Source organism: Nelumbo nucifera, chromosome 3 (genome assembly GCF_055504915.1).
Source record: "Nelumbo nucifera cultivar China Antique chromosome 3, China Antique-T2T, whole genome shotgun sequence".
Taxonomy (NCBI): domain Eukaryota; kingdom Viridiplantae; phylum Streptophyta; class Magnoliopsida; order Proteales; family Nelumbonaceae; genus Nelumbo; species Nelumbo nucifera.
In genome coordinates, this window is record NC_142651.1 from 80,669,464 (window position 1) to 80,779,945 (window position 110,482).

The following is a 110,482-nucleotide window of genomic DNA, read 5'->3' on the forward strand; positions in this document are numbered from 1 at the left end:
TCCTGTCACTATGATCACCTACTCAGATGAATTCTCAAACTGCCCCAACATGCCCAGGTTTTGACCCTTGCTAAGGATCTCACTGATTGGCATATCAAAGACAGCCCGATCCGACACCTAGTGAAGTATTATAATCGAGTCTAGGGGTCAGGTGTAACTTTCCAGTTTTGCCCATCTGTCTCCATGGTCCAGGGCAATACTGGAATCTGGTCCGGTTCACGGATTTGAGAAATCCCATACTGCATGTGCCTTGGGTCTTACCCTGATGGCCGAGACAGGCCATCCCAAGACTTGGTGGCACACCAGTATAAGCCTTGGCAGGATAAATCTCCCCAGACTTATCCAATGGCTGTGAACATTTAAAACTAACACGAGTCTCAATAAGTGTCCAGTTTTAGGGTCTTACACAGAATTATACCAAACAACATGAATCAAACATGCACTTTATTTCTTTACACTAAATATCGAAAGTACATCAAATCAGATTGAAGCTAAGTGCATACAAAACTGTCTAACAGTTTGTGGCTCTCTACGAACACCATGGTTGAATGCACATCATTGCCATAGTGCCCTAAAGTTCTTTGGATGATCTCCTTTCTCAATGGGCCCCAGATCAGTTTCCTCCCAAGAGGTACCATGCAGAACCCTAGCCCATTTTGTGCCCATTTGAATCTAACTTTAAGAAAGTCAGTGAGAGCCACTTTGGTTTGACCTAATTCAGATCTACGGACGTTTCAACTTGTTCCCTCTAGATACATAAGTGCATGTGATAGGGAAATTCATATGATGAATTCTCTAAAGGCCTTCTGTCTTTAGCATGAAGATGGATTGTATCAATAATGAGGAGATGCACCTTAAAATTGGGCTATCCATTTTTTGATCCAGTCTGTTTGATTGCTTCATAAGATGATAGGAGTGTCATAGACTGATGTGGAAAGGCTCTATCCTAAAATGGAAGACTCTTTCACGGTACCTTGGGGTCCATGAATATGATGGGTCAGCATTTACTAGATAGAAAGGATTAATCTAAAATGGCAATGAACCTTGTCTGACAGAAGCCAAAGGGAAAAATCATAAGATGAGTGGATATTATCCTTTACATAAAGTGGTGGGGCTTTGCAGCTGAAATAATTTGCTCCATGCACCTATGTGATTTCCCACATTTTCGGAAATCTGGTCTGGGGCAATACTGGAAATCTGGTCCGGTTCAGGGTTTCAAGTAAACCTACATTGTGTGTACCTTGGGTCTCACCCTGGCAGCTGAGACAGGCCACCCCAACATTTGGCAGTACATCCGTGTCAGCCTTAGCAGGATAAATCTCCCCAGACTTATCCAACGGCTGTGAACATTCTAAACTAACACGAGTCTCATAAGTGTCCAGTTTAAGGGTATTACACAAAAACACACCACTATAACATGAATCAAATATGTACTTTATTCATTTACAATAAATGTCATAATGTATATCAATCTGGTTGGTGCTGAGGGCATACACTATCTAACACTTAGAACCAACAGGTTCATGACCATTGTCTTAAAATGATGGGCTATATCAATGAACCGGAAGTTCTCAGGTCTAGGCTAGATGATGGCACCAAGACGGATGTCGTCTTAAATTCACTGCCTTCCTCCTTCAATTAGTTCATCATGAACTACAACATGAATAAGCTAAAAGGTTAGCCTTAAGGAACTCAACAATATATTGCAGAGGGTTGAAGAACTGATAAAGAATGACAGACCGATAACCATGCTTGTTGAAGGTGGCAAGTCGGGCAAGAAAAAGATGAAGGTTAAGAAGAAGCCTCAAAAGAAAGCTAGCAAACAAAAAAAAAGTAGAAAAAGGACAAGGCACCGGATGCGTGTCATTTCTACAAGCAGACCAGTCACTAGAAAATGAAATGTCCTCAGTATTTGAATACCAAGAAGAAAGGTAACTTTGAATCTTTTGTTATAGAGACCAATTTGTGGGTCACTTCTACATCTTGGTGTATTGACTCCGGGGCTTTTACTTATGCATGTAACACATTGCGGGGGTTCAAGACAAGTAGAAGGTTGAGTGACGGAAAAGTGGTGCTCTACTTGGGGACTTCTGCAACTGTTGCAGCTACAACCATATGAACTGTAGATTTGTATTTCAGAGGAGTTATTACACTTAAAGATTGTCTTTATGTACCAACATTGAGAAGAAATTTAATTTCTGTTTCAAAATTATGTAAGGATGGTTATTCTATTTTGTTTAGTAATACGATTATTTTTAAGCTGAATAACAAATTCCTCACTTACGGAGAATTTGAGAATGGTCTCTATGTTCCCCATCCTTCTCTGGAAACAAACATAACCGAAACTATGTTGGAAATTATCCCCAAGAAAAGATCATGTGGTACGGTTAATCCCACATGCCTTTGGCTTTACCGACTTGGCCACATTAATATAGATTGTATCACAAGGTTGGTAAATGATGGTCTTTTGGATTTTCTAACTGTAGAAGATCTTCTAACATGTGAACCTTGCCTTCAGGGTAAGATGACGAAATGACCATTTACGAGAAAGCTTGAAAGATCTACGGGTACATGTGAACCTCACAGGCAGCTCGGTACCCAGGCAGCTTGACACCTCACAGGCGGAGACATCGGCGCTACAACAAGACCTAGTTGCCACTTCGGCATGGGCGAAGTTCAAGAGTGGACTATGAGTCCCTCCCAAATCTTAAGGGCCACAAGAAGACCTAGTTTCCACTTCGGCGTGGGCGAAGTTCAGGAGTAGACTACGAGTCCTTCTCAAAGCCTAAGGGCCACAAGAAGACCCAGTTGCCACTTCGGCATGGGCGAAGTTCAGGAGTGGACTACGAGTCCCTTCCAAAGTCTAAGGGCCACAGGAAGACCCAGTTGCCACTTCGGTGTGGGCAAAGTTCATGAGTGGACTACGAGTCCCTCCCAAAGCCTAATGGCCACAAGAAGACCCAGTTGCCACTTCGGCGTGGGTGAAGTTCAGGAGTGGACTACGAGTCCCACCCAAAGCCTAAGGGCCACAAGAAGACCCAGTTGCCACTTCGGCATGGGCGAAGTTCAGGAGTGGACTACGAGTCCCTCCCAAAGCCTAAGGGCCACAGGAAGACCTAGTTGCCACTTCGGCATGGGCGAAGTTTAGGAGTGGACTACTAGTCCCTCCCAAAGCCTAAGGGCCACAGGAAGACCCAGTTGCCACTTCGGCGTGGGCGAAGTTCAGGAGTGGACTACGAGTCCCTCCCAAAGCCTAAGGGCCACAAGAAGACCCAGTTGCTACTTCGGTGTGGGCGAATTTCAGGAGTGGACTACGAGTCCCTCCCAAAGCCAAAGGGCCACAGGAAGACCCAGTTGCCACTTCGGCGTGGGCGAAGTTCAGGAGTGGACTACGAGTCCCTCCCAAAGCCTAAGGGTGCAACAAGACCCAGTTGCCACTTCAGCATGGGCGAAGTTCAGAAGTGGATTACAGGTCGCTCCCAGAGCCTAAGGGCCAAAAATGTCGAACTGACAGGGACCTAGGCACTACATAAGACTTGGTTACCTCGCTGGCATAAGCAAGTTACTTTGAGTACCTAAGGTAAAGACAGCCCAGGCATAAACCCTACGATGTCTATACAGCCTCGGCAACAGTCGCAGTTCGGGTCCGTCAGGGAACCAACACTTAAACAAACAGCCCGTATGTTAACAAGCTCGGGGCGACAAACAGAAAAAAAATTTCACCACGGTTACCCTTACTCGTTACCAAGCTCAGTAACTCAATAGTTCGGGGTAACCTGAGCAGTTCGGAGTAACAAACACTTGGGCAAATTTTATTTTGGTTATCCTTATTGGTTATCTTATTTGGTAGCTCGACAATTCGGGTAACCTATACAGTAAATTGCCCAGTTCGGGACTCACTCACACTTAGAGCTATTTTGCACTCAGGTTACTCAAAAACAATATATTTCATTAATGAAAAAGTTTCAAGTACAGGAATTTTACTATGGCCCGAGGTCAATGGCTTCGGGGTGTACATCCACAATTCAAAAAGAAAGATGAAAGAGAAAGAATGACAAGCTATCACACGGAGGGGTCCACCACTTCAATTTCGTCATCACTCTCCTCCCCTGGGGAGTCAGGCTCCTCGTTCAACGCCTTGGCCACCCCGGAGTCTAAGCCTGTCATTGTAATGCCGCCAAGGTCGAGGTTAGGGAACTTCTGCTGGACCAGGTACTGACACAGCTTGAACCCAGAGCTATAGAAGCTCGAGCCATATTCGACCTGTAGGGCGTTGAACTCCGGGGATTCCTTGAAGCTCACGATGGCCTTTTTTCTTTCTTCTATGATAGTGGCCTCGAAGATTTCAGTGCGCTCTCTGACCGTGGCCTCGAGATTCTCGACCTCTCGCTGAAGTCGTGCCTTTTCCTCACCCAGCGTGGAGATCTGCCCTTCCTGGGACAAGATCAGCTGCTTCTGGGCCTCCGCCCCCTTCTTGGCTCTAAGTACCTCGCCCCGGGTCAGGTCCAACTCGCGGTGGAGCTTCTATACCTCTGCCTTGGCGTCACGAGCTTCCTTTATACAGATCGCCAATTGGTAGGCCAGCGCGTGACCAGTAGAGTTAGCCTACCAAAAGAAAACTGAGGTTAGTAAAAAAATGCTTACCACCATACAATGACTGGCGATTAATCCCCAAAGCCGGCTCGGAGACATCTCCGCCCACCTCGCGACTTCATTCTGGAAGACGGCGTCTCGACTCTTACGCATGGCGAGCACGTGGTCCATAATGCTCTCTTGCAAGCTCGGAAAAGTACTCTCTGGTACAGTACCCACCTCCATGGGTGCAAACAAACTCTCTGGCTCTTGGTGGTGAGCTCCTTCACGATGATCCTCGTCGGTAACCGCCTCAGGAGCAGCAGGTCGGACTCTTCCTGGGTGGCCCAGTGGAGACCAGCTCCACGATTAAGACCTTAGATGAAAGACCAGCCTCCTGGCGCGCTCTCTTCGCAGCCCTCTTCTTCCCCTTCTGGGAGCTCCTCAAGAGACTTTCTGCATTCACCGGCATGGTAACTGCAAAAATAAAAAATAAGATTAGCCGCGAACTAATCAGAACCTTAAGTAAGCAAAAACCCAAGGCGACCTACCAGGACTCAAGCCGGCCTGCATGAGCTTGTCTTTAGCAAGGTAGTCTGCGCAGAGGAAGCCGAGCTTCGCCCAAGACTTGAGCATTTCCCTTGTCTTCAGGGCCAGTCTAATACTAGAATCCTGAATCGCCGGCCTCCAATGGGTTGGGAAAGGCCACCCCTCGGGGTTACAGACCACAAAGCAATCCTGTTTCCAAGTCGGGATCCTGTTGGGGAGTTCATGCAATAGGTTATAGCCCGGGCGAGGAGACAGGTAATAGGTTCTCCTATGCTCGGGAAGAGCACAAGAAGATTTTTTCTTAATCGACAAAATAGAAGAAAAGATCTTGAGGTTGAAGGGAAGACAGTACTCATAAAAAAGTGCATTGGTCCCTACGACGTTGCGGATGGAGTTCGGGTGTAACTGGTCTATGGTAATATCGAAAAACTTTAGGACCTCTACAATTAAGGGGTGCAAAAGAAGACGAAGACCAGCTACGAGCTGCTCTTCAAAAATCACAATCTCGTTGTGATCATGTTCCCAAGGGAAGTTACCTAGGGGAAGTCTAGAGGAGAACTCTCTCGGGAGGTTGTACCAGTGCACTAAGGCCTGGAGCTGGTCCAAGGTCATTTTTGAAGGGCCAAAGTTGTCCGGCACGCGACCTTGATAAGAAGTGGATGCCAGACTACCCGAGGCCTCTCGCGCCTCCCGGGGTGACTATACCTCGAGAAGGCCACGGACTGCCTCTAAGCCCAAAGTAGCCTCGTTTCAGCTACCGAGCTGGGCCAAGGTACCCTCCTCAGCCTCATCTAAAAGACTATCAAAACTAGAAGACATGGAACTGAACCGAACTGAAAAGAAAAGCAAAGGGGGACTCACCAAAGAGGGATGACCGAACTGGAAGAAAGTGGCAAACTAGAAAACCCGAGCTAAAAAAGCTAAGTGCGACCTCAGATCGAATACTAGCAAGCTTGTGGCAAAGGAAATGAGTCTCGGGTCTCCCTATTTATAGCCAATGTATCGAAGAAGCAACGGTCAAGATCAAAGCAATCCGACGGCTCCTAAGAAAATCGGATGCACAACCCTCGAGACATTTTTGGTTTAGCGCGTTTTTCAGCGTCCACGGAGCCTATAGGTCACTTGATGTCCGCGCGTGAACCGCACATGACCCATCTCACAAAGCAGCCTGATTTCGAGCCAAATCCACCTGGCACATCACGAACTCCTCAAACCAGGTTAAGACCCCTAGCTCGAGGAGTGGGGAGCAATTGATGAAGGAGAATTTGGCCCGACCTCATGACAGGGAGACATGTAGACGTGACTTGGCACAAGCGACAACTCAGCCTGACCAGTTCGCTACAAGATGACCTCGGGTGCCCTGATACCCCGAGCTAAGGGTATCCCAAACTAAGATCGTCTCAGCACTAGATCGCGACCAAGATAACGGAACCAAGTTCATTACAGATCGAGCCCGGACAGATGAACCACCTTGGTTAGGACTACTTCGGGACAAGTGTACCTCAGTTCAAGATCGCACCAGGATCACCTTGGTCCAAGGGCACTTCGACATTCATGTCAGGACGGACCTAAGGAGCACGAGCTCGAGAAGCTCGCTACCAATCGGCTCGCCATCAAGCAGCCCGGTACCCTACGGGCAGCTCGCCTACCGTTCGGACCTCCGCATGGCAACCTCGAGGAGCACACCTCCGTACTCTGCATCCCACAGGACCATACTTTGTAACGGTTACATTAGTTCACCAACTCCCCGGTTCAGACGGGAAGGGACAGTCTTACCGTTTGATGGCGTTTTATCCACCTAACACACAAGCGAGTCCCATCACAGCAGGGATCCAATAACCGTTCCACCAACCCGCATGGACTCTAGTATATAAAGACTCCGCCCCCCTAGGGGCGAGGGTACGTTCTATTATTATTGTTGTGTGTGTAATCTTTTCTCTCTAGCTCTCTCACTGCTATCACCTCCAAGCTCTCTACTACCATTGTTCTAACTTAGCCATCGGAGTGTCCCCGCCGGGTGAGCCACCCCGAGATCTCTAACTCTATCTCTTTCAGGAACCCCAGTTCTCATCATTGCTGGCATCCAGATCATATCCAGTAGGGAGTGGTCGGATTATGCCACATCAGTTACTTATTCTATGACCCAAAAGAGCAAAAGATGTTTTGTAGTCAAAATTCCTACTTCTTGGAAGAAGACTACATCCTAGACAATCATCGTTAGGAAATTGTTCTTGATGAGGAGAGCCTAGGAGTAGTGGGAGATGTCCCACAGTCTCCAGATAATAACCAACCTAGAAGATCTACCTGGGTTTCTAGGCCTCTAGTTCGTTACGACTATGATCAAGAAAGTTACTTGATGGAAGCCACAATCAGTGATAAAGATCCCATGACTTACACGGAAGCTATGTTGGACATAGATTCCTTGAAATGGGTAGATGCCATGAAAGCCGAAATGGACTCAATGGAAACAAAAAAGGTCTGGACTCTCGTAGACCCACCCCCTAGGGTGAAATCAATTGGTTGCAAATGGATCTACAAGAATAAGAAGGGCCCTGATGGGAAGATTGAAACCTCTAAAGCTTGTCTTGTAGCAAAGGAGTACACTCAGAAAGAGGGAACCGATTATGAGGAAACCTTTTCGCCTGTGGCCATGCTTAAATCCCTAAGGATCCTGCTAGCTGTAGCAGCACACTATGACTATGAAATTTGGCAAATGGATGTCAAAACCGCGTTCCTGAATGGAGATCTTACTGAAGATATCTACATGCAACAACCGCAAGGATTCCTTGCTGCAGGCCAGTAACACATGGTGTGTAAAATCAACCGATCCATCTATGGACTTAAGCAAACTGCTAGGAGCTGGAACATCAGGTTTGACTCTATTTCCAAACAGTTTGACTTTAAGCAGTATCCAGATGAGCCCTGTGTTTACATTCTACTCATTGGGAATGATGTAGGAATGTTAACTACGGTGAAGGTATGGCTCTCGCAGCAATTCTCCCTGAAAGATCTTGGAGAAGCCTCCTATATCTTGGGACTTCGACTCTATAGGGATAGATCAAAGAGAATAATAGGATTATCCCAGTCTACTTAGATTGACAAGATTGTCAAAAGATATAGCATGGAGGACTCCAAGAAGGGATTTATTCCTTTCAAACACGGAGTCACTCTCTCCAAGGGTATGTCTCCCAAGACTCCTGAGGAGATTGAGGGCATGAGAGAGGTTCCTTATGCCTCAGCCATAGGGAGCATCATCTATGCCATGTTGTGCACTTGGCCAGACATTGCTCAGGTAGTGAGTGTGGTAAGTAGATACCTATCAAAACCAGGACAGGAGCACTGGACAGCTGTGAAAAACATACTTAAATAACTTCGAAGGACAAAAGAGTTTTGTTGGTACTCGATGGTAGTTCATTATAGATCCTAGGGTATACCGATGCCGACTTCCAGTCAGACCCAAATGATAGAAAGTCTACATTTGATTACATCTTTACGATGGTGTTCTATGAAGTTAGTTGGAAATGCAGCAAACAAGGGTCCATAGCAGATTCAACGGCCGAGGCTGAGTACATTGCAGCAAGTGAAGCTGCCAAGGAAGCCATTTGGATGAAGAAGTTCAATCAAGAATTAGGTGTAGGTCCATCCAACACATCACCCATTCCACTGTTGTGTGACAACACTGGAGCCACTGCTCAGGCAAAGGAGCCTCGAGCCCACTCGAAGTCGAAGCATATCGAAAGGAAGTATCTTGTACTGTGGGAGAATAATGGTAGAGGGGACATCCAGATTTAGAAGGTAGCATTAGCAGAGAATGTGGCAGACCCATTGACTGAGCCACTAACACAGAAAGTGTTTGAAAAACACGTGGAAAGTATGGGACTCCGGCTTATATCCGATTGGACCTAAGTGCAAGTGGGAGCCGTTAGACAGTGTATGCCCTTAGCTCCAATCAGATTGATGTACTTTTGACATTTACTGTAAATGAATAGTAGTACATAATTGATTCATGTTATATCTGGTGTGTTTTCGTGTGATACTCTTAAACTGGACACTTATGAGACTCGTGTTACTTTAGAATGTTCACAACTGTTGGATAGACCTGGGGAGGTTTATGTTGCCAAGGCTGACACTAATGTGCTGACAAATTGGTTGGGGTAGCTTGTTTCAGCTACCAGGGTGATACTCAAAGCACATGTAGTGTGGGTTTGCTTGAAACTCAGAAACGGACCAGTTTCTAGTTGTGCCCCGGACCTTGGAGACAGATGGGCAAAACTGGAAAGTTACACCTAACCCCTAGACTCGATTATGGTACTACACTAGGTTTTGGATTGGGCTGTCTTTGATATGCCAATCAGTGAGATCCTTAAACTGTTGGGGCAGTTTAAGAATTCACCTGAGCGGGTGATCATAGTGACAAAATCATCCCCTTTGTCAGACAAAGTGAACGATCGGTGACATCACTCTCTGATGGAAACCTAAACTACCGGCAGTGGATTTCAAACTTGTTTGAGATTTGTTTTTCTAAATATATATTATATATATATTATGTTTTTATGAAAAGGTTTGCAAAGGTTTTAATTCCCAGGATCCATCCTAAGCAGAGAGTGCGACACTGTACCTTGCAGCCGAGGGAGTGGTCATCTCTTGTCAGGTAGTGTTTGATCAGTATGGGCTGAGAGGTTAAGTGTAAAACCATTTAGGGCTTATAGACCTGATGGGCTAATCTCACTTAAGACCATAGTACTTGGGCTTTCATATGGTGGCTGGACCCAAGGACCATTTAGTGTAAATGTTGGGCTTGCTAAGAGCCCATACTGAGGGGCTCAGGGGTTCACTGTGTTCAGTAGTAAATTCGGTTAGGCCTTGTAATAGAGGATAGGCTAAACCTATATGGCTTTTGTGGAGATCAATGTTAGGGTCCCACGCCATACAAAGAGAATCAAGTGAGCCAACAAAAGGGAAGTGAGCCTGATAACTTAATGGGCCCAAAGACCATATCGAACTGGGTTAATTTGATTAATTAAATTTGGGTGAATTTGGGTTTAGATCTAGATATGGACCAGTAAGAGGATAAGATAAATCTTATCCACTGAAGAGTTCAGATCCAAATAAAGATTTGGATCAAAGAACTCTTTCCTAATAGGATTTGGAAGCTGATCTTGAAAGGCTATAAATAGAGGGTTAATTCCTTTTGTTAAACACTTTTGCTGAACCCAGTTCTTTCCTCTGTTCTTGCCGCTCTACCCTGTTCGATCTCCAAAGTCTTGGACTGATCAAGATTTGATCTTGATTCTGATTTTTGCTAGAAAAATCAGATCTGAAGTTGTACTCACCTACCCTGCGTGATCCTCTTGCTGAAGGATTGCTTTGCTGATCCTACTTCACCTCAAGCTGCACCATCTTGAATGAAGGTAGGATTTGGTGACCTCTTTGGGCATGAGCACCTACGTTGGGAGCTACGTTTGTGGATTTCGTATCAGGTATATCCCTCCCTTATTTTTTGTTACAGATCTAGTCCAGTTTGTTTCAAGAACGAACCTTGCAGTTTTTCTAAATCAGGGAATACGATTCCTGAAAGGGTGAAAGAAATTTTGGAAAATTTCTCCCAGCCACCCTACATGGTTCGACTATCCATATGATGGATCTCCCTTCCCTTCAGGTTGGGTATTGGACCTTTCTCATGAAGTTTGCTGTGAGAAACTTCTTGTCCTCCTCATCTACTATCCTCCACCGCTCTTAGGTGAGGTTCCTCTTCCTCTACCAGACTTGTCTGACTAAAGGGTCAACATTTAGCCAATGATTTATGACAAAGGGGTCTATGTCGAGAACATAGGCTGTCGACCAAGCAAAAACATCTTAATTTTTAAGTAAAAAGTTATCAATTTAGATTGCAATGCCTCTTTGAGGCATGTTCCGATCTACACTGTCTCCGTGGGTTAATATCTAAAACCGGCACCCGGACAATGTCCTCCATCGGGTGAGCTCTTTCGTCACCGTTCTCTAGGGGTGGCTCCAAATCAATGTCGGCGTCTTGTTTGCCCTTCCCTTTCAGCGTGACCACGTAACACTTCCGAGACTTGAGCTGATCACCTCGCACCACTCCAACTCCATACTCTATTGGGAATTTCATCGATAAATAGTAGGTTGACACCACGACTCTAAGGGTGTATAGGATCGGTCAGCCCAAAATTGTGTTGTCGGGCAAGGTAGTCCCTACCACTAAGAAGTAGTGGTTGAAGTGTTCTTGATTTGGTGTTGAGTCTGCTGTCACTGGCACATTAACTTGGCAAAGGGGCCGTAAAACCTCTCCGCTGAAGTCGACTAGGCAGACGTCGGCTGAAAACAGGTCCTTCCTTTCCAACTCCATCCACTTGAACGCCTCTAAGAAAATGATATTTGTCAAGCTGCTGAAGTTGACCGGAATCTGCTTTACCTTGAAGTTCTTTATAGCTTGACGATGAGGGCATCATCATGCGGATACTAGATCCTACAAGAATCATCCTCGGTGAAGTAGATTACTTATTCCACAAGAGGGCGCGTCGACGGGTTCTCATCTTCGTGCATGAGCTTCCGAATTGAGTTCTTTCTGATTGACATGCTACATCCTGCTACTATACACCCACATCCATGATCATGTTGATTACATCATGGAAGGGCCACCCTACTAGTGGGGGGTCTTGTGGTGGCTGGTCCCTTTTCTGGTCCTTGCTGGACTATGGCACTTCTCTTGTCTGGTCCGCAGGTCGGTCACAGTCTTCTTACTTGATAAACTTTTTGAGGTAACCTTAGTAGATCAACTCCTCGATCTTGTCCTTGAGGTTACAACAGTTTTTGATGTCATGACCGATGTCGCGGTGGAAGTGGTAGTACTTACTTGGGTTCCTATTGGTGGGGTCTCCCTTCATTTGAGGTGGCCATCTTAATCCACATGATGATTTCCCCTCTCTTTGCATTTAGGGCAGTGTAGTTGCAGTGTTGGGCAGGAGGGGTGCGAGAATGCTGGCCTAAGGATCCACTTCTTCTGCATGACGACCTGCTACGCCTATTGTGAGGGGACCTATTACGCCTTGGTGACCTACTCTTCTGCCTTTGCTTACTACTCTCGGGCTCATCCTCCGATCTCTTCTCTAACTACTTAGCTCTATTCGGGACCCTAGCGCTTCCTCAATAGTAGTGAAAGGTAGGGTCGGGACCCTAGCGCTTCCTCGTGCCAAACTACACAAGGAACTGCTCCATTGCTGTTGGAGGGTTCAACACAAGCTCCTAGCACAAGTCAGGGTGCCAAACTTCATTGATCGTCATAGTAAACTGAATAGCTGGGTCGGGGTTGGGGATTTGTAGCCGCTCTAGATTGAACCTCTTGATGAAAGGCCATACATAAGGCCATACATAAGCTAGATAACGTTCATCAGGATTGTCGAGTTGTTTCACGGAGTGTGGTCAGAAAGGCCATACATAAGCTCGCATCCGTAGCTCCATGAAGCTGCATCAAGGACTGGAAACCATCCAAATGGTCGATCGGGTCGATAGCGCTATCGTATGACTCTAGTTTGGGGGCCTTAAAATCTTTGGGTTGTGGGGCCATCAAGATCTCAACCGCTAGTGGGGATATGCATATTACAGGTGGTATTGACAAGGTGACGATCTAACTCTCTCTTCCTTCTTTTCTTCCTCCTTGTTTTCCTACTCCTCGTCCTTTGGGGCGAAATGGCTCTTTCCGATGGCATAGTGTGAAAGTCTGTGGTGCCTCCTCTTGGACCCCTCGGTGGAAGCAGTGGTCTCAGTTCTAGCTGAAGAGGTCGCTCAGCTAGTCTCCACCTGTGGGACGTAGGTTGGGTCTCAGGCTTCCGAGGTGCAGGTCCCCACCTGATTGTGGTTTTCACGGTGGAGAGGAGGGTCCAACACCTGTTCCTAGCTCTAGCTTTAGTTGCCAAGCTGCTGGTTTAGGTTCTAGTTGGCGGTGACCTAGTTCTACTACTGGTGGATCTACACTCCGGGTGCAAGTTATGGCTGCACCCCAACCATTGTTGCAAAGTGACCTTCCCAGTGCTACATCCACAGGTCTATACCATAGATGTATTGCACCAACTCAAGGAACTGGTGGCCGTCAATCCCAGTGGGAACCACAAATGGCTCGACTGACAGGAAAGGTGTGTTCATGACGAGTAGAGGGAGGTTCAAGCCTTAGGTGGTTGAGATGCTTGGCACGGTTAGGGGCATAGTGAACTGCTTGATGGTAACAATGGGGACCTTAGTGTGCTTCACAGACTGGTCCTGCTGTTCAAAGATGCCATTGTAGTAAAAGTTGGGAGATAGGTGAGAACTAGCCTTTTGTGTAACGTGTTCCCACAAATGGTGCCAATTGATGGTGCGTGATCTGGTGATCCCTACTAGCAGACAGCTCAGACAAAGGGTTGATGAGGTCACTTGGTCGAGCTGCAAGAAGAATAGATCAGTGTCCTGGTTGCTGGACCTAGGATGGCACTCTAAGGAAGAGGACACCATTATATAGGCTAATTTCCATGAGCTCCACGAAACATGTCTGAGATCTCCGACCCGTCTGATTTGGAGGTTGTTCCACACCCAGAGATAGACTCCATTTAAGTTGACAATGCTTATTTGGTCTCGTCCGAAGCGGGCGGGACCAAGACAAGCTCTATCAACATGTCATCGTGATCCCGGGGATCAGAGACAACAACCTACTCAAGAAGAAAGTCGCCCACCACATCTGGCAGGTCACTAATTGAATCTGGGCTAGGTTGGTAGATGCAGGTTGCCTCTTAACGCCAACCTAACATCTCCCGAGCTATTTGAAGGGATGAGAAATCCATCATATAAATGCCCAAATCTTGCGGAATAAAGGGGCGAATTTCAAAAATTTTTCTCTCCCTTTCTTCTGTGTTATTCAACACTCAAGAGAATGTTAGTATCTTTTTTTCTAAAGGTTGCCGCCCCCTCCATGTTTGTAACCCCAAAGGATCACCTCCTAATCCAATTAGGAGTTGTTGATCCAAATCTTATTTGGATCAAAACATCTCTTTAGGTGAAAAGGATTAACTCCTATCTTATCGGCAGATTAGATTAGCTTTCTCCTAATCTCATTAGGAGGTTTCTAGATCTGAATCACATTCAGATCTGGACTCTCTGAGTGGATAGGGTCAAAACCCCATCCTATCTGCTAATCCATCTCAGAATTTGCCCCATATTTAACTAATTAAAAAGCCCAGTTCGAAATGGGCTTTAGGCCCATTAAGTTTATGTGCTCACTTAACCTTCCTCACTGCTGCCCAGTTAGGCTTCCTTGTATGGCGTGGGACCCAAGCATTGATCTACACATCAGCCACAAGGGTTTGGCCCAGCCTTTGTTAAAAGGCATGGCAGAATACACTGTTATGGACAGTGCACCCCCTGAAACCCATCAAATGGGCTCTATGGGCCCAACACTTACCCTAAGTGGTCCCTGATTGCTCCCAAACCCAACCTTGATTGCTCCCAAACCCAAACACAATCTTTTCCCAAAAGATTGAAATCAAGATCCAATCTTGATTGCTCCCAAGAACTGGAGATCGAACTGAAGGAATGGCAATGGCAGGAAGGTGGCGGCAGGAGAGAATTCACAGTATGCAGGAAATCTCTCAGTCTCTCTTTCTTTAAGAGAAGAATGCTGTTGATGATGTAAAAGGCTGCCGCCCCCTTCCCCTTTTATAATCTCAAAGGGATCAGCTCCTAATCAGATTAGGAGTTGCTAATCCAAATCATATTTGGGTTAGAAGTCCCTTAGTGATAAGGGATAATCCTTATCTTATCTGCAAATCAGATCAGCTGTCTTCTAATCTAATTAGGAGGTTTCCAGATCTAAATATTATTTAGATCTTGGACTCTCTGAGTGGATAGGGTCTAAGCCCAATCCTTTTAGCTGACCCACTTCAGAATTCGCGCCCTTTAAATGACTGATCAAATCAGCCCAGTTCGAAATGGGCTTAAGGCCCATTAAGGTTATGTACTCAAAAACCTTCCAAATTGCTGCCCAGTTGCGCTTCCTTGTATGGCGTGGGACCCAAACATTGATCTACACATCAGCCACATGGGTTCAGCCCAGCCTTTATTACAAAGCCCAGCCTTTGTTACAAGGCCTAGCCGAATGCACTGCTGAAGATAGTGTACCCCCTGAAACCCATCAAATGAGCTCTATGGGCCCAACACTTACACTAAGTGGTCCCTGGGCCAAACCACCTTGTAACACCCAGGGACTGTGGGCAGATGCAAGATTAGCCCATCAGGTGTTATCCTCAATGGTCTTACGCTTAACCTCTCAGCCCATAATGATCATACACTGCCCGACAAGAGAGGACCTCTCCCTCGGCTGCAAGGAACAGTGTTGCACTCTCCACTTATATGGATCCCGGGAATTAAAACCTTCTTGCAAACATTTTAGAAACCATATATATATACTTTTATATCTTATATAAAATATATTTTGCAAAACAAATCTCAACGGTTGAAATCGGCTGCCGGCAGTCTTGGTTTCCATCAGTGAGAGTGCATCCCCGATCATTACCTTTGTCCGACAAAGGGGCTGATCCTGTCACTATGATCACCCACTCAGATGAATTCTCGGACAGTCCCAACATACCCAGGTTTTGACCCCCGCTAAGGATCTCACTGATTGGTACATCAAAGATAGCCCAATCCGACACCTAGTGCAGTATCATAATCGAGTCTAGGGGTCGGGTGTAACTTTCCAGTTTTGCCCATCAATCTCCAAGGTCCAGGGCAATACTGGAAATCTGGTCCAGTTCAAAGATTCAATTAATCCTACACTGTATGTGCCTAGGGTCTCACCCTGGCAGCTGAGACAGGCCACCCCAACCGACTTGGTGGCACCACAGTGTCAGCCTTGTCAGGATAGGTCTCCCCAGACCGACCCACTGGCTGTGAACATTCTAAACTAACACGAGTCTCATTAAGTGTCCAGTTTAAGGGTGTTACACAGAAACATACCAAGGGAACATGAATCAAATATGTATCTTTATTCATTTACAATAAACTCATAAAGTACATCATTCTGATTGAAGCTAAGGGCATACAAAACTGTCTAACAGCTCCCACTTGCACTTAGGTCCAATCAGGTACTAGCCGGAGTCCCATGCTTTCCACGTGTTTCTCAAACACTTTCTGTGATAGTGGCTTAGTCAATGGGTCTACCACATTCTCCGCTGATGCTACCTCTTTACACTATCCTCCCGTAGGTCCAGCGTTGTCATACAACAGTGGAATGGGTGATGTGCTGAATTCCAAATTCAGGAATGAACACCTTCATTCATAAGGCAGCCTCACTTGGGTTGTGGACTATTAATTTGCTACTTAGGACCCCTGTTTGCTGACATTCAGGAAACAACACACGATCCTATCGTGAAACCATATCCAGATGTAGACTTTCTATCATCTGGGTCTGACTGGAAATCGGCATCTGTATACCCTTGGATCTGCAGTGAGCTACCATCGAACACCAGACAAAACTCTTTTGTCCTTCGAAGGTACTTAAATATGTTTTTCACAGCAGTCCAATGCTCCTACCCTGGGTTGGCCTGAAATCTGCTTACTACACTCACTACCTGAGCAATGTCAGGACGAGTGCACAGCATGGCATACATGATGCTCCCTACGGCAGAGGCATAGGGAACGTCTTTCATGCCATCAATCTCCTCAGAAGTCTTGGGAGACATCTTCTTGGAGAGAGTGACTCCGTGCCTGAAAGGAACATTTCCTTTCTTGGAGTTTTCCATGCTGTATCTTTTGACTATTTTGTCAATATAAGCAGATTGGGATAATCCAATTATCCGCTTCGATCTATCTCTATAGAGTCGAAGACCCAGTATATAGGAAGCTTCTCCAAGATCTTTCATGGAGAATTGCTTGCGAAAGCCATACTTTCACCATAGTTAACATTCCTACATCATTCCCAATGAGTAGAATGTCATCTACATACAGAACCAAGAAGGTAACCTTATCCCCACTGTACTTCCTGTAGACACAGGGTTCATCCGGATTCTACTCGAAGTCAAATTATTTGACAGCAGAGTTAAAACGGATGTTCCAACTTCTAGAAGCTTGCTTAAGCCCATAAATGGATCTGTTAAGTTTACATACCATGTTTTCCTGACCTGCAGCAATGAAGCCTTGCGGCTGCTGCATATAGATATCTTCAGTAAGATCTCCATTCAGGAATGCAGTTTTGACATCCATCTGCCAAATCTCATAATCATGGTATGCTGCTACAGCTAGCAGGATCCTAATGGATTTAAGCATGGCCACAGGCGAAAAGGTTTCCTCATAATCGATGCCCTCTTTCTGAGTGTACCCTTTCGCCACCAGACGAGCCTTGAAGGTCTCAACTTTACCATCGGGGCCCTTCTTCCTCTTGTAAATCCATTTGCAACCGATTGCCTTTACCCCGGAGGGTGGATCTACTAGAGTCTAGACTCCATTGGTCTCCATTGAGTCCATCTCTGCCCTCATGGCCTCCACCCACTTCTGGGAATCTATGTCCAACATAGCTTCCGCGTAAGTCACGGGATCCTCCTCACTAGTCAAGGTTTCCACCAGGTAACTATCCTGGTCATAACCATAACGGAATGGTGGCCTGGATACCCGAGTGGATCTTCTAAGTTGGTCACTACCTGGAACTTGTGGGACATCTCCCACTGCTCCTGAGCTCTCCTCATCAAGAACAACTTCCTGACGATGGGTGTCTAGGATATAGTCGGTTTCCAAGAATTGCGCATTTCGACTGCAGAACACTCTCTGCTCACTTGGGTCATAGAAAAGGTAACCTACAGAGCATTTTGGGTAGCCTACAAATAGGCAACGACTGGTCTCAGATTCCAACTTGTCTGCACTCGTTCTTTTAACGTGTGCTGGACAACCCCAAATCTTCAAGTGTCTGACACTTGGTTTCTTTCCGGTCCAAAGTTCATATGGAGTATTCGGAACCGATTTGGTTGGAACCCGATTCAGCACGTAAATCGCAGTCTCTAATGCGTAACCCCAAAAGGATGTGGGTAACTCTGAGTGTATGAGAAGCGACCGGACCATATCTAATAAGGTCCTATTCCTCCTCTCTGAAACACCGTTAAGTTGTGGTGTAGCAGGAGGAGCTAATTGTGATACTACCTTTAAGTAGTCCCTGAATTCGTCAGAGAGATATTCGCCACCTCGATCGGATCGAAGGGCTTTAATTTCTCTCCCTAACTGTTTCTCGACCTCTTGTCTAAACTCTTTGAACTTTTCAAAGGATTCAGACTTGTGTCTCATTAGGTACACGTAACCATATCATGAAAAATCATCTGTGAAGGTGATGAAATACACGTGTTGATTTCGTGTCCTAACGCTCAGGGGACCACATACATCAGTATGTATTAGGTCAAGTGTGCCTGTACATCTTTCAGGCTTACCGTCAAATGGTCGTTTCGTCATCTTGCCTTGTAGGCAAGGCTCACAGGTGGGAAGATCTTCTACAGCTAGAAAATCCAAAGGACCATCCTTTACCAACCTTGTGATTCGGTCAACACCGATGTGGCCAAGTCAGTAATGCCACAGACACGTGGGATTAACTGTATCACGGGCTCTCTTCTTGGGGTTTTCAACCGACGTAGTTTCGGTTATGTTAGTTTCTAGAGAAGGATGTAGAACATAGAGACCGTTCTCCAGTTCCCCGTATGCGATGAATCTGTTATTTCTTTTAATAGTAATCGTATTACTAAAGAAGACAGAATAACCATCGTACATAAAGACAATCTTTTAGTACAATTTTTCCTTCTCTAAAATATAATTCCATGGTTCCTATGGCCGCGGCTGCAACAGTTGCCGTAGTCCCCAAGTAGAGTGTGACTTCTCCTTCACTCAGCCTTCTGCTTACCTTGAACCCCTGCAATGAGTTACACGCATGAGTTGAAGCCCCGGAGTCAATACACCAGGACGCAGAAGCTACCAATAAATTGGTTTCTATAACACAAGTTTCGAAGTTACCTTTCTTGGATTCCAGGTAGGCAGGACAATTCCTTTTCCAGTGGCCGGTCTTCTTGCAGAAGTGACAGGCATCCGATGCTTTGTCTTTCTTCTGCTTCTTGCTTTTAGTGGCTTTCTTCTTAGGCTTCTTTGCCTTCCTCTTTCTCTTGCCTGTTTTGCCAGCTTCAACAAGCATGGCTACAGGCTCATCCTTTTTAATCAGTTCTTCAGCTCTTTGCAACATATTGCTGAGCTCTTGTAAGCTGACATTCAGCTTGTTCATGTTATAGTTCCTGATGAACGGATTAAAGGAAGGAGGCAAAGAGTTAAGGATAGCAACTATCTGTGTTGCAAGGCCCAGCCCGGATCCAAGAGCCTCCAGTTCGTTGATGTATCCCATCATCCGAAGACAATGGTCGTGAACTTGTTGACCCTTGGACATTTGTGTGGTCATGAACTGTTTCAAGACCTTTCGTCGAGTAGAACGATTTTGCTCTTCATACATTGTCCTGAGACTGTCTAATATGTCTTTGGCAAGTTCGATCTGATCGAACTGCCTCTGTATCGGATTGTCCAAAGAGGCAATGATGTAACACCGGGCAAGGGAGTTTTTCTCCTCCCATTCTCGATAGTCTCTCCTTCGGGCCTCAGAAGCCCTATCTCCCGGACGCTCTGGGGCAGGATTCTTTGCCACTTTGTCAAGTTTTTCAGAAGCAAGGACCAGCATAAAGTTCCTATACCAGTCAGCATAGTTTGTGCCTTTCAACTTGTTGTCATCAAGTAGCTTTGCAAATGATCCATTTGCCATTTTCTGATAAAAAGGCAAACATCAGTCCACGACCTAATTTGATTCATGTTCATTTCATAGATATGGATTTTAATCTACGATCCATTTCCATTTATTCATCTCTGAGATTTCCCTCCTTTCTCAGTGACGGAGACTACGGGTTGTCTCTGGAAATGTGGGAAATCACATAGGGTGCATGAAGCCAACTGTTTCAGCTGCATAACCCCACCACCTTTCTGTGAAGGATCATATCCACTCATCATATGAGTTTTCCCTTTGGCCTCTGTCAGACAAGGTTCAGAGCCGTTTTCAGGTAAACCTTTCTGTCCAGTGAGTGCTTACCCATCATATTCGTGAACGCCAAGGTACCGTGAGAGAGTTCCCATTTTCTGGTGAAGCCCCTCCCACATCGGTCTATGACGCCCCTATCATCTTATGAAACACTTAGACAAGCCCAACAGCAAATGGATAGCCCATTTTCTGGTGCGTTTCCTCATTACTGAAGGACCCATCTTCGTGCTAATGATGGAAGGCCTTTAGAGAGTTCATCATATGAATCTCCCTATCACATGCACTCATATTATCTGGAGGGAACAGATAATTATGCCCTAGTTTTATCTTTAGGTCAAACCAAAGTGGCTCCCACTGACTTTCATAAAGCCAGATTTTGGTGGGCCTAAATCGGCTAGGGTTCCGCACGAGACCTCATGATGAGGTGTGGGTCCCACCACTGAGGGAGGTCATCCAATGACCAAAAGGGACACCATGGCAATGATGTGCATTCAGCCATGGTGTGCACAAGAGCCACTGTCGATTGAGCATGGGCCAAGTACTTATGGCCCATGTATGTAGCACATCACACATCCATACATCACATGCAGGGATAAATTGATCCAATCAATTAATTATCTGTAAAGCCCATTTGAAGCCCATTTTAAATCCATAATATTAACCATTAACATTATCTAGGTATATGGGCCGAACGGTTCAACCCATATAGCTTTAAGGGTTAAGTGGGCTTTTAGCAGTTTTAACTGTTTAAAACTGGGCCTTTACAGGTTGGGCCGAATTAACCATTCAATTAAATATCAATCCTTAGGCCCATTAGTGGGAAAATTAGGGCTGACTTTCAGCCTTGATTAAACCCTAGATTTGGTCCAAACAGTTTGAACCAATCTTGGTCCGAATGGGTCTAGGGTTTGATTTTTAATTAAATCTTTAATTCAAGAAAATAATCTGAAATTAATTACTGATAAAAGAAAAACAACAATCAGTAAATCAGGGTTGTTCGCACAATCCATCCTGCAAAACAAAGGTTAGATCACGGAATGCAGTTTCACAAATTGCAAATCGCAGATGGCGATTCTCCCATCTACGAAATCTTCTTCTCTGCGAAATCTCCCTTTTTGCGCCGCCATCTTCGATCCAAAATTAAAATAAATAGAAATCCTATTTCTATTAATAATTACATCAGATCGAATACCTATACATTGAGTCTAGAAAATAAAAAAAAAAATTATTTACAGACCAAATGTAATAAATAAATCAAGAAACTGCAAATCTTGCAGGTTCCCTGCGCAAACCAAGATTTCGATCTCCTCTTGTACGAACAGCCCATAAATCAAGAAAATCATAAAGAACAATTCTAAATAATAATCAGATTTATAAAATTAATTTCAGATTATTCGCCCATTAATTTTGGGAACAAAATTTCCCAAAACCCATATCTGCGCAAATCGGGTAGAACACCTTCTGCCCATTTGCGCAGGTTCAGATCTGAAACAAATTGGTTCAAGATTTGAACCATGGCTCTGATACCACTGAAGGGATGAGAGATCCATCCTATGGACGCCCAAAAGATTGCGGAATAAGGGGCGAATTTCAAAAATTTTATCTCTCCCTTCAACTGGGAATCGTATTCCCTATTTAGAAAATCATATTTTCAAGGATCAATCTTGAACCATAAACTGAACCAGATCTGAACCAAAAGGAGTGGGAGAGGATTATACCTGATACGGAGAAATACTATCTCCTAATGGAGGTGTTCACGCCCAAGGAAGGATCCAAAATCTGCTCCCACTGAAGATGGCGCAATGAAGGATGGAGCAGAATCAGCAATGTTCTTCAAAAGAACTTGACCCTTCGCAAGAATCAACAGGACGGCTTGTGAGTACAGCTCCAATCAATCTTTTCCCAAAAGATTGAAATCAAGATCCAATCTTGATTGCTCCCAAGAACTGGAGATCGAACTGAAGGAATGGCAATGGCAGGAAGGTGGCGGCAGGAGAGAATTCACAGTATGTAGGAAATCTCTCAGTCTCTCTTTCTTTAAGAGAAGAATGCTGTTGATGATGTAAAAGGCTGCCGCCCCCTTCCCCTTTTATAATCTCAAAGGGATCAGCTCCTAATCAGATTAGGAGTTGCTAATCCAAATCATATTTGGGTTAGAAGTCCCTTAGTGATAAGGGATAATCCTTATCTTATCTGCAAATCAGATCAGCTGTCTTCTAATCTAATTAGGAGGTTTCCAGATCTAAATCATATTTAGATCTTGGACTCTCTGAGTGGATAGGGTCTAAGCCCAATCCTTTTAGCTGACCCACTTCAGAATTCGCCCCCTTTAAATGACTGATCAAATCAGCCCAGTTCGAAATGGGCTTAAGGCCCATTAAGGTTATGTACTCAAAAACCTTCCAAATTGCTGCCCAGTTGGGCTTCCTTGTATGGCGTGGGACCCAAGCATTGATCTACACATCAGCCACATGGGTTCAGCCCAGCCTTTGTTACAAGGCCTAGCCGAATGCACTGCTGAAGACAGTGTACCCCCTGAAACCCATCAAATGAGCTCTATGGGCCCAACACTTACACTAAGTGGTCCCTGGGCCAAGCCACCTTGTAACACCCGGGGACTGTGGGCAGATGCAAGATTAGCCCATCAGGTGTTATCCTCAATGGTCTTACGCTTAACCTCTCAGCCCATAATGATCATACACTGCCCGACAAGAGAGGACCTCTCCCTCGGCTGCAAGGAACAGTGTTGCACTCTCCACTTATATGGATCCCGGGAATTAAAACCTTCTTGCAAACATTTTAGAAACCATATATATATACTTTTATATCTTATATAAAATATATTTTGCAAAACAAATCTCAACGGTTGAAATCGGCTGCCGGCAGTCTTGGTTTCCATCAGTGAGAGTGCATCCCCGATCATTACCTTTGTCCGACAAAGGGGCTGATCCTGTCACTATGATCACCCACTCAGATGAATTCTCGGACTGTCCCAACATACCCAGGTTTTGACCCCCACTAAGGATCTCACTGATTGGTACATCAAAGATAGCCCAATCCGACACCTAGTGTAGTATCATAATCGAGTCTAGGGGTCGGGTGTAACTTTCCAGTTTTGCCCATCAATCTCCAAGGTCCAGGGCAATACTGGAAATCTGGTCCAGTTCAAAGATTCAATTAATCCTACACTGTATGTGCCTAGGGTCTCACCCTGGCAGCTGAGACAGGCCACCCCAACCGACTTGGTGGCACCACAGTGTCAGCCTTGTCAGGATAAGTCTCCCCAGACTGACCCACTGGCTGTGAACATTCTAAACTAACACGAGTCTCATTAAGTGTCCAGTTTAAGTGTGTCACACAGAAACATACCAAGGGAACATGAATCAAATATCTATCTTTATTCATTTACAATAAACTCATAAAGTACATCATTCTGATTGAAGCTAAGGGCATACAAAACTGTCTAACAACCCCAACCGACTTGGTGGCACAACAGTGTCAGCCTTATTAGGATAGGTCTCCCCAGACCGACCTACTGGCTGTGAACATTCTAAACTACCACAAGTCTCATTAACTGTCTAATTTAAGGGTATTACATAGAAACATACTAAGGAAACATGAATCAAATATGCACTTTTATTCATTTACAATAAACTCATAAAGTACATCATTTTGATTGAAGCTAAGGGCATACAAAACTATCTAACAGCTCACACTTGCACTTAGGTCCAATCACGTACAAACCAGAGTCCCATGCTTTCCACATATTTCTCAAACACTTTCTGTAATAGTGGCTTCGTCAGTGGATCTACTACATTTTCTGCTGACGCTACCTTCTGAATCAGGACGTCCCCTCTACCAACAATCTCCCGTAGTACGTGGTACTTTCTCTCGATGTGCTTCAACTTCGAGTGGGCTCGTGGCTCCTTAGCCTGAGCAATGACTCCAATGTTGTCACACAACAATGGGATGGGTGATGTGCTGGATGGAACTACTCCCAACTCGTGAACGAACTTCTTCATCCACACGGCTTCTTTGGTAGCCTAATTTGCGGCAATGTACTCGGTCTCGGTCGTGGAGTCTGCAGTGGACACTTGTTTGCTGATTTTCCAGCAAATAGCACACGATCCTATCGTGAAAACATATCCAGATGTAGACTTTCTATCGTCTGGATCCGACTGGAAATCGGCATCTGTATACCCTTGGATCTGTAGTGAGCTACCGTCGAATACTAGACAAAACTCTTTTGTCCTACGAAGGTACTTAAGTACGTTTTTCACAGCAGTCCAGTGCTCCTGCCCTGGGTTGGCCTGAAATCTGCTTACTACACTCGCTGCTTGAGCAATGTCAGGACGAGTGCACAACATGGCATACATGATGCTCCCTACGGCAGAGGCATAGGGAACGTCCTTCATGCCCTCAATCTCCTCAGAAGTCTTGGGAGACATCTTCTTGGAGAAAGTGACTCTATGCCTGAAGGGAACATTTCTTTTCTTGGAGTTCTCCATGCTGTATCTTTTGACTATTTTCTCAATGTAAGCAGATTGGGATAATCCTATTATCCGCTTCGATCTATTTCTATAGAGTCGAAGACCCAATATATAGGAGGCTTCTCCAAGATCTTTCACGGAGAATTGTTGTGAAAGCTATACTTTCACCGTAGTTAACATTCCTACATCATTCCCAATGAGTAGAATGTCATCTACATACAGAACCAAGAAGGTAACCTTATCACCATTGTACTTCCTGTAGACACAGGGTTCATCCGGATTCTGCTCGAAGTCAAATCATTTGACAGCAAAGTCAAAACGGATGTTCCAACTTCTAGAATCTTGCTTAAGTCTATAAATGGATCTGTTAAGTTTACATACCATGTTTTCCTGACCTGCAGCAATGAAGCCTTGCGGCTGCTGCATATAGATATCTTCAGTAATATCTCCATTCAGGAATGCAGTTTTGACATCCATCTGCCAAATCTCATAATCATGGTATGCTGCTATAGCTAGCAGGATCCTAATGGATTTAAGCATGGCCACAGGCGAAAAGGTTTCATCATAATCGATGCCCTCTTTCTGAGTGTACCCTCTCGCCACTAGACGAGCTTTGAAAGTCTCAACCCTACCATCGGGGCCCTTCTTCCTCTTGTAAATCCATTTGCAACTGATTGCTTTTACTCCAGAGGACGGATCTTCCAGAGTCCAGACTCCATTGGTCTTCATTGAGTCCATCTCTGCACTCATGGCCTCCATCCACTTCTGGGAATCTATGTCCAACATAGCTTCCGGGTAAGTCACGGGATCCTCCTCATTAGTCAAGGTTTCCACCAGGTAACTATCCAGGTGATAACCATAATGGACTGATGGCCTGGATCCCCGAGTGGATTTTCTAGGTTGGTCACTACCTGGAACTTGTGGGACATCTCCCACTGCTCCTGAGCCCTCCTCACCAAGAACTATTTTCTGACGATGGGTGTCCAGGATATAATCGGTTTCCAAGAACTATGCATTTCGGCTGTAGAACACCTTCTGCTCATTTGGATCATAGAATAGGTAACCCACAGAGCCTTTTGGGTAGCCTACAAATAGGCAACGACTGGTTTTGGATTCCAACTTGTCTGCACTTGTTCTTTTAACATGTGTTGGACAACCCCAAATCTTCAAGTGTTTGACATTTGGTTACTTTCCGGTCCAAAGTTCATATGGAGTGTTCGGAACCGATTTGGTTGGAACCTGATTCAGCACGTAAATTGCAGTCTCTAATGCGTAACCCCAAAAGGATGTGGGTAACTCTAAGTGTATGAGAAGTGACCGGACCATATCCAATAAGGTCTTATTCCTCCTCTCTGAAACACCGATAAGTTGTGGTGTAGCAGGAGGAGCTAACTGTGATACAATCCCATTGTCCTTCAAGTAGTCCCAGAATTCGTCAGAGAGATACTGCGGTGAGTTAACTCCACGGTTCCTATGGCCACGGCTGCAACAGTTGCAGTAGTCCCCAAGTAGAGCGTGACTTCTCCTTCACTCAGCCTTCTGCTTACCTTGAACCCCTGCAGTGAGTTACACGCATGAGTTGAAGCCCCGGAGTCAATACACCAGGACGCAAAAACTACCAATAAGTTGGCTTCTATAACACAAGTTTCGAGATTACCTTTCTTGGATTCCAGGCAGGCAGGACAGTTCTTTTTCCAGTGGCCGGTCTTTTTGCAAAAATGACAGGCATCTGATGCCTTGTCCTTCCTCTGTTTCTTGGGTTTGCAGCCTTCTTCTGGGGCTTTCTCTTTCCCTTCCTTTTCTTGCTCGATTTTCCAGTTTCAACAAGCATGGCAATGGGCTCATCCTTTTTAATCAATTCTTCGGCCCTCTGCAACATATTGCTGAGTTCCTGCAAGTTGACGTTCAGCTTGTTCTTGTTGTAGTTCATGATGAATGGATAAAAGGATGAAGGCAGAGAGTTGAGAATAGCATCAATCTGTGTTACCAGATCCAGCCCGGATCCAAGAGCCTCCAGTTCATTGATATAGTCCATCATCCGGAGACAATGGTCGTGAACTTGTTGGCCCTTGGACATCTGCCCGGTCATGAACTGTTTCAAGACCTTCCGCCAAGTAGAACGATTTTTCTCTTCATACAATGTCTTCAGACTGTCCAATACGTCCTTAGCAAGTTCGATCTGATCGAACTGCCTTTGAATTGGATTGTCCAAAGAGGCAATGATATAGCAGCGGGCAAGGGAGTTTTTCTCCTCCCATTCTTGGTATTCTCTTCTCCGGGCATCGAAAGCCCTATCTCCCAAACGATCCGGGGCAGGATTCTTGGCTAGCTTATCCAATTTTTCAGAGGTTAAGACCAACATAAGGTTCCTGTACCAGTCGGCACAGTTTGGGCCCTTCAGCTTGTTGTCATCAAGCAACTTTGCAAAGTGTCCGTTTGCCATTTTCTGATAAAAGAGCAAACATCAGTCCATAACCTAATTTGATTCATGTTCATTACATAGATATGGATTTTAATCTACGTTCCATTTCCATTTATTCATCTCTGAGATTTCCCTCCTTTCTCAATGATGGAGACTGCGAGTTGTCTCTGGAAATGTGGGAAATCACATAGCGTGCATGGAGCCAACTGTTTCAGCTGCATAACCCCACCACCTTTTTGTGAAGGATCATATCCACTCATCACATGAGCTTTCCCTTTGGCCTCTGTCAAACAAGGTTCATAACCGTTTTCAGGTAAACCTTTCTGTCCAATGAGTGCTTACCCATCATGTTCGTGAACGCCAAGGTACCGTGAGAGAGTTCCCATTTTCTAGTGAAGCCCCTCTCACATCGGTCTATGACACCCCTATCATCTTTTGAAACATTCAGACAAGCCCAACAGCAAATGGATAGCCCATTTTCTGGTGTGTTTCCTCATTACTGAAGGACCCATCCTCATGCTAATGATGGAAGGCCTTTAGAGAGTTCATCATATGAATCTCCCTATCACATGCACTCATATTAGCTGGAGGAAACCGTTAATTACGCCCTAGTTTGATCTAGGTCAAACCCAAGTGGCTCCCATTGACTTTCATAAAGTCAGATTTCGGTGGGCCCAAATTGGCTATGGTCCCGCACGTAACCTCTCCATGAGGTGTGGGGCCCACCACTGAAGGAGGTCATCCAATGACCAAAAGGGGCACCATGGCAATGATGTGCATTCAGCCATGGTGTGCGCAAGAAACACTGTCGATTGATCATGGGCCAAGCATTTATGGTCCATGTACGTAGCACATCACACATCCATACATCACATGCAAGGATAAATTGATCCAATCAATTAATTATCTGTAAAGCCCATTAGATGCCCATTTTAAATCCATAACATTAACCATTAATATTATCTAGGTATATGGGCCGAATTAGGGTTGATGGATTCGGCCCATATAGCTTTATCCGCAGAGTGGGCTTTTAGCAATTTTAACCATTTAAAACTGGGCCTTTACAGGTTGGGCCGAATTAATCATTTAATTAAATATCAACCCTCAGGCCCATTAGTGGAGAAAAAAAGGGGCTGACTTTCAGCCTAGATCGAACCCTAGATTTGGTCCAAATAATTTGAACCAATCTTGGTTCGAATGGGTCTAGGGTTTGATCTTTAATTAAATCTTTAATTCAAGAAAAATAATCTGAAATTAAATACTGATAAAAGAAAATCAAGAATCAGTCAAACAAGGCTGTTCGCACAATCCAACCTGCAAAACAGAGGTTAGATCATAATTTGCAGTTTCATAAACTGCAAATCGCAGATCGTAATTCTCCCATATGCGAAATCTCCTTCTCTGTAAATCTCCTTTTCTGCGCCGCTATCTTCGATCCAAAATAAAAAAATAGAAATCCTAATTTCTATTAATAATTACATCAGATCGAATACCTATACATTCAGTCTAAAAAAAATAAAAAAAAAAAATATGTTACAGACCAAATGTAATAAAACAATCCAAAAACTGCAAAATCGCAGGTTCCCTGCGCAAATCAAGATTTCGATCTCCTCTTGTACGAATAGCCCATAAATCAACAAAATTATAAAGAACAATTCTAAATAATAATCAGATTTATATAAAAATTAATTTCAGATTATTCGCCCATAATTTTGGGAACAAATTTCCCAAAACCCATATCTGCGCAAATTGGGTAGAACGCCTTCTGCCCATTTGCGCAGGTTCAGATCTGAAACAAATTGGTTCAAGATTTGAACCTGGCTCTGATACCACTGAAGGGATTAGAGATCCATCGTATGGTCACCCAAATCTTGCAGAATAAATGGGCGAATTTCAAAAAAAATTTCTCTCCCTTTCAATTGGGAATCGCATTCCCTATTTAGAAAATCATATTTTCAAGGATCAATCTTGAACCATAAATTGAACCAGACTTGAACCAAAAGTAGTAGGAAAAGATTATACCTGATACGGAGAAGTAATATCTCCCAACGAAGGTGTTCACGCCCAAGGAAGGATCCAAAGACTACTCCCACTAAAGATGGCGCAGTGCAGGATGGAGCAGAATCAGTAGTATTCTTCTCCAAGAATTCTGTCCTTCACAAGAAACAGCAGGATGGCACGTGAGCACAACTTCCTATCAATTATTTCTCAAAGAATTGATGTCAAGATCGAATCTTGACTTCTCCCACAACTGGAGATTGAACTGGCAAACAAGGTGGCAAGAACAAGGAGGCGGCAAGAAAGAATTCTGCAGGGTTGCTTAATTCTTTCTTCTGTGTTATTCAGCATTCAAGAGAATGTGAGTATCTTTTTTTCTAAAGGTTGCCGCCCCCTCCTTGTTTGTAACCCCAAAGGATCAGCTCCTAATCCAATTAGGAGTTGCTGATCCAAATCTTATTTGGATCAAAACATTTCTTTAGGTGATAAGGATTAACCCCTATCTTATCTGCAGATTAGATTAGCTTTCTCCTAATCTCATTAGGAGGTTTCTAGATCTGAATCACATTCAAATCTGGACTCTCTGAGTGGATAGGGTCAAGACCCTATTCTATCTGCTAATCCATCTCAGAATTCGCCCCATATTTAACTAATTAAAAAGCCCAGTTCGAAATTGGCTTTACGCCCATTAAGCTTATGTACTCACTTAACCTTCTTAACTGCTGCCCAGTTAGGCTTCCTTGTATGGCGTGGGACCCAAGCATTGATCTACACGTCAGCCACATGGGTTCGGCCCAGCCTTTGTTACAAGGCCTGGCCGAATACACTGTTATGGGCAGTGCACCCCATAAAACCCATCAAATGGGCTTTATGGGCCCAACACTTACCCTAAGTGGTCCCTGGGCCAAGCCACCTTGTAACAACCAGGGATTATGGGCAGATGCAAGATTAGCCCATCAGGCATTATCCTCAATGGTCTTACACTTAACTTCTCAGCCCATAATGATCGTACACTGCCCGACAAGAGAGGACCTCTCCCTCGGCTACAAGGAACAATGTTGCACTCTCTACTTATATGGATCCTGGGAATTAAAACCTTTTTGCAAACCTTTTAGAAACCATAATACATATACTTTTATATCTCATATAAAATATACTTTGCAAAACAAATGTCAACGATTGAAATCGGTTGCCGGCAGTCTTGGTTTCCATCAGTGAGAGTGCATCCCCGATCACTACCTTTGTCCGACAAAGGGGCTGATCCTGTCACTATGATCACCCACTCAAATGAATTCTCAGACTGTCCCAACATACCCAGTTTTTGACCCCCGCTAAGGATCTCACTGATTGGTACATCAAAGACAGCCCAATCCAACACCTAGTGCAGTATCATAATCGAGTTTAGGGGTCGGGTGTAACTTTCCAGTTTTGCCCATCAATCTCCAAGGTCCAGGGCAATACTGGAAATCTGGTCCAGTTCAAAGATTCAATTAATCCAACACTATATGTGCCTAGGGTCTCACCTTGGCAGCTGAGACAGGCCACCCCAACCGATTTGGTGGCACAACAGTGTCAGCCTTATCGGGATAGGTCTCCTAGACCGACCCACTGACTGTGAACATTCTAAACTAACACGAGTCTCATTAAGTGTTCAACTTAAGGGTATTACACAGAAACATACCAGGGGAACATGAATCAAATATGCACTTTTATTCATTTACAATAAACTCATAAAGTACATCATTCTGATTGAAGCTAAGGGCATACAAAACTGTCTAACACTATTTGTAGGTCATCCTATAGAGGTGGGGCCAAGGAGGTTGAAACAAATGCCAGGTCTTCGAGTTTTGCTTGTGTGGTGCTGATATAGATAGAAATTTTTATATGATAAACTTGATGAGGGGTGATTTGGTCCTCTAATGGATAGTTCTGTAGTGTCATGTGTCGTGATATCATTGGAGAACCAAATCACCCTGATCAAGTTTATCATATAAAAATTTCTATCTATATATTAATATAAAATTTGTTATCTATCTATCTATATACATACATACATACATACATACATACTTACATACATACATACATACATACATACATACATACATACATACATACATACATACATACATACATACATACATACATACATACATACATACATACATACATACATACATATATAGAGAGAGAGAGAGAAAGAGAGAGAGAGAATAGAGGAAGAGGCAGTGCGAAGGTTATGGGATAAAGTAGGTAAAACATCTCTCTAGATAAAAGCAAACCATTGAGATTTTTTCTTTTGTCTTTAAGTGAAAATACTTCCTACAAAATCCTTTTTTTTCTCTAGTGCAAAGATTTGTAGAAGACAAAACGTGGGTCATTTGGAAGACCGACAAAAGGTCTTCCCAAGAGCTCCCAATTTGTGAATTTACTTCACTATTTCTGTTGTCGCAAAATTGCAAATTAAGTAGAGAAAGGAGTATGAGATGCGCTTTCTGAAGTGCAAATCCAGACTCTACCTAACCCTCTTCACTCTTTTTCTTTTTCTTCTCTTTTTTCTTTTACCCGGTGCACCATACTTTGAAAAAAAAAGTCTGGATCTTCTTTCAACAAAGTATTTTTAACACAAGGGGAACCATAGGGAAGATGAACAGATTTTTACATGAGATCTCAAACTGGGATGAAGATTTCTTCTTGAACTTTTGGAAAGATGAATAGATTAGATTTCTTTTGCATTGATTCTCCCTTATTTTTTGGATTTTCATTTTGATGTGTTATTTAGACTTAGCATGGTGGATCAAATTATATGAGGAAGATAGAAAGAACAATAACAATTTCATGAAAAGGAGTGCTTACTTGCTATGGCAGATCTGGAAGAATAGAAACCATAAAACTTTTACGAATATGGCTGCCCCCCCCCCCAAGTTAAAATATTTATTTATTTAAATATTTAAAATTTTTCATTATTTAAATATTTAAAATTTTTCATTATTTAAATTTTATTTCTCTTAAAGTTACTACATAATATTAAATATTTTGTTATATAATATTTAACTATTTTTAATATTTTATTTATAATATTTAGTTATTGAATTTTTTAAATAATAATTTTTATTTTAAATGTTTATTATTTGAATAATATTTAAATTGAATAGTTCATAAAGTTATAATTTATATTGTTATTACATAATTTTGTTATGAATTTCATGAAAGTATAAAATTATTAATAATATGAATATTATTAAATCTATGGTAATTTTTTGTGTTATTAATGAATATTTTATAGTTATGACATAATTTTATTATAGTATTTAAATAATTCTTAAATTTTTTAATCCAAACTTTCTTTTGATAGATATAGATGAAAATTTTTTAATCCAAATTTTTTAATCCACCCATCGGCGGCTCTCTCTCTCCCCCTATCTTCTCTCTCTCTCTCTCTCTCTCGCTCGCTCGCTCGCTCGCTTTTGCTCTCTCTCTCTCTCTCTCGCTCTCGCTCTCTCTCTCGCTCTTGCTTTCGCTCTCTCTCTTTGCCCCATGTATTCCCGCCACCGCCACTGCAAGCCGTCTTCTCTCGCTCTCCCTCTCTCTCTCTCTCCTTCCTTGTCTTTTCTCGCTTGCTCGTTCTCTCTCTCTCTTTCCCTCTCTCTCTCTTTCTCTCTCCCCTGTCTTCCCACCACTACCACCGCCGCTGTCTTCTCTCTCTCCCCCTGTCTTCTCTCTCTCGCTCTCACTCTCTCCCCTGTCTTCTCTCTCCCCCTCTCTCCCTCTCACTCTCTCTCCCTCCCCTATCTCTCCCCCTATCTTCTCTCTCTTGCTCTCGCTCTCTCCCCCTATCTTTTCTCTCCCCCAATAGTATTTCAGTGAATAATACTAATGTTTTTATTAATTATTAATTATAAAATATTTGTATTAGTTATTTTAATATTTTTTATTAAACATTAATTATATTTTATTAAATTTACTTGTGTTATTTATTAATTATTTATATTAACTAATAATTTTTAATTATTTCATTAATTTTTATAAATTATTTTTATTTTTATTTGTGTAAATTATTAATTATTTTAATATTTTTATAATCATTATTTATTTTTTTAATTTTAAATGTTTCATTTATTAATTAGTAATTATTAATTTATTGTTTTTTATTTATATTGTTTCAATATTATTTTGAGGTTGAAAATTATTTTTTATGAGATAATGTAAATTGAATTCAACATTTTCAAATTGTATATTTTAGGGGTAAAATAGTAAAATCAATAAATTTCAGATGGTAAAAGGTTGATCCAACACAAATAAAATCATGGATTTAGATATTCTAAAACGTACAAAAGCAACTATACCTCTTTTCAGATTTCAGACACATTTAATATCTTTTTAACTTTTCAAATCTGAATTTTCAGATTTATCAAACGCCACCTAAGACTTAAAAATTTTTATCATTGCTGAAACCAACTGCCTCTTCCGAGAGAGAGAGAGAGAGATCGTATTACAGTGTAGATACTAATAAAGAGAGACGGAATATTGACAAAGAACCTTTAATATTTCATGAGAGAATACATGGCAATCATTACAAAGGGAATTATGATCAAATTCATTTGTCGCAACTGATCTCTCAGCTTCAGCAACGTCCTCTTCCTCCGCTCCCTCCGCTGCCTCTGCTCCACCACTAGATCAGAAGCGGTACTTACTGGTGGTGCAACAACAACAATATAATCTTGTCTTCTTCTCTTTCTATTGTAAACGAAGTTGTTGTCATTGCACAGCTACCACTCCTCCCAGGCTGTTCCAACCATGGCCAAGCGCCTCAAGTCAAAACTCAAATTTTGGAGAGTTTGGAATTTTGGAGGGCTTTCGAATTCCAGGGGTGTCATGGGTTTGAAACGGAGTTCCCACTCCGACGGGTTCAGATTTGTGAATGTTAGAAAATGAATGAGAAAAAAACAAAAAAAATATATATAAGAAATGAGAAAAACTTATAGAGTATTTACCTCTTGCCGGTATGGCCATCGACATCGGCCAATGGAACTCGACCGGGTTAATCTTCAGTGAGTGGGTTACGAAAGGGGGCTGGCACCAAGAGTTTCAGTTCGAAGTAGAATGGAGGAGTATGGGAGAAGAAACACTTTTGGGCAAGAGAGGAATTAACGGAGGTGCACTTCACGGCGTGAAATGGGTTTCGCATGCGTCTCGCTTAATGCGCGTGTGTAATGACACGCGTTGCGTTCTGGTTTTGTGAAACGTTTTTGGGGGGCACGTATGTGGGGGGCAGATGCAAACCCAAGAGGGGTAGGCCAAGCATAATGAGGTGTCATTATGAGAGAGGGAGAAGGAAGTGATGAGGTGGCTTTATGAAGAGTGAGGAACCGTTCTGGCCATCGGTTTTTAGGTCGTCGATTCGACCGTCCCGTTCGAACGGATAGCCCATTCTGACAACAAAAATTATAAGAAAAAAATTACGGAACTGTTATGGCCACCGATTTTCAGGTCGATGATTCGACCGTCCGGTTCAAACGGATGATCCATTCTGACAACAAAAATTATAGGCAAAAAATTGACTGTGTGAGGTCAATTAAGTAATATCATACGTGTTATGTCATTTGAGCGTGTGATTCATACGACCCGAAAATGGAACTGTTTTGGCCACCGGTTTTTGGGTTTATAGTTTGACCGTCTAGTTCAAACGGATGACCCGTTTTGACAATAAAAATAAAAAAAATAAAATAAAATAAAAACAACCAAAAACAATTGAACGGATCAACGGGTTGACAGTTCGACCGCTTGGGTCAACGGGTCATTGATCGATTCAACGGTTTTTGGCTAGGGACCGGGATTGGGGTAAAATGGAGCCGATTTCCTGGATGATTCCCAATTAAAAAATAAAAAAATGACGATTCGACCGCCCGGTTCGAATGGACGGCCCATTCTGACAACAAAACTTACAAGCAAAACATTGAGTGTGTGAGGTCCATTAAGCAGTATTATACGTGTTATGTCATTCGAGCGTGTGACTCATATGACTCGAAAACAGAACCATTATGACCATCGGTTTTTGGGTTGACGATTCGACTGTCTGGTTCAAACAGTTGACCTGTTCTGACAACAAAAATAAAATAAAAAATAAAAAAGGCCAAAAACCATTGAATGGGTCAACGAGTCGACGATTCGACCGCCCGAGTCAATGGGTCATTGACCAATTCAACAGTTCTTGGCCAGGGACCGGGATTAGGATAAAATGGAATCGGTTGCCTGGATGGTTCCCTATTAAAAAAATAAATAAATAAATGGCCAAAAACCATTGAACGGGTCAACGGGTTGACGGTTTGACCGCCCTGGTCAATGGGTCATTGACTGATTCAATGGTTTTTGGCTAGGTACTAGGATTGGGTAAAACAGAACAGGTTGCTTGGACGGTTCCCAGGCCGAAATGTCCGTTTGTCCGGGTCAACGGTAGTTCAAAAACCATGGTTTTTTATGCTTATGGTTTTTTACTATTCAAAGGTTTCTTCTACTGTGGGCTTTATTCGAGTGTGTGTGGTATGTTCCTTTTTTTTCATTTTCTGTTTTTTTTTTTTTGTGTGTTTGGTCTTCTTCAAGATTCTCCAAAATGGTCCAGGGTTTACCACCATTTTATTTCTTCCCTTTTGCTTTTTCTTTGGGTTTTCTTGTGCAATGTTTTTTTTTTTAATTTTCTTATAAGACAATATGTTTTCTCTCTTTCTTAGATTGCATGTATGTTTAGCTCCATCTCAAAGCGGAACTTTGGACTCGATTTTTTTTATTTTTTTCCTTAGTTTTTCTAGTTTAGTGGATTTACTGCCATTTTTTTTCTATGTTTAAGGTCACTTTGGATTTATCTTTCAACGTTTTGGAATCCCTTGCAATGTCCACCCTTCCCATGACTATGACTAAAAAGTTATTTCATCTAATTATTGACATCTAGAAAAAACGACTTGGAAATGGAACCGTTCTGTCACCAGTTTCTAGGTCAACGGTTTGACCATCTGGTTCAAATGGATGGGTTGTTCTGGCAACAAAAATTAAAAAATAAAAAAAATAATTAAAAATAAGAAATGGCCAAAAATCGTTGAGCGGGTCGACAGGTCGATGGTTCGACCGCCTGGGTCAACGGGTCATTAACTGATTCAATGATTTTTGGTCAGGGACTAGGGTTGGGGTAAAACAGAACCAGTTGCTTGGACGATTCCCAGGCTGAACGGTCCTACCATCCAAGTCAACTACGAGTTCTCGTTGTGAAACAAAGGATAACTATGAAGTAGAACTTAAAACTATCACTGTATGACCATGTTCTTTTATATGAAATGCTTTGCTAAAGCAATATTTAAAAAACGAGCACATGATGATCTCTTTTAAGTCTTTATACTAGCAGGGACCGGTGCAGTGCACGGGGTTTGGTAAAAAAGGTGAAATAATGCATTTATAAATACTTATAATTAAATATTGTAATTAAGAATATTAATTAATTAATACAGTTAAATATTAAAAATTATGAAAACTAATGCAATTATAAATACTTCTAATTAAATATTGTAATTAATAATGTTAATTAACTAATATTGCATTTTTATAATACTGTATTACAATCACATATTAATATTATACTGTAATTAACTATATATAAAAATACTGCAATTAATTAATTATATACTATATTAATTAATATTGAATTATTAATAAATGAAATACCGTATTTAGTTGATTGTAATTTATCATTAATTAACAGTAATTAAATTACATTTTGCATTAATTAATAGTTATTAATTAAATGAAATACTATATTATTCTAATACTATTATTAGTTATTAATTATTATTATTATTACTAATTTTCTTTTAGGGATATAAAATTGCAACAACAAATTGAAAATAGCAGAATAACATTTAATTACACATCAATCACATAAATAACATAAATATTCGAAACATTTTCAAATAGATGGCAACATAAGAAAACACAAAGTATCTAACAGAATTACAACAAGTTGAAAACACATCAATCACATAAATAAAACAAACATTTTCAAATAGATGGCAACAACAAAAACAAAAATAATCTACACCATTTTCAAATAAATAAACCAAGCATTTTAAACACAAAATGTTAATAAATAAATGCTGTAATTAATAATGTTAATTGAATAATACTGTTAATTGTTAAAAATATTGTCATTATGAAAAAATACTATTAATTAATAATACTATTTTTCAATAAATACTATAATCATTAAATTACTGTATTTATTTAAACTACATTAATTTTTGGAAATTATCATATTTTTAGAAATATATTGGTAATTTCTTGGCTAAAACTAATTAAATGTAATTTTTTGGTAATTACAGTTTAAAAATAATTTAGTTACAGCTTAAAAATAAATACTGTGAATTATATTACTGTTAATTAATAATTAGTGTTAATTAACTACTATTAATTAATGTTAAATGTAATTAAGTGTAATTTTCTGGTAATTAAATGTAATTTTATGCTATTCATAGCTTAACTTATAATCACTATTAATTATAGTTTAAAAATCATTTATAGCTTGTAATTTTATGCTATTTATAGCATAATAGACATCACTAATATATTTTACATTATTTATAGCATAATAGCAAAAAGTTACATTTAATTACATTTTCAATATTTTGAAATATTAACAGTATTTGTATAATTGATGGATATTTTTATTATGTTTTGGTTACTTATGCTAAATTATATCACTAAATTACATTTAATACTGCATTTCAGTAAATACTGTAATTATGAAAATACCAAATTATTAATAATACTGTAAAAATAATTACTGTTAATTAATACTATTTTTTATAAATATTGTTAATTAAAAATACTGTATTTATTGAGAATACTGTTAATTATTAACAATATTGTAATTATGAAAAATTCTATTAATTATGAAAATTATCCTATTTTCAGAAATATATTGGTAATTTCTTGGCTAAAACTAATTAAATGTAGTTTTCTGCTAATTACTGTTTGAAAATAGTTTAGTTACAGCTTAAAAATAAATACCGTGAATTATATTACTGTTAATTAATCATTAGTGTTAATTAATTACTATTAATTAATGTTAAATGTAATTTTCTAGTAATTAAATGTAATTTTATGCTATTTGTAGCTTAACTTATAATTACTGTTAATTACAGTTTAAAAATCATTTATAGTTTGTAATTTGATGCTATTTATAGCTTAATTTATAATTACTGTTAATTAATGTTAAATCTAATTAAATGTAATTTTATGCTATTTTAAATGTAATTAAAAATAATTAGTGTTAATTGCTATTAATTAAAAAATATATTATTTTTTAAAAAATAATGTATTTATTAATCAAAAAATATATTATTTTTTAAAAAATTATGTATTTATTAATTACTGTTAAATGTAATTACTTTGAGTTACAGTTTAAAAATAATTACATTATTTATTAATATTGATTTTCAGTAAATATTGTAATTATTAAAATACTAAACTATTAATAATACTGTAATTATTAAATTACTGTATTTATTGAAAAAATATAATTACTGTTAAATACTGTTGAAAAATAATTATTTAGTTACAGTTAAAAATATAAAAATATATTTATAAATAATTATTGAAAGCATATTTATAAAAAACAATAAATAATGACTGAAAATAAAATAAATATTAATTATAGTATATATAAATATATAATGAATATACACTATTATGGTAAAATTATTACTAATAAATATAATTTTGTTGATACTTATTTTCTATAATTATTAATTGACATAAGTGAAATTAGTTACTTACAATATTATTTAGTTATTGAAACAATATTGTTATTTAAATTCTTAAAATATTAAATGTTTATTGAATTTAATAATCCAAAAAATTATAATTTTACTATTATTACATAATTCTTTATTAATTTTATAAAATATTAAATTATTATTAATATGAATATTATGAATTCTATTATAATTATTTTTCTACCTTTAAGATTTTTTCTAATTTATTACATAATTTCGTTATTTTAACTATTTAAAATTTTGCATGTTAAATATTGTGTTATTTAAATATTTAAATAATATGTAAAATATTTAAAAATTTTCATTATTTGAATTTTATTTATTTTAATGTTATTACGTAATATTAAATATTTTGTTATATTATTTAGCTATTTTAATGTTTTATTTAAGATTTTTAGTTTTTAAAATATTTAATTAATGTTTTATTTTTTAATGTTAAATTTTTATTACTTGAATAACATTTAAATTGAATAATTCATAAAATTATAATTTATATTTTTACTACATAATTTCATGATGAATTTTGTAAAAATATTGAATTACTAATAATATCGATATTATTAAATCTATTAATTTTTTATGTTTTAAATAAATATTTTAAATTGAGTATATAATTTTGTTTATAACATTTAAATTATTCTGTATTTTTTTAATTGAAAATTTCTTTGGATAGATATAGATAAAAAGTGGGGGAGAGGATAAATAGGAATTAGAGATTGTTTAGGAGAGAATCTCTCTACTGAATTGGAGATAATTTAAGAGATAAATAGGAGTTTGAGATAATTTAAGAGATAAATAGGAATTAGAGACAATTTAGGAGGAAGTGGTGCCACTTGGCTAAACATTAGAAAAGTAAATTTCTCTTTCTTTATGGTTGTAAGAAATAGTTAAGTATACATGATTTCCTTATTGGTTTAATGGATAATTATGTGGAATTAAAAAATAAGAAAAAAAATTAGAATGAGGGGGTTTCATGCAATTTTAATATATATATATATAGATGAGTTTCAAAACTTGATTAATTATAATTGCAAGTTTCTTATTAAGAAACCAATGCAATTCCAATCCTGTAACTCTGCTAGTAAACTCTGCTAGTAATTTATTGGTTTGGTTTGATTTCTTATCCAAGTTATAGCTTTCAACGGTGCCCAGTGGGACTCTTGCATCCAAACTGGCTAATTAGCAGATGGGCGCATGTTAGCAGTATTCATGTCAATTGTCTATTATGCGCTGGATTTCCCAACGGCCCTTTTCTCCTCTGTTCTCCCAAACCTGAACGGCTGAACACCTTTACAAGCTCCCCCGAAGCAATTAAATTCTGCCGGAGATTCCTTTCCGGCCTTTTCCGAAGGTCAAGGAATATAAAAGTCCCCATTTTCTCCATTCGAAGCAATCTCTGCTTCGTTGTTTAAATAGAAAACCCTTCTTAATTCCACCTTTTTCGAGACTGTTCCTGTCCAAGGTAAGGCTAGATCTCATCTGATTCTTTAATTTCTAAGGTTTTCTTATCCTGGGATCGTTATAAACTGCTTACCGGGAGTGGGTTCATCGTTAATCTTGGCGGTACATCAGGGGAGTTTCTTCAATCTTTGATAAGAAGGGGTTTCTTGTCCGGTGGGTTTTGTTAGAAAACCGGTATAATTTCATTAGTTGGATGCTGAGGAGAGTTGGTGGTGGAATATAGAGTTTGGATTTGATGGATGTGGATGGCTCTGGTGGAGAAGCTCAATCTATCACGGCTCTTTCCAGGCGACAGAAAGGTATGATGCAATCTCCAAAACTTATTTCTGATTCTAGTTTTCTTATTTGAATCAATCATCTCTAGTGGTTAATCTTTGTTAACGGATGCTTCCTAGAAGGATTTGGAATTATAGACATTGGTGTCAACTAAAACAACAAAAAGACCCTGTTTTTGTTTATTAAAAGACTAAGATCAGTTCTTTGGGTTGGAGTGATGAAAAATATGTGACAAAATAATAGATAAGATCAATGGGTTATTCTATAAAGTGTTATTCGGTATTAGCATGAAGTTTATAGAATTTATGAACTCAATTTGTTGATTGGTCAGTGGTGTGGTGTCCTATTTCCTGTGACAACGGATGAGACCCTGTCTTGGGCTGAAGTTCAGCACGAGCATGTTAGTGTGCTTCTCATTATGATACTAGAAATACTAGATCTATATTTAGTTAGAGGCCTGATCATTACACCCTAGAACAGTTTGTTCTAACTGAATATGTTCTTTCTTCATCTCATGATATTTTTGAAGGTAAAGTATAATTTGTACTTATTTCATAAAGGGTTTAAGGTGTCTGGGTGCATTGCCCATGATTGGGAGATATAAAATGGTTCAATATTTTGCCAAAACTAAAGAAGTATAGCTAATTGTCTTACACATAGAAATCTTCTAAATGGGAAAGTATTGAAGGATAAACTTCCTGACCTTCATGTGAGTTGACAGCCATAAGAACACCACCCTGGATTTTGCATATTATGGTGAAATGACTAGTCTCCATTTACTTTCTCTTTCTTGTTTAAATGCTCTACTTTCCAACTGTGGAAGCTTGTCCACCATGGACTGATGATTGAGGAAGACCAGCTTACTTGAGAGCTTCAAAGAATTATCACCATAGTTGAAATTACAATGAAGCAATAGGTGGTTTGCCACGTCAGGTATTTTACACAATTGAGTGGTTTGCATTTGTTGTCCAAGTGATCTGTTACAAGTTGAAGGGTCTAGAAGTGCTAGGGGGGATGCTAGAAAGAACATGGGTTAAAGTAATGAAAAATGATTTATGGCCCATGATTTTTTTTTTTTTTTTGTTTTTTGAAGGAGAATAACAAGAAGATATGTTATATAACAATTAACAAAAAGAGGATTTACAGACAATGGGAACACTTTCCCAATCAGAATTCAGGGGCAATATTCCTGCTATACAAATCAGCTCTGTGCACACAGGATTTAGCTAAGCTGTCTGCAAAAGCATCATGCTCCCAATGAGTCCAAAAACATGACACATAGGTCTCTAGCCTCCATCGAGTAATAATTCAAAACCCAGGGGCCCCTTTGATTATCAGTTAACCATTTTATGACAATTGCAGAGTTGCCGACTACTGAGAAAGAAGATAGACCGAAAGTTCTTGCAATACACAAGCTTGAGATCAACAAGGAGCTCTGCTTTCACAGAGCTGGATTCACCTATTGGACCACTGTAAACCCAAATTATCTCGCCCCTCAAAGAATAATCTAAACTCTTTCGAGTTTCAGCACAAAGGTCTGAGCTGATGCTGCACCACTGGAGAAGAAGATAAGAGTTATGATAAGTTTCTGTCAAGGTCAATCCAACAGAAGCCAGCAAACTCCCTACAGATTGAGGCCCAGGATTTGCACAGATTGGTAATTCTAGATTGAATTTTCTGAGGCAACCTGAACCTATTTTCAAAGATTCTAAGCTAAGATTCCTCTCTTCCCAAATTCCCCATATAACTCCTCGAGGGATAAGATTCCAGAAAACTTTTCCCCTTTTACCCAAGTCCCCACACCTCCCAAAAAACATCAAGAATGTGCCGGGGGGGGGGGGGGTGACCCAAGAGAGGCCAACCAGAGAAAAAATTGCCAGACTTTCCTACTTGTGTTGCAATGGAGCAATAAGCAATCTGTTGTTTCACCAACTTGCATGCAAAGTACACAAACATGAAGGGAGAGATAAAACGACCTCTTCTTTTCCTCTGTCTAAGATCACAAGTTTTTATTCTTCCCAAGCAAGCTTCCCATGCGAAAACACAAATTTTGAGTGGGACCCTTTGGTTCTCAAGCTTCTTGACAGGGAAAGGAAAATTCTGGACCTGTGAGGAAGTCTCTGAAGATACATTTCCAGCAGAACGCATCTAGCAAAAAGAATTAGTTGAGAACAAACCAGAAGGGTGCTCCAACAAGACTCTACTATCTGGTTTATTTGGAGAAATGTAAACCTCAGAAAGAGAGGATTGAAGGTTAGAAAGTTCTTGAGATTCCAAGTCTCTGAGGGGTCTATGCCAAGTGAAGTTCCAGGAAGAAGGCAAGAGAAGAAGAAAAGTTGGAAATGAGAGCTTTGGGGGTGAGGGGTAGTCTAAACAAATGAGGGAACTGAAGACAAAGGGGTCTATCTCCCCACTAGAGGTCTGTCTAAAATTTAATGTGGACACTATTGCCAACAAAGTACCTAATGTCGGAGATAAAAAGGGGGTAAATAGTGATGATACCTTTCCAGGGAGACCCAGAGTGGGGATTGGGGGTGCAGAGGTTATTGTCCCACCTATGTGCAGTCCAAACTTGCTGATGATGACTAAGGTCCACATGCTGCCTTGTTCAATGCAAAACCTCTAGAGCCACTTCCCTAACAGCACAATGTTCCTAATCTTCAACTTCCAAATACCCAATCTCCCCTTCTCCTTTGAGCTATAGACATGATCCCAATTCACACAATGCTATCCTTTGTTGTTCCCTCCTCATAGAAAATCCCTTTGGAGTTACTCAATTTTTAAGATGACCTTTGCTGGGGCCTTAAACATTTAGAGGAAATATGTGGGAAGGTTAACCAACATTTATTTTAACAAAATGAGTCTGCCCCCTTTTGAAAGATAGTTCAACTTCCAACTAGCTAACCTCTTCTCACATTTGCTGATCACTGGATTCCAGAACTGAATGCGACTTGGGTTCTCACCCAAAGGAAAACCTAGGTAGGAGATAGGCCAAGATTCAATGCGGCAGCCTAGCAACTCTGCCAAAGAATTTAGAACACTTCATCTGTTATATTAATGCCCACCATACTACTCTTCAATAAATTGATCCGAAGGCCTGTAACAGCTTCAAAGCAAAAAAAGAGTAACTTCAGATTCTCCAACCCCTCTGGTATCTGCCTCAAGGAATAACAGGGACAGGGTGTCACCCGCATACTGTAAGTGATTTACTTCAACTCTATCTCTGACCAAAGCCTAGCAGATTCCAGTCAGATGCCTTCCTTAAGAAATAACTTAAAATGTCTGCCACTAAGGTAAACAAAAATGGAAACAAAGGACAGCCTTGCTTGATTCCCCTTGAGGCTCTAAAATAACCTTTTGACTCTCCATTAAGCAAAACAGAGAACCACGTGTTCTTGATGCAACTCATCATCAGTTTAATCCACTTATCTCTGAAATTTTTTAACTTAAGAATGGAAGCCATGGAACTCTAGTTCACTCTATCATATGCCTTTTCTAAATCTAGCTTAATCACCACACCAGTTCTGTTGCTACTTTTTCCATCTTCTACACATTCATTTGCAATCAAGATGCCATCCACTATTTGTCTTCCCCTTATAAACACACATTGGTTCGAATCAATAACTGATCCTAGCACCATTTTTAATCATTCCTCTAGGACTTTAGGAATCACCTTATACAAACTGGTTGTTAGACTTATCAACCTGTAGCCCTTGACTTCTAGGGCTCCTCCCTTCTTGGGAACTAAGGAGATGAAAGTGGAATTAGTTCCCTTGTTGATGATATAAGAGTGGTAGAAGTCGGGAAACACCTCTAAGAAGTCTTCTTTCAAAGTCTTCGAGCACACTTGAAAGATAATGATGGGGAAGTCATCTGGCCTAGGAGCTTTGTCCCCGTCCAAGCTAAAAACTGCACTTTTCACTTCCTTTTCTTCAAAGGACCTTTCCAGCCATATTCGCTTCTCCTCAGAGAGGGTGGGACCATCCCATCTACTTAGAGTTCACCTCTAATTACTATCCATAGTTTTCAAGGCACCAAGGCGAGGCTAGGCGACAGGGGGGTGCCTAGGCGTTGCCTAGGCGATGGATTTTTTATGTTAGAAACATAGATCCTAGGGTAGTTCCCTAGGTACCATAACCATATTTCTTCAATAATTATTCATGATTTTCATAAGAAAAGTATAAATTTCATACTAAAGTATAGAAAATCAACATATTCATGAGAAGAAAAGGAAGAAGGAAAATAGAATTAAAAAAATATAGGGGCTGAACCCTTATTTTTGTTATAGGAAAAGAAGAAAATAAAAAGTATTGGTAGTAGTAGTAGAAGAAGAAGAAGATATATGGAAGAGGAAAATGTGCTGATTAGATAAATTCTTAGTTCTTCCTTACTTATTGGTTCAGGTTTTTAAGTCTTTGAGGGTTCAATACAGCATTTAGCAATGCTTGTGTTTATTAAACCCTAATAAATAAGAAAATAATAAAAAGAAATTAGTATATAAACACAAAATGATTATTTTAGTTTAATCATGTCTATTTTATAATTATAATCTCAAAAAAGAATGAATAAAAAAGTATTTTATAGTAGGAAGTAGAAAACTGTTAGGCGATTAGGCGAGGCGAGCCTCAAAGGGTGCCTTGTTGCCTAGGCGTCGCCTTGACAACTATGTTACTATCTTCAGAGAATGAACTTTGGTAGAAATTGATAAGGGCCTCTGCAATCTCTTCAGTATAAGAAATTTCCTGTTGTTTGACAGTTACTCTGGAGACGAAATTCTTTCTCCTCCTACCCAATGCATATTTGTGAAGAAAACTTGTTTTATTATCTCCCTCCCTCAACCAAGTGATTCTTGATCTCGGCCGCCAATAAATCTCCTCTCGTCTAATAACGCTTTCCCATTCCTTTCTCAGCAAAGCCCTTCTTTCTCTCCCTTCAGTGCCCATAAATTAATAATGTATATGGCACTAAACAAGTGGAATGGCAGAACTTGATTCATTTAGCTGACTCCATATACTTGGGACAAGACTTAGTTGAGTTGAGTTGAATCACATGTGTTGTTCAAAGTCCAAGCCCATGCCTCTTCTAACCTGTTATTATATCATTCATTGTCGGGCATTTCCCTACTGATGTTGTCTAGATCGTAAAGGCTATCCTTCATTGGACTTAAGTTCATATACCGATTTTCTAGTTTATGAATTTCCCACCCTTGAATAGAGCCATCAAATTTTCATTACATATCGGTGGGTCACCAATACGCCAAATATGCATGCTTTGGTGTTTTAATCTGTCTCAGGGAGTAGAGAAGCCTTAGACCGACCCCTCTGAACAGGTTTTGAAAAAAATTAATAAAAAAGGGAGAGCATGGAGTTGAAACACCTGATACGCCCCATTAGGCGTATTGGTGTATATCGATATTTGGAACCTCGAGTACAGTTTGTTGAAGGATAATTGAGAACATATCTACTTTATTTAAAAGTCAAATTCTTTAATCTGTTTGTCCTTGAAAAAGCAAGTTTCTATGCAATTTCTACCAACTACATCCATTGCATCAATCTCCAAGCAAGATGAAACCATATGTTCCAGACAATCCTTTCTTTGAGAACCTCGTACTCATATCATTCTAGCACTATAGATTCTTTATATCAGTCATGTTAGAAAGAAGGGGAACTGCCCCGCCGAGAAACATTATTGGACAGAACATGCTTCACAATCTTATTTAGACCCATTAGTTGATCTCCATGTTTATAGTCAGTGCTTTCAGTGGATTCTGGGAGCACTTTCTCTCTCTTACTTTTCCACAAGGAACATCCATAGATTTGCATACCTCTTCTCATGTATCTTTTACTTATATATTTCAGTATGTTATGTTTGTATTATATATGTATGGCATTGTGATCTAAGTACTCATCCATACCCAAGTTCTGCCATCCTCAGTCAACTACGGCCATCAGACTGTAAAATTTGTTACCAATTCTATTATCACCATCTCATGAAATGCCTTATTCCAGCATGTAGGGTTGCCAGGATAAATTATGTTTATCCACAATTGTTGTTTTTGATATGAATGTTTCTACGTATTTTCTATATCCATTCTTTGCCATATGATAGGAAAAACACATTACCATGGATAGGAACCACTCCAATTTCTTAGAGAAAGAACAGTCTAATTTGCAAACTTTAAAATTAACTCACCTTGGCAATGAGGATACATGATTCCTTATGTTATTCCAAGATATGATTTTTAAAGAGTTCTACAAAAGAAAAACTGGTTTTAAAGCTCCTTTTTTGTCAACATATAAGTGATGTGGTGGTTTTGCAGCATTATATCAGTTTACCCAACAAAGTCTTCCAGCCTGTAAACCTGTATTGACACCATCATGGGTAAGCTATTGCAACAAATTTATGTTATCTTCTTATATATTTAATATGTATACGTTCTAATATTTGTGGCATCTTTTACTACTTTACAGGTAATCACTACATTTTTGCTAATGGGTATCATTTTTATCCCTGTTGGTTTCATCGCCATTCATGCTTCACGGAGTGTAATGCTTCCACTAATTATTTTAATGCATTCTTCAGCTGAAATACATTTTCACATTTCTTACTAAAATAGTGTAAAATCTACATTCTGCATTAAAGCTTATTTCTTTAAAAATTTGATTTGCAGGTTATTGAAATTGTGGAGCGATATGATACTGAATGTGTTCCAGAGGAATTTAGAGACAATAAGGTGGCATATATCAAAGATGAATCAATTTCCAAAAACTGTACTAGATACTTCAGGGTAATTTTCCAATTATAATTTCATCTTCTATATGGACATGCTTAAATTGTGAAAGTTTCCAAACCTTGTTAATTCTATGGACTCCATAAAAGGGCAGCCTAGTGCACGAGGCTCCAACCAATGCGGGGTCTGGGGAGGGACAGATGTACACAGCCTTACCCCTGCACATACAGAGAGGCTGTTTCCGAGATTTGAACCCTGGTCACCCAGGTCACAATGGAGCAACCCAACCATTGTGCCAAGGCCCACCCTCATTCTATGGACTCCATAAACTTTCCAAATAGTTCTTGATATGATATTCCTGTGGCTTGGGAGGGTTAACTGGATACAGACCTATCCTTTTGGTTGATGGAGATCATATGCAGCCTTTAAGGGCATATTCTAGAAGGAAAAGCCCAACCACTTTTGCTGATTTGGCAGGATGAACATTCTTGGGAATTGGGTTGATTCTGGTTGTAGGGGTATTTTTGTTGTTTTAACCATTATGTCCATACAATTAGTTTGATTTGTTAGTCACTAGTTATTCATGTTTAAATTTTCAATGTCATTGGTTAATTAGTTTAAGAGTTATTTAATTTTCTATAATCTGGTTTATGAGTGGCAGAATTGTAGCTTTGAGTTTTCCTAGTCTAAGAAGGAATTTGGCTGACCCTAGACAGTATATATATATATATATATATATATATATATATATATATATATATATATATTGTTTGCTGAAGTGCAGAAGTAGAAGAAGGAGAAGAGAAGAGAAGAGAAGAGAAGAGAAGAGAAGAGATCAGTGAATGAGCGGCAAATCAATCTCAGCCGGCCCTAGAAGCTAATATTTCGTATTAGCAATATGAAATTACAGCAAAACACTAGAATGCCCCTGATCAGTGATGGGACACCTAGACAGTACAAATAAAAACCAGCTTAGGCCCAATAACTAAAGGCCCATAACAGACAATAGAACTAGGACAAGGAATGATAAATAAGCCCACTAACACTTAACCACTCGATCCAACACTCCCCTTCAAGCTAACCATGGATGTCAGTCATGTTTAGCTTGCCATGTATGACTAAGAACTTCACTGAAGATAGTCCTTTTGTCAAAACATCAGCAATCTGCACCTCTGAGGGTGTATAAGGAATGCAAAGTTCGCCCGAGACAATTCTCTCTCTTACAAAGTGTTGGTCAATCTCAATATACTGTTAGGTCCCAGAAACTTTACACACAATTCTCAGACTCGCAGCAGAATTCACACAACTCAAATATCAGCAAAGAAACTGGTATTCATTCAGAAGAAAGGAAGAACAGTAACAGTTGGTCGGTTCTACGAGAGACCGCCGGCTCTCCCAATCACTCACAGTATTCTTCACTCTACAAAAGCCTGTCACCCCCATCCCCCAAAGCCCCTTCTTATACTCCTCTCACAGCATAACTGACTCCCTTAATAAATGCCCAGCTGGCCAAGTTATTAATGCCCATAGTCTTCTTATTCCTAACTGAAAATGCCTCAAGACTCTCCCTATTCCCTCCATCTATAATTGCCCCCATGTTCAATTATTTCCCCCCTTAGCCGAAATTTGACCTTTCCCCTTCCTGGCATACGTAAAGTTAATTGGGGGCCTATCATTACCCGCTGCCCAAAGTCTAACCTTGTCCTCAAGGTTAAAATGAGGAAATTGGACTCGAAGTAAGTCAAAAGGCTCCCACGAATCTTCAAAATCGGGCAGGTCCTGCCAATGGATGAGCACTTCTGAACCAGTAACTCCAGGCATAGTGGATGGACGCACCCCTCGAACGGCTGCAGGATCAACAAGCATTTCCATATCAGCTGACAAAGTGGAAGGAATCATGGGAGAAGAGATATGATTGCCAATCGCCTTCTTGAGTTGCGAGACATGAAAAACTGGGTGAATCCTTGCATCTGGAGGAAGTTGAAGTTTATAAGCGACAGTGCCAATTCTTTCCACAATAGCAAATGGTCCATAAAAACGAGGGGCAAGCTTTTCATTGACTTGGCGAGCTAGAGATTGTTGGCGATAAGGTCGCACTCGCACATACACCAATTCCCCAACATCAAAATTCACATCACGTCAGTTCACATTAGTCGAGTCTTTCATCTTTTGTTGTGCATGGTGTAGGTGAGCACGCAACTCCCTAAGTATAGCGTCTCGCTGAAGGAGAACAGCTTCAACATCAGCATTAGCCATAGAGACAAGCTCATAGTGGGTTAATGGAGGAGGATTGCGCCCATAAACCACCTTGAAAGGTGTCATGCCAGCAGGAATGTGAAAAGAGGTATTATAGTTGTATTCTACCCACGATATCCAATAAGAACAGCGGGAGGGAGAATCAGCCGCAAAGCATCGCAAATAAGTCTCTAAACAGCGATTAACCACCTCTGACTGTCCATCCGTCTGAGGATGGTAGGCTGAACTACGACGCAATTCTGAACCTTGCAAGGTAAAAAACTCGCGCCAAAAGAAACTCATAAAGACTTTATCACGATCAGACACAATTGATCGGGGAATGCCATGTAAACGGACTATGTTGTGCAAGAAGGCCTGAGCAACCGTGAGAGCTGAGAAAGGATGACTGAGAGGGATAAAATGGGCATACTTGGAGAGACGATCGACCACCACCATAATTGTATCAAATCCCTTCGACTTAGGAAGAGCCTCAATAAAGTCCATAGCAATATCCTCCCAAATCTGTTCAGGAATGGGTAAAGGTTGTAAAAGGCCAACAGGGGACATGGCTTCATATTTACTACGTTGACACACATCACAGGCCTGCACAAACTCCTGGATAAAACGCTTTATCCCCCGCCAGTAAAATTCAGCTGCTATTCGCCGATATGTCCGGCGGATACCCGCATGACCTCCCACAACGCCAGAATGAAACTCTTTAAGTAAGAGGGGAACAAATGGGGAAAAAGCCGACAGAACCAATTTAGCATGATAACAAAGGTTATCTCCAACTAAAGAGTAGGCGGGATAGGCAACCGGATCATGCTGTATGGCATGCTTAATGTTGGCCAGAAAAGGATCAGCATCAACTTGCTTCTTAAGGTCATCAAAATCAAGAAAAATAGGGACTGTAAGAGAATTTAAGTGCATTTCAGCAAGAACTCTAGAGAGAGCGTCAGCCATGGCTGGTTTGTACTGAATCTCAAAATCATAATTCATAAGCTTAAGGAGCCACTTATGATGCTCATCTTCGACCACCCGCTACTCCAACAGATACGTTGGTCGGTACGAACAATAAAGCGTCTTCCAAGAAGATAGGGGTGCCATTTTTTAATGGCAAAGACAATAGCCATTAATTCCCACTCGTAGACAGATTTTGATTGTGCAGACGGGCTAAGCTTGTGGCTGTAAAAAGCTATAGGTTGATTATTCTGCATTAATACCGCACCGAGACCTACACCGGATGCATCTGTCTCGATAAAAAAGGGCTGGGAAAAATCCTTAAGGGCCAACACAGGTACGGTCGTCATAGCCCGTTTCAACTCCCAAAATGCATTCTCAGCTTCCGCATTCCATGAGAAGGCATCCTTTTTAAGCTGCTACGTCAATGGCCATGCTATTTTACTGTAGTTACGCACAAAACGACGATAATAGCCTGTAAGTCCCAGAAAACCGCGAAGAGCTTTAAGTGAAGATGGTTGAGGCCAATCAACCATGGCCTGGATTTTAGAAGGATCGGCCGAAACACCAGCCGCACTAATAATATGACCCAGGTATTCAATGCTAGGCTGAGCAAAGATACATTTCTTTGAGTTGGCAAAGAGACGGTGGGCGCGCAACACAGAGAAGACCTGTCGAAGATGATCCAAATGGGCAGCTTCGGAAGCGTTGTAAACCAGAATATCATCAAAAAATACCAGCATAAAGCGACGGAGGAAATCATGGAAGACAATATTCATTAATGACTGGAAAGTTGAGGGCGCATTGGTGAGACCGAAGGGCATGACAAGGAATTCGTAATGGCCCTCGTGGGTGCGAAATGCAGTCTTGGGAATATCCTCACTGCGGACCCGAATCTGATGGTAGCCCAATTTAAGATCAATTTTGCTGAAAATAGAAGCACCATGAAGCTCATCGAGAAGTTCTTCGATAACCGGAATGGGGAACTTATCCGGAACCGTAGCTCGGTTAAGGGCTCTGTAATCCACACAAAAACGCCAACTTCCGTCTTTTTTCTTGACTAAAAGGACCGGGCTCGAGTAGGGGCTTGTACTTGGCTGAATAATACCCGTAACTAGCATCTCAGAGACAAGGCGTTCAATTTCACTTTCTGGAACTGAGGGTATCTGTAAGGATGAATAGAGATAGGGGAAGTGCCCTCCTGCAAGACAATTGCATGCTCCGTAGCCCGAGTAGGGGGTAAGCCCGTAGGCATATCAAAAACATCTTTGAACTCATCTAGTAAAGCGGAAATTGGCAGGGATGTAGGCAAGACAGAGTTCAACGAAGAATCCCCTTGTCCCTCATGTTGTAAGTTACGCATCATAGCATGCAAAGATACCTGAGAGGAACAGAGAGAAGGGTCGTCCTGCAATTTCACACGGACACCTCCCAAATTGAGCTTCATAGACATGTTGCCCCAATTCATCACGGAGTCCCTGAGGGATGCTAACCAAGGAAAACCCAGAATGACATCCGTAGAGCCCAACTTTAAAGGAAAGAAATCAGCAATGACATCCAATTCGGGTAAGTTGAGGCAAACCTGACGGCAGACTCCAGAAGTTCTTACCCCATCGCCATTCCCCATCTGAACTCTAAACTCGTGTGTAGGAGTGCGGGATAATTTCAATTCTTCCACTAAAGCTTCAGAAATAAAGTTGTGGGATGCACCCGAGTCTACAAATATGACCACCTCACATGACAAAATGCATCCACGCACCTTAGGGGAATTAGCCGCACACAATCCAACAAGAGACGAAACACAAAGCACGGATGAATCTGGAGTCGAAGCAATTTCAGTGTCCTCGGAAGTGCTGTCCAAATTAGACACATCAGAAGTAATTTCCTCCACCTCATCTTGAACCCATAAAATCTGAAGTGATTTCTGAGCACAACGATGTCCCGGACTGTATTTCTCGTCGCAACGGAAGCATAGACTCTTCGCACGTTTCTGCTACATCTCTTTATCGATCATCTTTTTGAAAGCAGGGGGTGGGGCCTTAATAATAGGGACTGATGAAGAAGGAGGAATTGCGGCACGTGCAGGTCGGGTGACGGCAGAAGTAGTCACCTACGAAACCCATTAAGTGAGTTCCAGAGGGGACCGTTGTGGGCCCACAAGGAAATATACCTGATTGATAAGCCCATAAGGCCTGATTCTTCTCCTCAATTTTTTGGGCCGCAACCATTTTCCTGATCAACCCAACGGGTTCCATCTGTCGGAGTTTGGCCTGGATATCCGGGCGCAACCCATTAACAAAGGCTGCTTCAAGGACTGATTCCGGCAGGTCACGTAAAGGAGCGGAGAGCACCTCGAATTGGCGACGATATTCCTTAACAGTAGTGGATTGATGTAACGATAGAAGCTGCTCCTGCAAATTTCCCTCCTGAGTCGACCGAAAATGTTCAAGGAGGAGCTCCTTGAATTCTGCCCAACTACGAAAAGGTCACCGACCATCTTCCCAGTAATACCACGCCAATGCATCACCCTCTAAACAGACCACGGCCGCATGTAAACGCTCTGCCGGAAGCAAGCCATTAATCTCAAAATAGCGCTTTGCGCGTAAAAGCCATCCGTCTGGATTCTCCCCATCAAAAATAGGTAACTCCAACTTCCGAGGAAGTGAATCAGAAGTATATTCCGACACCGACATTGAAGAAGACGTCGGAAAAGCTGCACTCTTCCCTTTGTCAGCCGCACGACTTGATGCGACTAAAGGAGGAGCAATGTCAATTGTAGACAAAGGAGCTGAAAAGGTCTGTTGCTGAAGCAACAGATCAAAACGTCTTACCAGCTCTTGAACGCCTCCTTCTAGAGACGAGATCTTCGAAAGTCCAGCTGCTACCTTTTTTGGATCGAGTCGCTGAATCTCATTGCGTAAGCCATCTATCTCCACACGAAATTCAGAATGCAGAGAAGTCAAGCATTCTTCGAAACCCTCCACCTGTGATGCCACTTCCTTAGCTGTCACCATGGCCGAGGAAAGACGGGCTCTGATACCACTGTTAGGTCCCAGAAACTTTACACACAATTCTTAGACTCGCAGCAGAATTCACACAACTCAAACATCAGCAAAGAAACTGGTATTCATTCAGAAGAAAGGAAGAACAGTAACAATTGGTTGGTTCTTCGAGAGACCACCGGCTCTCCCAATCACTCACAGTATTCTTCACTCTACAAAAGCCTGTCACCCTCATCCCCCAAAGCCCCTTCTTATACTCCTCTCACAGTATAGCTGACTCCCTTAATAAATGCCCAGCTGGCCAAGTTATAAATGCCCATACTCTTCTTATTCCTAACTGAAAATGCCTCAAGACTCTCCCTATTCCCTCCAGCTATAATTGCCCCCATGTTCAATTATTTCTCCCCTTAGCCGAAATCTGACCTTTCCCCTTCTTGGCATACGTAAAGTTAATTGGGGGCCTATCATATACTTAGTCCTATTATGTTGTACTAGATTATTTGCAATATTGGTAGCAGCCTTGTTGTCACAATACAGCTTGAGGGGACCATCAACTTTCACTCCAAGCTCACCTAGGTTGGTCCTAAGCCATAGTAGTTATGCAACACCATGTGCCATGGCCTGATATTCAGCTTCTACACTTAATCTTGCAACCACATTCTACTTTTCACTTCTCCACGTAACCAAATTCCCCCCAACAAATGTATAATATCCAGAAGTGCACTTCCTATCTCCAATCGATCTAGCCCAATCAACATCAGTATATGCTTCTATTTCAAGTTTATTGTGCCTCTTGAACAGAATTATTTTTCCTGGACATGTCTTCAAGTACCTAAGGATCCTTTCATCAACTTTCACTCCAAGCTCACCTAGGATGGTCCTAAGCCATAGTAGTTATGCAACACCATGTGCCATGGCCCGATATTCAGCTTCTACACTTAATCTTGCAACCACATTCTACTTTTCACTTCTCCACGTAACCAAATTCCCCCCAACAAATGTATAATATCCAGAAGTGCACTTCCTATCTCCAATCGATCTAGCCCAATCAACATCAGTATATGCTTCTATTTCAAGTTTATTGTGCCTCTTGAACAGAATTCCTTTTCCTGGACATGTCTTCAAGTACCTAAGGATCCTTTCATCAACTTTCACTCCAAGCTCACCTAGGATGGTCCTAAGCCATAGTAGTTATGCAACACCATGTGCCATGGCCCGATATTCAGCTTCTACACTTGATCTTGCAACCACATTCTACTTTTCACTTCTCCACGTAACCAAATTCCCCCCAACAAATGTATAATATCCAGAAGTGCACTTCCTATCTCCAATCGATCTAGCCCAATCAACATCAGTATATGCTTCTATTTCAAGTTTATTGTGCCTCTTGAACAGAATTCCTTTTCCTGGACATGTCTTCAAGTACCTAAGGATCCTTTCAACAGCTTTCATGTGATGAATCTTGGGTGAATGCATGAATTGGCTGACAACATGTATTGCATAAGCTATATTAGGTCGGGTAAGAGATAAGTTAATAAGTATATCAATTTTCCCACCAGCTTTTGGTATCTTTCTTTATTAGAGTAGTCTTCACCAACTGATTCCTAGAGACAATGATTCTGCTCTATTGGAGTATTTGTTGCTTTACTCCCCATCATACCTGCCTCCTCTAGAAGATCTAGAACATACTTCCTTTGTGTATATATATATTTATATGTGTGTGTGTGTGCCTTCTTGTGACCTTGCAACTTCAATTCCAAGGAAGTACCTCAGATGGCCTAAATCTTTGATCTCAAATTCCGATGCCAAGAACTCTTTCAATCTTTTTGCCTCTTCTAGATCATTCCTGTAATTACCATATCATACACATAGACTATAAGAGCTGTAAGCATGTTATTCTGTTTCCTTATGAACAAGGTATGATCTGCACCACTTTGAGTGTATCCCACTTTCTTCATGGCTCCACAAAGCCTCTCAAACCAAGCTTGAGGAGATTGCTTAAGCCCATATAATTCTTTCCTTAGCCTACATACCTTCGCATGAAAATCATAGCCAGGTGGAGGATTCATAAATACCTCCTCATGTAAATCACCATTTAGGAAAGCGTTCTTCACATCCAACTGATGTAGCTCCCAAGAAAAATTTGCAGCTAATGACAATAGAACCCGAATTGTATTAAGCTTTGCAACCAGAGCAAAAGTCTCCTTGTAGTCGATCCCCTCCTTCTGAGTAAACCCTTTTGCTACTAATCTGGCCTTATATCTTTCAATGGAACCATCCTTCTTGTGTTTTACAGTGAACCCCCACTTACACCCCACAGTGCTCTTCCCTTTTGGTAGATCCACTAATTCCTTAGTATTGGCCTTCACTAAGGCTCTTTCATTTCCTCATTCATTGCCTCTTTCCACCTTGGGTCAGACGTTGCCTCTAAGTACCTAATAGGAATATGAGCAGAAGAAAAAGCAGATGCAAAGGAATAGTAACGAGGAGATAAACAAGAATAAGAAACATACTTAGCAATGGGATGTCAAGTAGTACAAGAACGGATAGGCTTACGAAGAGCAATGGGAAGATCCATGTCAGAAGGAGTGATAGGGTTACTTGGATCCACTGAGACGGATTGACTTGAGTCTGGTTGGATGATGCCACAAGTTGGAGGATCTCTTTCCTTTCTCATGTAGACAATTCTCATATATTTCTGTTGTCTATTAATGGCATTAGTCACATCCTCAACATTGGGAGTAGTAACCGGTTCAGTAGGATCTCTTTCCTTTCTCATGGAGCCAACTGTTTCAGCTACAAAACCCCACCACCTTTCTGTGAAGGATCATATCCACTCATCATATGAGTTTTCCCTTTGGCCTCTGTCAGGCAAGGTTCAGAGCCGTTTTCAGGTAAACCTTTCTGTCCAGTGAGTGCTTACCCATCATATTCGTGAACGCCAAGGTACCGTGAGAGAGTTCCCATTTTCTGGTGAAGCCCATAACCCACAGGTCCCAGGATCGGAACCTGGCTCTGATACCACAGAAGGGATGAGAGATCCATCGTATGGACACCCAAATCTTGCGGAATAAGGTGGGCGAATTTCAAAAAAATTTCTCTCCCTTTCAACTGGGAATCGAATTCCCTATTTAGAAAATCATATTTTCAAGGATCAATCTTGAACCATAAACTGAACCAGATCTGAACAAAAGCAGTAGGGGAGAATTATACCTGATACGGAGAAGTAATATCTCCCAATGGAGGTGTTCACGCCCAAGGAAGGATCCAAAGACTGCTCCCACTGAAGATGGCGCAGTGTAGGATGGAGCAGAATCAGCAGTGTTCTTCTCCAAGAACCTATTCCTTCGCAAGAAACAGTAAGATGGCACGTGAGCACAACTTCCTATCAATTTCTTCACAAGAAACTGATATCAAGATCAAATCTTGACTTCCCCACTGATTTGGAGATCGAACTGGCAAGGTAGGCGGCAAGAAGAAGGAGGCGGCAAGAAAGAATTCTACAGGGTTGCTTTGTTCTTTCTTCTGTGATTTCAGCTCTGAAGAGGATGCGAGTATGTATCTTCTAAAGGCTGCCGCCCCTTCCTTCTTTTGTAACCCTAAAGGATCAACTCCTAATCAAATTAGGAGTTGCTGACCCAAATCATATTTGGATCAGACATCCCTTTAGGTGATAAGGATAAACTCTTATCTTATCTGCAGATTAGATCAGCCTTCTCATAATCTCATTAGGAGGTTTCTAGATCTGAATCACATTCAGTCTGGACTCTCTGAGTGGATAGGGTTAAGACCCTATCCTATCTGCTAATCCATCTCAGAATTCGCCCCATATTTAATTCATTAAATTAGCCCAGTTCGAAATGGGCTTAAGACCTATTAAGGTTATGTGCTCACTTAGTCTTCCTATCTGCTGCCTAGTTGGGCTTCCTTGTATGGCGTGGGACCCAAGCATTGATTTACACATCAGCCACATGGGTTTGGCCCAGCCTTTGTTACAAGGCCTGGCCGAATACACTGTTATGTACAGTGCACCCCCTGAAACCCATCAAATGGGCTCTATGGGCCCAACACTTACCCTAAGTGGTCCCTGGGCCAAGCCACCTTGTAACACCCAGGGACTGTGGGCATATGCAATATTAGCCCATCAGGTATTATCCTCAATGGTCTTACACTCAACCTCTCAGCCCATAATGATCATACACTGCCCGACAAGAGAGGACCTCTCCCTCGGCTGCAAGGAACAGTGTTGCACTCTCTGCTTATATGGATCCCGGGAATTAAAACCTTTTGCAATCATTTTAGAAACCATAATATATATACTTTTATATCTCATATAAAATATACTTTGCAAAACAAATCTCAACTATTGAAATCGGTTGCCGGCAGTCTTGGTTTACATCAGTGAGAGTGCATCCCCGATCATTACCTTTGTCCGACAAAGGGGCTGATCCTGTCACTATGATCACCCACTCAGATGAATTCTCAGACTGTCCCAACATACCCAGGTTTTGACCCCCGTTAAGGATCTCACTGATTGGTATATCAAAGTCAGCCCAATCCGACACTTAGTGCAGTATTATAATCGAGTCTAGGGGTCGGTTGTAACTTTCCAGTTTTGCCCATTAATCTCCAAGGTCCAGGGCAATACTGGAAGTCTGGTCCAGTTCAAAGATTCAATTAATCCTACACTGCATGTGCCTAGGGTCTCACCCTGGCAGCTGAGACAGGCCACCCCAACCGACTTGGTGGCACATCAGTGTCAGCCTTATCAGGATAGGTCTCCCTAGACCGACCCACTGGCTATGAGCATTAAGTGTCCAGTTTAAGGGTATTACACAGAAACATACCAAGGGAACATGAATCAAATATGTATTTTTATTCATTTACAATAAACTCATAATGTACATCATTTTGATTGAAGCTAAGGGCATACAAAACTGTCTAACAGCTCCCACTTGCACTTAGGTCCAATCAGGTACAAGCCGGAGTCCCATGCTTTCCACGTGTTTCTCAAACACTTTCTGTGATAGTGGCTTCGTCAATGGGTTTGCTACATTTTCCGCTGATGCTACCTTCTGAATCAGGACGTCCCCTCTACCAACAATCTCTTGTAGTATGTGGTACTTCCTCTCGATGTGCTTCGACTTCGAGTGGGCTCGTGGCTCCTTAGCCTGAGCAATGGCTCCATTGTTGTCACACAACAACGAGATGGGTGATGTGCTGGACAGAAATACTCCCAACTCGTGAACGAACTTCTTCATCCTTACGACTTCTTTGGCAGCCTCACTTGCGGCAATGTACTCGGCCTCGGTCGTGGAGTCTGCAGTGGACCCCTGTTTGCCGCTTTTCCAGCAAATAGGCACACAATCCTATCGTGAAAACATATCCAGATGTAGACTTTCTATCATCTGGATCCGACTGGAAATCGGCATTTGTATACCCTTGGATCTGTAGTGAGCTAGCATTGAACACCAGACAAAATTCTTTTGTCCTTCGAAGGTACTTAAGTATATTTTTCACAGCAATCCAGTGCTCCTGCCGTGGGTTGGCCTGGAATCTGCTTACTACACTCACTGCCTGAGCAATGTCAGGACGAGTGCACAGCATGGCATACATGATGCTCCCTACGGTAGAGGCATAGGGAACGTCCTTCATGCCCTCAATCTCCTCAGAGGTCTGGGAGACATCTTCTTGGAGAGAGTGACTCCGTGCCTGAAAGGAACATTTCCTTTCTTGGAGTTCTCCATGCTGTATCTTTTGACTATTTTGTCAATGTAAGCAGATTGGGATAATCCTATTATTCGCTTCGATCTATCTCTATAGAGTTGAAGACCCAGTATATAGGAGGCTTCTCCAAGATCTTTCATGGAGAATTGCTGTGAAAGCCATAATTTCACAGTAGTTAACATTCCTACATCATTCCCAATGAGTAGAATGTCATCTGCATACAGAACGAAGAAGGTAACCTTATCTCCACTGTACTTCCTGTAAACAAAGGGTTCATCCTCATTCTGCTTGAAGTTAAACGATTTGACAGCAGAGTCAAAACGGATGCTCCAACTCCTAGAAGCTTGCTTAAGTCCATAAATAGATCTATTAAGTTTACATACCATGTGTTCCTGACCAGCAGCTATGAAGCCTTGCGGCTGCTGCATGTAGATATCTTCAGTAAGATCTCCATTCAAGAATGCAGTTTTGACATCCATCTGCCAAATCTCATAATCATAGTATGCTACTATAGCTAGCAGGATCCTAATGGATTTAAGCATGGCCATAGGCGAAAAGGTTTCCTCATAATCGATGCCCTCTTTCTGAGTGTACCCTTTCGCCACCAGACGAGCTTTGAAGGTCTCAACCCTAGCATCGGGGCCCTTCTTCCTCTTGTAACCGATTGCTTTTACCCCGGAGGGCGGATCTACTAGAGTCCAGACTCCATTGGTCTTCATTGAGTCCATCTCAGCTCTCATGGCCTCCATCCACTTCTGGGAATCTATGTCCAACATAGCTTCCGCGTGAGTCACGGGATCCTCCTCACTAGTCAAGGTTTCCACCAGGTAACTATCCTGGTCATAACCATAACGGACCGGTGGCCTGGATACCCCAGTGGATCTTCTAGGTTGGTCACTACCTGGAACTTGTGGGACATCTCCCACTGCTCCTGAGCTCTCTTCATCAAGAACTACTTTCTGACGATGGGTGTCCAGGATGTAATCTGTTTCCAAGAATTGTGCATTTCGGCTGTAGAACACCTTCTGCTCACTTGGGTCATAGAATAGGTAACCCACAGAGCCTTTTGGGTAGCCTACAAATAGGCAACGGCTGGTCTTGGATTCCAACTTGTCTGCACTTGTTCTTTTAACGTGTGTTGGACAACCCGAAATCTTCAAGTGTCTGACACTTGGTTTCTTTCCGGTCCAAAGTTCATATGGAGTGTTCGAAACCGATTTGGTTGGAACCCGATTCAGCACGTAAATCGCAGTTTCTAATGCGTAACCCCAAAAGGATGCGGGTAATTCTGAGTGTATGAGAAGCAACCGGACCATATCCAATAAGGTTCTATTCCTCCTCTCTGAAACACCGTTAAGTTGTGGTGTAGCAGGAGGAGCCAATTGTGATACTATCCCATTGTCCTTTAAGTAGTCCTTGAATTCGTCAGAGAGATACTCGCCACCTCGATCTGATCGAAGGGCTTTAATTTCTCTCCCTAATTGTTTCTCGACCTCTTGTCTGAACTCTTTGAACTTTTCAAAGGATTCAGACTTGTGTCTCATTAGGTACATGTAACCATATCGTGAAAAATCATTGGTGAAGGTGATGAAATACACGTGTTGATTCCATGTCCTAACACTTAGGGGACCACACACATCACTATGTATAAGGTCAAGTGTGCTTGTACATCTTTCAGGCTTACCGTTAAATGGCCGTTTTGTCATCTTGCCTTGTAGGCAAGGCTCACAAGTGGGAAGATCTTCTACAGTTAGAAAATCCAAAGGACCATCCTTTACCAACCTTGTGATTCGGTCAACACCGATGTGGCCAAGTCGGTAATGCCACAGATGAAAGAATGGTAGGATCCATCTGATGGACGCCATAAAGGTTGCGGAATGGGTGGGGTGAATTTCAAAAATTTCCTACCTTCTCCCAACTGGGAATCATATTCCCTGAATTTAGAATACAATATTTAAGGATCTACTTGAACCCTAATCAAACCAGATCTGTACCAAAAGATAAATGGGAGGATTATACCTGATCCGGAGAAGCAGTATCTCCCAAAGTTGGTGTTCACGCCCAAAGAATGCTCCAAGATCTGTCCCTGCTGAAGATGACACAGCTGTGGATGGAACAGAACCAGCAGGGTGCGTCCTACACACTGGATCCTTCACAAGAATCCCCTGGATGTACTAAACACTGAATTCTTTCAGTCTTTCTTGCAAGACTGATGTCAAGAACTGGTTTCTTGACTTTCTTTTCTGCAAAGATCAAATCTTGCAATAATGCAGATGGCGGCGGTAGGAGGAGATTTCCAGAAACGAAAAGGCTGAACTGTTTTTTTTTCTGGAGAGTATGAGATCTAATCTCAAATCTCAGGAACCCTTCTTGCTTACCAAAACCCCTTGGATCGAAATCTGATTTCTCTCCCTCTTGGTACATTCGAAATCTCCTCCTTTCTTCTTGATTAAGAAATCTCCTAATTAGGAGTTATCCCAATCCAAATCAGTATTTGGATAGGGGATAATCTTAATCCCTTTCCCAGATAGAGTTAGCTTACTCCTGTTCTTATCAGGAGGTTACCAGATTCAAATCTGATTTGAATTTGGTCTCTAAGAGTGGATAAGGCTGAGAGCCCAATCCTTTTTGCTAACTTCAATCTCAAATTCGCCCCATGGATGGGTGATCATATCAGCCCACCTCGAAATGGGCTTTTGGCCCATTAAGTATTCAGTGTTTAATTAGTTTCCAATCTGCTGCCCAGTTGGGATTCTTTGTATGGCGTGGGACCCAAGCATTGATCTACACACTAGCCACATGGGTTCGGCCTAGCCTTTAATACAAGGCCCAGCCGAATTCACTGAAAAACTCAATGAACCCCTTGAGTCCATCGTATGGACCCTATGGGCCCAACACTTACATTAAGTGGTCCCTGGGCCAAGCCATCTTATAAAAACCCAGGGACTGTGGGCAGGTGCAAGATTAGCCCATCAGGTATTATCCTAAATGGTTTTACACTTAACCTCTCAGCCCTTAATGATCAAGCACTGCAAGGAACAGTGCCTCACTCTCCTCTCACATGGATCCCGGGAATTAAAACCATTTGCAAACATTTTGAAACCGTACATATATATGTAAATATATTAATTTTTGCAAAAACAAAATTCCAACGATTGAAATCAACTGCCGGCAGTTTGGTTTCCATCAGAGAGAGTGCATTCCCGATCATTACCCTTTGTCCGACAAAGTGGCTGATTCTGTCACTATGACCACCCACTCAGATGAATTTTCAAACTGCCCCAACATACCCAGGTTTTGATCCCCACTAAGGATCTCACTGATTGGCATATCAAAGGCAGGCTGATCCAGCACCTAGTGAAGTGTCATAATCGAGTCTAGGGGTCAGGTGTAACTTTCCAGTTTTGCCCATCTATCTCCAAGGTCCAGGGCAAGACTGGAAATCTGGTCCGGTTCAAGGATTCAAGTAATCCCATGCTGTATGTGCCTCGAGTCTTACCCTGATGGCTGAGACAGGCCATCCCAACACTTGGTGGCACACCAGTATCAGCCTTGGCAGGATAAATCTCCCCAGACTTATCCAACGGCTGAGAACATTTAAAACTAACATGAGTCTCTACAAATGTCCAGTTTTAGGGTTTTACACAGAATTAAACCAAACAACATGAATCAAACATGCACTTTATTTATTTCCACTAAATAACAAAAGTACATCAAAATGATTGAAGCTAAGGGCATACAAAACTGTCTAACAGCTCCCACTTGCACTTAGGTCCAATCTGGTACAAGCCGGAGTCCCATACTTTCCACGTGTTTCTCAAACACCTTCTGTGTCAGTGGCTTAGTCAATGGGTCTGCCACATTATCCGCTGATGCTACCTTCTGAATTAGGACGTCCCCTCTACCAACGATCTCCCGCAGTACATGGTACTTCCTCTCGATGTGCTTTGACTTCGAGTGGGCCCGAGGCTCTTTAGCCTGGGCGATCGCTCCATTGTTGTCACACAACAACGGGATGGGTGATGTGCTGGATGGAATCGCTCCCAATTCGTGTATGAACTTCTTCATCCACACGGCTTCCTTGGCAGCTTCACTTGCGGCAATGTACTCGGCCTCGGTTGTGGAGTCTGCAGTGGACCCCTGTTTGCTGCTTTTCCAGCAAACAGCACACGATCCTATCGTGAAAACATACCCAGATGTAGACTTTCTATCATCTAGATCCGACTGGAAATCGACATCGGTATACCCTAGAACTTGCAGTGAACTACCATCGAATACCAGACAAAACTCTTTCGTCCTTCGAAAGTATTTGAGTATGTTCTTCACAGCAGTCCAATGCTCCTGTCCTGGGTTTGCCTGGAATCTGCTTACCACACTCACCGCCTGAGCTATGTCCGGGCGAGTGCACAACATGGCATACATGATGCTCCCTACAGCTGAGGCATAGGGAACGTCTCTCATGCTCTCAATCTCCTCAGAAGTCTTGGGAGACATCTTCTTGGAGAGTGACTCCGTGCCTGAAAGGAACGTTTCCTTTCTTGGAGTTTTCCATGCTGTATCTTTTGACAATTTTGTCAATGTAAGCAGCCTGGGATAATCCAATTATCCGCTTCGATCTATCTCTATAGAGTCGAAGACCCAGTATGTATGAAGCTTCTCCAAGATCTTTCATGGAGAACTGCTGTGATAGCCATACCTTGACCGAAGTCAACATTCCTACATCATTCCCAATGAGTAGGATATCGTCCACATACAAGACCAAAAAGGTGATCTTATCCCCACTGGATTTCCTGTAAACACAGGGCTCATCCGGATTCTGCTCAAAGTCAAACGTTTTGACTGCAGAATCAAAACGGATGTTCCAACTCCTAGAAGCCTACTTAAGTCCATATATGGATCTATTAAGTTTACATACCATGTGTTCCTGACCAGCAGCAATGAAGCCTTGCGGCTGCTGCATGTAGATATCTTCACTAAGATCTCCATTCAGGAACGCTGTTTTGACATCCATTTGCCAAATCTCGTAATCATGGTACGCTGCTACAGCTAGCAGGATCCTAATGGATTTAAGCATGGCCACCGGTGAAAAGGTTTCCTCATAGTCGATGCCTTCTTTCTGAGTATACCCTTTCGCCACCAAACGAGCTTTAAAGGTCTCAATCCTGCCATCGGGGCCCTTCTTCCTCTTGTAGATCCATTTGCAACCAATTGCTTTTACCCCGGAGGGCGGATCTACTAGAGTCCAGACTCCATTGGTCTCCATTGAGTCCATCTCGGCTCTCATGGCCTCCACCCACTTCTGGGAGTCTATGTCTAACATAGCTTCCGCGTAAGTCACGGGATCCTCTTCACTAGTCAAGGCTTCCACCAGGTAACTATCCTGGTCATAACCATATCGGACTGGTGGTCTGGATACCCGGGTGGACCTTCTAGGTTGGTCATTACCTGGAACTTGTGGGACATCTCCCACTGCTCCTGAGCTCTCCTCATCAAGAACTATTTCCTGACGATGGGTGTCCAGGATGTAATCGGATTCTAAGAATCGGGCGTTTCGACTGCAGAACACTTTCTGCTCACTTGGGTCATAGAATAGATAACCCACCGAATCCTTTGGGTAGCCTATAAACAGGCAACGGCTGGTTTTAGATTCCAACTTGTCCGCACTTGTTCTTTTAACGTGTGCAGGACAACCCCAAATCTTCAAGTGTCTCACACTTGGCTTCCTTCCGGTCCAAAGCTCATATGGAGTTTTCGGAACTGATTTGGTTGGAACCCTATTCAGCACGTAGATAGCAGTCTCTAATGCGTATCCCCAAAAGGATGTGGGTAATTTTGAGCGTACGAGAAGTGACCGGACCATGTCCAACAAGGTCCTATTTCTCCTCTCTGAAACACCGTTGAGTTGAGGTGTAGCAGGAGGAGCTAGTTGTGACACTATCCCATTGGCCTTTAAGTAGTCCCTGAATTCGTCAGAGAGATACTCGCCACTTCGATCTGATCGAAGGGCCTTAATTTCTCTCCCTAACTGTTTCTCGACTTCCTGTCTGAACTCTTTGAACTTTTCAAATGATTCAGACTTATGTCTCATTAGGTACACGTAACCATATCGTGAAAAATCATCTGTAAAGGTGATGAAGTACACGTGTTGATTCCGTGTCCTAATACTCAGGGGACCACATACATCAGTATGTATTAGGTCAAGTGTGCCTGCACATCTTTCAGGCTTACCGTCAAATGGCCGCTTAGTCATCTTACCTTGGAGGCAAGGTTCACAAGTGGGAAGATTTTCTACGGTTAGAAAATCCAAAGGACCATCCTTTACCAGTCTTGTGATTCGGTCGACACCGATGTGGCCAAGTCGGTAATGCCAGAGGCATGTGGGATTTACTGTATCACGAGTCCTTTTCTTGGGATTTTCGACCGACGTAGTTTCGGTTAAGTTAGTTTCCAAAGAAGGATGCAGAACATAGAGACCGTTCTCTAGTTCCCCGCATGCGATGAATTTATTATTCCGTTTAACAGTAATCATATTACTAAAGTAAACAGTATATCCATCAGCACACAATTTTGAAACAGAAATTAAATTCCTTCTCAAGTTCTGTACATAAAGACAATCTTTAAGTACAAGGACTCCTTCTTTAAAAACTAATTCTACGGTTCCTATTGCCGCAGCTGCAACACTTGCAGTTGTTCCCAAGAACAGTGTCACTTCACCTTCACTCAACCTTCTGCTAACTTTGAACCCCTGCAGTGAGTTACACGCATGAGTTGAAGCCCCGGAGTCAACACACCAGGACACAGAAGTAACTAACATATTAGTTTCTATGACACAAGTTTCGATATTACCTTTCTTAGATTCCAGGTAGGTAGGACAGTTCCTCTTCCAGTGGCCGGTCTGCTTGCAGAAGTGACAGACATCAGATGCCTTGTTCTTCTTCTGCTTCTTGGGTTTGGTAGTCTTCTTCTGGGGCTTCTTTGCCTTTCTCTTTCTCTTGCCCGATTTGTTAGCTTCAGCAAGCATAACCACAGGCTCATCCTTCTTGAGTAAATCCTCGGCCCTCTGCAACATATTGCTGAGTTCCTGGACGCTGACATTCAGCTTATTCATATTGTAGTTCATAGTGAACGCATTGAAGGAAGAGGGCAAAGAATTTAGGATGGCATCCACTTGCGTGCCAAGATCTAGCCCGGATCCAAGAGCTTCAAGTTCGTTGATGTATCCCATCATCCGAAGACAATGGTCATGAACTTTCTGCCCTTTGGTCATTTGCGCGGTCATGAACAATTTCAGGACCTTCTGTCGAGTAGAACGGTTCTGCTCCTCATACATTGTCCTTAGACTGTCCAATATGTCCTTGGCAAGTTCGATCTGATCGAACTGCCTCTGTATTGAGTTGTCTAATGAGGCAATGACAAAGCAGCGGGCTAGGGAGTTCTTATCCTCCCAATCTTGGTAGTCCCTCCTACGGGCCTCAGAAGCCCTATCACCCGGACGTTCCGGGGCAGGATTTTTCACTACCTTGTCTAACTTTTCAGAAGTTAGGACCAGCATAAGATTTCTGTACCAGTCGGCATAGTTTGGGCCCTTAAGCTTGTTATCGTCTAGAAGCTTTGCAAATTGACCGTTTGCCATTTTCTGATAAAACAACAAAATCATTAGTCCACAACCTTAGTTTGATTCATGTTTACCTACATAGATATGGCTTTTAATCTATGTTCCATTCCCATTTGTTCATCTCTGAGATTTCCCTCCTATCTCAGTGACGGAGACGACGAAATGTCTCTGGAAATGTGGGAAATCACATGGGGTGCGTGAAGCCAACTGTTTCAGCTGCATAACCCCACCACCTTTCTGTGACGGATCATTCCACTCATCAAATGAGTTTCCCTTTGACCTCTGTCAGACAAGGTTCAGAGCCGTTTTCAGGTAAACCCTTCTGTCCAGTGAGTGCACACTCATCATATTCAGGTTACGCCAAGGTACCGTGAGAGAGTTCCCATTTTCTGGTGAAGCCCCTCCCACATCGGTCTATGACGCCCCTATCATCTTAAGAAACACTCTAACAGATCCAACAGCAAATGGATAGCCCAATTTTATGGTGCGTTTCCTCATTACTGATGGACCCATCATTGTGCTAATGACGGAAGGCCTTTAGAGAGTCCATCATATGGATCTCCCTATCACTTGCATTCATATTTGCTGGAGGGAACAAAATTACGCCCTAGTTCTAATTTAGGTCAAACCAAAGTGGCTCCCACTGACTTTCATAAAGTCAGATTTCTGGTGGGCCTTAATCGGCTAGGGGTTCCGTACGCATCCCTTTTCAGGGTTGTGGGGCCCACCAGGCAAAGAGGGGGTCATCCAATGACCTTCAGGGACACCATGGCAATGATGTGCATTCAGCCATGGTGTGCGCAAGAGCCACTAACGAGTCATCACGGGCCAAGTACTTATGGCCCATGGTCGCAGCACATCAAACATCCAAACATCACATGTAAAGGAGGAATTGATCCAATCAATTAATTGCTGTAAAGCCCATTCAATGGCCCATTTAAAAACCAAGTCATTAACGATTAATGTCCACTAGGTGTATGGGCTGAATCGCAGATAGCAGTTCGGCCCATACAGCTTATCTCACAATAATGGGCTTTTGCAGTTTTAACCCTTTAAAACTGGGCTTTACAGGTGGGCCGAATTAATCCCTGTAATTGAACATCAGATTTGGAACAAAAGTGTGAGACAATTGGACTGAAAACAGCCCCTTTCGAAACCCAGATTCGGTCCAAACAGTTTTGGTCCAATCTAGTCCGAAATGGTCCAAAACTGATTTTCAATTCAAGAATTAATTATTGAATGATCTGAAATTAATAGTTTTGATTTCTAGCAAACACAAAACAATTATGGACTGTTCGCACCACCTGCAAAACAGAGGTTAATCACAAGGGTTGCAGTTTCATAAACTGCAAATCGCAGAAAACGATTTCTCCATCTGCAAATCTCCAGCGCCGCCATCTCCTTCCATCTTCTTTAATCAAGAAAAATAACAGAAATCCTATTTCTATTAATTACATTCTTGATCAAATCCTATACATTCAGTCTAAAAATAAAAAAAATTATTTACAGACCGAATTGAATGAAATAAATAAATAGAAAAGAAAAAGGGTGCGCAGACCATCTGTGCTAAAACTGCACTGCGATCTCCAGGTTTGAACAGTCCATTAAATCAAAATAAATAAAGAACAATTCCAAATAAATTTTGGATTTAATAGAAATTAATTTCAGATCAATCGCCCTTAACAAGAAACAGTTTCTTGAAAAAAAAAAAGAAAACAATCTGCGCAAATCTTGAAAGAACACCTTCTATCCATCTGCGCAGGGTCAGATCTGATTTTCTTTTGGTTCAAGATTTGAACCTGTGGCTCTGATACCACTGAAAGAATGGTAGGATCCATCTGATGGACGCCATAAAGGTTGCGGAATGGGTGGGGCGAATTTCAAAAATTTCCTACCTTCTCCCAACTGGGAATCATATTCCCTGAATTTAGAATACAATATTCAAGGATTTACTTGAACCCTAATCAAACCAGATCTGTACCAAAAGATAAATGGGAGGATTATACCTAATCCGGAGAAGCAGTATCTCCCAAAGTTGGTGTTCACGCCCGAAGAATGCTCCAAGATCTGTCCCTGCTGAAGATGACACAGCTGTGGATGGAACAGAACCAGCAGGGTGCGTCCTACACACTGGATCCTTCACAAGAATCCCCTGGATGTACTAAACACTGAATTCTTTCAGTCTTTCTTGCAAGACTGATGTCAAGAACTGGTTTCTTGACTTTCTTTTCTGCAAAGATCAAATCTTGCAATAATGCAGATGGCGGCGGCAGGAGGAGATTTCCAGAAACGAAAAGGCTGAACTGTTTTTTTTTCTGGAGAGTATGAGATCTAATCTCAAATCGCAGGAACCCTTCTTGCTTACCAAAACCCCTTGGATCGAAATCTGATTTCTCTCCCTCTTGGTACATTCGAAATCTCCTCCTTTCTTCTTGATTAAGAAATCTCCTAATTAGGAGTTATCCCAATCCAAATCAGTATTTGGATAGGGGATAATCTTAATCCCTTTCCCAGATAGAGTTAGCTTACTCCTGTTCTTATCAGGAGGTTACCAGATTCAAATCTGATTTGAATTTGGTCTCTAAGAGTGGATAAGGCTGAGAGCCCAATCCTTTTTGCTAACTTCAATCTCAAATTCGCCCCATGGATGGGTGATCATATCAGCCCACCTCGAAATGGGCTTTTGGCCCATTAAGTATTCAGTGTTTAATTAGTTTCCAATCTGCTGCCCAGTTGGGATTCTTTGTATGGCGTGGGACCCAAGCATTGATCTACACACCAGCCACATGGGTTCGGCCCAGCCTTTAATACAAGGCCCAGCCGAATTCACTGAAAAACTCAATGAACCCCTTGAGTCCATCATATGGACCCTATGGGCCCAACACTTACATTAAGTGGTCCCTGGGCCAAGCCATCTTATAAAAACCCAAGGACTGTGGGCAGGTGCAAGATTAGCCCATCAGGTATTATCTTAAATGGTCTTACACTTAACCTCTCAGCCCTTAATGATCAAGCACTGCCCGACAAGAGAGGACCTCTCCCTCGGCTGCAAGGAACAGTGCCGCACTCTCCTCTCACATGGATCCCGGGAATTAAAACCATTTGCAAACATTTTGAAACCGTACATATATATGTAAATATATTAATTTTTGCAAAAACAAAATTCCAACGATTGAAATCAACTGCCGGCAGTTTGGTTTCCATTAGAGAGAGTGCATTCCCGATCATTACCCTTTGTCCGACAAAGTGGCTGATTCTGTCACTATGACCACCCACTCAGATGAATTTTCAAACTGCCCCAACATACCCAGGTTTTGATCCCCACTAAGGATCTCACTGATTGGCATATCAAAGGCAGGCTGATCCAGCACCTAGTGAAGTGTCATAATCGAGTCTAGGGGTCAGGTGTAACTTTCCAGTTTTGCCCATCTATCTCCAAGGTCCAGGGCAAGACTGGAAATCTGGTCCGGTTCAAGGATTCAAGTAATCCCATGCTGTATGTGCCTCGGGTCTTACCCTGATGGCTGAGACAGGCCATCCCAACACTTGGTGGCACACCAGTATCAGCCTTGGCAGGATAAATCTCCCCAGACTTATCCAACGGCTGTGAACATTTAAAACTAACATGAGTCTCTACAAATGTCCAGTTTTAGGGTTTTACACAGAATTAAACCAAACAACATGAATCAAACATGCACTTTATTTATTTCCACTAAATAACAAAAGTACATCAAAATGATTGAAGCTAAGGGCATACAAAACTGTCTAACAACAGACACGTGGGATTAACTGTATCATAGACTCTCTTCTTGGGGATTTCAGTCGACGTAGTTTCGGTTATGTTAGTTTCTAGAGAAGGATGTAGAACATAGAGACCGTTCTCTAGCTCCCCGTATGCGATGAATCTGTTATTTCTTTTAATAGTAATCGTATTAGTAAAGAAGACAGAATAACCATCTGCACAGTTTTGAGACAGAAATCAAAATTCTCCTTAAATTTTGCACATAAAGACAATCTTTCAGTACAATAACTCCTCTAAAAATTAACTCCACGGTTCCTATGGCCGCGGTTGCAACAGTTGCAGTAGTCCCCAAGTAGAGCGTGACTTCTCCTTCACTCAGCCTTCTGCTTACGTTGAACCCCTGCAGTGAGTTACACGCATGAGTTGAAGCCCCGGAGTCAATACACCAGGACGCAGAAACTACCAATAAGTTGGTTTCTATAACACAAGTTTCGAGATTACCTTTCTTGGGTTCCAAGTAGGCAGGACAGTTCCTTTTCTAGTGGCCGGTCTTCTTGCAGAAGTGACAAGCATCCGATGCCTTATTCTTCCTCTGCTTCTTGGGTTTGGCAGCCTTCTTCTGGGGCTTTCTCTTTGCCTTCCTTTTCTTGCCCGATTTGCCAGTTTCAACAAGCATGGCAGTGGGCTCATCCTTTTTAATCAATTCTTCGGCCCTCTGCAACATATTGCTGAGTTCCTGCAAGCTGACGTTCAGCTTGTTCATGTTGTAATTCATGATGAATGGATTAAAGGATGGAGGTAGAGAGTTGAGAATAGCATCGATCTGTGTTACCAGATCCAGCCCGGATCCAAGAACCTCCAGTTCGTTGATATAACCCATCATCCGGAGACAATGGTTGTGAACTTGTTGGCCCTTGGACATCTGCGCGGTCATGAATTGTTTCAAGACCTTCTGCTGAGTAGAACGATTCTGCTCTTCGTACATTGCCTTGAGACTGTCCAATACGTCCTTAGCAAGTTCGATCTAATCGAATTGCCTCTGAATTGGGTTGTCAAAGGAGACAATGATATAGCAGCGGGCAAGGGAGTTTTTCTCCTCCCATTCTTGGTTTTCTCTTCTCCGGGCCTCAGAAGCCCCATCTCCCGGACGATCCGGGGCAGGATTCTTGACTACTTTGTCCAATTTCTCAGAGGTTAAGACCAATATAAGGTTCTTGTTCCAGTCGGCATAGTTTGGGCCCTTCAGCTTGTTGTCATCAAGCAGCTTTGCAAATTGTCCGTTTGCCATTTTCTGATAAAAGAGCAAACATCAGTCCACAACCTAATTTGATTCATGTTCATTACATAGATATGGATTTTAATCTACGTTCCATTCCCATTTATTCATCTCTGAGATTTCCTTCCCTTCTCAGTGACGGAGACTACAAGTTGTCTTTGGAAATGTTGGGAAATCACATAAGGTGCATGGAGCCAACTGTTTCAGCTGCAAAACCCCACCACCTTTCTGTGAAGGATCATATCCACTCATCATATGAGTTTTTCCTTTGGCCTCTGTCAGACAAGGTTCAGAGCCATTTTCAGGTAAACCTTTCTGTCTAGTGAGTGCTTACCCATCATATTCGTGAACGCCAAGGTACCGTGAGAGAGTTCCCATTTTCTGGTGAAGCCCCTCCCACATCGGTCTATGACGCCCCTATTATCTTATGAAACATTCAGACAAGCCCAACAGCAAATGAATAGCCCATTTTCTGGTGCGTTTCCTCATTACTGAAGGACCCATCCTCATGCTAATGATGGAAGGCCTTTAGAGAGTTCATCATATGAATCTCCCTATCACATGCACTCATATTAGCTGGAGGGAACAGTAAATTACGCCCTAGTTTGATCTAGGTCAAACCCAAGTGGCTCCCACTAACTTTCATAAAGTCAGATTTCGGTGCGCCCAAATCGGCTAGGGTCCCGCACGCAACCTCTCCATGAGGTGTGGGGCCCACCACTGAGGGAGGTCATCCAATGACCAAAAGGGACACCATGGCAATGATGTGCATTCAGCCATGGTGTGCGCAAGAGCAACTGTCGATTGAGCATGGGCCAAGCACTTATGGCCCATGTACGTAGCACATCACACATCCATACATCACATGCAAAGATAAAATTGATCCCATCAATTAACTATCTATAAAGCCCATTTGAAGCCCATTTTGAATCCATAATATTAACCATTAATATTATCTAGGTATATGGGCTGAATTAGGGTTGATTGGTTTCGGCCCATATAGCTTTATGTGTTAAGTGGGCTTTTAGCAGTTTTAACTATTTAAAACTGGGCCCTTACAGGTTGGGCTGAATTAACTATTTAATTAATTATCAAGCCTCAGGCCCACTAGTGGGAAAATTAGGGCTGACTTTCAGCCTTGATCGAACCCTAGATTCGGTCCAAACAATTTGAACCAATCTTTGTTCGAATGGGTCTAGGGTTTGATCTTTGATTAAATCTTTAATTCAAGAAAATAATCTGAAATTAAATACTGATAAAAGAAAAATAATAATCAGTCTCATAGGGCTGTTCTCACACTCCATCCTGCAAAACAGAGGTTAGATCACAGATTGCAGTTTCATAAACTGCAAATCGCAGATTGCAAAATAAAAAGAAATCCTAATAAAATAAAATAAATAGATCGAATAATTACATCAGATCGAATAAAATAGATAGAAATCCTAATTTCTATTAATATTTACATCAGATCGAATACCTATACATTCAGTCTAAAAAATAAAAAAAATTATTTTACAGACCAAATGTAATAAAGTAATCCATAAACTGCAAAATCGCAGGTTCCCTGCACAAATCAAGAATTCGATATCTTCTTGTACGAACATCCCATAAATCAAGAAAATTATAAAGAACAATTCTAAATAATAATCAGATTTCTATAAAAGTTAATTTCTGATCATTCGCCCATAATTTTGGGAACAAATTTCCCAAAACCTTTATCTGTGCAAATCGGGTAGAACACCTTCTGCCCATTTGCGCAGGTTCAGATCTGAAACAAATTGGTTCAAGATTTGAAACATGGCTCTGATACCACTGAAGGGATGAGAGATCCATCGTATGGACGCCCAAATCTTGCGGAATAAGGTGGGCGAATTTCAAAAAAATTTCTCTCCCTTTCAACTGGGAATTTGAATTCCCTATTTAGAAAATCATATTTTCAAGGATCAATCTTGAACCATAAACTGAACCAGATCTGAACAAAAGCAGTAGGGGAGAATTATACCTGATACGGAGAAGTAATATCTCCCAATGGAGGTGTTCACGCCCAAGGAAGGATCCAAAGACTGCTCCCACTGAAGATGGCGCAGTGTAGGATGGAGCAGAATCAGTAGTGTTCTTCTCCAAGAACCTATTCCTTCGCAAGAAACAGTAGGATGGCACGTGAGCACAACTTCCTATCAGTCCCTTCACAAGAAACTGATATCAAGATCAAATCTTGACTTCCCCACTGATTTGGAGATCGAACTGGCAAGGTAGGCGGCAAGAAGGAGGCGGCAAGAAAGAATTCTACAGGGTTGCTTTGTTCTTTCTTCTGTGATTTCAGCTCTGAAGAGGATGCGAGTATGTATCTTCTAAAGGCTGCCGCCCCTTCCTTCTTTTGTAACCCTAAAGGATCAACTCCTAATCCAATTAGGAGTTGCTGACCCAAATCATATTTGGATCAGACCTCCCTTTAGGTGATAAGGATAAACCCTTATCTTATCTGCAGATTAGATCAGCCTTCTCCTAATCTCATTAGGAGGTTTCTAGATCTGAATCACATTCAGATCTGGACTCTCTGAGTATCCTATCTGCTAATCCATCTTAGAATTCGCCCCATATTTAACTCATTAAATTAGCCCAGTTTGAAATGGGCTTAAGGCCTATTAAGGTTATGTGCTCACTTAGTCTTCCTATCTGCTGCCCAGTTGGGCTTCCTTGTATGGCGTGGGACTCAAGCATTGATCTACACATTAGCCACATGGGTTCGGCCCAGCCTTTGTTACAAGGCCTGGCCGAATACACTGTTATGTACAGTGCACCCCCTGAAACCCATCAAATGGGCTCTATGGGCCCAACACTTACCCTAAGTGGTCCCTGGGCCAAGCCACCTTGTAACACCTAGGGACTGTGGGCAGATGCAAGTCAAGTATTATCCTCAATGGTCATATACTCAACCTCTCAGCCCATAATGATCATACACTGCCCCCGACAAGAGAGGACCTCTCCCTCGGCTGCAAGGAACAGTGTTGCACTCTGCTTATATGGATCCCGGGAATTAAAACCTTTTGCAAATATTTTAGAAACCATTATATATATATACTTTTATATCTCATATAAAATATACTTTGCAAAACAAATCTCAACTATTGAAATCGGCTGCCGGTAGTCTTGGTTTCCATCAGTGAGAGTGCATCCCCGATCATTACCTTTGTCCGACAAAGGGGCTGATCTTGTCACTATGATCACCCACTCAGATGAATTCTCAGACTATCCCAACATACCCAGGTTTTGACCCCCGCATGGATCTCACTGATTGGTATATCAAAGTCAGCCCAATCCGACACTTAGTGCAGTATCATAATCGAGTCTAGGGGTTGGGTGTAACTTTCCAGTTTTGCCCATTAATCTCCAAGGTCTAGGGCAATACTGGAAGTCTGGTCCAGTTCAAAGATTCAATTAATCCTACACTGCATGTGCCTAGGGCCTCACCCTGGCAGCTAAGACAGGCCACCCCAACCGACTTGGTGGCACATCAGTGTCAGCCTTATCAGGATAGGTATCCCCAGACCGACCCACTGGCTGTGAGCATTCTAAACTAACATGAGTCTCATTAAGTGTCCAGTTTAAGGGTATTACACCGAAACATACCAAGGGAACACGAATCAAATATGTACTTTTATTCATTTACAATAAACTCATAATGTACATCATTCTGATTGAAGCTAAGGGCATACAAAACTGTTTAACAATGTAGACAATTCTCATATCTTTCTGTTGTCTATTAATGGCATTAGTCACATCCTCAACATTGGGAGTAGTAACCGATTCAGTAGGAGTCTCACTAGATTCACCTGGACAACTAAAACTGGAAGGATCAGGAGAAGATGGAAGACCTGAAGTTGAAAGTGGCATAAAGAAGGAAAGAGAGGAATACTCTTCCATCCTACTAGTCTCCCCTTGAAGAGGATTCTTGGAAAGACTGAAAATAAGGCTAAGACTCGAAAAACACCACATCCTTGGTAACATACTTTTTCTTGGTAACTGGGTCAAAGCACTTGTAACCTTTTTGTGTGGGAGAGTACCCTAAGTAGACCCCCCTTGTAGCCCTAGGATCCAACTTTGTCTTCTTAGGATCCTTGACATGGATGAAGCACACACAACAGAAGACTCTAGGTGGAAGAAGGAAATCTAGGAGATTAGGACAAAGGACAAAAAATGGAGTTCTCATACCCAACACTCTAGATGGCATTCTATTTATTAGATATGATGCTGTAAGAACTGCTTGAGACCAATAGTTCTTGGGAACCTTGTGCTGAAACAGTAGAGCTCGGGGTGTCTTCAACAAGTGTCTATTCTTGCGCTTAGCAACCCCGCTCTGTTGAGGGGTACTAGTACAAGATGATTGATGCAAAATACTAACATCCTCCATGAATAGATTCAAGGAGCTTTCAAAGTACTCAACAGCATTGTCTGAGTGAAATTGCTTAGTTTTCTTGCCAAGCTGAGTTTCAATCATTTTACAAAATGCTATGGTTATCCATGGTACTTCATCACGCCCTTTTAACAAGTAGATCCATGTGCATCGTGAATAATGATCAATAAAGTTGATAAAATAACGAAAACCATCTATAGAAACAAGAGGTGAAGGGCTCCACACATCAGAATGAACTAAATCAAAAGGAGCTTGATTTTCAGTACTAGAAATTGGATAAAGAGTTCTACATTGTTTTGATAACTAATACACTTCACAGACCAAACTCTGACTCGAAATACACTTGAACAACTCAGGAAACAATCCTTGCATCAAAGAAAAAGATAAATGACCTAGCCTAGCATGCCACAAATGCTACTGACTCCTCATTATCCCGACTACTAAAAGCAGATGATTGTAAAGCTAAACTGATGTCTGCATCAAAATAATAGAGACCTCCAGACTCATGACCGCTCCCAATCATTCTCTTCGTCAATGTCCTAAAAGATACAATGAGTAGGAAAGAATGTTATTCTACAGTTTAAATTTTTTGTAAGCTTAGAAACAGATAATAAGTTTAAAGCAAGATTGGGAACATGCAGAACAGATTTAAGAGAGAGTTCCTTGCCTGGGTTAACCTCCCCCTTTCTAGAGATGGTGGAGAGGGAACCATCAGCAACTCTCATCTTATCTTGGCCAGACATCAAATGATAAGAAGAAAATAAGGAAGACATGTGTGTTATATGGTCAGTAGCACTGGAATCAATAATCCAAGAGTTAGATATTATAGGACCAATCACACTGTGAGCAGAGATAGTACCTGATTTGGCAAGAGAGGTGGATGCAAGGGAGTTGTTCCTCAGCTGAGCCATGACTCGGCTAAGGATTTCTACCTCATCAGCTGTGAAATCAAGTGATGTGTGTGTCATATGGTCAGTAGCATCAGAATCAATAATCCAAGAGTTAGATACTATAGGACCAATCACACTGTGAGCAGAGACAGTACCTGATTTGGCAAGAGAGGTGGATGCAAGGGAATTGTTCCTCAGCTGAGCCATGACTGGGCTAAGGATTTCTACCTCATCAGCTGTGAAATCAAGTGATGTGTGGGAACTAGTAGTCTATATATTCTTGCATTGTTCTTCCACTGTCCGTAGGTCTTAGACACCTTCTCTCAAATCGTAGAGGCTGTAGGGAAGTGCTGAACAGTCCTTGTTACCCTTGGAGTTGTTGAAGCAAGCAGCTAGGACATAACAGTTGCATTCTCCTTGCACCAAGTTGAGTATTCAGCATCATCTACTTTAGGTTCTTTCTTTTGTCCATCTATATAGCCCATAAGTTCTTGGGAAGTAATAAAAAGTTTGGCTGAAACAGATAATTCTCTGAAGTTGTATTCGTCTAACAACACACTGGTGATTTGCAGATTGTGCAGATTTGGGTTTTCAAGGTTTGAGGAACTCCCACCGGTCCTTTTGTCCTTAGAGGACACTTCTCCTGATTTTGTGGACATATTCTACTTCTAACAGAAATCTATAGCTGTAATCTCAAAGAGAAAGACAGGTTTCAGACCTGCTGGAACTGCTGGAATTAATACTGGACTGAAAAAACAAGGTTCAGACCTGCTGGAACTGATACTGGACTGGAAAAAACAGTCATTACCCTGCTGAGATCAATCTTCTGTAATTCTTTGGTCCTTCCCACACCCAATGGATGTTAGAAGAGGCTTTACAACTGGAAAAAAAATTCCACTGACCTGAAAGCAACCTCTGCACTCAAATCTGTAACTTAGAAGCTGCTTTATCTTTTCTGAACTGAGAAGTGCTTCTGTAGACAACTCCAACACTTCTGGAAGTCAAATCTGGGCTGAGAACACTTCCTGCGATCTGTTCTAACTCCCAGGCAACAACTAGGACTGTCCACTCAGTCCTCCTTCCTAGATCTGTTCTACATAGATCTGTCTAGTAGCTGAATGGCTACTGACTGCTGCAGAACACTAGCAGGGCATAAATGGGCTGGTGAACCTCTCTTTGGTCCCTACACCCAAAGAGAAACCCTAGACACATCTTTTTGTGATCAACGATCTGTCCTAGGGTTTCTTTAGAGTAGCCAATACAAGGAGAGAAAAAGAGGAATAGAAGAGAGTAGAAATGAAGAAGAAACTGGATATAATCAGTCAGGCCGATTGGTGCTATGATACCATGTTTGCTGAAGTGCAGAAGTAGGAGAAGAGAAGAGAAGAGAAGAGAAGAGAAGAGATCAGTGAATGGGTGGCAAATCAATCTCAGCCGGCCCTAGAAGCTAATATTTTGTATTAACCATATGAAATTACAGTAAAATACTAGAATGCCCCTGATTAGTGATGGGACACCTAGACAGTACAAATAAAAACCAAAAAACCAGCTTAGGCCCAATAACTAAAGGCCCATAACAGACAATAGAACTAGGACAAGGAATGATAAATAAGCCCACTAACACTTATTTTTTGCTTGTGCGACTTGTGATGATTGGCTTCTAAGGCCCTAGAGTGATTCTAGGAACCCTAGGACTGATTCCTAGGCTTCTCTTCTTTCTCTCTCTTCTCTTGTCTTCTTTCAAGGTTTTAAACTCAGCCATCCAACTAAGATTGAGTATAATCCCAGGTAAGTTTCCTCTCAATTCCCTTCAATTCTCAGCATCCACAAATCTTTTTCTAGAAAAAAAAAACTTCTCTCTAAGTCTTTTGGTCATTTTTACTTCTTTGCTATTTCGTAATCTGTTTGGTTGCAGCTGGACTCCTCCTACTAATCTGGAATCCCTCTTAAGCTCTCACTTATTCAGGTGCTCTAAAAGGAGAGGCAGAATCATGGGAAGATGCATTGGGGCAGCAATTGCTTGGACAATTTGGGAAGAAAGAAATCTGAGGATATTTGATGACAAAGAGAGGAGTAAAGAAACTGTGATTGAAGTATAACTCTTAGGGTGGCGCATTGGGTGAAAACACTAAAATTGTTTGCTGATTTTTAAGATAGACGAGTTTTTCAGATCATGGGGAGCAATCTTAAACACTGCATCTAGAAAATCTACTGTAATTGAATCCTGGTCCCCTCTGGATGCTGGGTGGAAGAAACTAAATTTTGATGGTAGCTGTTTGGGAAATCTGGGGCCAGCGGGCATTGGTGGGCTGATTAGGGATGAGAATGAAAACTTGGTTGCCATTGTTCTCAGGTCCTATTCAGCATGATGATGTGGTGACTTCTGAAATGAAGGCTGCAGTGTTTGGAGTTGAGAAAGCTAAAGAAATGGGGATTGAGAGGCTGATTGTTGAAGGGGACTCAAACTGTGGTGAACTGGTTGAAGACTGGGGATGGAATTAGTTGGAAACTAAGGAATGAGCTCAGGCTCTTCAAACAAGCTTCTAAAGACATGTTGATTCAAATAAGGTGGATTAGAAGATCAGCTAATAGCATGGCTGATGGACTAGCTAAACAAGGAGTTCAAAGACAATCTATGTTTTGGGCTATGTTTTAATTAGCGGGGGTTTCTGTTGGGTTACCCTTTGGGCTGTGTTTTAATTAAAGGGATTGACACTGGGATTGTTTGTGGCAATGATGTATCTAGTATGCACTGCTAGTCCGCCCACAACTTCTTGTTGTACATGACTTTTTAAATTAATGAATCTTTTCTGTGTTGCTGATAAAAAAAAAATCCCCAAGGTTACAAGGTATGATACCTTATAGCTTCCAAGTCATTTTCTGATTACTTTGGGTCTCCCATTATGATTTTTATTGGCATTACTATGTGGGATTCCGGATTTCAAAAAAGTGGACTTAGTTTTCTGAGCTTCTCATTACCTGCAGGAATCCCACTGCCATTTTTTTTCTTTGATGGATAACTGAAAACTTCATTAATCACAAAAGAAATAATTAGAACATTTAAATTGTTCCCCAATACATTTGTTCCCTGTTAATCTTGCATTCATATCCCCAATTCATTTTCTGATCTGTGTCCATATTAATCTTGCATTTATATCCCTTGAGAGTTTCCTTATCTCCCTCATATCTTGTCTGAACCACCAAAAACCTAGCTTATCTTGCTTCAGCCACCCTGTCGCAGTTCTGGAGTCACCTTCCACTAGCAGATTTGTGATGTTGAGCGATCTGCTAATCCTTATACCTTGTAACAACACCAAGAGTTCTGCTTAAGACCCTCATGATCTCTTTTGACTCCTTCCACTCCTGATGGACCTGGATTGTCAAGACCGCATCCATCAAAGTTGATTTTTACCAATTTGAGGGTGGGGAGGAGTCAACAGGCAAGTTATTGGCTATTCTGAGGATGACAAGTCAGCAATCTGTCTCCAACCTCTTACTATGCTATCCACTGAAAATCCTTAAATAATGACTTTAAGCCAATTTACCACCCTAATAATAATAATAATAATAATAATAATAATATTTTTTGCAGGCTTCATCCACCCTGTCACAGTTCTGGAGTCACCTATACTGCAGCCCCCGTCCTTTTTCTTCTTGCACACTGCCTCCCATTTGACAAGATGACACCTCCTGGTCTCTCCTGGTACCATAGAAAATCTCTCATAAAAATATCCAATCTCCTTGCCACCTTTACCAAAATCTTAAAGACAAAGAGAAAGTACACAAGAAGATTTGCAAGTATAGACTTGATAAGAGTAATTCTTCCACTCAAATAAATATAATTTCTTTTCTGTAAAGCAGGCTTTTTGCTGAACCTATTCACTATGGGGTTCCAAAGTAAAGGATTTAATGCTTATTCCCAGGGGTAACCTTGGATAGGTTAATTTCCATGAAGATGCTGATCAACCAAACCCTTGGCGTATCTTACCTCATCCCTACTCAAGTATCCCCCACTAGGAAACTTTTTCCTAGATTTACATTCAAGTTTGACATTCTTTCAAAGCATTGGATTAATAACTTGAGATTCCTTATTGCAGTCTCCCTCTTGTCCTCATAGAAAATTATGATGTCATTTGCCAATTGTAGATGGGCAACAACCAACTCTTCTTGTCCCACCCTAAATCCTCGAAGGAGGCCCTATCATCCATTCTAGAGATGAGATGGTTCAAGACATCTGCTACCAAAGTTAACAAGAATATAGGGAAATAGGATCACCTTGCCTAAGGTCTCTTCTAGTAAGAAAGAAATCCTTAATCATGTTGTTTACTAAAATGGAATAGTAACATGATCTCAAACATCCCCTAATCCACTTCCTCCACCTCTCTACAAAGCCACTTCTCTTTAACACCTCCTCTAGGAACTGCCCATCATTTATCATAGGCTTTCTGCCCATCATTTATCATAGGCTTTCTCTAAATTCTACTTACAAACCCAACATTTTCTTCTAGATTCTCTCATTTCAACACATTCATTTGCTATAAGAATCTGATTGACAATTTGTCCATCTTGCACAAATGTCCCTTGATTCCGAGAGTCTAATGAGAGAAGCATGATTGTAGGGTTTCCCCACAAGACTAATTGTTTTGAAAGCCTTTGGGTGGATGCCTTGTTCTTCTTGTAGATGAGAGCAATAAAAGTGGCATTAGCTCCCATGTTGATAATTCCTCTCTCATAATATTCCTCAAACACTTCCATCAGATCATCATTTATTACATTCTATGCTTCCTAGGAAAACACCATTGAAAATCCATTTTGGTCTAGGTTGTTATGAAGTATGAAAATGGTAGGAAAATAGTGGTTACAGAAGGAGGGAAGATAAGGGATTCTCCATCTAAATCATGTTGACTGGAAGAGTTATGACAACCTACAAAACATAAAGGTTGGGGAAGAAGTGTTGTCATGGCATGATCAAAGCAAGGACAAAAATCAGGAGTGGATCTCACCACATAGAGTATTTTTTGACTAAGGGTCAATCAATTAACAATATAGCCGAAGATGAGAAGAGAGGTCAAGGGGAAGAAGGACATCTTGAAGGAAACACAATGATCGGGAGGCAGGGGATACCTGAAAGGTTGGTGGAGAGCATGACAAACAAATCATAGGAGTGAAAACTTTGGAAGTTATTGCTCAATTGAATAGTAAGGTAAGCAGTAAGCTCGAGTTCTCTATTCTCTCCATCTTCTCCACCTTCCAACTGGTTTGGGAGTCTTTGATAGGGAGGGAGATAAGAGGGGACCTGGGTATGATGGTGTAGATGAGGGGGGAAGAAGATTTGGGGAAGATCAACACAGGGTTTACAATAAAAAGAAAAGGATGGTGGTACAAGGAGCTATATGGGTTGGGGTTGAAAGAAGAGAGGAGATAGTGGGGCTCAAAGCTAAAGAAGTTATAGGGGAAGATAACATTGAGAAAGCTGAATGGAAACAAGGGAGGGGGGAGAGGAGACAGTGGGGGTCGAAGTTGAAGTGGTTACAGAGGAAGATAACACTGAGAAGGGGAAGGTGGGTATTGATTGGCTAGTGGGCAGACAAGGGTCAATTGGGAAGTCTCTTGTCCTTTTTCTTTCTAGGGGGGGGGGGGGGGTAGGGGTGGTGAGGAAGGCAATTGAACACTATGAAAAACGTAGAAGGGAAGAATATCACAAAAAGAAAGCAGTTGCGGAAGGGGGTGAGGTATGGGAGGAAGGAGAAGGGAAGGAAGAAGAAATTGTCAATGAAGAGTAAAGGAAGGTTGCTGAAGAGTTAACAGGGAAGGGGGAGAAGGCTGAAAGTAAAAGATGAAGCTGGTATCATGGAATGTAAGGGTACTGAGAGAAGAAATAAGAAAACTGTTAGTAAGGAACATGTTGAGAAAACACAACCCAGACATGGTGCTGCTGTTAGACAGTGTATGCTCTTAGCTCCAATCAGATTGATGTACAGATACATTTATTGTAAATGAATAAAAGTACATTATTGTTTCATGTTGATATCGGTATGTTTCTGTGAAATTACCCCTTAAACTGGACACTTATGAGACTCATGTTAGTTTAGAATGTTTTCAACCATTGGAAAGACTTCGGGAGTTTATCTTGCCAAGGGTGACACTGATGTGCTGCCAAAGAAGTTGGGGCAGCTTGTCTTAGCTGCTAGGGTTAGACCTAAAGCACATGCAGTGTGTGTTTGGATGGAATTGAACTCGGACCATTTCCAATTATGCCTTGGACCTTGGAGACTGATGGGCAAAACTAGAAAGTTACACATAACCCCTAGACTTGGTTATGGTACTGCACTTGGTGTTGGATTGGGCTATCTTTGATATTCCAATCAGTGAAATCCATTGAGGGTCAAAACCTGGGTATGTTGGGGTAGTCTAAGAATTCATTTGAGTGGGTGATCATAGTGATAGGATCGGCCCCTTTGTCAGACAAAGTAAATGATAGGGCTTACACTCTCTCTGATGGAAACCTAAACTGTCGGTAGTGGATTTCAACTGTGTTTGAGATTTGGTTTTGCAAAATATATTTATATGATGTATATATATATATTAATGTTTTATGAAAAATTTTTGCAAAAAGGTTTTAATTCTCGGGATCCATCCGAACAGAGAGTGTGACACTGTACCTTGTAGCCAGGGGAGAGGTCCTTCCCTATCGGGCAGTGTTGTGATCATTATGGGCCGAGAGGTTAAGTGTAAGAGACCATTAAGGGCTGATTATCTGATGGTCTTTATCTTACTTAAGTCCATTATCCTTGGGTCTTCATAGGATGGCTGAATTCAAGAATCATTTGTGTAAATGTTGTGCCGGGCTCACTATGTTTAGCAGTGAAGTTGGCCAAGCCTTTTCACAGAGGCTCGACCAAACCCATGTGGACTTATGTGAGGTTATTGTGGGGTCCCACGCCATATAAATCAGGCCTAAGTTGGCCATGCAACATCTTGGGTCATGAGCCTTTGATGAAAGTGGGCCTAAGGCCCATAATTAATAAGATTAAGTAAGTTATCACATGACAAAGTTGTCATGTGCTCTAGGTCGAATATGGGTTTGGAAATGGGTATGGATTAACCATCCTCTTAAGAGGATAAGGCTTATCTCTTAATAGAGTCTAGATCCTAATTAGATTTGGATAACATCTTAATTTGATTAGGAGAACTGCTCCATAAAGAGATAAAAGAAGAAGAGGGCGAACCAGACTAGAACACCACTCTTTCTTGTTCTCTCTTCTCTCTTCTTCTCTTTTGTCTTCCAAGAAACCCTATCACGACCTAGGCTTTCAAGGACTGATATAGATAAGTTTTCTTCTGATTTTTGCACGAAAAATTCAGAGGAATTTCGGGCTCACCTTCCCCAGTTCGATCCAAGCAATTGGGTTGCAATTTTGCTAAAAACTGTGTTGCTAAATCAGCTTCACCTATACACTGCGCCATCTTCAGTGGAGGCTGGTTTTAGGACTGATTTGAGCGTGAACTTCCACCTTGGGATCTACGTTTGTGGTATCCATATCAGGTATAAATCTCCCTCTTTGTTTGGTTTCAAATATGGTCTGATTCAGTACAAGACCGATCCTGAAAAATGCAGTTTTTCAAAACATAGGGAATTCGATTCCTAGAAGGATTGGGAAATTTTTGAAAATTTGCCCAGCCATCTAGCATGGTTCGGTCATCCATATGATGGATCCTAACCCTTCCAACAACTGTTGCAAGAGTTAAAGCTAGATTCAATCTTGGGGAAGTTTGGGGTTTCAAATTTGTAATTTGGATAACTTATGCGAATTGTCTTCAGGCTAATTCTAATATTTTAGTTTGACTGGAGGTGTTGCCTTAACTCCTGGCTTGGTTGCATCATTTTTTCCTTTTTAGTGAAATTTTATTTTTACTATAAAAAATCCATTTTGGCCCAAGGTCTTGTCTCTATTCATGCTAAAGGCCGCCATTAACACCTTTTTTTAGTACTCCTTGAACTCTAGCCCTAATTTAACTCTCATCAACCTATCCTAGACCTGCGCTAAACTCCATAATCCCAAACCTTGGACTAACTCTCAAAACATAATTTCTTTTTCAGTTTTCCCTCAAACTTTTAACAGTCCAACCTTGGGTAACACCAGTCTTACATAAATTTGGTATCAAAATAATCATATAAGAAATGATTTGAGTGCTAATAGTTAAACAGAACAGAATGGCGAAACAGGATTCATGTAGCCAACCCCACGTAGTTGGGATAAGGCTTGGATGATGATGAGTAGTTGGTCCTACATCAGTTAGTAATATAATAGCCAGTCCAACGTCAGTAACTCTTGCCCCTTGCATTTCCATCTTTAGGTAGTATGGTAACTTAAAAAAAATCGATGAATGCTTTTACTAATCTGAAACACATAATAGGTTTCCTTGCAACATTGTTAATAGGTGAAATTTCTTCCTTTCAGCCACAACTTATCTTTTATGGTGTGAAAAAAGAAGATAAAGGAAGGTACCCCCCTAATTATGCATACATGTGCATATGGCTGTAACTGTGTATGGTTGCAATGGCAGCAGGAACACTGATGATGACTCTTCTGTGTTTCTATTACAATCATGGATGTATACTCAAGGTTCAAAGTATCAATACACCCCGATATGCCACAAGGATGTATTGACACTTTGAACCTTGCGCATGTATATTTTCTTTTAGTTTTTTTTTTTTTTTAAATATGCCAGGGGGTTGGTTTAAAGGCTGTTTAACATTTAAAAACCAAAATTTTGGGAAAATCCTTGAAAGCATATCAACTACCTGCCAATATGATATGACATGCATGATACGGGGCATATTGTGTCAAAATTTTTAACCTTGTGTATGTCTATGGTAGTTGGCTATGGTGGTTACAACAGCAGCATCTCTCTCTATTTCAGGGAAATAAACATACAGCATCTAGTGGCTGGCAATAACCTCTTTTTTTTTAAAAAGCTTTGCTCTTCCTATTGCATAATATGTATTGTCTTAAGACACTTTATTGTATTTACCTGGTTCAAGTGGTTTTCTGCTTTTAATCATTTCGGTTTTGGTTCCTGGGTCTGTTGGTCCAGCTTTCACAATATTGATGAATATGGTCCTCATGAGTATCATACATAGGTTATGATGCCATTGATCCTGCAACCAATGAATTCCATGTGGTAACTGGTGATTAGCCTACAATCATTTTGATAAAGTAGCATTATTCCATATTTCCTTATGTGTTTATGTTTCCTGTGAGTTATCTATTAGACTAATTGAATAGGTCTATGTTAGTACTTTGACAGTGGATCTCTTGTTTTGAAACCTCTGACTTTTTTGTTGTTAACTTTAATGCGTCCTGCAAACAATACTTGCTTTCCAGGTGCATAAACGTATGGAAGCTCCAATCTATATCTACTATCAACTTGACAACTACTACCAAAATCACCGAAGGTGACTATTCATTTTCCATGTGATTGTTTCCATGTTTTTGGTTTCTTCCCATGACAAAGTTGATGTTGGACCAGCCAAAGTTTTAAAACTGCTTATCTTATTCCTTCTCAATGTATGTGGGAATAGGGTTGATGAGTGGATTCTGAAACATGGTTAAGTAGGTCTTAATGTAGGTTTCAGGTTAAGAGAAACGAGGATGTGCATTCAGGTAATGTTTTTTATATGATACTGATGCCAATAAGTATCTGATATGTCAACCTTTAAACATCACTGCATCAGAGGAGTCTTAAATAAAAATGAATTACGTAGCTGATCTAAATTACAATTAACTAAGAAAATTAAAGAGAAGCTTGAAATCGAAGTATTGGTAACATTGGATGTGTCCTTTTTCATGACATTTTATCTAAGAGCAACAAGCTGTAGCATCTTCTGTTGATTTCAGCTTGGAGCATCACCAGCATGTTAGAACTTAGAACTAGTGTAATGACAAGTATGATAAAGTGTTAGCATGGATAGATTCACTTTTGTCAAGGTTTCATGTAAATGCTTCTTTTTGGTTGATGTAGAACAGAAAGGAGAGATGCCCCTACTAGGCTCTATGTAGTAGGTAAAGAAAGAATTCAGATCTGATATAGAGGAATGAAAGGGGAAATACAAGAGTTACAGATCTGAAATGTAGAAGAAAAAAATTAGAAAGACCTCCACTTTAGAGAGAGAAAAGAAAAACCACTCCAAAGTCCGAACATTTGGCACCACACAAATTTCATATGACTGGAACTATTTAATTTCATCATACTTCTAAAAATGCAATTACAAGGACTCAATTTTTAGACTCAACACTAGGGCTCAGATCCTCCTTTACACTACAGACTTCAATTTAGACTTGTAAACAAGGCCTTGTTTCTTGTTCTTCGCCTGAATTACTGTTTGACAAGGTTGGAATGGCTGGATCAGGATCCAGATTTTGGGTTTCAGTGAGACAGGAATTGCTGGTTGTGTGCAGCATCTGGTAGTAGGCTGTTATTTTTGAAAAATATAGCCAGCTGAAAATGGAATTAGATGAAAGACAAGGTATGTTATGGGATAAGGTGTAAAAGTGCTAAAGCTTTCTAAAAATAGAATATGATGAACAAAAATGGGCCAGTAGAAGTAACCTTAACAGATCTCTAAGTAGAGATGGACCAATCAGAGCTCACACCCAAAGTCAGAAGTCATCCAAATTGTTAGGATCTTTTCTTAAACACTCTCCTGTCTCACTGAAAGAATAGAAAAAAGGAGAGAACGAAACAAGGATACTTGTAGGGAAGGCAGGGCTATAATGCTTCGGAAGACCTTGAAATAGCTGACATAAGCAACCTTTCATGCATCTGCAGTCTAAAACTACTTTTCATATAGTCTCTTATAAATCTGCCTAGATGCATTGAAGTTTTCCTAGAAAATTGAAGGAAAAAGCAAATTTAGATTGGATTGCATAAGACTCAAAAGGTGTTCTGAAGCCCTGGATCTGCTAACAAACTAATAGCCTATCAAGAGTAGGATCTGTTTGGTGTCAAAGGTTCTTAGTAAGCTAGTAGAGCTCCGAGTTCCTTTATGGTCGCTTTCACAGGATTTTTCATTGTATGATAGTCTTGCCATATACCTAATATGTCCACCCATTAATATTCTAAATATTGTCCTATTTGATCTGGCTATAGTGGTTCCTTTCAGAAGGCTAAACTTTAACTTTGTTTTTTTCTTGAATGTCTCTCCTATTGCTAATATTCTAGCAATGGTATTTATGTCCATTTTTAACAATATATATTATTTTCTAGATATGTCAAAAGTAGAGATGAATGGCAACTCTTATATGGGCTGAAATACAATGATACAAGTGAAACAGAAATGGCTGGTTGTGTGGGGTATATGTGGTAGTAGGTTGGTATTTTTGAAAAAGATAGCTTGCTGAAAATGGAATTGGATAAAAAACAAGGTATTGTGATGGAGTTGGTTTAAAGATGCCAAAGCTCTCTGAAAATAGATTACTGTGAACAAAAACAAGGCAGTAGAATTAGCCTTAACAGATCTCTAAGTAGAGATGGACCAATCAGAGCTAACATCCAAAGTCAGAAGTCATCCCAATTGTGGACAATCTCTAGTCTCACTGAAAGAATTAAAAAACGGAGAGAAAAAAACATACAAGTCCATTGCCTAATTACACATTTACACTTCATTCTCCCTATTAATAAGTTCTTAATGACCTGTTACCAACAAAAAACAACAAAAACAATGCAAAGAAAACACTTCATTCTCTCTATTACACATTTTACTGCTTCTGAAGATCTTGAAATAGCTGACATAAGCCACCTCTGATGCTTCTGAAGTCTATGACTACTTTTCTTTAATCTAAATCTCTTATAAAGCTGCCAAGATGCATTGAAGTTTTCCTAGAAAACTGAAGAAATAAACAAATACAGACTGGATTGCATGAGACCCTAAAGGTGGCATGATGAGCCTTGGATCTGCTAACAGTCTAAGTGCCTATCAGGAGCTGGATCTGTTAGGTGTCAAAGGTTCTTTGTAGTAAGCTAGTAGAGCTTTCAGTTCCTTTTATGGTTGATCTAATAGGATTCTCTTTGTATGATAGTGTTGCCATACACTGTGGGTAATCTGGACCCCTCAGGCATTGGAGATGTTTTGAAAAATGAAGAAGGCAAGTTCTTGCAATTTATTCAGGTCCAATTGGGTTAGGTGATTCATTAAGGGCTGGTATTTTGGCTGTTTTGGAAGGTGTACAAAGGGCAAGGGATATGAATATTAGCAAGTTGATTATTGAAGGTGATTCCAAGTTGGTGGTGGACTGGTTGCAAAAGGAGGAAAACAATTTCTGGAGATACAGCAATGAAAGAAGTTCAAGAAATCAACACAGGGCATCGAAGTAAGGCTGCATTGGGTTAATAGAAGTGCTAATTCATTTGCTAATGTAATCTATCAAAAAAAAAATCATTTGCTAATGTTCTAGCAAATCAAGGGGTGGGTAGAGACAATCATTTTTGGGCTCTGTTGTATTATGTATTTATGTAAGAAGTGTTGGGGAGAGTTAAGAGAGATTATTTCCCCTTTTTTGATTGCTTGTACTCCTTATTGATTCTTAATGAAATTTCACAGCTATCGATAAAAAAAGTCTTGCCATACACCCAATATGCCTACTGTGTTTCTAAATATTGTCCTATTTGACCTCGCTATAATGGTTCCCTTCAAAAGAATACGCTTTAACTTTGTTCTTCTTTAATGTCTCACCTATTCCTAATATTCTAGCATAGTATTTTCAGTCCTTTTTTAAAAATATTTAATTATTTGCCAGATATGTCAAAAGTAGAGATGATCGCCAGCTCTTATATGGTCTGAAGTACAATGACACTAGTTCCTGCAAACCTGAGCAATCCAACAATGGGCTCCCAATTGTCCCTTGTGGGTTGATAGCATGGAGTTTGTTCAATGATACGTTTACTTTTGTTCGTGAGGCAGCACAATTGAGGGTTAACAGGAAGAATATTGCCTGGAAGAGTGATCGGGATCACAAGTTTGGGAAGCATGTATATCCCTTCAATTTCCAGAATGGAACCTTGATTGGTGGTGGAAAGCTAGATCCAAGTATTCCTGTGAGTTAACTTTTTTTTTTTTTTGGATTGGTTTTAATATTTTCTTATTTTTTTTACCAGTTTGGACTAAATTTGTTGAATTGTTCTTTGAGAATTTGTATCTTAAAAGCAAAAAGAAAGCTTCTACTTTTGAAACTGTTAACCATTTTATCCTTAGAGCTGTAGACCATCTTACTTAGCAGAGCCATAAAATATTTTTTCCACATTGTTGGCAATCAAATTGTTGCTAAAATTCTACTTTCTGGCTGATTTTGTTACGTGGAGTGATTCTGGTGGAAATGATGTTATTTGTAGGAGTTTGTAGGTGTTGAAGTATCATAAGAATTATTTGATATTTGTTCAAGGGTTATTTGCATTAGGGACTGTACCACTTCCATAGAGATATGGTAGTTAGGTACAGCTTGGGGCTCTGGATTTACCGTATTATGGGTCTCATCTAATAAATTCCTATACCAGAAATCAACCCATACATTATTGAAGATGTCTGCAAAATGTTGAAAGTAGTTTAGGAAAAGTTTCCTCTTGGTTGGTCACAAGCGCCAGAATGTATAGAAGATAACCCTCTTTGTTTGCTCTTTTCTTATTGAATTCTTCTTTTTTGTTTTGGCTTTTTTATATGCTTTCATCTCAAGTTCTCATAATTAGTTTTTACCTCCCTCTATTTTTATTTTCTTATCTTTCTGATTATTTATTTCTCTCTTTTTTTTTTGGTGTCCTCGGGGGGTATTATGTAAATCAGCTAAGTGATCAGGAGGATCTAATTGTTTGGATGCGTACTGCTGCTCTTCCTAGCTTCCGGAAATTGTATGGAAGAATTGAAGAGGATCTAGAAGCAGATGACATAATAGTAGTAAACATCCTGAACAATTATAATACTTACAGTTTTGGGGGAAAGAAGAAACTTATTCTTTCAACGTCAAGCTGGTTGGGAGGAAAGAATGACTTCCTTGGGATGGCCTATATTGCTGTTGGTTCGTCCTGCATATTCATCTCCCTTGTCTTCATGCTACTCCATGTGAAAAATCCTAGGTAAAGCTCCATATGTTCATGGGAATCTATGCTTATATATTTCTCTCTCTATGTTGAACTTTATATCAAAATTATATTGTAGCACATTTTATGATGATAGAGTGATGGATCTTTTTTCTTTTGAACAACTTTGTGTTCCAAAAAATTAATGGACACGTGCATCTTTGCGGTTATTTCTTTAAGATATTCATATTATTGAGTTCTTGCACAACTTGTATGGTTGCCTATTGTTAAATAGGTGAATGCAAAGCTTCCATTTTGATAATTTGTCAATGTGAGACCTTGAACGTTAGGCTATCGGCCTTTTGGTTGAAATGAACAAGTTGGCATTCGAGGTCCCACATGCCACATTGACTAATTATGATGGAAGCTTTGAATTCAACAATATAGCAATAGAAAACCGTGGAAAATAAATTATGAATTTTTACATGAGTTGACTCATGGACATGTGTTGACTTGTAAATCTTTATCAAACATGGGGTGTCCATGCAAACTTATTTGTATATAAATTCATATTCTATTTTGTAAAATATAATATATGTATAAAAAACATATATAGTATATATTCTAAGCCAGGTTAGGTTGGGAATGATCAGCCCTAATTGAAAGACTTAGGCTCAGTTTGGAAGGAGTAAAAATACAAATACGTAGAGTGCAAAACCTTGTATTTTGTATTATTTTGCATGTATTTGTACTATACATACTTGTATTTGTACTCTTTACAAACTGAGACCCTTAAGTACAAACACCATAAATGCAAACAGTTCTAACCATTCCAAATTCCTACTTGACCATACCTATAAACCCTTTTTGGCTTTGCTAACCAGGTCAAAATTGTTTACCAGAAACTCTCATTGTAAAATTTTTTAGATACTAATCTAATTATGGAAATAATATCCTTGTTCAATTCAGACTGGTTGGCTTCTCATGGTACTCAACTGACATTTTGTTGAGAAGCACATCTACTGATGAATACACAGGCAGTATTACATTGGTGTTCAGCATTGATGTCATCATATTCAGACATCTAGCATGTCAAACTCTAGAAACACATGCCCATTAAGAAATAATAAATTACCTATTTGACAAAGTAGTAAGAATTTTAAATTTAAATAGAACCTTGAAAATTCAAATTGTTGGAAGTGAAATGGATATAGTAGAAAGCCTTATGTGCTGATTCGGCCAAGCTTCTTGTGAAAGGAAGAGGAGAAAGTTGGGGGTTTCAGCAATAGACAGAGGAAAGGGAAGAAAAGGAGAAGGTCGACTAGGATAGTGATTCATAACCCTAGCCGCGAGCCCCTCATTCTATTTATAATTAACTTAAATATGGGATATTACAAAGATGCCCCTAGTAGGGCGGCAACTCAAACTAAGTACTTACAATTCTTTTATAAATAAAAAACTAATGGGCCCAAGGCCCAACAACTTCTTAATTTAAAAGAAAACAAACTAAACATAAATCGGCCCACTCAACAGATATTTCTCATGACAGTTTAGTGACAACAATTTTTTCTTTGGCTTCATCATGGAGCATCATCATCTTGTCAGAAGTTTAACATGATGTCCAAATACTGACTCAGCTAGACCCACCAATTTAAGGTGTCCTGTAACACTGTTTAGAAGAAGGTTCATTATGTAAAAAGGACCTTTGGATCATCATTTGTTTTCTTGGTCTGACTTAGTATGTTCCATCAAAAGAAAAAAAAAAAGAACAGCAAAATATTTCATTTGTTAAACTATTATTTTCACCCTTCTAATGCTGAATACTTGGCTTTGTTGCCAGTTATTTGAAGACTTGCCTGATTTATTATATGTTGTTTGTTTTCAGGCCTTATGGAGACATAGCTTATATATCTTGGAACAGGAAAAGTAATGCTAGTTAAAAGCTGTTGTTGCATCAAAAAGAATTTTGGTGGATCTGGATTCTGGAAAAGGTTATATCCTCTCCTCCAAACAGATTCATTGGAATTTTTCTAAGAAAATTATGGGAAATTACATAATGGGAGATTGTTATACAAAATTACAAAGCAACAGCTAACTAGATTGCTAATGGGGAACTGTTCAGTATTTTCAAATAAAGAGGCAATATCCAGTTGCATAGAATTAATTATTTATTCAAATTAGGATTAACTATATTTTGAATACTCCATGTTTTTAAGTTAACCAATTAAACCAGAAGTTAGAATATTGATACAAGGCAGGACATCAAAGATTCCTTTATGAAAACTTAGGATTTGAGAAGGGGAAAATTATGGATAGTGATAACTTTTGGCTTTGTCTTTATGAGAGAAGCTTAAAGGAAAACAGGATATCAACATTAGGTCAGTTGATCAACAGGTGTAGAAAGTACTTTGAGATTTTAAATGGACAAGATGATTGTTGTCAGGGGATGGTTGTATCTGCATATGGTAAGGATGAAGGGAAGATGATCATAATCATCATTGTTGACATTGTTGTCACCGCTATCACCATTACCACTGCCATTACTGCTATCTTTGATATCATGGAGTATGGACACATTATCTGAATTATTTTGATGACGGCTACACACATCCTCACTCTCTAATTGGGAAATGAAGTCTTCTTATCTTTTCACACTGACACATTCCATGTTTTTTGTGGCCTTCTTCTCATGCTGGAGTCATAGGACATATGGACCAAAAAGCAGCAGGTTCTGCAGCCCTTAGACAAAGGCTTCTGAGTTAGCTCTTTTTTATTTTTTATTTTTATTTTTTATGTTTATTACGAAAGGGGCTGCATAGCTATATCTTGAGATAGGGTTCATAGCACTTTTTCTTGTTATATTGAACTAGGAAATGTCAAGGATGATTAGAATGAAGTATGTCATAAAAAGTTCAGTCTGCTATTTAAGTAAAAACTGTTAGTGACTTTTTATTAACTAATCCAAGAACTCAGACTGTTGTATTTCAGAAACAGATAACAATAATAATAAACAATCCTAACATGAATGCTATGAATCTTTGTTCTGTTCGGATTTTTCATCTAAACCTTCTACAGGTACTACTATGGTAGACACTATTGACAGAAGAGAGGCACATTCTAGTGTTCTGTTCTTTTTAAATTCTATATTAAAAAAATATAGTATGGGATAAAATGGACTTTTGGGATCATTTGCTTTTGATGTTTTCTTCTTCCTATTAAGCATTAGCTTTTCTAGAACCAACATGTGATCCAAAGCTATGTTTGGTTTGACAGAAAGTAAGAGAGAAACAGAAAGTTGAGGGAAAATTGTTAAGAATTTTTATCTCCAAATGCACCATAATCTGTTGCTTCATCTGGTTTACTGGGTGCATCCAATATACAACACCACTAAATCCTATAAGGGGAAAATTCATTGTTCTATAAATGTCAGCATGAAGTGTGTCATAATGCACTTGATATATGCTAGAATTGAATACAGCTTCCTTGATATTTACAAAGTCCCTTGTAAAATTTTCCACGCAATGGAGATCCCTGGTGTTTTAAAGAAATAATTTTAGAACTACATGAGGTTTGTTCATGATGTCATGATATTTTGGCCAATATACCCCAAATATTGACATTGCGCATACAACTGCAAGAAATAGAAAATTTGTTGTAGATTTGTTTAGTTTCATGTAAAAAGAGCTATGATGACCAAAAGAACCCATTTTCACTATAAAACGAAAAAAAAAAAAAAAGGAACCATCAATCACCAATTTTTTTCTCTTTTTTCCTGATTCAATAAGAAAGGGAATATCTTTTAAAGAATAAGGAGGAAAGATACTAAATGTGATAAAAGCTGAATTTGGGACTTGTATGAACCTCAGAAGGCTAAACTAAAGGAAAGGGAATAAGAAGATTGACCGAAATTTCTTCCCTTTTTCTTTTTTCTTTTTTTTTTTGGCTTGTAGCTTGTATGTATTTTTAACAAGTTTAGGAGAAATAAATATATTCAACTTCAGTTGCTTGAAATCACTAAGCTTGGGAAATAAATTGCTACTGAAAGCATTCAGATCTATGTAAGAAAATCAATCTCTTCTGGTAATTTCTTGATTAAAATGTTGGAACTTTAAGGGCTGGCATCTCTGAGGAGAGACTTTAGTAACTAATGGGGTGTAGGGCTCATGTGGCTGGAGAGTTGCCAATGCTTCACTCATCTAATGAGCAGTCTGCAATTCCACCTCCATTGAGCTGAAATAAAAGAGCATTCATGCAGAGATGACCTACTTAGAAGTTATTGCAATTTATTTGCAATAGCCCTTTAAGTACCTGTCCTCGTTCCTAGTCTTGAACAGGTTTTTTTATTTATAATACTTGTCTTCAAGGTGATTGATGATATATTTTGTTTCAGGAGTTATGCAAATGGCTGATAACTGATTATGGAAGCCTTTATTCTACAACTAGCTGCCAGCAAATTGCCCAGACTAACAATTTTACAGTCCAGACTGCTCATAATTTACTTTGGTCAGGAATCCTGAAGAGGTAAATGGGGAATGGCCAGAACCAGAGCAACCATGATAAACCACTAATTCTCACTTCTCAGGATTACTTTCTTATATTGAAATATAGTTTGTATTTGTATGTATATATACACCACAAAATGACAATAAAGCTATGTCATTTGTATTGTGGCTATACATCTTTACCATATAAAAAGTGCACATGCATATTTTATTGATCAATATACAATCAATTGATAAAAACTCTTCAGTTCAAGAAAGAATGGGAGATGTTTGCTAGTTTTTTTTAATCACTTGGGGAGAGAATAGGGATGGAAAATTTGTGGGTTTGGGACGAGTTCGGGTTTTATTCTTAGGGTTTGGGACTAGACCCATCCTAACCCTAATAGGATCCACTTATCAAAACCCTATAAGGTTTGGGACGAGTTCGGGTTTTATTCTTAGGGTACCCCATAAACCCAAATCCATTTATATTTAACAAGGGTGCCCACTCCCATTTACTTGATTATAAAGCTGTGCATGTATTATGGAAATTATATGATACCGGAAAGACATGATATTAGAAGAGCTTTAGATGGTGTTTGGTTTCGTTGCTGTTTATCTGAAAAATGGCGCCACCTTAGTGTCACATAGGTGTTTCCCCTGAAACACTGTTTGGTTAAATCGTTTATTAAATAAACATTTGCCTTTGTTTTGAGTGAGAGCCATTTGTTGGGGGAAGCTTTTTTTTTTATGTTTCCTCTTAACATCCAGGCGTTCTTTCACTATTCAGCTTATGTGGCGCTTAATGGCGTGCATCTGTCAAAAAACATCAAAAAACGTTTTTCAACTGTCTTTTCTAATTGGGTCTGACTATGATATGGAAAACCATATCATATCTAAAACCCCTGCTACTGCCATGTATACAGCAGTTACCGGAATTATTTAAGTAATCGATAATTATTTTTTTTTATATTTTAATTAAAATTTAAAACACTCTTTAACCTATCCGTTAAGAATCCTCCGTTACCCATTCTTATCTCTTTCTAGTTCTCTCTTCTGGTTGAACTTCTCCCTCTTGAAATCGTAAATCCACAATGCCTTCAATCAGCATCCAAGAGGTTATTCACCTCCCTCACTCTCTACCACAGGTGTATTCTTCTTCTTCTTAAAGAGAACCGATACCTACATATGAATAAAAGCAAGTGAAAGATATCTTAAGAAAAATAAAAATGGAGAACCAAACAGAGAGAAAGGCTTACGAATCACATATGTACTAGGATCACGTAATAAAACACCTACAAAACTACTAGTCCAGTAGTCCTGATCATATTGTCTGAGCCAATATGACCCAATCCAAAATAAATCCTGATCAAACCTTGCCTAAATAGCTGGTCATATTGATGGGGTCAGATTTATATTGGAAGCTGGTCTACAAACCTTGCCTAAGAAGCTGGTCAGATTGGGTCATAATGGTCTACAAACTCGCATAAAACAGAATGAATATTCCTGGTCTACAAACCTTGCCAAAACTTAAATGGGATCCAGATTAATGGGGATCTCCCTAAGAAGTTGCTATTGTCTTAGCCTTGTTGAGGACCACTTCATAGCATCCTCCTTTGTGACCCTGTGTTGGATCCCAATATGAGATTTACACCTACGACGGCGAGCAACGCGATATCTCGGTCGTTCGTGAATGACATAAAAGTCCATACCATAAATACCGATTGAAGGATCATAGTTGATACCCAAATCGATATGCTCCTGAATACTGAAACTGAAGCATCCAGTATCACTGAAGTTCCTCCTCAAGAGCTCATATTCCTTGACCTTCAACCCACTCTCCAGAAGTTGCTTCGCCTTCTCACCCCTGAGTGTGGCGTAGCACGTAATCTTCTCATTACATCTTATACTTATACCAAAAGACCAAACGATAGACCTAGCTTTTAAGAAAATGGGGGTTTGCCCACTCAGCTGTTCCAACACCTTCGCGACTCTAGTGAGACAATCTCCACTTTTACCAACGGAGATGTTGAGGACTAATTTTTGAACTTTGATCTCCCGCATTGGGTTCGAGAGCTTCTTCTCTGAAGCCATTGCTCTCCGCAGTCGAGGTTACAGAGGCAACCAAATAGGTTGATCGTTTACGGAGAGAAGTGGTGGGATAGAAGAAACCCTCGCCATATTCAACTTCACCTTATTAGCTCTCAGGTGAGTAGGGGGAGGGTGACGTTTAACAGTGAAGACGTTAACGTCTTTCTTATATTTAAATGATTTTCTTTTTTGAAATGTGATTTTAATTGTTGTTTTTGAAACCGGTTACCTGTGATAACCGTATTAACCGAAACAGAAAGTCCAATGTTGATTGGTCCATCTCATCCGATATGATATGGAAAAGATTCTTTTTCCATATCATAGATTTTCCCTTTCTAATTTTCAACATGAAGTAATGTTTATTAAATAAATGGCAATAGAATCAAGGGAAAAGTACTCTCTAGTTCACTGCAGAATTCTGAATTACAGCCCCCCATAGTCTATTAGTAGCCCCCCTATAAACCGCATCTTTCCCAGGAATTTGGCATCAATCCATGGTCGGGATTCATCCCCTGTACGGTGGGGCTAAAGAATTTGGAGCTTGGCTGATCAGTCATTCTCCCTAGAATCAAATGGCCCTGTAATAAAAAGCATATGATTCATTACCATTTCTATGATATCAGTTGACTAGTTATAACTTATAAGTTATTATGGTATCATAGTCAAACCATATATAAAAGGGGTTAATCAAGGATTCAAACATACTCAAACCATATACACATATAGTAAAATGGGTTAAGCAAGGATTCAAACTCTTCCCAAGTTGTGACCCATTATAGGTGTTTTCACCATTAACCTACCATACCATTTTTGTTTAGAGTGACATTAGATTTCACTTATGTGATGACGAATACGGATTTGGAACAAGACGGGTTTAATGGGTTTGGAGTGGGACAGGTTTGGGAATTGAAGGAAGCCTAGCTGTCAAAAAACATTAAAAAAATGTTACAGAACCAAACAACCTCTTAATAAAAAAGCATATGATTTTTTACCACTTTTAGGATACTAGTTTTTTTTTTTTTTTGGGTGCCATGATACCAGTTGATTGGTTGTAACTTATAAGTTATTAGGGTATATGCTCATAGTATAAGTGGTTAAGAAAGGATTCAAATACTTCCCCTTGTGACTCATTAAAGGTGATTTCACCATTTACCATAGGTTGCATTTGTTTTTAAGTGTAATGTTTTCATGACGTAAAAGTACATCCATTGAAAAGTGGATCGGTCGGTTTAAATATAATGAATTGGTAAAGTGAAAAAGGTGTAGTCAGTGTACGTAGAATATTACATCGATAAAATCAATGTAGTCTTTATAAAACTTCATTGTGAGTGGAGTTTACATTGATTTTCTATGTAAAACTTACATTGAAAACAAACCTAAATAAATTTGAACCAGGGTGTAAAATTTACTCTGGTTCTCATTTACACCAAAAACAAACGCAGCCATATCATTTTTTTGAGCAATATTACATTTTTCTTATATGATAATGGACTTGGGTAGGATGGGTTGAATGGGTTTGCAGTGGGACAGGCTTGGGAATTCTTGACAATAAATCCCACTAAAAATAAGAGAGAAAGAGAAGAGAAGAAGAAGAGAAGAGATTGGCGACAATGGAATAGTGTTGGCGGCGCTAGCTTCTATTAGTATTTATAGGGTGTCTAAAACAAAAGGGAAAAGACCCTTATGCCCCTGTTGTAAGTGAAGTACAATAATAGAAAATAAAAGACTTTAAAATAACCAAACAGATCCTAACAAGACATAAAATAAACTATTTCAGCACTCCCCCTCAAGTTGGAGCATAGATGTCAATCATTCCCAACTTGTCACACAAATCATTATGCCGCACATGTTGAAGACCCTTGGTGAAGATGTCTGCAAGTTGTTCCTCTGAGCTGACATATGGAGTACATACTTCTCCACTCACAAGTTTTTCTCTAATAAAATGCTTATCCACTTCAATGTGTTTCATCTTATCATGGAGGACTGGATTAGCAACAATGTTGATAGCAACTTTATTGCCATAATATAATGGCATGGGGTTGTTGAATGCAAAACCCAATTCACTTACTCCTCAAGGTGGCCAAGTTACCTCCTACAAAGGTAAAATACCCACTGGTAGACTTTCGGTCATTGACCGCCCCTGCCTAATCAGCATCAATATATACTTCCACCTTTAAATGTCCATGTTTCTAGAACAACAAACCAGCTCCTAGAAATTTATTGAGGTATCTAAGGATTCTCTCTCCGGTTTCAAAGTGAGTTGCCCTAGGGTTGTGCATGAACTGACTAAGGACACCCATTGTATAAGCAATACCAAGTCTGGTCATAGACAAATATAAGAGTCTCTTTACAAGTCTTTGAAACTTCTTAACATCTTTCAAGAACTCCCCCTGACTGTCTCTCCCAACTGATGGTTAGGTTCAATTGGCGAGTCACTTGGTTTCACCCCTAGCTTGCTTGTATCTTCTAGTAGATTCAATACGTATTCCATTGGGAAATAAAGATGCCCTTTTGAGAGTGGGCAATTTCAATTCCAAGGAAATAACGTAAGGGTCTTAGATCTTTCACCTCTAATTGAGTGGCTAAGAACTTTTTTAGTTTCTGTATTTCGGTCTCCTAGTCTCCTGTGATCACGATGTCATCCACATACACAATTAAAGTTGTAATTTTCCTTTCACCTTTCTTCACAAATAGAGTGTGGTCTGACTGACATTATTGGAACCCCATTTGTTGAATTGCTAAGAGGAACTTACTAAACCAGGTTCGAGGTGATTGTTTTAACCCATATAAAGATTTTTTTTAACCTACACACTTTCTTTTCATTGCCTTTGGCACAAAAACCTAGAGGTTGGGTCATGTACACTTCCTCTTCTAAGTCACCATTCAAGAAAGCATTCTTGATGTCCAATTGATGAAGTTCCCGGTCAAGATTTGCTGCCAATGAGAGAAGAATTTTGATAGAGTTCATTTTGGCTACTGGAGCAAATGTCTCTGCATAGTCTACTCCATATACCTATGTGAAACCTTTTGCCACCGGTCTGGCCTTTATACTTTTCAACAGTTCCATAAGCCTTATGCTTCATTGTGAACACCAACTTGCATTCCACTGGTTCCTTCCCTTCAGGAAGATACACCAACTCCTGAGTGCCATTTTTTGTGCAATGCATCAATTTTTTCCTTCATTGCATCTGTCCATTTAGGCTTGGATAAAGCTTCTACCACATTCTTAGAAATAGGGATACTGTCAATAGAAGAGAGGAAAGCACGATATGAAGGTGAAATATGGTCATAGGACACAAAATAAGAGATAGGTTGATTAGTGGTACAAGATATAACACCCTTTCTCTTAGCAATAGGAACATCAAGATCATTAATGACAAGGGAATCAACATTGCAAGGTTTAAGCGTATCAATAGAAATAAGTGTACCTAGCTAATGAGGTGGATTTGCCTCCGAAGAATCCAATGATGTTGGTTGCATAGTGTCAAGTTCCACGACTCTAAAACTTTGTTGGATTTTGTGGCAGCAAAGAAAGACATGGAATGGAGGAGGATCAGGAAGAGAAGGTAGTTGAGTCTAAGCTTGGGTGTGTTTTTCCTCAACCCTACTCTCCCCTTGAGGAGAAATCGAGAAGAAATGTTGATTCTCAAAGAAGGATACGTCTACGGAGACATAGTACTTGCGAGAGGTGGGATCATAGCAATGATACCCCTTTTGAGATAAAGGGTAACCAAGGAAAATACAAGGAATAACATGAGCATCAAGTTTACCCCAAGTAGGGGACAAGCTATGAACAAAACAACGACACCCAAAAACACACATTAGAATGGGGGATAACGAAGCTGTAGGGAAAAAAAGTTGATGTGGGGCCTTATACTCTAGTAACCGAGATGGCATATGGTTGATGATGTATGTAGCACATAGAACAACATCCATCCAAAAATGTTTCGGAACATTCATATGGAGTAATAAGACACGAGCTAATTCGAGAAGGTGACGGTTTTTTCTTTTGGCAACACTGTTTTGCTGGGGTGTCCTAGCACAAGAGCTTCGTTGAAGAGATCCACATGAAGCAAATATTCTGTGAGATCACTAAGGAAGTATTCTTTTGCATTATCCGACTGGAAAATATGAATTTCAGTTTGGAATTGAGTGAACACCATGCATTGAAAGTCTTTCACAATTTTGGACACTTAATCTCTAGATCGCATAGGGTAAACCCAAGTATATCTAGAGTAATCATCGATCAAAGTAATGAACTACTTATATCCAGCCTTAGTAGGTAAAGTAACAGGGCCCCAAACATCAGAATAGACAATATGAAATGGAAATTCAGATATTTTATTTCTTAAAGGAAAAGAACTTCTATAATGTTTACTCAATTGACATGTCTGACAATGCAACTGACTAACTAGCAATGACTTAAACAACTCTGGAAACATAACTTTTAATGACTCAAAAGAAAGATGACCAAGACGACTATGCCATAAATAGGCTTAGCTCTCAATAGAAAAACTCAAGGACTCTGTAGCCATAAGACCAGATTTATTCTCCAACATGTAGATACCATCCACCACATGTCCTCTACCAATCATCTTCCCCGAGGCTAAATCTTGAAACACACATGAAGACGAAAAAAAAGTTACTGAACAGTTCAAAGAGTGAGTAATATTGTTAATGCAGAGTAAATTTATAGGCAATTTAGGAATATGCAATACATTAGAGAGGAGGGTAAGGTTGAGTGGGAGAGATATGGTTCCTTGGCCGGCTATGGTGGAGAATGAACCATCAGCCAATCTCACCTTATCTCTCCTAGAGAGAAGGTTGTATGCCTGAAATAAATTTGATTTACCGGTCATGTGGTTTGAGGCTCTAGAGTCAATTATCCAAGGGGAATCAGATGTATGAGATGACACATGGAAGGCAGTGGTAGTGTTACCTGATGTAGACGCAAAAGAGGTATAAGGAGTAGGACCAAAATCCATCTGGCGAAGAGTTATACCATATAACTCTAAATGGTCACGAAAGGAGTTGATAATCTCTTCCTTAGGGTCAGAACTGGGATGCCTTTCCTGAGTTACCATGGGACTAGTTTCTTGAGATGCTGAAGGAAGGATAGATCCATCATATGGATGGTCGAACCATGCTAGATGGTTGGGCAAAATTTCAAAAATTTTTTGCAACCTTCAAGGAATCACATTCCCAATTTTAGAAAAACTGCATTTTTCAATGATCGTTCTTACACTGAAACTAGACCAATTTTGAAACCAAAAGAAAGGGAGAAGTATACCTGATATGGATTCCACAAGTGTAACTCTCAAAGTGGTAGTTCACGCCCAAAGTGAGTCCCAAAACCAGCCTCCGCTGAAGATGGTGCAGCTTGAGATGAAGCCGATTCAACAACATAGTTTTCAGCAAAATTGCAATCCAACAGATTGGATCGAACTGGGGAGGTAAGCACGTTTTTCTCTGATATTTTCTTGCAAAATTCAGAGATCAAACTAATCAAGATCAGTCACAAGAAGGGGAGAACGAATTAGGGTTTCTAGGGCAACAAGAGCAGAGAGAGAACTAAAAGCAGAATGTGTAACTAGATCAGTTCAACCTCTCCTTTTATAAGCCTTAAGTAGCACCACTCCTAATCGAATTAGGAGGTTCCTAATCCAAATCTTTATTTGGATTTGGACTCTCTAAGTGGATAAGACTTATCCTCTTATCCTAATGGGTGCTCCATACCTTTATCTAAACCCATATTCGCCCAAGTCACATGACTGCTTATGCTGTCATGTGACCACTTGATTAATCCAATTAATCGTGGACTTTAGGCCCATTAAGCAAGTGGCCCACATCCCTAGGTGGTTGCTGGCTCATTTAGGTTCACTTTGTATGGTGTGGGACCCTAACAATGACCTTACATAAGCCCACATGGGTTCGGCCCAAACTCTATGAAAAGGCCTGGCCAAATTCACTTTCAAGTACAGTGAACCCCTGAGTCCATTAGTATGGGCTCTTAATGGGCCCAACATTTACATTAAATGATCATTGAGTCCAGTCATCCTATGAAGGCCCAATGATAATGGACTTAAGTAAGATATAGCCCATCAGGTATATAGCCCTAAATGGTCTCTTACACTTAACCTCTCAGCCCATAATGATCAAACACTGCCCGACAGGGAATGACCTCTCCCCTGGCTGCAAGGTGTAGTGTTGCACTCTCTACTCGGATAGGTCCTGAGAATTAAAACCTTTTGCAAACCTTTTTCTTAAAACATAATATATATATATATATATTATCATATAAATATATTTTGCAAAACAAATCTCAAACACGGTTAAAATCGACTGCCGACAATTTTGGTTTTCATTAGAGAGAGTGTAGTCCTGATCATTCACTTTGTCCGACAAAGGGGCTGATCCTATCACTATGATCACCCACTTGAGTGAATTCTCAGACTGCTCCAACATACCTTGGTTTTCACCCCTAAAGGATCTCACTGATTGACATATCAAAGACAGTTTGATCCGACACTCAGTGCAATACCATAATCGAGTCTAGGGGCTAGGTGTAATTATCCAGTTTTGCCCACCAGTCTCCAAGGTCTAGGGCATAACTGGAAATTGGTTCGAGTTCAGTGTTTCAAACAAACACACACTACATGTGCTTCGGGTCCAACCTTGGCAGCTGAGACAGGCTGCCCTAACCTTTTCGGCAGCACATTAGTGTCAGCCTTGGCAGGATAAACTCCCCAAGTCTATCAAACGGATGAGAACATTCTAAACTAACACGAGTCTTATAAGTATTCATTTTAAGGGGTAATTACATAGAATTACACCAATCATAACATGAAACAATATGTACTTTTACTCATTTACAATAAATGTATGAGTACATCAATTTGATTAGAGCTAAAGGCATACACTATCTAACAGCTCTCACTTGCACTTAGGTTCAATCTGGTACAAACCTTAGTCCCATACTGTCCACATGTTTTTCAAACACTTTTTGTGTTAGTAGCTTAGTTAATGGGTTTACCACATTCTTTGCTGATGCTACTTTCTAAATTTGGATGCCCCCTCTACCAACAATCTCCCAAAGATCCAGCGTTGTAACATAACAGTGGAATGGGTGATATGGTAGGATTCCAAATTCCAAGATGAACAACTTCATCCATACTACTTATTAGGCAGCCTCACTTATGGAAATATGCTTGGCTTGGGTTGTGAACTATTTTTTTTTCTTTCTACAAAAGACCCCATCATGAAAATGTAACCAGATGTAGACTTTTTATCATTTGGGTTTGATTGGAAGTTGGCATCAGTATACCCCACCATCTGTAGTGAACTACCATCGAAGACAAGACAATACTCTTTAGTCCTCTGAAGGTATTTAAGTATGTTTTTCACGGCAGTCTAGTGCTCCTGTCCTAGGTTTGACTAATATCTACTTACCACACTCATAACTTGAGCAATGTTTGGCCGAGTGCACAACATGGCATACAAGATGCTCTCTACGGCTGAGGCATAGGGAACCTCTCTCATGCCTTCAATCTCCTTAGGAGTCTTGGGAGACATACCCTTGGAGAGAGTGACTCCATGTCTAAAAGAGACAGATCCCTTCTTGGAGTTCTTTATGCTGTACCTGTTGACAATCTTGTCAATGTAAGTAGATTGGGATAATCCTATTATCCTCTTTAATCTATTTCTATAGAGTCGAAGTCCCAAGATGTAGAAGGCTTTTCCAAGATCTTTCATGGAGAATTGTTGCAAAATCCATACCTTCACTGTAGTTAACATTCCTACATCATTCTCAATGAGTAGAATATTGTCTACATACAGAACAAGAAACGTAACATTGTCTCCCACTATTTTCTTGTAAACACAAGGTTCATCCAGATTTTGCTCAAAATCAAACTGTTTGATCGTATAGTCAAATCAGATGTTTTAACTTCTTGAATCTTGCTTTAGTCCACAAATGGATCTATTCAGTTTGCACACCATATGTTCCTAACCAGATGCAATAAAGCCTTGTGGATGTCAATAAAGTCCTGAAATCTGTCCATAACGAATGGGTTTTGACATCAATATAGCCATATGGCCCCAATAGCCATAACGAATTGGAGGTCTAGAAACCCATATAGATCTAAGTTGGGTGTTATTTGGAATCTGTGAGACATTTCCCACTACTCCTGAGCTCTCCTCATCAAGAACAGTTTCCTGATGATGATCGTTCAAGATATAATCATCGTCCAAGAAGTAGGCATTTCTACTACAAAACACTTTTTGTTTTCTTGGGTCATAGAAAAGGTACCCTATAGAGCCCTTGGGGTAGTCTATAAATAGGCAACGACTGGTCTTGAATTCTAATTTGTTTGCACTTATTCTTTTAACATGTGTTGGACAACCCCAAATCTTCAAGTGTCTTACATTTGGTTTCTTACCAGTCCATAGCTCATAGGTAGTCTTAGGAACGGATTTGGTTAGAACCCGGTTCAACACGTATATAACAGTCTCTAATGCATGTCCTCAAAAAGATATAGGTAGTTCTGAATGCATAAGAAGTGATCAGACCATATCTAATAGAGTTCGGTTTCTCTTCTCTGAGACACCGTTTAATTGTGGTGTAGCAGGAGGAGACAACTATGATATAATCCCGTTGTCCTTTAGGTAGTCCCTGGATTCATCAGAGAGATATTCACTTTCTCGATTTGATCAAAGGGTTTTGATGTGTCTCCCCAACTGTTTCTTGACTACTTGTTTAAACTTCTTGAACTTTTCAAATGATTCAGACTTATGTCTCATTAGGTACACGTAACCATACCGAGAGTAATCATTAGTGAACATTATGAAATAACAGTGCTGGTTGCATGTCCTAACATTCATGGGACCACATACATCAGTATGTATCAGGTCAACTGTGCCCGTAGATTTTTCAAGCTTACCCGTAAATGGTTGTTTAGTCATTTTACCCTAAAGGCAATGCTCACAAGTTGGTAGATTTTCTACAATTAGAAAATCCAAAGGACCACCCTTCACCAATCTTGTGATACGATCTATATTGATATAGCCAAGTTGGTAATGCCATAGGCATGTGGGATTAACCGTATCACATGATCTCTTCTTGGGGCTAATTTCCGATTTAGTTTTGGTTATGTTCATTTTCAGAGAATGATGGAGGACATAGAGACCATTCTCAAGTTCTCCATAGGTAAAGAATTTGTTATTCAATTTAATAATAATCTTATCACTGAATAAAATAGAATAACCATCCTTACACAATTTAGAAACTGAAATCAAATTTCTTCTAAGTAATGATACATAAAGACAATCTTTAAGAGATACAATTTCCTCTCTAAAAATTAAATCTACTATTCCTATAATAGTAGCTGCAACTATTGGTACACGACCAAGGAAAGAAAAAGAGAGAAAAAAGGACTCTACCAGTCGTAGGTCAGTTTCGATCAGCCTAGATTCAGCTCTATGTTCCACTTAGATTCAGCAAGTTTAAGAGGAAAGAAAACTTGTTCGATTTTCTCTCACAGTCAATAATCTTGCTTTGATACCATCTTGACAATAAATTCGACTAGAAAGAAGAAGAAGAAGAAGAAGAAGAAGAAGAAGAAGAAGAAGATAAAAGAGAAGAGAAGAGATTGGCGATAATGGAATAGTGCTGGTGGTGCCAGCTTCTATTAGTATTTATAGGGTGTCTAAAATAAAAGGGAAAAGATCCTTATGCCCCTGTTGGAAGTGAAGTACAATAACAAAAAATAAAAAAAAAACTTTAAAACAACCAAACAGACCCTAACAAGATACAAAATAATAAATAAGACATAAAATAAATTATTTCGAATCAGAGAAAAACACCCCTTATAATAGTTTTATGGATTTACTAAAACCTACTCTAAAGTTTGTGTTTTACTAAAACACCCTTATAGTTTTTAAGTGGTTTACTTAATTGGCCTTCCATTAAATGACAATGGAAAGTGACAGTTTTGAACCTAATTGTCCATTTGAATAAATTTAATCAAATGAAAATAAAATTAAAATACCATTTTTGCCCAAATAACCACTCTATTTGGCAGTCAATTTGTTTTTTGTATGAAAAAGTATTAGGGATACTTTTGGAATAAATAATAATATGGCATGCCCTTAAACAGGTTGCAAACTATTGGATTTTCTTTTTTTTTGTAAAGAGCAAACTATTGGGGTGTGTTGGTTAAAATGAAAAGATATGATTAAGTAAATTTGTGAAACTCTAGGGGCATTTTATAAAGGGTAAATTTCTTAAAGTACCACTATGATTTAGGAAATTGATTAACTCTAACCTTACTGTTTACATATTGTCTTAAAGTACCCCTAAGTTTTCTAATAATTGTTTGAAATTCCCTTGCCGTTAACTTTTTTGTCACATTCCGTCACATGTGACATCACATGATTGATATATTTTCAAAAAATCCCTAAAATATCGTTTCTAACAAATTGTCTGAGTCCACTCCATAGAAGCCGAGTATCGAGCAATGGCAGTCACAACTTTAAAACTCATTTGGCTTAAACAGGTTGCGGATTTAATAATTTATATAACAACACCCATGGAGTTGCACTATGATAGTCAAACTGCCCTCTATATCACTATTAATCCGGTTTTCCACCAATGCACAAAGCACATTAACATTGACTGTCATTTTGTTCGAGAGCATACTCAAAGCAATGAGATCAAAACTTTCCAATACATTTTGCGATGAGATATATAAATACCTTCGTTTCATTCAATACATTATGTGATGAGATTCTTGCCCTTGCGATGAGATCTTTTTTTTGCTCTGTTCCCACTATCTTGATTTTTACAAAACTCAACATTGATGTCTTCCTACTCCTTAATCGACAGAACTGTTCTCGCCCCATGGCCATGCTTCTTCTCCAGCGACGAAGAGCCAATTGACATCATCATTCACCGTTGTTCATCAAGCTCCTTCTTCTTCAACCCTTCTCTGCGTTCAAGCCCTAACACCATCATTCACCGCCCTTCTCTATTTGGTTTTTGCTTATGCAAATAAAAGAAATTGTTCTTGAGCAATAGATTGCCAAACACTTTAGTTATTCTTTAGGAACTAGAAACAAAATTCCTGTTCTAGAAGAGGAATTTCCTCTGGAAGATTGGAATAGAAACAAGGAGGAGCATTGCCAAACAGGGCTGAGCTGGGAATTCAAGTTCTACTTTGTGGTTTTTAAAGGGATTTTGTGTAATTTTGCAGGTTACACAAAAGAAGGAAGAAAAATCCCATCTGTCTTCTAAGTCGTCTGAAATCCCATCTTTCCATTTGTAGAAAAAACTGGCATCTCATTTTTCAGTTCTTGAAAATTTTCATTGGAAAACTTTAGAATGCTCAATAAAGGTAGAATTAAAAGCCTTAATAAATTTGAGAGAATCCAATCCCATGTATCAACAAGCTTTCCTTCCCGACCCAAAATTAAAGCTACATCAAAGGAACATTTCTGTGCATTAAAGCTTGATGGAATTGGCAACGATCTGTGATGGAGTAGAACCAAAGCGCATATCTGCCACACAAAGAGGAGTATCTCTATCTTGTGTTTTCTTGCTAATCTTAATCCTATCCTTTTCTGTATCTCTCTTTCTCCCTATTGTGATCCCTTTAGATTTCTCATGTGATCCCTTTTTAAGTCTCTCAATAGTTTGGTTGGTTAGTTTTTTCTCTAAATTCTATTTGATTTTTGTCTCGTGTTTTAGTTTTCTGGAATCTTCTGGTGTTTATGTGCGATCTCATTTGTAGGAGAAAGGACTCTAGCCGTTCTACAGTTGGCGTTCTGGCTGAAGTATGGGAGTGAAGGGTTTGAAAAAGAAACGTTTAAGGAAAGTGAAAAAGTTCATTTCAAATATTGTTGAACTAGAGAAGTTCAAATCCTCTAATGGGGAAGTCAATCCCAAAATCAAGAAGTCAGTTCAGATTGATTATGGAGGAGGAGTATCTCTTCTTCCTCATGGTTGTGAACTGTGTAATAATTTTAAGGATAAGAGCATGAAGAGAGGCCCGAAAGGTCTTCCTCCTATTATTAGGAAAAGTTTTAACAACCGCAGTGGAGCAGGCCACTGTAACAAAGAAAAAACCAATGGAAAATCCAAAGGTACGAAAGAGAAAATCAAAGAAAAACATTTCCTTTTGAAAGGCGATTGTGTCAGCCGGTCTGGTGACACAGTCCGCCAAGATTTTGTGTCTCTTAATGTTGACAATCCTCATGGTAAAGGAGTTGCTTCTCCTGATCTGGATTCTGTGTGTTCTGAGGTTTGTACCTTTATGTTTTGGAACAGAAGAAGAAAACAAAATGTTACCAGTAATTGTTGGGGCGAATCTTTGTTTGCCCTGATAAGAGGAAAGTTAAATCTCCTTAAAGTTGAAGACGTGTGTTGCATAGATTCTGGCAACTAACTTTTGAACTGCAACAGTCTGATACATGAAAACTCGATGTTTAAGGATGTTGTGCATGCTCCGGTGATTGCGAATGCAGTCATTGATGATCTCATTACGTCACATACCAGTCCTTGTGATGCCAAAGAGCTCAATGAC

The 110,482-nt window shown here is 40.4% G+C and overlaps 1 protein-coding gene and 1 pseudogene across 4 annotated transcripts; one reads left to right on the forward strand and one right to left on the reverse strand.

Moving 5' to 3' along the window:
• Positions 1 to 40,212: 40,212 nt before the first annotated feature.
• LOC104590997 (putative ALA-interacting subunit 2) lies at positions 40,213 to 96,091 on the forward strand. 4 transcript variants are annotated; one of them, XM_088901031.1, is made up of 10 exons: positions 40,213 to 40,396; positions 40,507 to 40,694; positions 46,991 to 47,052; positions 47,142 to 47,216; positions 47,342 to 47,458; positions 86,652 to 86,722; positions 90,063 to 90,360; positions 91,100 to 91,389; positions 93,218 to 93,323; positions 95,723 to 96,091. In XM_088901031.1, exons 2-9 carry the CDS (start codon positions 40,631 to 40,633, stop codon positions 93,270 to 93,272), a joined length of 1,032 nt encoding a protein of 343 aa, XP_088757157.1. In that variant the 5' UTR covers positions 40,213 to 40,396; positions 40,507 to 40,630; the 3' UTR covers positions 93,273 to 93,323; positions 95,723 to 96,091. The 4 variants fall into 4 exon arrangements, with proteins under 4 accessions (XP_088757157.1, XP_088757158.1, XP_088757160.1 ...); XM_088901034.1 differs by having other exon boundaries at positions 40,253 to 40,396; positions 40,619 to 40,694; XM_088901032.1 differs by lacking the exon at positions 93,218 to 93,323.
• Positions 96,092 to 97,385: 1,294 nt separating this feature from the next.
• LOC104588491 (large ribosomal subunit protein uL5z pseudogene) lies at positions 97,386 to 97,907 on the reverse strand (annotated as a pseudogene).
• Positions 97,908 to 110,482: the final 12,575 nt, after the last annotated feature.

Bases quoted from the DNA above. Each gene is read 5' to 3' on its own strand.
- LOC104590997 (XM_088901031.1), top strand. From the start codon at position 40,631: ATGGATGTGGATGGCTCTGGTGGAGAAGCTCAATCTATCACGGCTCTT. The intron at 47,217-47,341 runs GTAATGCTTCCA...TTTGATTTGCAG, and splicing joins CCATTCATGCTTCACGGAGT to GTTATTGAAATTGTGGAGCG. The intron at 47,459-86,651 runs GTAATTTTCCAA...CTTGCTTTCCAG, and splicing joins ACTGTACTAGATACTTCAGG to GTGCATAAACGTATGGAAGC.